The sequence below is a fragment of the Bufo bufo genome, chromosome 6 (genome assembly GCF_905171765.1).
Source record: "Bufo bufo chromosome 6, aBufBuf1.1, whole genome shotgun sequence".
Classification (NCBI taxonomy): Eukaryota; Metazoa; Chordata; class Amphibia; order Anura; family Bufonidae; genus Bufo; species Bufo bufo.
This window is the reverse complement of record NC_053394.1, coordinates 128868597-129012775: the sequence shown is the minus strand read 5'-3', so window position 1 is coordinate 129012775 and position 144179 is coordinate 128868597. Positions and strand designations below refer to the sequence as shown.

The following is a 144179-nucleotide window of genomic DNA, read 5'->3' as shown; positions in this document are numbered from 1 at the left end:
AGTGCCCCCGTAGATGACCCCATAGTACTCCTCTCCCCCCTTCCCCATAGTACCCACCATAATGTGTCCCAGTATAAAATTGTACTGTACAGAGCACCCCATATAAAATACCCCTTCTTTGTGGCCTCAGTAGATGCCCCTATAGTGCCCCCAATAATGTTCCAGTAACAAGAGCAACCCCCCCAATCATGTGCCAGTAATAACACCCCCCCCATGTGCCAGTAATAACAGCCCCCCATGTGCCAGTAATAACAGCCCCCCATGTGCCAGTAATAACAGCCCCCCCATGTGCCAGTATTAATAACAGGCCCCCCCATGTGCCAGTATTAATAAAAGCCCCCCCATGTGCCAGCAATAACAGCCCCCCCCATGTGCCAGTATTAATAACAGCCCCCCATGTGCCAGCAATAACAGCCCCCCATGTGCCAGCAATAACAGCCCAGCCCCCCATGTGCCAGCAATAACAGCCCAGCCCCCCCATGTGCCAGCAATAACAGCCCCCCCCCCCATGTGCCAGCAATAACAGCCCCCCCCCATGTGCCAGCAAAAGTATTGTATATGTATATAAAAAATAAAAAAAAACACATACTTACCTCCATGTCAGCGATGCAGGCCTCTTCCGGCCTGTGTCCCGTGCTGTACGGCTCAGGCGGCGCGATGACGTCACTAGTGCCTGCAGCCTATCAGAGGAAGGGAAAGGGACACGCCTCTCCCTCCCCTGCCTCAGCTGTCCTGAGGACGGCGATACAGATGACTATGGAGATGAGCGCTTCCACAATGGAAGCGCTCATCTCCCTGTGCCCCGCCGCCGCCAGCTCGGGGGGGCAATTGCCCCATTGCCCCCCCACTGGGTCTCATAGACAAGCTCTCCCTGTATCACCATCTGGTCCCATTTTGGAGAAGGGAGCTCCATCTTCCTTGGCTCCTCTGTCGGGGTGCGTTCAGGAAGTGAGGGTGAAGCCCAGAGGGAGGAGACTTCACTCCCTTGGCTCGCATTGCAAAGTTCTTGGTGGGCAGGCTTTAGGTTTCCCACTTCTAGGGGGGCGTATTCGGCATTTTCGTGCTCTTGAGAGGGCGTTCTTGACTTTTCCCGCTTCTGGACATGAAGAAGCAGCACCATTTTGCGAATATGGCAAATTAACCCTTGGAGTGCTGGGGCACACTGAGTAGCGCTTTCTGGCACAGCAATAAAGTAAATTTTCAGGGTTTTGGCACAATTCTCAGATCCTGCAATACTGTGAAACATGCAATTTGATCCAGTTAAGCACACAATTGGATCCGGTTCTGTTGTAGCACACAATTCAGTTCGTATCCTGTTCGTGATGCCAAAAATGCAGTAGAGCCGGATCGGGGTATGCACACTGATGCCCAATTATATGCAATGGCTGGGTTAGGTGTAGGTGATAGTCTATAGTTTTGTTTGTGACGCCAATTGCAGCATGCGCAGGGTACTGTTGCAGGGCCCTTTAAGATGTGATAACTCACGTACCAGGTTAGGAATGCCAGAGTGGTGTAATGTCTCTGTATGGTAGTGGTAATGGTGTCAACGTTGTCTCCTACCTGGGTACGGCTGGATTCCTGGATCCTGGCTTACTTGCAATAAAATGAGTGTGTTGCTAGTAGGAGTAATTGAGGGATTTTCAGCAATAATTGAGATCCAGACCTTTGGTAAAGTTCAAACTTGTCTTTACTAGATGCAGCTTTAGTCTGAAGTCCCAGCAGGTATTGTCAATGTGTGGCAGGAATCTGGCTTTTGCTCTATCATGTGCCTGGAGCTTTTTGCAGGAAAAGGATGTCTGCTTAGTAGCTCTGTACCTATGTACAAATTATAACTACTATAATGTTGCCTTCTACATACTAGAATATAACTACTATAATGCCTCCTATGTACAAGAATATATCTACTATAATACTGCCTCCTATACATAAGAATATAACTACTCTAATACTTCTCTTATATAAAGGAATTAATCTACGATATTGTCTTATATGCACAATAATATAACTACTATAATAATTTACCACTGTAATGCTGCCCCCATTTACGAGCATTTTACTACTATAACACTACCTACTATGTACAAGAATATAACACAACAAAAGACCCATGCATGGGTAATAACACATAAAACACATACATGTACGGCGGAAGTGAGGTCTTTAAAGATGGTGCCTAACACTGGTAGTATAGCTGATCACTGACTTTTAACCCCTCAGATGCTGTGGTCACAATTAGGGCTCATGCACACAAACTTATTTTCTTTCAGCTTCTGTTCCGTTTTTTTTTGCAGACTGTATGCGGAACCATTCACTTCAAAGGGTCCGCAAAAACAACGGAAGGTACCCCGTGTGCATTCCGTTTCTGTATTTCCGTTCCGCAAAAAAGTAGTGCATGTCCTATTATTGTCCACATATCATGGTCCGAGGCCCCGTTCAAGTCAATGGGTCAGCAAAAAATACGGAACACACACGGAACACATCCGTATGTCATCTGTATTTTGCGGATCCATACTGTAGAAATTTTATGCCCACCCCATATTGCTCATGTGTTTGGTGATTAATAAGTTACTGTTTCCGTTTCCAATCTGCAAAAAATGGATCGCATACAGAAACCATACGGATATGTTTTTTGGAATAACGGAACGGAAGAGGACTTAAATCAGGGGGAAAAAAACCTCAGATACGGAACAACGGATCCGTGAAAAACGGACCGCAAAACAACAACGGTCGTGTGCATGAGCCCTTAAGCTGTCTTTTCCTAGGAGCACTGCACTCCCTGGGACCAAACGGCTAACCTGCGCTGACATCGCAGGAGCCATTTTGTTGCTATCCCAGCCTTGGGCCTTCTGAAAGTTCCAAGGCCTGTCATAGCGAAGTTCCTAACGTTTTTAAAAATGATTAAAAAAAATCAAATTCCCATTCATTATAAAAATAAACATAAAAAAAATAAAGATAATTTGTATGACCACTTCCCACAATGCATAACTGCATAATGGAAAAAAAAAAATCTAAGTGGCCGATTTTGCCAGTTTTTTGTCACAAGTCTAAAAGTCATACACGCCTCAACATGGTATCAATTAAAACTACAGATCAACCCACAAAAAATTTGCTCTTACATGCTCCGTAGACATAAATATAAAAAAGGTATGGGGTTTAGAACACGGCGATACAGAGAAAAAAATATATTTTTTTCAAAGTAATTTTCTTAGGTATTAAAACACAAAAAAACTATCCATTAAGTATCCATAGAGAGTCAATCTGGATTTTCAGTCTACACACCAGATATCTGAATGGTTTGAATCAGCAGCATGACTTGATATTTGAATACTGATGGTATAATGGTTTCTGTAGGGAAGGTATATTTCCAACCTTAATATGTTTTCCTTTATATGATTACCAAATCTTTTGCTTTATAAGACCATAGCGGACCATAAGACGCACCTAGATTTTAGAGAAGGAAAATACGAAAAAATATATTTTTCATCACAGCTCAATCTTCATGACTCCCAATCTTCATGAGACTTCAGATCAGACTCCCAAATAAGACCCCCAATCTTAACCTCCTCCCGTCAGGCTCTCTCAGGTCTCGATGACGCCAATAGGCGTCATCTCGTGAGACCCGAGATTTCCTGTGAACGCGCGCTCACAGGATCGCGCAGTTCAGAAGTTCATCTACAGCCTGCTGGCAGCGATCATTGGCTGGCAGGCTGTACATTTTTAAAAGATACAATGAAATGGGTATGTCAGACGCTATTTTGTAAATAGCGTCTGATATACCTGCTACCTGGTCCTCTGGTGGTCCCTTTTGCTTTGATCGACCACCAGAGGACATAGGCAGCTCTGTAAGTAGAGATGTCGCGAACATAAAATTTTCCGTTTGCGAACGGCGAACGCAAATTTTTTCAAAAGTGGGCGAACCGCCATTGACTTTAATAGGCAGGCGAATTTTAAAACCCACAGGGACTCTTTCTAGCCACAGTAGTGATGGAAAAGTTGTTTCAAGGGGACTAACACCTGGACTGTGGCATGCCGGAGGGGGATCCATGGCAAAACTCCCATGGAAAATTACATAGTTGACGCAGAGTTGGGTTTTAATCCATAAAGGGCATAAATCACCTAACAATCCTAAATTTTTTTGAACGTGTTTTAAAACATCCAGTGTGTGTATACGATCAGGTATGATGTTGTATCGATCAGGTAGTGTAAGGGTTACGCCCACTTCACAGACATTGACAGACCAAACTCCCCTTTTAATGCACCGCAAACAACCGCAAACAGTCCATTTGCCCAACCGCAAACTCCCCATTTGCACAAGGTTGGATACCAAGCTAACCATGTCCCGTTGATGTCATTGAAGGTTTCTTCTTCCACCCAGTCACGTACAACACCAAGGGTCCCCGAAAGGTGAATTGAATAGATTTTTCGAACGGGGAGATGGTTAAAAAAATGCTGGCTCCCTCCCCTTTGTTTGAATCCACGGTCACTGCGTCTGCGCCGTGCAATTTACTCTCACACCCGATATGAGTGTTATTTTCTGTAGTTCTCTTCTCATCAGTTTAATCCCTGTTATGTCCCCAATCTGGGGTCCATTTATTGAATTGATTTTTCGAACGGGGAGATGGTTAAAAAAACGCTGGCTCCCTCCCCTTTGTTTTAATCCACGGTCAGTGCGTCTGCGCCGTGCAATTTACTGTCACACCCGATATGAGTGGTATTTTCTGTAGTACTATTCTCATCAGTTTAATCCCTGTTACGTCCCATATCAGGGATTGCCTTTTGTGAAAAAAAAATTTAGGCCGGGTACCTTCGACTGCCTTCACAGTGACGGACCAAACTCTGATACACCTAACTGAATTGATTTTAGGAACCGGGAGATGGAAAATGCAGCTTGGTCGGTCCTCTTACTCCCAAGTTGGGGCACTGCGCGTGCACGGAGCAATGTGCTGTGACACCCTATATGAGTGGTGTCTTAACTAGTACTATTCCTATCAGTTTAATCCCTGTTACGTCCCCTATCCGGGGACGTGTGTCGAATTGATTAACCATTGTCGAATTAACGAACCATTACGACATCCTGAAATAATTTAGTTCTGAGCTCTGTACTTGCTTTGTATTGGAATTGATGGGTATTTTTTAAATTGTCTGCATTATTTCTAATAAACTATTAAGAGACTTTATTATGATTTTTTTATTTTATGTATTAAAAACCCATACAACAAAAAAAAAGAAAATTATGAAAAATTCTATGAAAAATTATCCAGCCGATCGCTTTTGGTCTGATCATAATGAAGCAACGGCCTTATCATCTGGGGTGTGGCAACATTGCCAACACACTCATAGAGGTGATGATCGCTTCATTGTGATACGCAAGCCCCTTCACCACGACAAGGTAACGATCACAAAAGGGAATTGACACATGTATGTGCCTTTTTTTTTGTTTTGTTTTTGCAGCCACAGTGCAGCACAAGAGGCCAGAAAAATTAGGCATGTACACATGCCTGAAAAATAATGGTATTGTTGCAGCCTCTGCTGTAGCAGCGGCCGGAAGAATTGATGTTTTCAAGGCAGAAAGGTGACTAAAACATTGCGGCTTGAACCCTAGTTGGTGGCGGAGAATTCACGAAAGTCATCCGGTATGCAGACATTAAATACAGCAGCGTGGGGACCATTTTGAGGCCAAGGCATGTCATCAGGCCTTTTGTTAGTTAAACGTATCCCCCACTGTCAGTCCCTTCGGGATCCATGCCTCATTCATTTTAATGAAGGTGAGGTAATCAACACTTTTTTTTGACCGAGGCGACTTCTCTTGTCAGTGACAATGCCTCCTGCTGCACTGAAGGTCCTTTCTGACAGGACACTTGAAGCGGGGCAGGCCAGAAGTTCTATCGCAAACTGGGATAGCTCAGGCCACAGGTCAAGCCTGCACACCCAGTAGTTAAGGGGTTCATCGCTCCTCAGAGTGTCGATATCTGCAGTTAAGGCGAGGTAGTCTGCTACCTGTCAGTCAAGTCGTTCTCTAAGGCTGGATCCCAAAGGGCTGTGGCGTTGTGTAGGACTGAAAAAGCTCTGCATGTCCTCCATCAACCACACGCCTGTAAAGCGTCCTGTCCTTGCCGGCGTCGTGGTAGGAGGAGGATTACTTTCACCTCTTCCCCAGTTAGATTCCCGTTGTGCTGTGACATCCCCCTTATAAGCTGTGTAAAGCATATTTTTTAGTTTGGTTTTGAACTGCTGCCTCCTTTCCGACTTTCGGTAATTTGGTAACATTTCCACCACTTTCTGCTTATACCGGGGGTCTAGTAGCGTGGCCACCCAGTACAGGTCGTTCTGTAGTGTACGGGGACTGTAATGCCCGTCACTACAAAAGTGTCACTTGGTGTGCTGTCGTCCCCCCTTATTTATGGGGAAGTTGGTATATGTCATTTTTATAAATTGTCATGTAATGTAATGCTATGTATTTCCCTGTTACTATGACACTTGCATGTACAGGCCTGCTAGGGGTGTCATTCCAGCTTCTAGTCACTAGAGGGAGCTAGAGAGCCCTAGTTTATATAAGGTCCAGTCAGGAAAGTCAGTCTAGAGTCTAGTCTAAAGTCAGTCTACAGCAGTTGGAGTTTAGACTATGTCTGAGTCGAGTCCAGGCCTGAAGCCTGCGGACCAGGAGAGGGTATTGTAGTCCCTGTAACCGGGTTCCAGATTCTAGGAGAAGGTTCCCCTCCTGAATTCCCATATGCCGAAACAGGAATACCTCAGTTAAAGAGCCTGAGGAAGCTGAGAGGGAGACAGAGGCAAAGCGCAGAAAAGCAAGAGGTACTCAAGATAACAGAGGAGGTACTTTATAAAGAGAGAACCAAGGATATACGCCAGAGTTAAGGTATTGGGCCTTGGAGAAGATTTTCTATGTCCCAGGATCAGTCAGGAATAGAGTGCCAGCTCCTGTACTGCAAGTCCTGTGTTTCACACTCTGAAGTCACCTTGCTTAATCTGTATTGCCTGCATCGACCGTATTGGAAAATCAACTGTATGCAAAGGAACTGTGCTTCCGTTAATGTCTCTATATGGAAACTACTAAAGTTGGAGTTTTGTTTTAACATCACGTGGTTCCTCAGTTATTCCTGCTATCAGCAAACGGCGTGCCACCGTTTAATTGGCACTGGCGTCACGAACATTTTCCTACCATCACCTGCCTATGCAGAGAGTCAGCCGTCTCAGGTTAATGTCTATTGCACTACTACACCCAGGAACACATTTCTACACACAACTTGAGTACGCTGCACCTCTCTTTTGGCGTCACGAACAGGATACGCACGCTTTCTAGTGCAAGAAGCGTGAACTTTGTGCCTTATACAGTTGCCCTGTGACCAAAGTGACAAATTGCCTGTTTATTTAAATTGGACTTTGTGAACTGAAAATCATACCAAAAGTGTTCCTAAAACCTCTAAAAAGCGCTGTGCAGTGTTGCGCTACCAAGAGGAAGAAAATCGCCACATTGGAGTGTGGTTTTGTGGACTTTTTACAATCCTGCTTGCTGTCAGTGAATAGACACCGTTTCTTGCTAAAGATGGCCGCTGAGGCTACTGAAATAACTGCTGCGTCATCTTCGTCCCAAAAAGGCGGGAAAAATTGGCGCCTTTCTGAGGAAATAGCGGGAAGGAGTTTAAGGTCAGGCGCCACTGCTTATCGGGACATTTGCATGTCTGCCAGCATGGACTCCGCCTTCCATATACTGGAATACCTGGGGGGCGGCCTCCCAGTGCAATGGGAGGAGCTGGCTGATTTAATTGACGCGACCCTATCGCTCTCTCCAGAGAAGGATCGAGCATGTTGGAAAGTGAACAGAGCGTTGCTGCAACGTCCGCACCTGAGATTTCAAAAATGAATGCTATTGGTGTAGAGCCAGAGGAGGCTCCACCGGCCTACTCTCCGGGACCGGAGAAACCCACCTGCCCGCCACAGGAGAAAGAACCAGAGCCCTGCTATGGCTCTTGGAGAGACTTCTTTCAACCCTCTTTCAAGTGGTCGTCACTTATGGCAGAGATCCGGGAGGCCGCTATAAAGCGGAATACAAAGACCAAGATCTATTATGAAGAGTTGACCAAGACAATCCATGAAAGACACACCAACACCCAACCCCGCCTGGAAAGGAGAAAGGGAGTGGTGGTGTCCTTTGACAAAACCCGTGGCTACGGGTTCATACAAGATTACCTGACTGGCAGAGACTTATATGTTAATAGAAGGTCTGTCAAGAGAGACTACCTCCCTTCCTATCAGCACAGCCTCCGCGAGGGAGAGGAAGTGGAGTTCACCCCTGCCGAGAGCCTGAGAGGCCCTTATGCCACTGCCGTGACCCGTCCCAAGCGAGAACCTGAGGACTGGGAGGCAGAAGAAGAAGACTACTCTGGCTGCGAGCGGGAACCGGAACGCTCTCCAGAGCCGGCCCATCACGCCTTCCAGGAGCGGAGCTCCTTCATTGGGCCTAACGTCTTCTGGCAGCCAACCGTGTTGGAAAAATGGGTGAGCCCTTACCCTTCCCCCGAGCTGCCTCGTCGGGAGAAGACCATGCAAGAGATGGAAAATTTAAAAGGACTTCGAAATACCTTTGAGAACATCCGGAGGGGTCGGAGACCCGATGCATCACCAGAACCTGCAGAGGCCGAGTCCGTGCCATCGATGACGGTACCTGCGCCGGCGGCGCCAGCAGATGACCGCAACTCTGACACGGAGAGCATCGGTGAGCAGATTGTCCGGCTGGAGGAGAAGTTGCGGGAGCTGCGCAAGATCGCGACCGCCAGGATCCAGACGCCGCCGAAGAAGGACGAGGTAAGGGTGCCTGTCACCACCCGTAGAGTACCTTCTGCTGCCACCGCTCCGCCAGTGCCCCAAAGAAGACCCCCTGTTGCTGTGAATTGCTGCACAGAGCCCACCGGACCGCTTGCGGCGGCGGTATCCACTCCACTTCATCCCACAATTATCATGCCGGGACCGGTACGGTCCACCCAAGGGTTTACCCCTAGGCCCATGGGGCCAATACTTATTAGGGGTCCCTTCACGTTGCAGCTTCCCCCTAACACTGTTATGTGGGCACATCCTCCTGTAGAGGACTACTACAGGCCGTACTTGCCAGCAGAGCCGGGTAATGAAGACATACCGTTGTGAATCAGCCTGCTAGGCCTTTGATTTATTTCACCAATGAAAAATGCTGTTAACCCTTCCAGGACAGGAGTCCTATGTTCCCTGGTCGTTTGTTGCTGCTGCCAGTTTATCCACGGCTCAGTGGTGGGTGTTGACCACTGAAGTATTAAAGTCAACAAAGCCAAGTTTGTTTCCAGGACCTCCTGCCTGCTTTTGCTACCCCACGCCAAGTTGTGCCTGTTCCTTAGTTACACCTTTTACCCTTAACCCCCTTTTCAGGTTGATCAGGGGTATTACAGCACTTGTCTTTGCTGTCGTTTTATTGTGCAACTTGATACTAAGGAACCGTGCCCGGAGACAGACTCAAAAGAACCTGAGCCTCTGAGATTTTTGCTCTTTTAAAAAGAAAATGTGCCCAGAGATGGACTCCACCGCACGAGAGCCTCTGTGATTTATTAGGAAAGTAACCTGGGTACGGACTCATGTTTGTTCTTTGAGCCTCCAAGAACTTTTATACTGTTTTATCTATTTTGCTGTTCTATTATGGACTTATTCATTGTCATGGACTATCCTGGTTATAATGTTACGCTGTGCCAGGTCAGCGCCCCAGTTCCATTCACTATCCTGAGAGAAGAGAACGACGCCCCTTGTCATCACCCTTCACCTTTGCCAATTGGACCTGATATGAATGTACATGCAGATGAATTACATGTATGTATGCCTGCATGTCTCTTTTTTCTGTTTCAGGTAGAGATTCCAGTTGGGCGAGCCCTGATGGAGTACGAGGCCGTACTCAGCTTAAAGCAGTGGGGTATGTAGTGTACGGGGACTGTAATGCCCGTCACTACAAAAGTGTCACTTGGTGTGCTGTCATCCCCCCTTATTTATGGGGAAGTTGGTATATGTCATTTTTATAAATTGTCATGTAATGACAATTGTCTTGTGTCTCTATATGGAAACTACTAAAGTTGGAGTTTTGTTTTAACATCACGTGGTTCCTCAGTTATTCCTGCTATCAGCAAACGGCGTGCCACCGTTTAATTGGCACTGGCGTCACGAACATTTTCCTACCATCACCTGCCTATGCAGAGAGTCAGCCGTCTCAGGTTAGTGTCTATTGCACTACTACACCCAGGAACACATTTCTACACACAACTTGAGTACGCTGCACCTCTCCTTCATCCTTTTTATACGAGGGTCCCTCAACAGACATGACAGCATGAAAGACCCCATTTGCACAAGGTTGGATGCCGAGCTACTCATTTCCCGTTCCTCGTCCTCACTGATGTCATTGACGGTCTGTTCTTCCCCCCAGCCACGTACAACACCACGGGTCCCAAATAGGTGACAACAACGAGCACCCTGGGATGCCTGCTGTGGTTGGTCTTCCTCCTCCTCAAAGCCACATTCCTCCTCTGACTCCTCTTCCTCATACTCCTCTTCCAGCGTTGCCGCAGGTCCGGCAAGCGATGATAATAAGGCTGTTTCTGGTGGTGATGGTGACCACAACTCTTCCTCTTCACGCTCATCTACAGCCTGATCCAGCACTCTTCGCAGGGCACGCTCCAGGAAGAAAACAAATGGGATGAGGTTGCTGATGGTGCCTTCGGTGCGACTGACTAGGTTTGTCACCTCCTCAAAAGGACGCATGAGCCTACAGGCATTGCGCATGAGCGTCCAGTAACCTGGCAAAAAAAATTCCCAGCTCCGCAGAGGCTGTCCAAGCACCCCGGTCATACAAATACTCGTTGACGTCTTTTTCTTGTTAAAGCAGGCGGTCGAACATTAGGAGTGTTGAATTCCAACGTGTCGGGCTGTCGCAAATCAAGCGCCTCACTGGCATGTTGTTTCGCCGCTGGATATCTGAAAAGTGCGCCATGGCCATGTAGGAACGCCTGAAATGGCCACACACCTTCCTGGCCTGCTTGAGGACGTCCTGTAAGCCTGGGTACTTAGACACACACGTACGATGAGATTCAACACATGTGCCATGCACGGCACATGTGACAACTTGCCCAAATTCAATGCCGCCAACAAATTGCTTCCATTGTCACACACCACTTTGCCGATCTCCAGTTGGTGCGGGGTCAGCCACTGATCCACCTGTGCGTTCAGGGCGGACAGGAGTGCTGGTCCGGTGTGGCTCTCTGCTTTAAGGCAAGTCAACCCCAAGACAGCGTGACACTGTCGTATCCGGGATGTGGAATAGCCCCTGGGGAGCTGGGGGGATTCAGTTGATGTGCAGCCAGACGCCGCAGCAGAAGAGGACTCAGCCGAGGAGGTTATCGAAGAGGATGGAGTAGGAGGAGTAGAGGAGGTGGCAGTAGGCCTGCCTGCAAGTCGTGGCGGTGTCACCAACTCTGCTGCAGAGCCACGCATTCCATGCTTGTCAGCCGTCAGCAGGTTGACCCAATGCGCAGTGTAGGTGATATACCTGCCCTGACCGTGCTTTGCAGACCAGGTATCAGTGGTCAGATGGACCCTTGCCCCAACACTGTATGCCAGAGATGCCATGACTTCCTTTTCAATTTCAGAGTAGAGGTTTGGGATTGCCTTTTTTGAAAGAAAAATTAGTCCGGGTACCTTCCACTGTGGTGTCCCAATAGTGCCCAATTTTTTGAAGGCCTCAGACTCCACCAGCTGATATGGTAAAAGCTGGCAGGCTAAGAGTTTTGTCAAGCCAGCTGTTAGACGCCGGGCAAGGGGGTGACTTTGTGACATTGGCTTCTTACGCTCAAACATGTCCTTGACAGACACCTGACTGTGGGCAGATGAGCAGGAACTGCTCAAGTCGAGAGACGGAGTGGTGGATGGTTGAGAGGGGGCAAGGAGGACAGCAGTGGTTGACGTGGCTGAAGATGCTGGACCAGGAGGAGGATGGCGGCTTTGAGTTTGTGTGCTGCTTGTACTCATGTGTTGATCCCATAGCGTTTGTGATGTGCGATCATGTGCCTTCGCAAAGCAGTTGTACCGAGGTGGGTGTTGGACTTCCCACGACTCAGTTTCTTTTGGCACAGGTTGCAAATGGCATTGCTGTTATCAGAGGCAGACACAAAAAATGCCACACTGCTGAGCTTTGCAATGACGGCATTCTGGTGGTGGCAACAGCATGCGTTGATTGGCGTGCTGTCTGCCTGACCCCGGGTACCGATACATGCTGTCTGACTGTGCCACTAGCTCCTTGCGACGACCTCCCCCTGCTTCCAACTCGTCTCTTCCTTCCCTCTGTCTCCCCTTCTGAACTTTCCCCCTCTTCTTCTTCTCTTCGAGCAGGCACCCACGTGGCATCCACGGACACATCGTCATCATCAACCACTTCACTTGTATCTGACACCTCAGCAAAGGAAGCAGCAGCGGGTACAACATCATCATCATCATCATCACACTGTACGTCCATGTGTGTAATCCTGCCTGACTGAGACATATCCCTGTTATCTACATCCTCTGGCAATAATGGTTGCGCATCACTAATTTCATCCAACTGATGTGTAATTAACTCCTCTGACGGATCAAGTGAAGCAGCTGTAGTGGTAGTGGTGGTGGTGGCGGCGGGTGGGAGAGTGGTAACTTGAGAGCAGGTGACCGAAGCTGAGCTGGAGAAGGATGGTGCGTCAAGGTTCTTAGCGGAAGCTGATTAGTCGCTGATTAGCGTCATCACTGTCGCTAATCAGCACTAGTACTATATAGTATCTGTAAGTGATCAAGACTGATCGCAATCAGATCTATATAAGTACATTAGGGTCACCTTTAGGCTTTACAAAAAACGCAGTGTTCACCCGATCAGGCCTGATCTTGTGCGCACACTTGCGTTAAGTCTGCCCCACCGCAGTGACAGAATTTAATTTTTTCTGATCACTGCAAAAACACTGTAAAATCGCTGCGCCGCTATAAAGATCACTTTTGAGCTTTTTGGATCTTTATTAGCGATCGCAGCTTTACTTCGCAAGCACTCCTTTTTACTAGGCAGGTTTGCTCTTTTTCCTGGGTAGTCTCAGAGGAATACCCCATAAATTTAGTTAGTCCAAAATGTCAAACAAGGGGTATTCCGCTGAAGAGGCCTACAGGATTCTGGCCGTGATGGATGAAAGTGATGGGGACGCCTCACCCGCTGAATCCAGTGGTTCAGAATATGAACCTGTAGACAGCAGTGGCACTCTAACCGCTAGTGATGATGACGAGGTTTAGGTCCCTGCTACGGTCAGGTGTACCCGATCCCATGTCAGTGTTCTGCCCACCCCGCATGATGAGCCTCATTTGCAGCAGAGTGGTGCTAGCGCTGATCTTTTTTTATGGTGCGACATACAGCAGCGCAGCACATCATGGACCTTCTACCAGCACTGCCGTATTCCCTGGTGAAGTGGCGAGCACCAGAAGGGCAGTTCAAGCTGGTACGGTGGCACGTGCATTACCTCCCCCGTCGCAGCCACCACATTCACAGGCCCGTAGAGCCCTTAGTATCCCAGAGGTGCTGGCAAACCCTAATTGGCAATCCCCTGCTTCCGCCGCACCCGTATTGCCCCCTTTCACCGCCCAGTCTGGAGTTCGCATGGAGACAGCTCATTTAGGATCGGCCCTTGAGTTTTTTGAGCTGTTTTTCACCGCGGATCTCTATGACTTAGTTGTGGCAGAAACCAACCGCTACGCCACAGACTATATAACCACCAATCCGGAAAGCTTCTATGCCCAGCCTTACCGGTGGAAACCAGTCACAGTTTCCGAATTTAATTTTTTTTTGGGCCTTATCCTCAGCATGGGTCTAACTAAAAAAAATGTATTGCGGTCCTATTGGTCTAAAGACCCAATACATTACATGGCCATGTTCTCTGCTGCAATGTCCAGGGCACGTTTTGAGGTCATCATGCGTTTTATGCATTTCGCTGACAATAAAACCTGTCATCCAAGAGGCCACCCTGCTTATGACCGGCTCCACAAAATTCGGCCCCTCATAGGCCATTTGTCATCCAGATTTGCAGATGCGTATACCCCCAATCAGAACATCTGCATAGACGAGTCCCTAGTACATTTTACCGGGCGCCTTGGCATCAAACAGTACATCCCCAGCAAGCGCGCCCAGTATGGAGTCAAACTGTATAAGCTCTGTGAAAGGGCCACAGGCTATACATATCGTTTTAGGGTCTATGAGGGAAAAGACTCAAAACTGGAGCCGGTCGGATGTCCTGACTACCTGGGGAGCAGTGGCAAGATTGTCTGGGACTTAGTGTCACCCTTACTCCACAAGGGGTACCACTTATACGTGGACAATTTTTACACAAGTGTGGCCCTCTTTTGCCACTTACATCTAGTCGGAATTCAATGCTGTGGCACCGCGCGACCTAGTCGCCGGGGCTTCCCCCAACGGCTCGTTAATACCCGACTTGCACGGGGGGAGAGGGCTGCCTTGTGTGACCAAGAACTGCTCGCGGTGAAGTAGAGGGACAAGAGGGACGTTTACCTTCTGTCCACCATTCACGCAGACACGACTGTCCAAATTGAAAGGGCAACTGGAGTCATTGTGAAACCCCTCTCTGTCCACGACTATAACCTTCACATGGGAGGGGTGGACTTCAATGACCAGATGTTGGCTCCCTATTTAGTGTCCCGCCGCACCAGACGCTGGTATAAGAAGGTGTCTGTTTATTTAATTCAATTGGCTGTCTATAATAGTTTTGTTCTCTACAGTAAGGCTGGGAGAACAGGATCATTCCTAAAATTCCAGGAAGAGATAATTTCGGAACTCCTGTATCCAGGAGGGTCCGTGCCCCAAGTCCCTGATGTAGTGAGCCAGCTACATGCCAGACACTTCCTGAGTGTCTATCCTGGTACCCCAACTCAGCGTTCCCCAAGAAAAAGATGTCGTGTCTGTAGCAGGGCTGGAATAAGGCGTGACACCACCGTTTTTTGTCCTGACTGGCCTGACCAGCCTGCCCTATGCATAGGGGAGTGTTTCCGCAAGTACCACACACAGGTACACTATTAATGTAGGGATTGCGTACACAGGACAGGCACACAGGGCTCTTAGGGCCCTTTCACACAGAGCTGCCACAAACCTCTCCTTTCACCTGGGACAAAGTGCATAATGTACTTCGCCACATCTCTGAGCGATTTGCACTTTGCACATTGTCCCATGGGGAAGGAGAGGTTTATCCTCTAAAGGTAAAAAAAAAAAAAAAAAAAAATCCCAGGTAAGCAAAAAAGTTAATGTTCTGTTTCAAAAGTTCAATAAAGTTTATAAAAGTTAATGTTCTGTTTCAAATGTTATATAAAGTTAATGTTAATAAATTTATTGTGTTGCTGCCTGTTTGTTTTTGTTTTTTTACCTTCTAGGTGGACCAAGCGATCAACCAGCTGCAGCACTGATGTGCATTCTGACAGAAGCATTGCGCTGCTGTCAGATTACACAAAAGTCGGTGTATGCGGCGCTGCAAGACGAGATTTCTCCTCTGCAGTAAAAAAAGATACGTTTGCCGAGGCTTATGAGCTGAGGGGCGGTGTTCATATGCTTTGGCAAACACTTTGTATAAAAAAAAATAAAAAATTCTGGCAATGATTTATTCATCCATCCACATCAATTGAAGTGAATGGAGAAATCGGGTTTGCCAGGGCATACGAGCTGAGTGGGTTTGGATGTTGGGCGGAGCTCCTATGTCCTGGCAGACGCCTTTCCCCTCTTTTTTTTTTTTTTGCACAATTTTTGGCAGAGATTTTTTCATGCACATTGATCGATGTGAATGAAAAAATCTGTGCCGTTCATTTTTTCTTTCAGAGGCTGAACGGAAAGAAAAAATCTCATTACCCGTATGCTCAATATAAGGAGAATAGCAGAAACTCCTAATGCTGGCCATACATGTAATGATTATGGAGACCCTCAAATGCCAGGGCAGTACAAACACCCCACAAATGACCCCATTTTGGAAAGAAGACACCCCAAGGTATTCGCTGAGGGGCATATTGAGTCCATGAAAGATTGAACTTTTTGTCCCAAGTTAGCGGAAAGGGAGACTTTGTTGCAAAAAACAAAAAAAATCTATTTCTGCTAACTTGTGCCCAAAAAAATAATCTTCTATGAACTCGCCATGCCCCTCACGGAATACCTTGGGGTGTCTTCTTTCCAAAATGGGGTCACTTGTAGGGTATTTATACTGCCCTGGCATTTTAGGGGCCCTAAAGCGTGAGAAGAAGTCTGGAATCCAAATGTCTAAAAATACCCTCCTAAAAGGTACTCATTGGAATTTGGACCCCTTTGCGCACCTTTTGCAAAAAAGTGTCACACATGTGGTATCGCCGTACTCAGGAGAAGTAGGGCAATGTGTTTTGGGGTGCATTTTTACATATACCCATGCTGCGTGAGAGAAATATCTCTGTAAATTGACAACTTTGTATAATAAAATGGGAAAAGTTGTCATTTACAGAGATATTTCTCACACACAGTATGGGTATATGTAAAAATACACCCCAAAACACATTGCCCTACTTCTTCTGAGTACGGCGATACCACATGTGTGACACTTTTTTGCAGCCTAAGTGCGTAAAGGGGCCGAAGGTCCAACGAGTACCTTTAGGCTTTACAGGGTTGCTAACAATTTAGCCCCGCCCAAAATGCCAGAACAGTAAACACACCCCACAAATTACATCGGAAAGTAGACACCCCAAGGTATTCACTGAGGGGCATAGTGAGTCCGTGGGAGATTTTTTTTTTTTGCCAGAAGTTAGCAGAAATGGAAACTTTATTTATTTTTTTATTTTTTCTCAGAAAGTGTCATTTTCCGCTAACTTGTGGAAAAAAATTAAATCATACATAAACTCACCATGCCCCTCCGCGAATACTTTGGGGTGTCTTCTTTCTAAAATGGGGTCATTTGGGGGGTATTTATACTATCCTGGCATTCTAGCACCTCAAGAAACATGACAGGCGCTCAGAAAGTCAGAGCTGCCTCAAAATGCGGAAATTCACATTTTTGTACCATAGTTTGTAAACGCTATAACTTTTGCGCAAACCAATAAATATACACTTATTGGATTTATTTATATCAAAGACATGTAGCACAATAAATTCTGACACAAACTTGTATAGAAATGTAATTATATTTGAACAATTTAACCAGAGAAAGTTAAAAATACACTTTTTTTGAGAAAATTGCGGTCTATTTTGATTAATATCAGAAAAACGAAAAATGTCAGCAGCAATCAAATACCACCAAAAGAAAGCTGTATTTGTGAGAAGAAAAGGAGGTAAAATTTGGGTGCCAAGTTGCATGACCGAGCAATAAACTGTTAAAGTTGTGAAGTGCCGATTTGTAAAAAAAAGGGCCTGGTCACTAGGGGGGTATGGGCCTGGTCACCTGTGGTCCTAAAGTGGTTAAAGGGGTTGTCCGAGTTATGCAAAAAATAATAATATAGCACTGTAAATCTGATTGTCAGCAATATATACATAAACTAAGCAAATTTTAGACAAAAAAAATTATATTTCCTCATTTCCCTGGTTCTCTTCTGGCCCTTTGTTTACCTGCAATAACAACAAAGGGAGTGAATAAAAGTCTGCTGTGAGTGAAATGTCTGACTGCTGGGATACTCAGCAGCATGTTGTATGTGTAGGACTATAAGGCTGGGTTCACACAGGCGTCACGTTTAGGCTCCGGATGCGAGTAGGTACGCAATTGCAGTCAGTTTTGACTGCGATTGCGTTCCGTTGTTCAGTTTTTATCGCGCGGGTGCAATGCGTTTTGCACAAAAACTGAATGTGGTACCAGACCCGAACTTCTTCACTGAAGTTCAGGTTTGGGTTCGGTGTTGTGTAGATGTAATTACATGGTTATAAGGAAATAATAGCATTCTTTAATACAGAATGCTTAGTAGGTGGTCAATTGAGGGTTACTGAAAAAAAATGTATTAACTCACCTCCTCCAATTGATCGCGTACAGTAGCTGCCGATCTCCTGTTCTTTCTTCAGAACCTGTCAAAGGACCTGTGGTGATGTCACTGAGCTCATCACATGGTCCAATCACATGGTCTATCACCAAGGTGATGGACCATGTGATAGGACCATGTGATGTGACGTCACCATAGGTCCTTCAGCCAGCAGCTCATGATTAAAGAAGTAAGAAGAGATCGGCAACTACGCGATCAAGTGGAGGAGGTGAGTTATTTATTTATTTTAACCCTCAATTGACCTTCTACTAAGCATTCTGTATTAAAGAATGCTATTATTTTCCCTTATAACCATGTTATAAGGGAAAATAATACAGTAAATAGACTTTCATCTTAGCAACCATGCGTGAAAATCGCACCGCATCCGCACTTGCTTGCGGATGCTTGCTATTTTCACGCAGACCCATTCACTTCTATGGGGCCTGCGTTGCGTGATAAACGCACAATATAGAGCATGCTGCGATTTTCACGCAACGCACAAGTGATGCGTGAAAATCCCCGCTCATGTGCACAGCCCCATAGAAGTGAATGGGTCCGGATTCAGTGCGGGTGCAATGCGTTCACCTCACGCATTGCACCCACGCGGAAATCTCGCCCGTGTGAACCCAGCCTAAGTCCCAGCTGTACACTGACACTGCTGATACACACAGGATCTTCCCCTACCTGTTCTTGTGCAATGCTCTGCAGATCTTCTCCAGTCTGTCAGCTCAGGGAGGGAAGCTGACATCACAGGTCATGCGACACGTCAGTGAAATCTGAGAAAGGAGCCATTCTAGATGAAGGAGGTGAATTGAAAATCCTTTACATTTGATTAGTTAGAAACATACAAAGAACAATAAAATAACTTGTACAACCCCTTTAATAAGACCATAGATCAGTCCCCTAATGTTAATCAGACCTCATATCAGACCTCTAATGTTAATCTGACCTCAGATCAGACCCCCAATGGTAATCAAACCTTAAATCAGCCCCTAATGTTTGACCTCAGTTCAGCCCCCCCAATGTTAATCAGACCTCAAATCAGACCCCCCCAATGTGAATCAGACCTCAGATCAGACCCCCAATATGAATCAGACCTCAGATCAGACCCCCCAATGTTAATCAGACCTCAGATCAGACCCCACAATAATAATCAGACCTCAGACAAGACTCCCCGCCCAATATTAATCAGACCTCAGATCAGATGTGTGATGAAACTAACCTCGCCACTGGGTTTTGGAGGGGCCTGTTTGCCAGCCTCCTGCCCCAGGATTATGGCCCATACTAACTTTGAAGGAGAAGACAGACCGGCCGCACAGCCTAAATCTGTGGAACGGTTTTGGGCAGGAAAGCCATGCTTGCGGTCGTCCAAATGTGACTTCCATGGAATTCGGGAACCCCTGCTCGGATCTGGGTGATTTTTGGATATGTTGTTCACCCAGTTCAGAGCTATCCATGGATGGAGATATGTCCATTATGGGGATATGTGGGGTTTTGAGGTGTTTTCTGTGTTTTGGGAAAAATGTGTGTTTTCTGCCTGTGAGTGATCAAGTTAGCCCATTAAGTTTGGTAATTGTATCACAGGCAGAGCCTATTGTGTTTTGTTAATTGTGTTTGGTAATTGTATCACAGACAATGCCGATTATATTTTGTTGATTGCATCACAAACAGAGGGGGGTGGTTGCTGGGAAGGTTTCAATACTCTAAATGCATGTGATTGTGATTGGCTAATGTATAAACTGTCGCAGTCTTCCACAAGGTCCACAGGCGGAGTGTCACTTGCTGGAAGACCTGCATAAAAGGCTGACATGTAACCCCATTAAAGAATTGCTGTTTTACCCTCAACATAGAGCCTTGTCTCATGTGTGGGGGGGAAAGGTTGCATCTACACTGGGGAATGCTATACGCTGTATACTCCCCTAGCTATGGCTATAATTACTGAGCTCTTTTAAGAGCTTGTTCCTGCATCGCTCTATGAAGGAAGAGAGGTTCACCCACTGGAGCCTGGAGCCTTGTCGTAGGTCCAGGGTGGGTAGGAGATGGTGAGACCCCAACCAAGCTGCGGCGGTTCGTGGGGTCTGCAGTGCTTATGGTGTCAAGTGGAGTGCTTGGAGTCCTCGGGAAGCACTAGGAGCACCCATCAACGGAGGTACCCAGTCGGGGTGCCAGGAGATCCATTACAAGATGAAAAATAAATAAAAGAACTTACTTCTCCTGCTCCAGACAGTGCTGTCACTCCAGTAATCTGGAGATCCAGCGCGTTTTTCCTGCGGCACTGCATTATGAACTGATGTTGCACATCATCAGGTCATAATTAGGGATGAGCGAATCGAATTCGGCTGTTTTATCCGAGGCCAATTTGCATGAAACTTTGCTGTAATATTGTACGGAGCAGGTTCAGTTCCAAGTAGTAGCAGTTGGAGAATAGATGGAGTGGCACTGCACTTTGACGAAGCAAATCCCTCTTTATATTGAGGAAAACGTCACCGGAGTACTTGGCGGGGATATGTGCGGCATTTAGCTGCTAACAGTGCTGCTCAGCCCAACGTGTAACTAGATTGTTACTGTTGCAATATACTTGTACGTGAAAAAGACAAAGGGCGGCGCTCACCAGTACTTGCAGAGGTAGTTTCTTTATTCCATTTCAATGTGAGGTAGGGAGCAGACTACATACATGTGTGCATCAGCAGGATTAGGCGACGGCTGTTTCGCACCTCAGTGCTTCGTCTGGCCCATAATCAGGTGAAAGATTTCACCTGCTTTTAAAAAAAGATAGCTGTGACGCGCCTCTCTCTGCGCCGCCCAGGCGCCGCGCCCACCTGGCGCTCACCTGTGCGTCACAGAGAGGGGATTGCGTCACTTTGTGAAAGATACATTGCATTAAAAAATGACACAAAACAATCATGCTAAACAATATACAGTGAGCACTGGCACTTACAAAAAGATCCCCATATCGATCTTATCATTAAGACCTAACGGGCCCATTGCGCCTGCGCGCAAGATCCACTTTCTCTCTCTCCTAAGTAATTCCTTGTGCCTGTCTCCCCCTTCTGGCAGACTGTGTATGACCTCTATTCCTGCGAAACTCAGTGTTTGATGGTTTCCTTCATGTTCCTGTCTCATGTGTTCAATCAGGCGTAAACAGCCCTTACCAGTGGTGAGTGAATTTATATGCTCTCTAATCCTTTCTTGGAGACATCTAATTGTTTTTCCTATATAGAACCTGCCGCATTTACATTTCAGCAGATACACGACATATTTACTTTTACAAGTGATTAGAGTGTTGACCCTATGCTGGAACCCTCCAAAGACCAGTGTATCCCATTGCGGATTGAGTTTGCAGCATGAGCAATGACCGCATCTGCGGTTGCCTTTGGGACCCCAGTTTAGCCATGTTGCGGGTTTCTTTTCCTGGAATCTACTTCGGACCAATTTGTCCTTCAAGGTGTGGCATTTCCTAAAGGCTATAATTGGTGCGATGTTTTTAATCCCTGTCAGGGATTCATCTCTTTCAAGTATGCTCCAATTATTTTTGATGACCTTTTTTATATGAGGGGCCATTGGTCCAAACTTGAAAGAGAAGACAAAAGGATTGAGATTTTGTTTATCCTTTTTTTCTTCTTCTTCCTGACCAATCAAGGTCACTTTGGGATTTTTTGGAAATTTTATGAGTGCAGCCTTTCTCATGGCTTCATTGAGTAATTTTAGGGGTTACCCCCTTGCTAAGAGCCTATTTTTTAGGTCCAAAGCTTGTCGATCATAATCTTCCTCATGCTTGTTAATGCGTTTGAGTCTAACAAACTGACCATAAGGTACGGCTCTTTTAACGCTGGGGGCATGATAGCTTAAATAAGAGTCACCAACTCACCATGCCTTACAGAAATGTCAACATCTAGAAATTCGAGATGTGAACCTCCGAACTTGTGTGTGAATAGCATATTCATGTCATTTGATGTATTTAGATGTTGTACAAAGTGAATGAAATCAACTTCTGTGCCTGTCCACACTATAAACACATCATCAATGTATCTTAGGTACGTGTGTATGAAGGATAGAAAGGGATTAGAAAGCGCATAAATGTATTTGTCCTCAAATTTTGTCAGGTATAAATTTGCAAAGGTGCATGAGACTGGTGTGCCCATGGCTGTGCCAAACTTTTGCCTGTACCACGTATCCCCGAATCTAAAGGCATTGTTTTTGAGGATAAGCTCCAATGCATCATGGATGAAATTGGAGAAAGCCACACTTTTACCGTTGTTGGCCAGAATGTCAGTCACCACCTCAATGCCTTTATCTTGGGGGATGCGCGTGTACAGGTTTTCAACGTCTAGTGACACAAGTTGGAAACCCTCCTGCCACTGTATGGCATTCAGTGCCAGCAGGAGATCCGAAGTGTCCTTCAGGTAAGAGGGAGCAAACCTGACCATGGGTCTGAGCAACCAGTCTACATAGCGTGACAAAGGTTCCGTCACTGACCCAACTCCGGACACTATAGGCCTGCCAGGAGGCTGGGTCAGTGACTTGTGTACCTTAGGTACAAAGTACCATGAGGGTTTTGAAGGAAACAATGGCAACAATTTTTCTGCAGTCTCACGTGACAGAATGATTAGCTCAAAATATCTATGGAGTAATCTCCGTAACAGGCCCTGTACATGATATGTGGGGTCTGTCTGTAATATCTCATACACTTCTTTATTGTGAAGTTGTCGATGAGCCTCTGTCACCTTTATAACCATGTCATCACAGGTTTGTAGCCACTTCAAGGCTTTTTCTTCCCCGGTATCTAAATTCTTGGAACCAAACCGAGTTCAGTATTAAGGTATTTTACAGTAATAGTTAATTCACGAAGTTATTACACAAAGTCTCGTGAGACTTTGCAAAGTAATAACTTTAGCTCATTAGTATTCGCTTTTTAAGATGCACTGCCATTTCACCCCCCACACACCCCTTTTTTGGGGGAGGAGAGGGGAATGCGTTTTATAAATAAAAAAATACAGTATGTGATCATGCTAACATATGTGACATATTGATCATGTGTATTTAATGTTTAGATTCTGTTATGCCTAAGGTGACATGCGTAAACCTTGTCATATCTGCTCTGCTTGTAGATGTTTTAACGTTGGATCCAATAAAAGTTACATTTTAACCGGACGTTGTGCTGTAATCGTTCTGCTACATTTAAAACCTAATTTGATCACTTTTTGATATTTGTGCAATAACCGTTTCTCTGACTTGGCATTAAGCCCCTCTTTTCAGTAGATATACTGGTCGGTCTACATTCCTTTAGCTTGGTCTTCCTGGTTGAAGACGGAATTTTTACTTTTGTTTGTAAAGCTTCAGGTGATCAGGAAGTGAAAGAGATGAAAAATAGCTTGACTGGTCAGGAGGCTGCAGTCTCTCAGCATGCTGGAAGGAAGGTGATCCACACCTGAACTGGCACATACACCTCACCCAACCATGGAGGACTTTTGTAGGAACTATTTGGAATTTGTGGTGTGTCTATGGGATAAAATCTGGCCTCCAGAGACGATAAGGGAACCGTCTGCGCCTACCATAGAACATAATGCATCCGGCAAGACTCCAAGTGTGGACATTGTCAATGTTTTGTATGACTTTGAGGCCAGAGACCAGCAAGAACTGAGTGTGCAAGCCGGAGAGGAACTCTGCATTATCAGTGATGAGGGGGATTATATAATGGCCAGGAAACTAACAGGAAACATGGAGGTGGGACTGGTGCCGGCAAATTATATATCGTCTTTAAGTTTCAACCCTGATCCCCTCCATAGCACTAATGCCAGCCATTCAATGACCGACATTACTGGTCAACCCAACAACTACTGCTTTGATAGCATCCCCAGTCTGAGCAATGAAGCGTAAGTAGCAATATGATAACACACTGCCATTTACATTGCCTTCTCTTCTATAGCTCTGTTCATTCCAATCTTTCTGGTTCATAAATATAATGCTAGAGTTTCAGTAAAGACTGACAAAAGAAAGACAATGAGGAAGTAAGGAGAATGTATCTAAGATTAGACTGATAAGCCACACTGGGACTGTAGAAAGCTGGGTAGAGTAACCCTCCTTCGTTCTTGTCTACTTGTTTGTAAAATCTAATATTTTATAAAAGCGCCCCGAGGTGCGGGATTAGACTGGAGTGTGGAGAAATAGTGGCCTCTTCACTTTCGTTTATGCCGTACAGTATGTTGATTGCTGTGACACCCTAAGGCTGCGTTCAGACAGGGTGGATTATGCACGGGAAGGTCTATATTATAGTCCCAAATAAATGAAGGATTACTGTGGATACTGGTACGGAGAGGAGGTGGATTTCACCATTCTCATTACGAAAGGTTAAGTCTGCAAGATGGTACGGATTTCCATTGCGGATTTGCTGTGTGAACTTGGCCTTTGTAACAACTACAGACATTGTCATTATCATGTATCATATCTTCCCATCCACAGAAATTATCATCATTTATAATAATAATCATCATCATAAAAAAATACAGTATATCCGATGTAATAGCATTACTACTACTGCTAATAGTAATAATATTATTAATAAACAGTAATAATACTGGTAAAATTACTACCACTGCTACTAATCATAATAGTATTAATAATAATAATCATAGGCACATTTGGCTTTGCCGTGAGGCCATTCATCCTTTATGTACAGTACACCCCTGGTATGAAGTTTATGCACCTGCCGTGTTTCTGGTTGGTGATGCCCTATTATACAATGGTCCCTCAAGATACAATATTAATTGGTTCCAGGGCGACGATTGTATGTTGAAACCATTGTAAATTGAGTAATCGGTTCCAAAGCCACAAAATGTCATCGAAGATAAGAGAAAATTAAGATTTAAGAAAAATAAGCAGATAACTAAGACAGGTAAAACAAGTCCTTACATATAACAGTCAGGAATAGCTGCTAACTAGCAACTAATCCAGCTAATTTACCAGAGAAGTGGCCTTGATTAGTTGGATCTGAGTCTGAGACATTGTATGTTGAGTCTAGTTTCAACTTACGATGGGTCAGAAAAGACCATTTTATATTGAAAATATTGTATCCTGAGGCCATTGTATCTTGAGGGATCCTTGTACTTGTTTTATTATAATCAGCAGCATCCGAGGCGTAATTATAAATGACTGGGCCCCATAGCAAATATTTTAACCCCCAATCCAATTCCTAGCAGGCACCCACCGCATATGGCGCGGGATCACCTCATGACCAGACCCGTGGTTTGATTATACTTACCAGATCCACAGCGCTGGCACTGCAGGTCCTGGGTCTCTCCTCATCAACATCTGGATGTGACCGCTGCAGCCAATGACTGGCCACGGCAGTTAGGGTACTTTCACACTAGCGTTTTTCTTTTCCGGCATAGAGTTTCGTCCTAGGGGCTCAATACCGGAAAAGAACTGATCAGTTTTATCCTAATGCATTCTGAATGGAGAGCAATCCGTTCAGGATGCATCAGGATGTCTTCAGTTCAGTCTTTTTGACTGATCAGGCAAAAGATAAAACCGCAGCATGCTACGGTTTTATCTCCGGACAAAAACTGAAGACTTGCCTGAATGCCAGATCCGGCATTTTTTTTCTCCATAGGAATGTATTAGTGCCGTATCCGGCATTCAAAATACCGGAATGCCTGATCCGTCCTTCTGGTCTGCGCATTCGCTGATCAGTCTTACAAATGCCATCAGTTGGCATACGTTTTGCCGGATCCGGTCGGATCACTCTGCCGCAAGTGTGAAAGTAGCCTTACCAGCATTTCTAGGATGTTATTATGGGCTATCAGAGGACATTACAGGGACAAAGGTATACCAGGAGGGAACTACAACTCCCAGACATATGGAATCAGTAGACATTAAAAGGAGAAGGGTATAACAGGAGAAAACTACAACTCCCAGCATGTCCAGACTGCTATTATAGGGCATCAGTTGAAATTACATGGAGAGGGATATAATAGGAGAGAACTACAAATCCCACCATGACCAGACTGTTGTTATATGGCATCAGTAGACATTATACGGAAATGGGTATAAGAGGAGAGGACTACAACTCCCAGCATGACCAGACTGTTGTTATGAGCTATGAGAGAACAGTACAGGGAGTGAGTATAAGGAAAGAACTACAACTCCTAGTAATTGACAACTTATAGAGGAACATAAGCCACTAACCTCTCCTCCATGTACAACACAGGAGCTCCGCCCCCTCACAAAGGTCTTTCCCTATTTCTCTGAATGCTGAGCTCTCTCTTACTGCTCTGGTCACATGATGATCACATCACTCAGGTCCTTCACCACCACTTATCTCTCTCCAGCTTGTCATAGCTTATTGGTTATGTTGCCAATAAAATTGCACCCTCCCTTTCCTTGTGTGCAGTGCTGGACATAGGACAGAGTCTAGTGATAAAGAGAAGGATTGCGCTGCAAGAGAAGATTCTTTTCCGTTGTTTCTTTTTCCCCCTATGAGCGTAATAATCTTCAGTTAAAAGGACCACATACAATCGATAACTTTCAATAATGGCATGGAAACCTGAAATGCAATAAGAAAACGCACTATGGTGTAGTATGCTCTAAACACCTGTCGCACCGAGTGAATGCGATATACTCACAAGACTCCACTTGTGAGACGCATGGAAAGAGACCTCAGAGATGTCTTCAATAGGAGAGCTCTGTTTATGGAGCAAGCGTAGACCAGGAGACGTCAGTTCAGAGGATCTTGATTCAAACCATAATCCAAACAGTGAAGTGCCACTTTCAGAGGATGTCACCCGACTCACACTTCCAAGGGTCTCAAAGGAAGGAGGGTCCAGAGATAGTGAAGTACGTACCAATGTTGTCAGATGAAAATGGTTTAATATACTCACAAAAGTACAGAGATAAAACGTATTAAGAACATTATATGCTGCCCGATTAGAGTTGAGCGAACACCTGGATGTTCGGGTTCGAGAAGTTCGGCCGAACTCCCCGGAAATGTTCGGGTTCGGGATCCGAACCCGACCCGAACTTCGTCCCGAACCCGAACCCCATTGAAGTCAATGGGGACCCGAACTTTTCGGCACTAAAAAGGCTGTAAAACAGCCCAGGAAAGAGCTAGAGGGCTGCAAAAGGCAGCAACATGTAGGTAAATCCCCTGCAAACAAATGTGGATAGGGAAATGAATAAAAATAAAAATAAAATATATAAAAATAAACCAATATCAATTGGAGAGAGGTCCCATAGCAGAGAATCTGGCTTCACATCAGCAGAGAATCAGTCTTCATGCCATAGCAGAGAATCTGGCTTCACGTCACCCACCACTGTAACAGTCCATTGTCATATATTTAGGCCCCGGCACCCAGGCAGAGGAGAGAGGTCCCGTAACAGAGAATCTGGCTTCATGTCAGCAGAGAATCAGTCTGCATGTCATAGCAGAGAATCAGGCTTTACGTCACCCAACACTGGAACAGTCCATTGTCAGATATTTAGGCCCAGGCACCCAGGCAGAGGAGAGAGGTCCCGTAAACAGAGAATCTGGCTTCATGTCAGCAGAGAATCAGTCTGCATGTCATAGCAGAGAATCAGGCTTCACGTCACCCACCACTGGAACAGGCCACTGTCACACATTTAGGCCCTGGCACCCAGACAGAGGAGAGAGGTCCCGTAACAGAGAATCTGGCTTCATGTCAGCACAGAATCAGTCTTCATGTCATAGCAGAGAATCAGGCTTCACGTCACCCACCACTGGAACAGGCCACTGTCACATATTTAGGCCCAGGCAGAGGAGAGAGGTCCCATAACAGAGATTCAGGCTTCATGTCAGCAGAGAATCAGTCTTCATGTCATAGCAGAGAATCAGGCTTCACGTCACCCACCACTGGAACAGGCCACTGTCACATATTTAGGCCCCGGCACCCAGACAGAGGAGAGAGGTCCCATAACAGAGAATCTGGCTTCATGTCAGCACAGAATAAGTCTTCAAGTCATAGCAGAGAATCAGGCTTCACGTCACCCACCACTGGAACAGGCCACTGTCACATATTTAGGCCCAGGCACCCAGGCAGAGGAGAGAGGTCGCGTAACAGAGAATCTGGCTTCATGTCAGCACAGAATCAGTCTTCATGTCATAGCAGAGAATCAGGCTTCACGTCACCCACCACTGGAACAGGCCACTGTCACACATTTATGGCCCGGCACCCAAACAGAGGAGAGGTTCATTCAACTTTGGGTTGCCCCGCAATATAATGGTAAAATGAAAATAAAAATAGGATTGAATGAGGAAGTGCCCTGGAGTACAATAATATATTGTTAAGGGGAGGTAGTTAATGTCTAATCTGCACAAGGGATGGACAGGTCCTGTGGGATCCATGCCTGGTTCATTTTTATGAACGTCAGCTTGTCCACATTGGCTGTAGACAGGCGGCTGCGTTTGTCTGTAATGACGCCCCCTGCCGTGCTGAATACACGTTCAGACAAAACGCTGGCCGCCGGGCAGGCCAGCACCTCCAAGGCATAAAAGGCTAGCTCTGGCCACGTGGACAATTTGAAGACCCAGAAGTTGAATGGGGCCGAACCATCAGTCAGTACGTGGAGGGGTGTGCACAGGTACTGTTCCACCATGTTAGTGAAATGTTGCCTCCTGCTAACACGTTCCGTATCAGGTGGTGGTGCAGTTAGCTGTGGCGTGGTGACAAAACTTTTCCACATCTCTGCCATGCTAACCCTTCCCTCAGAGGAGCTGGCCGTGACACAGCTGAGTTGGCGACCTCTTGCTCCTCCTCTGCCTTCGCCTTGGGCTTCCACTGGTTCCCCTGTGACATTTGGGAATGCTCTCAGTAGCGCGTCTACCAACGTGCGCTTGTACTCGCGCATCTTCCTATCACGCTCCAGTGTAGGAAGTAAGGTGGGCACATTGTCTTTGTACCGGGGATCCAACAGGGTGGCAACCCAGTAGTCCGCACACGTTAAAATGTGGGCAACTCTGCTGTCGTTGCGCAGGCACTGCAGCATGTAGTCGCTCATGTGTGCCAGGCTGCCCAGAGGTAAGGACAAGCTGTCCTCTGTGGGAGGCGTATCGTCATCGTCCTGTGTTTCCCCCCAGCCACGCACCAGTGATGGGCCCGAGCTGCTTTGGGTGCCACCCCGCTGTGAACATGCTTCATCCTCATCCTCCTCCACCTCCTCCTCATCCTCATCCTCCTCGTCCTCCAGTAGTGGGCCCTGTCTGGCCACATTTGTACCTGGCTTCTGGTGTTGCAAAAAACCTCTCTCTGAGTCACTTCGAAGAGACTCTGCCTGAAAGTGCTAAAAATGAACCCTCTTCCTCCTCTTCCTCCTGGGCCACCTCCTCTTCCATCATCGCCCTAAGTGTTTTCTCAAGGAGACATAGAAGTGGTATTGTAACGCTGATAACAGCGTCATCGCCACTGGCCATGTTGGTGGAGTACTCGAAACAGCGCAACAGGGCACACAGGTCTCGCATGGAGGCCCAGTCATTGGTGGTGAAGTGGTGCTGTTCCGCATTGCGACTGACCCGTGCGTGCTGCAGCTGAAACTCCACTATGGCCAGCTGCTGCTCGCACAGTCTGTCCAGCATGTGCAAGGTGGAGTTCCACCTGGTGGGCACATCGCATATGAGGCGGTGAGCGGGAAGGCCGAAGTTACGCGCAGACAGGCGTGCAGCAGCAGGGTGTGAACGCCGGAAGCGCGAACAGACGGCCCGCACTTTATGCAGCAGCTCTGACATGTCGGGGTAGTTGCGAATGAACTTCTGCACCACCAAATTCAGCACATGCGCCAGGCAAGGGATGTGCGTCAAACCGGCTAGTCCCAGAGCTGCAATGAGATTTCGCCCATTATCGCACACCACCAGGCCGGGCTTGAGGCTCACCGGCAGCAACCACTCGTCGGTCTGTTGTTCTATACCCCGCCACAACTCCTGTGCGGTGTGGGGCCTGTCCCCCAAACATATGAGTTTCAGAACGGCCTGCTGACGTTTACCCCGGGCTGTGCTGAAGTTGGTGGTGAAGGTGTGTGGCTGACTGGATGAGCAGGTGGAAGAAGAGGAGGAGGAAGCTGAGTAGGAGGAGGAGGAGACAGGAGGCAAAGAATGTTGCCCTACGATCCTTGGCGGCGGAAGGACGTGCGCCAAACAGCTCTCCGCCTGGGGCCCAGCCGCCACTACATTTACCCAGTGTGCAGTTAGGGAGATATAGCGTCCCTGGCCGTGCTTACTGGTCCACGTATCTGTGGTTAGGTGGACCTTGCCACAGATGGTGTTGCGCAGTGCACACTTGATTTTATCGAACACTTGGTTGTGCAGGGAAGGCACGGCTCTCTTGGAGAAGTAGTGCCGGCTGGGAACAACATACTGTGGGACAGCAAGCGACATGAGCTGTTTGAAGCTGTATGTGTCCACCAGCCTAAATGACAGCATTTCATAGGCCAGTAGTTTAGAAATGCTGGCATTGAGGGCCAGGAATCGAGGGTGGCTAGGTGGGAATTTACGCTTTCTCTCAAATGTTTGTGAGATGGATTGCTGAACGCTGCCGTGTGACATGGTTGAGATGCTTGGTGACGCAGGTGGTGGTGTTGGTGGTACATCCCATGTTTGCTGGGCGGCAGGTGCCAACGTTCCTCCAGAGGCGGAGGAAGAGGCCGAGGCGGCGGCAGCAGCAGAAGAGGCCGAGGCGGCAGCAGCAGAAGAGGTAGCAGGGGGATCCTGAGTGACTTCTTTGTTTTTAAGGTGTTTACTCCACTGCAGTTCATGCTTTGCATGCAGGTGCCTGGTCATGCAGGTTGTGCTAAGGTTCAGAACGTTAATGCCTCGCTTCAGGCTCTGATGGCACAGCGTGCAAACCACTCGGGTCTTGTCGTCAGCACATTGTTTAAAGAAGTGCCATGCCAGGGAACTCCTTGAAACTGCCTTTGGGGTGCTCGGTCCCAGATGGCGGCGGTCAGTAGCAGGCGAAGTCTCTTGGCGGCGGGTGTTCTGATTTTGCCCACTGCTCCCTCTTTGTCTTTTGCTACGCTGTTGGCTCGGTCTCACCACTGCCTCTTCCTCCGAACTGTGAAAGTCAGTGGCACGACCTTCATTCCATGTGGGGTCTAGGACCTCATCGTCCCCTGCATCGTCTTCCACCCAGTCTTGATCCCTGACCTCCTGTTCAGTCTGCACACTGCAGTTGGCACCTGTGTTTCGTCATCATCAGAGACGTGCTGAGGTGGTATTCCCATGTCCTCATCATCAGGAAACATAAGTGGTTGTGCGTTAGTGCATTCTATCTCTTCCACCCCTGGGGAAGGGCTAGGTGGATGCCCTTGGGAAACCCTGCCAGCAGAGTCTTCAAACAGCATAAGAGACTGCTGCATAACTTGAGGCTCAGACAGTTTCCCTGATATGCATGGGGGTGATGTGACAGACTGATGGGCTTGGTTTTCATGCGCCATCTGTGCGCTTTCTGCAGAAGACTGGGTGGGAGATAATGTGAACGTGCTGGATGCACTGTCGGCCACCCAATTGACTAATGCCTGTACCTGCTCAGGCCTTACCATCCTTAGAACGGCATTGGGCCCCACCAAATATCCCTGTAAATTCTGGCGGCTACTGGGACCTGAGGTAGTTGGTACACTAGGACGTGTGGCTGTGGCAGAACGGTTACGTCCTCTCCCAGCACCAGAGGGTCCACTAACACCACCACGACCATGTCCACGTCCGCGTCCCTTACTAGTTGTTTTCCTCATTGTTACCGTTCACCACAATAAGAAAAATATTATTCGGGCCAATGTATTGAATTAAAATTCAGGGCTTTTTTTACAGACACCTAACACTGTCTGGCTATCTATTTAGGTACCGTATTACACTAATACAGGCACACAAGTAATGACAGATTTGGTTGAAAATAAATGTGAGGCCTATTTTTTACGCGCTGTGTGACAGGTATACCTTTAATCACAGAATTAGACTTGTATCTGCACTGTAGCGTGTGTGTTAAGTTTTTCAGAATGACACTATCAGCACCTTGAATCTAAGATATCCTTTTTGGGATAGATTTAAAGTAGGCCTGATATAGCAGAAACTACTAATTTTGAGAATGGCAATTTTGGGAATAGTTTTTCAACCCAGAACAAAAACTGTGCTTTTACGGTCACTACAAATAACTTGACCAGCTAAAACAGTAGTGATTTGGAGGAATATAAATGTCAGGTCTATTTTTTAGGCGCTGGGTGACAGGCTCAACTTGCCCCTGATGTAGTATATGGCCAAAAAATAACCACACTATTGATGGTTAAATGCACTTGGGTGACACAGGCTCAGCCTGCACCTGATGTAGTATATGGCCAAAAAATAACCACACTGTTGATGGTTAAATGCACTTGGGTGACACAGGCTCAGCCTGCACCTGATGTAGTATATGGCCAAAAAATAACCACACTGTTGATGGTTAAATGCACTTGGGTGACACAGGCTCAGCCTGCACCTGATGTAGGATATAGCAAAAAATAACCACACTATTGATGATTAAATGCACTTGGGTGACACAGGCTCAGCCTGCACCTGATGTAGTATATGGCCAAAAAATAACCACACTGTTGATGGTTAAATGCACTTGGGTGACACAGGCTCAGCCTGCACCTGATGTAGTATATGGCCAAAAAATAACCACACTGTTGATGGTTAAATGCACTTGGGTGACACAGGCTCAGCCTGCACCTGATGTAGGATATAGCAAAAAATAACTACACTATTGATGGTTAAATGCACTTGGTGGTAGCTTGTGCTGGCGCACCACAAGCCACAAAATGGCCGCCGATCACCCCAGAAAAAAGTGATATAAAAACGCTCTGGGCAGCCTAAAAAAAGTGAGCAATTCAATATCAGCACTTCAATGATCCACAGCTGGAGATCGATCCCAGAATGAAGTCTTTTGGAGGAGTTAATCTGCCTAATCTCGCCCTAACGTCGCAGCAGCAACCTCTCCCTATGCTTGAATCAGCAGAGTGACGTGCAGCGCTACGTGACCCAAGCTTATATAGAGGCTGGGTCACATGCTGCACTGGCCAATCACAGCCATGCCAATAGTAGGCAAGGCTGTGATGGCCTCTTGGGGCAAGTAGTATGACGCTTGTTGATTGGCTGCTTTGCAGCCTTTCAAAAAGCGCCAAGAAAGCGCCGAACACCGAACCCGGACTTTTACGAAAATAAATACATACTATACAGTTCGGGTTCGCTCATCCCTAGCCGTGATGCAATCTGACAACATTGGTACGTACTTCACTATCTCTGGACCCTCCTTCCTTTGAGACCCTTGCAAGTGTGAGTCGGGTGACATCCTCTGAAAGTGGCACTTCACTGTTTGGATTATGGTTTGAATCAAGATCCTCTGAACTGACGTCTCCTGGTCTACGCCTGCTCCACAAACAGAGCTCTCCTATTGAAGACATCTCTGAGGTCTCTTTCCATGCGTCTCACAAGTGGAGTCTTGTGAGTATATCGCATTCACCCGGTGCGACAGGTGTTCAGAGCATACTACACCATAGTGCGTTTTCTTATTGCATTTCAGGTTTTCATGCCATTATTGAAAGTTATCGATTGTATGTGGTCCTTTTAACTGAAGATTATTACGCTCATAAGGGAAAAAGAAACAACGGAAAAGAATCTTCTCTTGCAGCGCAATCCTTCTCTTTATCACTAGTTTTGCGGACTTTTCACCCACTTTGTCCTGGGATTTGCAGCGCTTGAGGAGACTAATATTCTGTACAGAGACTCTACCTTTATTTGAATAGGACAGAGTCTGTCTATTGTGCCAGTGCCTCTGAAGGCAGGGGTGTAGCCTTTCTGCTACCTGAGGCAAAAATTAAAACATCCTAACCTAACCCTTTTTTAACCTAAGCCTTTCCATACTAACAATACATATATCACTACAAAACATACATGGTAATACAGCGCCACATACCTCTTACATCCAGTGACGTCTCCTTTGATGAAGATGTTCTCTTTCATCATCTTCCCCATTCAGAACAGACCGCTATGATGATTTTTTAGCCATTTCTCGTCTCTGCAGTTTAACAAAAAAAATCTTAGTTTTCTACTTTTCCATCATCCTCCCACCTTCTGGACAAATCATTTTACCACTCCCAATACTGTGACGCTGTGCTCCCCAATATTATACTGCACAAACAGATAAACCCCCTGAAAATACTAGTATTATGCAGATATTGTCCCAAATACTGTGCCCGCTGTGCTCACCAATATTATACTGCACAAAAAGATAAACCCCCTGATAATACTAGTACCATGCAGATAATGCCCTTCAATAATTATTGGTACGCAGTGTACTAAAATAACTGCTCCCAGCAAATAGTGTCCCTGACACTAATAGTGTAAACATTATGTCCTCCAAAAATAACTGTGCTAAGCTGATACTGTGCCAGGGTGCCCCCACAGTAATAGTTCTCCCAAAAGTCCCACCAATAGTAATAATTATCTGCCAGAGCGCACTTGGTAGTAATAGTGCTCCTACAGGGCTCCCAACATGTCCCCACTGTAATAATGCTCCAATAGCGGCCATACTAGTAATCATGTTCCCCATAGTCCTCCAGTAGTAATAAAGCCCACCATAATGCCCCCCCCCCAGTAGTAATAATTATCCTTATAATGTGACAGTAGAAAAACGCCCCCTTATAATGTGTGTCAGTACAAAAAATACCCCCTTTTAGTGCCTCCAGTTCAGCTAATGTCCCCATAGTGCCCCCATAATGTGCCAGTATAAAATACCCCTATATAGTGCCCCCAGTAAATGCCCCTATAGTGCTCCACTCCCCCTTCCTCATAGTTCCCCCCATAATGTACCAGTATAAAATGCCCCTATATAGTACCTTAGATACCGTCAGTGTCCCCCATAATTTGCAAGTAAAAAATACCTTTTTTAGTGCCCTCAGTAGATGCCCCCATAGTGCTCCTCTCCCCCTTCCCCATAGTGCCCCAATTATGTGTCCCAGTATAAAATGCCCCTATACAGAGCCCCCAGTAGATGCCCTCATAGTGCCCCCCATTTAGTGCCAGTATAAAATACCCTCTTAGTGCCTGCAATAGGTACCCCCATAGTGCATCCCATATAAAATACCCCTTCTTTCTGCCTTCAGTGGATGCCCCCATGGTGCCTCCAATAATGTGCCAGTAAGAAGTGCCCCTAGATGCCCCCATAGCGCTCCTCTCCTGCATTGTGTGCCGTATAAAAAAAATAAACACATATACTTACCTCCATGAGGCTGGCAGCGATGCGATGCAGGCCTCTTCCGGCCTGTGTCCCGTGCTGACATCATCATGCTGCCTGCATCGGCCTCTGATAGGCTACAGGCATTAGGCATCAGAGGAATGGGGAAGGGAGACGCATCTCGCTGCACTGCCGCAGCATTCATCTGTATTGCTGTCCCGAGGATGGCGAGACAGATGAATATAGAGATGAGCTTCCACAATGGAAGCGCTTATCTTCATCTGCCCTGCTGCCCCCCACTTGTCACCAGGGCCACGCCGCCTGAATCTATGGCCTCACCTCGCCTAATTGGCGGTGCGACCCAGTCTGTAGAGTGTACGTGTCAGTTCCCCTGCTGCTGCAATTGGCTGGCCCCTAGGGCACATCCATGCTCCCCCCGGGGCACATCCTAATGTTGGGACTGCTGCCTGATGGTAGTTGGGATGCTCTTGGTGCTATGAGTGTTGTACGGGTGCAAGGCAGGAGATATAGGTGCTGTGGCCGGTGTATGGTGCTGGAGTCAGTAACCAGTCCAGTTATAGAAAATAGATAAGTCTCTCTTTACTACAGTGCAGAATAGGAGTTGTAGTACATCCAATAATATCAGGGCACAGTTCCAAGGCAAGTCACAGTGCAGTCTCTTCCCAATAGCTGTACAAAGGCAAATGACAACAATAATGATAATAGGAGTAGTTGTCCCTGAGCTCCTTCTAAACACTTTGGAACCTTTCCAAGATGATTGCAGACATGTAAAACTCTCAAACATAAGTTTTGCAGTCCCACGGCAGGGTACATAACCTACAGTCAGCCAATCTATTATATATAAGTATGAAAGGTGCAGTTAACTGTTACAGGGGTTATTCAACCCCTATAATGCCCTCCAAACTGCCTGGGCCCCTCACACAGGTAATACTTACCTTTCTCCTCGGCACCCGCGTCTCATCTGATGCCCGCACACGATGCTACGGAGGCTCGTTTCCATCACGTCCTACCATTGGCTACCCCACCATCACCGGATGTTTTCATCTGCATGACAGGGAGACGCAGGGGCGGCCGTGTGGGCATCAGAAGCGAAGCAGGTGCCGGAGAACGAGGTAAGTATAACTTGTGTGAGGGGCCTGGGAATTTTGGGGGGCATTTTAGTGGTTGGATAACCCCTTTAATCCTTCTACAAGCAGGAAAGTCTTTAGGTCATAACGAGCAAATAACTTGCTAACACACATGGCCTTGTGATCTTAGTCTATGAATGTCTTCTCCAGCTTTCCCTCAAGGATTGTTCTCTCAACAGGAATGATGCTTCTCCTGGAGCTGAACTAGCATCTCCCCTGAATGGCAAGCAGAGCTAAACTGAAGTGGCTGATGCAATCCTGACTAGAAAGCTCCTGCCTCAGAAAGGAAAGCGAATTCCCTCTGCTGAGTTAGGGCATAATTAACTAAACAGTGCCATCTGCAGGCAGATTTTGTGAATATAGTCAAAGCATAGTACAAAACATGAACAGGTTAAATAACATCAAATCAAGAACAATTTGCAAGTACCCTGTTGTGGTGTACTGCACTCCCTGACTCAATATATTCGTAATGGACGGGGCATGTGCCTTGTTCCAAAGAGCTGCCCAAGTGCCATCCATCCTGAACCTAAGGGAAAGTCCTGTTTGATATTTCAGTCTATGTATAGCTATTTAATAGTGACTTGTCCAGTGGCAAATTACAACCCAGCAACACCAGCCAAATCCCATTACTAACAACTTCCCTTTAGTTTGTCATACTTGTTGTAAATCGCAGAAGTTACAGGTGAATCATTCCCTAATCCTCATTCTTTCTCAACTTCTCTTTTCCCACAGCTGGTATATAGAAGTTTCCAATAGACTAGAAGCAGAGAGATTGCTGTTGTCCCCTCCTAATGCCCATGGCTCCTACCTGGTCCGCCCTAGTGATACCAATCTTGGACTCTTTTCATTATCAGGTAAATGTATGAAAAAATAGTGGGCACCAAGAGGGTGTGTCCTGGAGAACAGTGTGTTCTGGATTCAGTGGGATTTCTGAGGCCTCAGTTGGGTAATATATGAGCCTGACTTTGTGATCTTCTTTGGCCATGGCTTGACTACATTGCTAAGAATATTCATTGAGGCCATGACATATATACTTTCCTACTTTTGTAATGCCCTCAAAAATAAACCGTTATAAACAATACAAGCAGAATTTCTCCCAATACCAGCACCAGCAGTGGTGCTTCAAGAAATAATAGTGGCAGCAGTGGGCTCTTATAAAGTGTCCACTTAGTGGTTCTCTTTCAATGAAATAATTCTGACTGCCTCCAGCCACCACAAGGGGGAGCTTACTGTATAAATATTTATACATTTCCCAATTAAGGAAATTATGGCAATATAAATTCCTATACAGCAAGCTTTCCCTAGTGGCTGCTCTGTTGGATGTACAAAAAGTTGTGCCTATTTTGTGATCCAGCCTTCTCAGAGACAGAAACAAGGAACCAGGAAATGTTGAGTTAATTTTTAACCTTGAGGCTGCATCATGTAGTACTGCTAACTCCAGGGTCATGTGGTTATAATTTCCCTCTACACTGTATATGAATTCTTCAGAGATTTCCTTGTAGTTTGTGCAGCCTCTGGTCACAAAGCCAAAGGAAAGCCAAAGGAAAGTGTCGCCTATAAAAAATTTTCCGCCAAGTAAAACCAGATAGTAAAAACAGCAAAGGACCGGCACTCACTCTGGAATTCTTGCAAAGTATTTCTTTATTGCCACATGTCACAAGGGCGGCCATCTTGCCTGAGCTCTTCTTAACAGCATTTAGAGATATGCTTTACAGCACTCACCCTGGGCCATAGACACAATGAACAGAGGGGGGCTCATTGAACTTTATGGGAGATTTTTCTAGGCAGTAAATAGTAGTAAATACGCTGTGATATTACCTATTGTGAATGGTGGATCTATCTATCTATCTATCTATCTATCTATCTATCTATCTATCTATCTCATATCTATCTATCTATCTATCTATCTATCTATCTCATATCTATTTATCTATCTATCTATCTATCTATCTATCTATCTATCTATCTATCTTCATCTATCTCTCTCCTCTATCTATCTATCTATCTATCTATCTATCTATCTATCTATCTCATATCTATCTATCTATCTATCTATCTATCTATCTATCTATCTATCTATCTATCTATCTATCTATCTTCATCTATCTATCTATCTATCTATCTATCTATCTATCTATCTATCTATCTATCTATCTATCTATCCTGTAATGATAAAAAGATGACTGCTGAAAAGTGATCTGTACAGACCAAGTGGCACATATTATTAGGCATAATGGCCAGTGTGAAAACAGTGACACTGATATTCAAAAGTAATATCAGCAAAAATTCTTCAAAAATATTTATAACATAAAAACTTGATTTAAAGAGGACCTGTCACCTCTCCAGACATGTCTGTTTTATAAGCAGGGAATTTTACCAACAGGGCGAACAATTAAAATGCACCCCCCCCCCCTTTAAAAGGGTTGTCTCACTTCAGTAAGTTGCATTTATCATGTATCAGTATTATATATGCAGACAGCCAGTAGCGCAGGGGCAACACGTGAGGTGCACGGTGGACCGATGAGGGGCCAAATAATCACACACAGTTCATCAGTTTACTCACGGTTAGCAGAAAGCCTCCCTGGGCTGGCAGCACAGTGTTGAGGTGGACAGCACGAAATCCTCCGGGGCACGCTCTGTGGTAGCGAAGCATCAGCCAAGATGGTGGTTGAGGTGCCCTTGATGTCAGGGGTGCTTAGGGTGCTTGTTGCGGCTGAGTCCCTTGATGGTTTTTGTCGTGACGCCAGTACCGTTAATGGTGGTACAACCAGTAGTAGTAATAATGAGGTGACAGTGGTAAGATGCAACTCACAACTTTTACTGTTGTTGACTTTGGCTCGGCAGTACAAAATACAGTCTCTTGTTGGTATTAGAGTTAATCTGCAGATCCACTGTTTCTAGGCTTTCTTAGGCTGGATTTAAGTTTTGGTTTTAGCTGTGGTTGTGGAGTACCTTATTCCTGTTGATGTGCTCAGTCCTATACCTTGTCCTTTCCCTCCAAGCTGAATATTGGGACAGGTAGCTAATCCGTTTCCCAGAATTATGGTGTGGCTGCCAGAAGCTATAAGTCCTCCACCATGCGCAAAGGTGTCTGTGGCCCTAAATAATGACTATTATCACCGATGAATCTTTCTGATGCTTGTTTCTATTCCAGGGAGGCAAACTCTCTCCTACTGGTCGGGGATGCAAGTGTATAGTCCGGCCACAGAAGGAAAACGCTCTTCTGCGCCTCACACCTTGGTACTACCTCATAGCGAAGTTGGCTCCACTCACTAATCTGTGGTGTGAAGTCTTCACTCTGCATTCTCATCTCTGTTTGAATTTGAATCCTCTCCTCATCTCAACTCTGATCTCTCTCACTACTACTCAACTCTGATCTAGGCCTGACCTAGGTATATATATATAGAACCTAAGTGTTATCCCTATCTAGTGGTGGGATGTATAAATTACACCTAATCTGCCTGGTAACAGGGATTTTGCAGATAAGTTAGTACAAAGTCACATAATACAACATAATACAATTTTTAAGGTAAAAAGTGCTTTTAAGCAGTGCCCACACACACGTAGTGGGACGCTGCATATATGATAAGCTAAGATACAGTGGTTCAGCCGGCAGTTTCATACACAGCCTTTGGCTGCTATCAGTAATATTTTCCATTTAATCTACCACTGTATTTCCAGTAACAGCCTTCCCAGCTTGATGACATCACACAGATATGCTATTTTGACCTTCTCATCATGGCCGATCTTTGCAGAGAGGTTTAGCTTGGCAGGAAGTAGCCGCTAAGCCTGACGGTCTATCAACTACCTAGAACATGACGTCACTTTCTGCTGCTGCTGTTGAGATGCCAGTCATGGCGTCCGTGGGCGGAGCGTAGTGGAATGGGCGGAGGGTCAGGGGTGTTGCTAGGGTCGAACAAGATCCAGGCCCAAGCCCCAATGAATATGGCCCAATTCTCTAAGAACCCCTCCCCCCACACCGCATTTTGCTGTACTTGCTATACAGCCCCACATCCCTCTTACATCCAGTGATGTCCGATGTTCTCTTTCCTCATCTTCTCCTTTCAGACCTTCAGACCAGACCATCATTTTTCAGCCATTTTTCGTCTCTGCAGTTTGACAATAAAAATCTTAGTTTACTACTTTCCATCATCCTCCCATCTTCTGGACAAATCATCCTACTACCCCCAATACTGTGCCGCTGTGCTCCCCAATATTATACTGTAGAAACCGATAAACCCCCTGATAATACTAGTACCATACAGAGCCCCCCCATATAAAATACCTCTTCTTTGTGGCCTCAGTAGAAGCCCCCATAGTGCCCCCCAATAATGTGCCAGTAAGAAGTGCCCCATAGATTCCCCCTAATAATGTGAAAGTAAGAGGTGCCCCCATAGATGCCCCCCAATCATGTGCTAGTAACAAGTGCCTCTCCATGCCCCCCCCCATCGTGTGCCAGTAACAAGTGCCTCTCCATGCCCCCCGAATCATGTGCCAGTAACAAGTGCCTCTCCATGCCCCCCCAATCATGTGCCAGCAACAAGTGCCTCTCCATGCCCCCCCATCATTCGCCAGTAACAAGTGCTTCTCTATGCCCCCCAATCATGTGCCAGTAACAAGTGCCTCTCCATGCCCCCCCATTATGTGCCAGTAACAAGTGCTTTTCTATGCCCCCCAATCATGTGTCAGTAACAAGTGCCTCTCCATGCCCCCCCCCCCCTCAAATCATGTGCCACAAGTATTGTCCTGTATAAAAATAAAAAACACTTATACTTACCTCCATGGCAGTGATGCGATGCAGGCCTCTTTCGGCCTGTGTCCCGCGCTATACTGCTCAGACAGCCTGCACCGGCCTCTGATTGGCTGCGGGCCTTGTGCCGGCAGCCTATCAGAGGAACAAGGAAGGGAGATGCATCTCCCTCCCCTGCCCCACCGCAGCACTTCCATCTGTATCGCTGTCCTAAAGACGGCGATACAGATGACTATGGAGATGAGCGCTTCCACAATGGAAGCGCTCATCTTCCCCGATCTGCTCTCCGTCCTGACTCTCACTATATTCTTGGGTGGGGCAATTGACCCGTTTCCCCCCCTGGATCCGCCAGTGGCTTCCAGCCTGTAAATAGATGCCGACAGCGCCCCCTCTTCTTGCTGGAGACACGGGCCCCGTACGGTCGCACCCCTCGCCCAGCTGTAGAAACAGCCCTATTTATAAGTACTTGCTTTCCCTATGTAATAGCAATTTTGGAGCGTCTATTCTTATGACTCTATGTTGAGCCATTCCTTTATTTTTTTCTTCTAGAAGTTATAAATAAATTACTAGCAGTTTTTATTGAAGGTCCAGATGGGTGTTACCAGTTGGATGTGTGTTCCCAGTGGTGTGCCAAGGGGGGGGGGGGGGGGCGGCAGTTTGCCCCGGGTGCCAGCTCTCAGGGGAGTGTTGGATGCAATGAGCGATTCCACCACTTCAGATGGTAGTGCTCATTGCTAGAGCGCCGGGAAGCTGGCAGTCCTTTCACTTACTGACCACTCAGCTCCCTGCGCTCCTTCCTTCCTCCAGGATGCTGCACTAAATAGTGAAGCAGGGAGCCGTCTTCTCTCTGCTTCTCACCATTCAGCCCTGCAGGCACAGATTGTGCTGCTGTTCTGTGTAGGAGGTGTCCGGGAATTTGCCTGTGCACTCCTCCCACACAATGCTGCAGCGCGATCTGTGCCTGCAGGGGAGTGCTGGAGGTGATCTGATCATCAGGAACGAGACAAGGTGAGTATTTACAGTTTTTATTTTATTTTATTAACACTGATTTTGAGAGAACCCTGAATTTTTTATTTTTTTTTGCTTTACTTTATTATTTTAGAAGACCTGAACAGAACAGCATCTTCTTGACATTCTTCTAACTTGTTTTCAGTTCGCAATGAGAATAAAGTCACTCATTTCCGCATCAACATGAACTCCAAGAGGGAGTATTACTTGCAGAGTGGAAGAAGCTTCAAAACCATCCAAGAACTTGTGATCTTCCATAAAACAAACTGGAAACTTCTGAAAAGTCCTTTGCTGCAGCCGTGTATGTTGGAGGTAAGACTGATTTAATACACTGTATATAGAGAGTGTCAACATATGCACTATAGCATACAGTAACTAGAACATTCTGACCAGCAATGTATATGACTGGAGTGGGGTGTGTCCTGTATGAAATCAGTTATGGTGTGTTTATCTAGGGTGGGAACAACCAACATTCTACATAGGAAAAGTGAGATAGTGAAATACAGAAGGTAAAAGATCAGTTCCTCACGGGTATAACAATACATGTTCAAGGAGCAGTATTATAGTAGTTGTATTCTTGTATATAAGTGACAGTATTATAGTAGTTATATTCTTGTACATAGGGGGAAGTGTTATAATAGCTATATTCATGTACATAGGTGACAGTATTATAGTAGACATTTTCTTGTATATAGGAGGCAGTATTATAGAAGTTATATTCTTGTACATAAGGGCAGTATTATAGTAGTTACCTTTTTTTTTTTGCTTTATAAGGCACACTTTTTCCCCCCAAAAAATTGGGATGAGCATCTAAAAGTGATCCAGCTGTCCAAGCCTCAGGTAATTAGGGCTACCATTTTGTTCCAGTCTAAGGCCGGGTTCACACGAACGTGTGTGACCCGTGCCTGTGAAGCGGCCCTCAAATAGCGGGCCGCAATGCTTGTTCGCCGGCCGTAGGTCAGCCGCATCGGATCGCGGACCTATTCACTTTAATGGGTCCGCGATCCGGCCGTTCCGCGAAAAGATAGGACTTGTTCTATCTTTTAGCGAAACGGAACAACGGGACGTAACCCCAGGAGGCACTCCGTAGTGCTTCCGAGGGGTCCCGTCCCGTGCGGCCGTTCCGCGATTCCGGATTAGCGGACCCATTGAAGTGAATGGGTCCGCATCCGTGATGCGGAATTCACACGGAACTGTGGCCGTGTATTGCGGCCTGCGATTTGCGGGCCGCAATACGGCCACGGGTCACGCACGTTCGTGTGAACTTAGCCTAAGTTTGTGGCTCTGGCAGATCTGAGGCACTAGCTGAGCAGACAATGTCTGATGAAGAGTCATCTAGAAAAAAATCTATAACAGACATCCCAACCTGCCAAAACTCATTTCAGGGAGGTTTTCTTTTTTTTTTCTTTCACAAACTTTTTATTACATTTTCCAAACATATGCAGTATCTGCACACTTTGCTCTATGGTGTGGAGGACGGGGCTCATTACCCTGCCCCAAATTATCATATTTATGTATATGATTAAAGGGATTCTGTCACCACCTATAAGCCCTGTGAGCTAAACATCTGCTCATGTCCAGGGCAGCATTCTGATTTCTAAGGTGGGCTTATAAAAGCTATTTGTGGCTTTATTCTGCGGAAAAACTGGTTGTACTAACCTGTCAATCATTGAATTAAGGTGCCCAAGCAGGGGAGGTCTGTGGATGCATGGTGCCCGGCCGCACGCATCGCCGTTCGTGCCCAGCGCCGCCTTCTACTCCTCAGTGCCGCCTCTCCCTCCCCCTCCTCCCGCTTTGAGATCCCGTGCGTGCGCATAGGCTCAGCTTGATGCGCCGTTGCGGACTGCTGGCATCGGCTTCTTCTTGCACTGTGCGCACACGCCGAGAAGGGGAAACTGCTACGGGTTGCCGGAAAGGTTTACTGTGAGTAAACTAGAGATGGGAAGTTCGGATCTTTCACATGAATCGGTTCATTTGAATCAGTTTATTCAAATGAACCGATTCATGAATCGAATCTTCGGTTCATTCGCTGAGCTGACAAGAAGCAAGTGAACCGAAGCTTAGGTTGCGCAATGCGCATGCGCGGATGCTTCGATTCACTTGCTGACTCGCTGAGTCGGCTCTTGGTCTGAGTCAGGAAGTTTATTCTTTAAAACCCTGTGTGTAATTATCTACCCCACTGTAGGAAAAAATCAAGCATCCAGGGGGTGTGAATTTAACACTGGGGTAAATAATATAATTGAAATGGAGGGTTAAATATGTAAATGTATTTAAAAAAAATACATCTCTCTCAATAGTTCTATAGCTACTGAATGAGACAGAAGAAGGGATGCCTTTAACATATATATCTCCTTGAGAAGCCAATTTGACCCTAAAGGGTTAATTCAACCTGTAATCTAAACTCTGTCCTGTCACTTCTCTTATCTCTCTGCTGACTGCCCTTCTGTCCCTTAACCATATCACTGCTGCAGCCTGGTCATCAGCCTCAGTGTAAACTGTTTGAGTGACTCACGATTCTTTTAACTCAAAGAATCGAATGAGTCTCTAACTAAGGCTACTTTCACACTTGTGTTCGGAGCGGATCCGTCTGGTGTCTGTACAGACGGATCCGCTCCTATAATGCAAACGCTTGCATCCGTTCAGAACAGATCCGTTTGCATAACAGTTTTTTTCAGATCTGATTTTTCACTTCGTGAAAACTCAGATCCGACAGTATATTCTAACACAGAGGCGTTCCCATGGTGATGGGGACGCTTCAAGTTAGAATATACTAAAAGAACTGTGTACATGACTGCCCCCTGCTGCCTGGCAGGTGCTGCCAGGCAGCAGGGGGCAGACCCCCCCTCCCTCCCCTGTATTTAACTCATTGGTGGCCAGTGCGGCCCCCCTCCCTCCCCTGTATTTAACTCATTGGTGGCCAGTGCGGCCGGCCCCCCCTCCCTCCCTCCCCTATATTTAACTCAATGGTGGCCAGTGCGGCCGGCCCTCCTCCCTCCCCCCGCTGTTTTTAACTCATTGGTGGCCAGTGCGGCCGGCCCCCCCCTCCCCCCCCTGTTTTTAACTCATTGGTGGCCAGTGCGGCCGGCCCCCCCTCCCCCCCTAATTAAAATGACCGACCCCCCATCATTGGTGGCAGCGGAGAGTTCCGATCGGAGTCCCAGTTTAATCGCTGGGACTCCGATCGGTAACCATGGCAACCAGGACGCTACTGCAGTCCTGGTTGCCATGGTTACTTAGCAATTTTAGAAGCATTATACTTACCTGCGATGTCTGTGACCGGCCGGGCACTCCTCCTACTGGTAAGTGAAAGGTCTGTGCTATAAGCAATGCGCCGCACAGACCTTTCACTTACCAGTAGGAGGAGCGCCGGTCACAGACATCGCAGGTAAGTATAATGCTTCTAAAATTGCTAAGTAACCATGGCAGCCAGGAATGCAGTAGCGTCCTGGTTGCCATGGTTACCGATCGGAGTCCCAGCGATTAAACTGGGACTCCGATCGGAACTCTCCGCTGCCACCAATGATAGGGGATCGGTCATTTTAATTAGGGGGGGAGGGGGGGCGGCTGCACCGGCCACCAATGAGTTAAAAACAGGGGGGGAGGGAGGGGGGGCCGGCCGCACTGGCCACCAATGAGTTAAAAACAGGGGGGGGAGGGAGGGGGGCCGGCCGCACTGGCCACCAATGAGTTAAAAACAGGGGGGGAGGGAGGGGGGGCCAGCCGCACTGGCCACCAATGAGTTAAAAACAGGGGGGCAGGGAGGGGGGGCCAGCCGCACTGGCCACCAATGAGTTAAAACAGGGGGGGAGGGGGGGCCGGCCGCACTGGCCACCAATGAGTTAAAAACAGGGGGGGAGGGGGGGGGCGGCCGCACTGGCCACCAATGAGTTAAAAACGGGGGGGGGGGGGGGCAGTCATGTACACAGTTCTTTTAGTATATTCTAACTTGAAGCGTCCCCATCACCATGGGAACGCCTCTGTGTTAGAATATACTGTCGGATCTGAGTTTCACGATCTAACTCAAATCCGATGGTATATTCTAACATAGAGGCGTTCCCATGGTGATGGGGACGCTTCAATTTAAAATATTTAATCGGATTGGAGAAAACTCTGATCTGATGGTATATTAATAGGGACTCCTGACTTTACATTGAAAGTCAATGGGGGACGGATCCGTTTGAAATTGCACCATATTGTGTCAACGTCAAACGGATCCGTCCCCATTGACTTGCATTGTAAGTCTGGACGGATCCGTTTGGCTCCGCACAGCCAGGCGGACACGAAAACGCTGCAAGCTGCGTTCGGGTGTCCGCCTGCTGAGCGAAACGGAGGCCAAACGGTGCCAAACTGATGCATTCTGAGCGGATCCGCATCCACTCAGAATGCATTGGGGCAGTACGGATCCGTTCGGGGCCGCTTGTGAGAGCCCACAAACGAAACTCACAAGCGGAACCCCGAACGCAAGTGTGAAAGTAGCCTTAGGCTACTTTCACACTAGCGTTCGGGTGTCCGCTCGTGCGCACCGTTTGAAGGGGCTCACGAGCGGCCCTGAACGCATCCGTCTGGCCCCAATGCATTCTCAGGGGAGGCGGATCCACTGAGAATGCATCCGCCTGCCAGCGTTCAGCCTCCGCTCCGCTCAGTGAGCGGACACCTGAACGCTGCTTGCAGCGTTCGGGTGTCCGCCTGGCCGTGCGGAGGCGAGCGGATCCGTCCAGACTTACAATGTAAGTCAATGGGGACGGATCCGCTTGAAGATGACACAATATGGCTCAATCTTCAAGCGGATCCGTTCCCCATTGACTTTCAATGTAAAGTCTGAACGGATCCGCTCAGACAACTTTCACACTTAGAAAATTTTCTAAGTTTTAATGCAGACGCATCCGTTCTGAACGCTAGTGTGAAAGTAGCCTTAGTCGGATCTTTAGATTCTTTTAACCTGTGACTCATTCGATTCTTAGACTCCCTCCTGTACAGTGTGTGACTCAGAGCTGCTTGCCTGAGCTCTGATTGGTTGCAGGCCGGGGTGGGCGGAGAGGGGCTGGCTTCCACTCTAGGATCAGATTACACTCCTCCCTCCCTGCTGCCAGCGTCTCTCTGCTCTGCTATCTGAGATGTTTCACACAGATCAGCTCAGTCAGAGGAATCGACTCCTCCGGTTCAGTGAACTGAATCGATTCAAAAGAACGTTTCGTTCATGAACCGGACATCACTAGAGTAAACCTTTCCGGGATATATTGTTTCACATGCGGGCGTCAGGGAGCCGCTATCTAATAGCGGGAGACTCCCTGAACGTCCGGGAGACTTGAGATCCCTGCTATAATGAGGAAGGCATCTGGAATGGCAGATGAGGATACAACTAGTGCAAGACAATGGTATGACCGGACATCTGCCACATTCCTTCTATCTAGGCTCAAAGAGAGGTATATGTCACTACTCCAGTCAGTCATGTCTGTGTCACAGGTTTGGGGGCAGGCACCTCGCCTTTAACTGCTCTCGTATTAAGTACGAGAAGACTGTACAGGTTCAGTCATCTGTAACTTGTGTTTAGGAGTGAGTCATACCTTCACAGAGTCCATGGAGGAAGGCCAAGAGGATGTCACTGCAAGAGCAGATACAGCCCCAGAAACTCATAGTTCTAATACTGAGGTAATCCAAAGTACCAGCGACCCTGCTGTAGGGAATGATGGCCCACCTGCTGCACTACAAGTACGGTTGCCACCTGGTCACTACTCCACCTGCAAGGCCGGCAATAATGATTTTGTCACAATTTTCGACGCTTTTTCAGTCAGCTGCTTGGCGCTGACTAAAGAAGTGGAGGGAACAGAGTGCAGCATGGCATAGGAGGAGGACCAGCCTGTGTATTGAAGTGGGAAGTGCCTGTAACCGGAGCCAGTTAGGAGTTCCTGCTCTCAGTGGGGTAACTAGAAATGACTGGGCCCCACAGAACATTTTGAAACAGGGTCCCACCTCCCAGCAACTTCTTTGCAACCCCTTCCTCCTGCTCAACCCTCACTACTGTGGCTAGTCTTGATCATTCTCTCAGACCAGGCTTGGCAGTCGTTCCGTCCGTTTCCTACACGTATATACTGTATTTTATGTCGCTCTATATACTATTACTGTATATAATATAATTGTATAATACTGTTGTAGGGGCCCTGATAACATCTTTTAGTTCTCCTGCTCCGGCCCCGTGGCAGCTGCTCTAACTCCATATATGACTTACAAGTTCCTGCTCTATGTCCATATATGGAGTCCGTGCTTCTGGGAGTCCCTGCTCTAACTCCATATATGGCTGTGTCCATAGAAACATAGAATGTGTCGGCAGATAAGAACCATTTGGCCCATCTAGTCTGCCCAATATACTGAATACTATGAATAGCCCTTGGCCCTATCTTATATGAAGGATGGCCTTATGCCTATCCCATGCATGCCTAAACTCCTTCACTGTATTTGTAGCTACCACTTCTGCAGGAAGGCTATTCCATGCATCCACTACTCTCTCAGTAAAGTAATACTTCCTGATATTACTTTTAAACTTTTGCCCCTCTAATTTAAAACTATGTCCTCTTGTAGCAGTTTTTCTTCTTTTAAATATTCTCTCCACTTTTACCTTGTTGATTCCCTTTATGTATTTAAAAGTTTCTATCATATCCCCTCTGTCCCGTCTTTCTTCCAAGCTATACATGTTAAGGTCCTATAATCTTTACTTGTACGTTTTATCCTGCAATCCATGTACTAGTTTAGTAGCTCTTTTCTGTACTCTCTCCAATGTATCAATATCCTTCTGGAGATATGGTCTCCAGTACTGCGCACAATACTCCAAATGAGGTCTCACTAGTGTAGTACGCCAGTCCTTCAGGGTGAGCGAGTGTGTGGTCACGGGGGTCAGTAGACAGACCGAGGGTTGCTCTTAGTACCCACAGTTTGTAGTATACCCTGGGCAGGCGTACAGTCAGTGATGAAGAGGCTGGCACATAGATCCTCTGGGGCACTCTCTAGATATAAGGACCAGGCCGGGTGATAGGTGAGGTGCCCTGGGTGTTGAAGGTTTAGCGTGCCTGTGGCAAGATTCCTTACAGTTCGTGACGCCAGTGCCGGTAACGGTGGCACACTGATTGTTAGGAGGAATAATGGAGGTACACACGATTGCAGTGAACTAGAATTCTTCTTTACTGAACAGTTCAAACTATGTACAAACTCCAAACAGTTCCATATGAAGAATATTAGCAACAAGCAGGCTTTACATAGGTGGCAGGTAGAATCCTAGCAAGGTGACTCAGAGGGAATTAAAACTCACAGATCAGGCTGTACTTTCTGAAATCCTGTCTGGCATTCTCCAAGGCCCGTATGCCTAATAGCTGGCTTTATCCTTGGGTAGGGAAACCTCCTCTGGCATAAATTCTCTTGCTAACAATAAACTTCTGCCTCTCAGCTTTCCACTTGGCTGAATAGGATCAGCACTGCTCTGGACTCTGCAGGGTGCAGGATAACTCCGGAGGAAACTCCTCTCCTGGATTAACCTCTGAGCTTCACTTACTTAGGACTTCAGGCCGGCTAGACTGAACTTGCTTAGCCTCCTGGGCTAGACTCAACTCCCACTTCCAAAGTTCCTGGAGGCTCAAAAGAAAAACATGAGTCCGTACCCGGGTCTTGTAGACGATTAAACAGGAGTTTCCCGGGGGGGGTTACTCCGGTCAACAACGTAGTCTCCAAATCTCACAGGTGGGTACCCCCTGGTAGGCCGCGTGGACCTCCTTACTGGCAGAGACTCTTCCTGCCTTGGCTCAGGGTGGCCAGAGGGATCCACAGTCTCTGGAGCCCTTTCAGGTCTTCCTGGGGTCGAGGCCTAGCAGGAGCTGGAGCCGGTACCGCAAAGTTCAACCAGGGTGTGAGGAACCAATGAAGTGGCTCCTTGTCATGTAACAGGTTCTCAACAGCCTGCATAGGATCAACAGGTTGGGCTGATGACTCTGGCTCAGGAGACTCTGGCTCAATGTCCCCTGCTGCAGTTTCTCCTTCTATGCAGGGCTTTAAACTGTTCCTGTGTACGATCTGGGAGCCTTTACCTTCCCTGGAAATTTGGTAAACGTGGGTCCCAGCATTAGGAATAGCAGTTATGACGTAGGGAGTCCTCTCCCACTTACTGTCCAGTTTGCTGGTTCGTGGTTATTCCCCAACCACACCACGTCTCTTATAGCAAGAGGTTCCGCATGAGAAGCCAGGTCATAGTCACTCTGCTGCCGCTCTCGGGCACTTTCCATGCTCTCCTGAACAATCTCTTTGGCATTAAGAAGACGTCTTTGATGCTCCACCACCCCGTTTTTGGTAGTGGGTTGATGACATCAGGTACTTGCACGCCCAGGGAGTGGTCGGCAGGCAGCCTCCCTTGTCGGCCAAAAATCAAATAGAAAGGCGTGTACCCGGTGAAACAGTGAATTGTATTGTTGCACGTGTACATAAGCTGTGGCAGCAGAGTAGGCCAATCACCCCTTGTCTCAGGGGGTACTGCTCTCAACATTTCAATGAGAGTTTGATTCATTTTTTCACAGAGTCCATTACCTTGCGGATGATAGGCTGTGGTCCGGACCTTCTGGCAATTGTGTAGCAGGCACAATTCCTGGAACAACTGTGATTCAAAAGCAGACCCCTGGTCGGTGAGGATTCTCTCTGGGCAGCCGTAGGGCAGGAGGAAATGCTTCCAGAACGCTTCCGCCGCAGTCTTGGCTGTCAGGTCCTTCACGGGCACTGCTACAACAAACTTAGTGAAGTGATCAATAATAGTCATGGCATAAGTATAACCTGAGCGACTTGGCTCCAACTTCACATGATCAATGGCAACAAGCTCCAGGGGAGTTTTACTCACGATAAGATGGAGAGGCGCTCTCTGGTCATGGCGCTCACCTCTCCCGACGGCACAGGCAGTACATTCCCGGCACCATTTCTCAATGTCTTCCCTCATCCCAATCTAATAGAACCTTCTGCAAATGGTGGCCTCAGTTTTGTGCACGCCGAAGAGCCCTGACCGGTTATGATACATCTCTAATACAAGACCGGCATCTCGACATGGTATGAGGATCTGGTACACTCTATCACAGGACACCGGATCCAGGCTCCTTCTTAGCAACAGGCCTTTCTGAAGGAAGAGTTGGTGGCGATGTCTCCACAATTTCAATAGTTCTGGGTCTGCACTCTTCCTGCGGACTCTTTCAGGAGTTCTTCCACTAGTAAGGAAGTCGAGCAGCTCACCGAGGACTCTACTTTCTGACTGGAGCTTAATCCACCTTTCTTGTTCGCCTCTGGACTCAGGATTGTTCGGTGGAGAGGGATCAGCAGCTGAGTTATTTTCAGTGTAAACATTATCTTGCTGAGCAAACTTGTTGTAAAACGCCGGCATTTCCACTTCTTCCCAGGCATCCTTTGGCTCATCTGGTGCTTCTGCAGTGGGAAGCCGAGACAGGGCATCAGCATTCTCATTTGAGCGGCCTGCCCGGTATTTCACAGTAAAGTCATAGTTGGCAAGGCGGGAGGCCCATCTTTGCTCCAGAGCTCCTAACTTGGCTGTATTCAGATGTGCCAGGGGATTGTTGTCAGTGAAGGCGACAAACGGAGTGGCAGCAAGGTAGTCCTTGAATTTTTCAGTCACAGCCCACACTAAAGCAAGGAATTCCAGCTTGAAGGAACTATAATTCTGATAGTTTTTCTCAGCTCCCCTCAGGGACCTGCTGGCATAGGCAATCACCCTCTCTTTATTGTCTTGCACCTGAGCCAACACGGCTCCCAGGCCTCTTTTACTGGCATCCGTATAGAGGTGGAACGGCTTCTGATAATCCGGGTAACCCAGGACAGGAGGTTCGGTCAGCTTCTTCTTCAGGAGCTGGAAGGCAATCTCCCATTCTTCATTCCATTCAACAGGGATAGGAGTCTTTGGACTCTTTTTTGGATGCCCCCTCAGGAGTTCCTGGATCGGATCCACAATCTGTGCAAAATGTGGGATGAAGCGTCTGTAATATCCTGCAAAACTGAGGAAACTTCTCACCTCTTTCACGGTGGTGGGAGTAGGCCAATTACGGACAGCAGCAAGTTTATCAGGATCAGGCTGGACTCCTTCTGCACTAACAACATGTCCCAGGTACTTTACCGCTGGTTTCAGCAGATGGCACTTGGACGGCTTAACTTTAAGGCCATATTTAATGAGGACTTAAAACACTTCGGCCAGATGCTTTAAATGATCCTCATATGTCTTGGAGTAGATAATGATGTCATCCAAGTATAGCAATACAGTCGCAAAGTTCTCATGGCCTAAACAACGCTCCATCAACCGCTGGAACGTCCCTGGAGCATTACACAGTCCGAAAGGCATGTAGTTGAATTCAAACAGGCCCATATGTGTGGTGAAAGCGGTCATTTCCCGGTCTTCCGGGGCCATAGGTACCTGCCAGTATCCACTGGTTAAGTCAAGAGTTGAGAAACAGGCTGATGACCCCAGGGCAGTCAAAGATTCTTCAATGCGCGGCAACGGATAAGCGTCTTTGTGGGTGATTTCATTGATTTTTCTATAGTCCACACAGAACCTGATGTTGCCATCTTTTTTACGAACAAGAACTAGGGGCGCAGCCCAGGGACTATGACTGTCCCGGATTATATTAGAGTCCTTCATTTCTTGTATCATCTCCTTTACGGACTGGTAGGTAGTAGGTGGTATGGGTCTGTATCTCTCCTTGATAGGAGGATGAGAGCCAGTGGGTATGGTGTGTTTGATTACACTAACCTCTCCATAGTCCGTGGAGTGCTTGCTAAAAGCCTGGTGGTGCTCTTTCACCAGATTCAGGACTCCTATTTGATTCTCCGGGGTGGATTCGTTCCCCACATGAAGTTCCTCACACCAGGATACTGAAGAGGCGCTGGCAGGGGCGCTGCTGCTCTGTGCAGTTTGAGACGTCTCCGTGGCAGGCAGACGGATAATATCCTGGAAGGATACCTGGAAAAGCTGAGCAACAGGGCAGTGCTTAGAGAGAGCAACAGGGTGATTACTGAAATTAATCAAACGGACAGGCACTTTACCTTGAGATACAGTCACCAGGCTCTTGGCTGCTCGCACGAAGGGATGACTTTCAATTTGGATAGGCTCCACCAGGGCTTGATAGTCTTGGCCCTGGATCCCTAGTACCGCACGGCACCACAGGATGATCTGAGAATTCGGTTGCAGGATTACCGGCCGGTTATCCCGGATCCGGGCAGTACAAATTTCTCCTTTTCCATTCGCGAATTTTTGCTGAGCACACAGCACACTGATAGTCTTTTGAATGACTCTTTTAGAAGCAGGTGAAGCTGAAGGTATGGATTGGTTCAGTGCCTCAAGTACCTCGGAGTAACAATTTTTAAAAACATTAGTCCCTAAGATCACAGGGGTCCCCCTTTTTCTCCGGCTTGCACCACAATCACACCTTGCTGTGGTAATGTGGCTTCTCCCACCTGAAGGGTAGGTTCCCAGTACCCATGGACTTTCACCGGCTTTTCGTTGCTAGCAATGATATCCAGCCAGGATTCTGGTGGCTGGGTGAGGAGACTTGAATCCCAGAATTTGTCAAAGGTGGGTTGTTGGATGGTGGTGACCTGAGACCCAGTATCCAGCAGGGCTTCAAAAGGTATCCCGTTAATGCATATGTTCATTTTTGGACGAGATCCTACATATCTGGGTATCCAACTTGGATCTTTTGGACCTATTGTTCTACCTCCTGAGGGGCGGTCCCCAGCCTCATTTAACTGCCAACATGTTGTCTCAGTATGGCCATATTTTTTACAATAGGTGCAAACAGGCTGCTTGCTGTTCTTAGACCGGTAACTCGGTCGTCCACCGGGATCTTTGGGGTAGACCTCTTTATATGCAGGCGGGAAGAGCCTTTGAGGTAGGGGGCCTTTGTCTTCCAGTAACAATGGTTTCTCCCATTCCTCTATTTTCCTGCACACCTTCTCCAGTCTCTTTACTGGAGCCTGGGTAGCTTGACTGGCTCCTGACGGCTTCACATCAATAAATTTTGGCTGGCAGACCGGTTGTTCAAGGGAGGCCGCCGGCCCTGTGGGTGGATTTTGACCCAGGATACTGATGGCCAGCTCTTTAAAGTCCAAAAGCGTACAATTGGGGTGTTGGATCGACAGCATCCTCAGCTGGCCCTTTAAGTGCTCAGCATGTACACCCGCAATGAACTTCTCTCTCAGGGTCCGGTCCTGGTTCTCAGCCTCCCGGGGGTCCACCTGGACCACGGCCCTCAGGGTCTCTTGCTGGGACAAAGCAAAATCACAGAGTGACTCACTGGGCTGTTGCTTCTTTCTGAAGAACCGCATCTTAACTTCTGACACCGTCCTGGCTTCAAACGTGGTGCCGAGGCGATCAAAGATCTGTTCCATGGTATTTTTTTTGGAGCTGGGCCATGACATGACCTCCCTGCGGGCGGCCCCTTCTAACTGCGCTAAAAGAATCTCCATCTGTTGCTCAGCGGAGATAGGATAGAGCCGGAATAAGGCCATGATCTGGTCTTTAAAGTTTTGAAAGTTGTTGGCTTCCCCGGAATATCGTGGGAACCAGGGGGCCCCAAAATAATATGGCATGGTCAGCGGCATCAGGCTGGATGCTGCCTCAGCGGCGGGCGCCCTGTTTTCAGCTGCGTTAGTTGCAGAAGGCTCGTTGGGGGCCACCTGCCCTGTTTCCTCAGATGCGGACATGGCGTGGTCTATGGATGCGAGTTCTGTAGGCAGACTCACACTGGACTTCCCTCTCATAGGCCGGCTAGGGGTAACCACGGAGAGGGTATGGCCCTTTAAGGAGCGGCGGAGCAGGCCAAAATCAAATTTGGACGTGCTTCCCCTGAATCTAGTCTTTTATTACTAATGAGGGATCTCCCCCAGACTTCCAGCAAGGATCGGAATCTTCCCGGCACTTGAAAACAAAGGGGCCGGTTAATACAGAAGTTTTACTCACTCCGGTGATGCGCAGTCCAAGTCTCGCGAGGTACAAGATTACGTCAATGCGGAGGTCTCACGCGCAGCGTCAGGAGATAGGCGCGGCCTCTCTAGGCTTCAAGATTCGTGGTAGGCGGTACCTTCTTCTTCTTTTTTTCGCGCCAGACGGACACAACGATGGCGCAGCAATAATTCCCGACAGCTTAGGCAGCCATCTTGAAGCATAACGCTGTGGATTCACTGACGGCAAGCGGTGGCTCGGAAACCAGCAAACAGTCCACAATGCACACTTTTACACCGCGATTTTCCACAATCCTTTGGCTCCAAGACTTTCAAATAAACAGATAGGGCATCAATCACTTAGTAGGCAATTATGGCACACAGTTCAGATTCCACTATGGCGTAGAAATGTCCGAATCCATTGTCTTATAGGTGCGGGTCCCACTATATCGAGAACGGAGCCCCGCAAGGTGGTGGCTGGAGGACTCCGGTCCGGCCACCACCAAGCCGGTTCCCCATAGAACAGAATGGGAGCTTACCGCGCATGCACGGCCCCCGCTCCCATTCATTTCTATGGGGCCGACAGAAATATCCAAACCAGCGCTCAGCTATTTTCGCCGGCCCCATAGAAAATGAATGGAGGGCGGCTGTGCATGTGCAGTGTGCCCTCCTTCACTTGCAGGGCTCCATTCTCGATATAAGACAATCGGGGCATATCCTAGCGATATGCACCCATTGTCCATGATGAGACAACCCCTTCAAACTCAGGAAGAGTCCGGTACTAGATGGCCTGACCAGAAAGAGTTCTATTAAAAGGTCAAGGACTTGTTAGCTGCAGATCTGGTGCAGGTTTATAACAATTGTCTCTCTACAGGGAAGATACTGGAGTCTCACTATAAATCAATCTTAGTTCTCCTGGCAAAGAAGGGAACTCTAAAAGATCATAAAAACTGGCATCTATTGACTCTATTAAATACTGATTATAAAATTCTGTCCAAGACATTGTATTACAGGCTGAGTGAGGTAGCGGATGATCTGATAATCGCTAACCAGATGTGTGGCACGAAAGGCCAGACTATAGACAACTCATTACCAGCGATGGACTGGCCATCGGGAGTACCGGGAGAATCCCGGTGGGCCGATCGAATTATGGGCCGGCCAGGGCCGCCATCAGGGGGGTAAAGCTCCAGTAACAGCAGGCAGTGTGGGGGCGGCGCTCACTCACTGACGTCACACGCCTGCTCCTCCCACTAGGCGGCGCAGGCGCGTGACGTCAGTGAGTGAGCGCTGCCGCCCGCACTTGTTACTGGAGGCTGGAGGCGGGAGCTGAATGTAAGGTAGTAAAGAGATGAGCGCTGTGTTAAAATTAAAGTTACTGTCTGCAGCCTGCAGGATACCGATTTATTAATGTATACTACTGTGAGTGGCGGGGAGGGGGATCTATGGATGACGGCACTGTTATAGGGAGGGGGATCCGTGGATGGCACTGTTATGGGGGGGGGGGTCTGTCATGTGGATGACACTTATGGGGGGGGGGTCTGTGGATGACACTTATGGGGGGGATCTGTGGATGGCACCATTATGGAGGGGGATCTGTGGATGACACTGTTATGGAGGGGATCTGTGGATGACACTGTTATGGGGGGATCTGTGGATGACACTATTATGGGGGGATCTGTGGATGACTGTTATGGGGGGGATCTGTGGATGGCACTGTTATGGAGGGTATCTGTGAATGGCACTGTTATGGAGGGGTATCTGTGGATGACACATAGCATAAGATGCTATATACGGTATGTGTCATCCACAGATCCCCCTCTATAACAGTGCCATCCACAGATCCCCCCATAACAGTGCCATCCACAGATCCCCTCCATAACAGTGCCATCCACAGATCCCCTCCATAACAGTGCCATCCACAGATCCCCTCCATAACAGTGCCATCCACAGATCCCCTCCATAACAGTGCCATCCACAGATCCCCTCCATAAAAGTGCCATTCACAGATCCCCTCCATAACAGTGCCATTCACAGATCCCCTCCATAACAGCGCCATTCACAGACGACCCCCCATAAGTGTCATCCACAGACCCCCCCCATAAGTGTCATCCACAGACCCCCCCCCCATAAGTGTCATCCACAGACCCCCCCCCCCATAAGTGTCATCCACAGATCCCCCCATAAGTAAAACCTGTTTATACTTACAGTGGAATGTTTTTACTTATGTTTTTTTTTGAGTGTGTTTGGGAAAAATAAAGTGGGCCGGTCTGTCTGAAGTCCAGGGCCACTTTATTGTCCCAGTCCATCTCTGCTCATTACTACTGGTCAGAGAAGCCATGACATACATGAGACAGCATGGGGAAGGAGTGTATATTGTAGGGTTAGACCTGAGTAAAGCCTTTCATAAATTCTATGATGGCTACCTGTACTAGGTGTTGATGGAGTATGGCCTTCCTCCTCGCTTTGTACAATGGCTTCAGGTTCTCTATAATGAGGCTGTAAGCCAGCTTCTGATTAATTACCACCTAGGACCGTAATAGCGAACCTTTTACAGACCGAGTGCCCAAACTGTAACCCAAAACCCACATATTTATCACAAAGTGCCAACACAGCAATTCAACCTGAATACTACAGTCCAATATAGTATATCTTCCATGTACTTTATAATTTAGCTATAATAGCCTGCTAACATTCAATGCTCTGCTTGTGCTGTTCATAGCGTGGCCTTATATGTCTTTAGTGTCGATCCTTTCTTGAGCAAATTGCTGAATAATAAAGATTTTCAAAGGCTGAGATGTCATCTTCAGGAAAAAGTGGAAGATATAAAGTTCTGCACCTATGGAGATGATGTGACGCTCATGGTGTCTTCTAGAGCTGATTCCACAGAACTAGAACAAGAAATAGAAGAGTTCTCCAAAGTGTCTAATTCGGTGGTGAACATGGAGAAGAGTGAGGCGCTGTGGCTGGGGAATGACAGCAATGTCTTCTCTGTGCCCTTCAGGACAGTTCAGGACAAAATTAATATACTGAGAGTTGTGTTTGAGTAGTAGATGAAGGAAAGGTGAACTGGGAGGAGAAGTTGGCAAAAGGTGCAGAGCTGGAAGCGTTGGAAGCTGATGTATGAGAAGAAGATCCTCCTGATGAGGAGATTCCTACAGTACTTCTGCTCTTCCTTTATATTTCTGTGGTGTTCCCAGTGTCAGACTAATCAATGTCTTTTTCCACTTCTTGTGGGGTAGCAGGGTGAGCGTGGTCAGGAGGAACATTGTCTATCTCCCCTATAGGGAGGTTGGACTCTCAATGCCCTGCCCAGAGCTTTTCTTTAATTTGATGATTTTGATGAGAAATTTTTCATTTTGTAAGACTTTGAAGATGTAGCTATGGTGCTGTCTGCTCAGGAGTCAGATCCAGCAGTTTGTGTCTGTGTGGTCGGTAGGTCATCCCATTAACTGGAACTCAGGGCTCATTAAGAATAATGTGTCTTGGTATGGATTTCATATCATCAATAAGATCATTAGGTGGAGGATCCTGTACGATGAAGACAAATTGCTCAATAAGAAGGTGACATACAACAACCTGCTGATATCTAAGTTTAGGGTCCAGATACAGCTGAATGATGCCCCAAATCTAGATGTAAAGCAGGCTGCAAAAATATTACAGGATCCTACAGTACCTTCTCACATGGGAGACATTTCATAGCAAGATGTATATAAGAGCCAATGTGAAGTGCCAAAATGTATCAGACAGATCATGTTTTAGAGAAAAGTGTGATCGGATTGTAGAGATAATGCAGCATCTCCTATCAGCGTGTCCATTCATTACACAGGTATTGAAGGCCGTGTCCCTGGCCTTGCAGTTACCCCCATGTAATAGAGCAGCCATACCCTCAACTAATGAGAGAAGACTTCCCGCTGCAGCTCAGGGCATATCACAAAAGTTCTCTTTATGTAATAAATGTGGTGAACACATACCATCTGTGGTGTGCGCGTTGCTGTATGGTCATTAATAAAGAACTCATCTCCTGGAATAATGTCAAGTATAATATCATAGAAAGTCTGAAGACAGTATATAAGAAAGACCTGGTAAATAATGTAAATATTGTATACTTGAAGAGGATTCATGTACATGATGTTTTGGTAACTTCATTTTTTATTTTATTTTTCCCTATGATTTTATTGTGATATATTGTAATATTTTGTTGTAAGTGATCATTATACTAGTTATATTCTTGTACATAGGAGGACATATTATAGTAGTTATATTCTTGTAGAAAGAAGTCAGTATTATAATAGTTATATTTTTTTACATATGGGCAGCAGTGATGGTCAGTTCGCAGTGTTATAATACTGCCTCCTATGTACAAGAATATAAGTAATATAATACTACCCATCAGTGATGGTCAGTTCGCAGTTTTCTCCAGCGAACACATGCGGGCTGCCATCTTTAGTAAGGTAGACTCACCCGTCCGGCGATGCACAGGTAAGCCCTTACCTGTGCCTGTGCCGGAGCCGGTCTGAAATCAAATGCTGTCACCGAGAACAGGCAGTTCCGAGAACAGCCCGATGAAGGCCCCCGGCGGCTGTTCTCGGAACTGCCTGCTCCCTGTGACTGCATTTGATTTCCGAACAAGTCCCGGCACAGGCACAGGTAAGGGCTTACCTGTGCATCTCCGGACGGGTGAGTCTACCTTACTAAAGATGGCAGCCCGCATGTGTTCGCTGGAGAACACTGCGAACTGACCATCACTGATGGGTAGTATTATAGTACTTATATTCTTGTACATAGGAGGCAGTATTATAATAGCTATATTTTTGTACATAGGTGGGCTGTATTATAGTAGTCACATTCTTGTACATAGGGGACAATATTTTAGTAGTTATATTCTTGTACATAGAAGGCAGTTTTTATTTAGTACTTATATTCTTGTACATAGGGGGCAGTATTATGCGGTGTTCATATGGTATACATCTGGTGTGTTATAATAGTCTTTCACTTGTACCATTGTACCATCCATGTCGGCGTTGTTTGCTTGTGGGTTTGGACTTCTGCCATTTTCTTCAATGGTGGTTCATGTGCCACTGAGCTGTGTATCCTAGTCCTGGTTAGTTTTGGTGTGAATTGTGCCAATGTGCTTGTACTACTCCTCAGTTTGGTAGTGCGAGGGTAACTCTTTTCCATCCTGTGTGTGACTGCATTTGTTTGAATATTGGGGGTCATTTATTAAACAGAAATACACCTAAATAAGGCATATTTCTGGTGCAGATTGTGGCGCAAAGATCATTTTTGTCGAAATCTGCGATTTCTCACACCAGATCTAAAAAAAGTGGGCGTGGCGTGGGAAGGGTCGTCCAGTTTGTCTCATTTATCATTTTCTATGCCTGTTTTAGGCATAAAAAATGGTCTAAATATAAGACAGCAAGGAAGCTGTCTAACATTTAGAAGTAGCGGAGGATCCTCTGAAGTTATGTAGAGGCCAGCGCCTCTACATAACTCCGGCAGATCCACCACCAGCTATAGGGGATATTAAGACCGGCGTCTAAAACATTGGTCTTAATAAATGTGCCCCATTGTGTTTATTAAGTCTACCATATATTCCCGAGTTCTGTGTCCGTTTGGTGGATGTTTCTTGAGTGCCGTGAACTGCCCTGATTGTGCAATCATATCTTTCTTTCTATGTACTCTGCTTGACCTTGTCTTGGATTGTATGTGCTTTGCTACAGTCGGTATGGAGCTTATCTGTCTGTCTATGTGTGCCGGCTTCAGTCCATGGGGGAGATTTATCAAAAGTAGTGTAATGGAAAACTGGCTTGGTTGCCCATAGCAACCAATCAGATTCCATATTTAATTTTTCAGAGCTCCTTTGGAAAATAAGAAAAATGGAATCTGATTGGTTGTTATGGGCAGCTAAATTCATTTTTAGTGTTGAGCGAGCATGCTCGGCTGAACTGCTCTTCGGCTCGAACATCGCTATGAGCGTCAGATTCGAGTCCTCGGCTGAATACTTGAGTGCAATTTAATACAATGAAAGTCAATGGGAGACCCGAGCATCAAACCAGGCACTCCCTGCTCTTGAGAAAATCGTGAATTTTTATTGTGAATTTTCCATGCAAAAGCCTACACTAATAAGCTTGGCAAAAGACTCATAGTCTAATATTCTTGTCAGAAGACTATGAAACCAATAGATGGCGCTATTGAGTTATGAACAGCGCCATCTATTGGTTTCATAGTCTTCTGACAAAACTATTAGTCTACTCTTGTCATAAGACTGTGAAACCAATAGATGGCGCTGTTCATAACTCAATAGCGCTATCTATTGGTTTTCATAGTCTTATGACAGCTAAAAAACAAGGCAGATTCTGCTCATTTGCATGTCTTTCCCATATGCCTATGTTTATGCAAATGAGTTTTTACATGACAAAACTATATAGAAAGGTTTTTGAATATTATGTTAGGACAATCAAAAAACTTTTTTTTCGCCCTAATGATATTGATCTAGGTGTGCAGGTCCACCCAAGCCATCCAACAGATTCAAAATTACTTTGAGGTTTACTGGTTCTCAGTCAGATAAGAGCTGGTTTGGAATATCTCATAGTGCACAAGGCTGCCATTGTAAGGTATGCTGGCTGTTATCTTTCTCATGGATAGATTGATGGCTTGCACATACCCAGCTTTTGGCATATAGCCTTTTTGTGGTTGTCTATTGTATGTCGTACATAATAGGTGTCTAAGACGCATCCTGCTATCCTCTTAATGCTGTTTCCAAACCAAATTGATTGGGTTTCCATCAATTTCTTACCCTTTTTTATGAACCAGACACCCTCTTCTCTTCCGAGCAGGGGGTGCCTAGGGTTCTCCCATTGACTTCCATTGTGCTAGGTAGAACACACAAGCATACCGATGTGTTTTGCCAGAGCACATGAGCACTTTGGTGCTCGCTCAACACTATTAGTTTTCCATTCTATTAATTTTAATAAATCTCCCCCCATTTGTCCAAATTCCTTCACTGCATGTCTGGCTCTTGTGCATTCTGGGTATGTTCGCCAGTGTGCCTTGCTCTTTCTGAATACAAACGGGTTCCTGCAGCACCTACGAAGTGTGAAGAGGTTCCTGAGTCTTTCTGCATGGGCTCCTGATCTGTTCATCTGACAGTACTCCATGTTTAGTACCAGGACTGTGTCTCTGGTTTTGTCCCCAGTGTCTCTTGACCTCAGTAGGTCAGCTACCAAGTATACTGGGGCCATCTCAGGAGGTAGCTGTCGCTAACCAGCAGCAAAGGCCACATCCCTGTACAGGAGTTAAAGAGTACTGGGAAGGCACCAGAATAACTGTGTTAGGGTTTGGCCCAATGTTAGACTGGTTACTTGGCACAGTGGTTCTACTACCATTACAGTACTGTACACATGTACTGTAACAGAATTTTATATTATAGTAGTGATATTCTTTTACATAGGGTAGCAGTTTTATAGTATTATTATGCATAAGGAACAATACTGTAGTAGTTATATTCTTGTACATAAGGGACAGTATTATAGTAGTTACTACATATGATACTACTTATGAGTATTATAGCAGCTAAAAATTTTACACACTGGGAACAGTATTATAGAAGTATTCTTGAACTCAGGGGGTCAGTATCACAATAGGTACTGTATTTAAGATACAAATATTACCAGCTGGAAATATATTATTATTATTATTATTTGATTTGTATGTGTATTTTACAGCACAATATTACACCAGAATATGAAATTATTTACCTGCTACATAAAATATGCCTTAAACTTTAATACTGTGTACAAGCTAATACTGTGAATCTATTTAGCAAAGCTAGTACACAGTATTGTCTTTGTCATATTATCTACACACTATGCAGAACATATGCTTTCTATACTGGAGCACAGCACCACCTGGAGGCCATTTTAAGATTGCATTACAAACTACATTAATTAGCATCCTGATTAATCTTCTTCCAGTGAGTGCGCTGATGTACAGAAAAGTGACCTGCCATAAGATGACCATACACCTAACAGACAAATACACCATTATGTTTACAGGGGGTTGCCAACTCTCCCCGTCATGTTGAATGTCCACATTTTCAATTCTTTTTTCTCATGTCAGATAAACCGCTAGTAGTGTCTAGTAGCAGCTTATCCCTTCTCCCCATTGAAAGCACATATACCCTCAGCTGTCTATAAATGTGTATAATGGTTCAGAAATAATTTCATTTGTATGCCCACTTTTAATTAGAACAGAGCTGGTGTGGTGGTCTGGTGTCTTGATGTTAAGGTGGTGTAGTGGTTAGCACTGTTGCCCTTTAGTTCTGGGTTCCTGGGTTTGAATTTGACCAAGGTGAACATTTGCATGGAGTTTGCATGCTCTCCCTGTGTTTGCACGGACGGTTACTCTAGGTGTTCTGATTTCTTCCCCTATCAGTAAAAGCATACTGACAAGTTAATTTAGAATTTAAATTGTTGGCTTCAATGAAGACATTGGAGGAGATTTATAAAAACTGGGGTAAAGAAAAACTGGCTCAGTTGTCCGTAGCAAACAATTAGATTCCACTTTTCATTTTCTAAAAGCGCTCTAAAAAATGAAAGGTGGAATCTGATTGGCTGCTATGGGCAACTAACCCAGTTTTCATTTATACCAGTTTTGATAAATCTCCCCCATTGAGTGATATCAGTTTTTTGTTGGGACAATATAAATAAATACAAATAAATAACAACGTAAATAATATTAACACCCAATAATTCTTTTAGGAAGAGCAGGGTCAATCAGCAACACAGAGTGTGTTGGTTTACTGGGAGGCAATGGCTTGTCCACTCATGATTATATTCGGAAGGAAGTATCTCCATTCAAATGGCATAGACTGATATGCTGCAACTACCCTCCTCAACATTGAAATTGCAGCACCAAGAAGGACAAGCCATAAGCTGATGCAAATCAAGGAAGCAGCAAGTGTCATTAAGATCTGCAGATGACCATATTTTCAAACAGCTAGCTCCAGGGACATAGAAGCCAGATGGAAAGCAAAGTTTTTTTTGCCACATGAAACCTAAAAAGTCTGATCAAATCCTGTCGGATGATTGTGTGATGTCTACTGTTCATTGACATGCCAGTTATCGCCACTTGTCACAAACTGAGAAGGACAGAATACTTGAAATGAGATACCTTGGTTTATAACTTTGGCAGATCTCTACACGCCTAAGCTGAGATGTCAGCACTGTTCAATGTTGCATGTCCTGCTGATTGGGAGAACAATGATAAATTGGAGTGACAGCAAGAGGTGCACAGATTAGAAGAATGACACAGTAATGCATTCTGTACTGCAAGTGCAGCAGGTGTCTCCCCCCAGGTCCCTCTCTATACCGCGTCCCAGGAGTAGGAAATGCCAAGTGGTATGTTGCGGCCTAAAATGTCTCTTTATATCATGGTGCTCCTACCTGCATACGGCTGGACCCCAGGCTTGGGCCCTGAAGCAATAAATAGGGGGAATAATTGAAGGATTTGAAGAAATAACTTGAGTCCAGACCTTGAGATGAAGTTAAATGGCAGCTTTACTTGAATAAACGTTTCTCCAAACACTTTCAGGCTTTGTCTAGGTTCCAGCAGGCTTTAGCATTAAACTGGCAGGCAAACTCAACTCTGCTCTATCCTTCTCTCACTCTGCTGTACTGACAAGCTGACCAGGTAACTTGGCTTCTTCTTTATGCTGCACTTCACTATTAAGTCAGACTTATCTTCAGCCAAGGAATAGGTTAGAATCCTGGCAGCTCCAACATGGAGTCTCAACCAGCACAAACCAGAACTGCCCTACCTCCTTTTGGTAGCAAGCAGGACTGTCCCACTTCTGACCAAAGAGGGGGAAAATGGAATGGTGAGTTCTATTCTAACTATAGCTCTGCCATGTTTGCTGCCACCTGCTGGTGATCCAGGCACATTACATGAACAGTTACATAACTGTGTTGAGAAACCTGGAAATAAATATATAGATGACATACAGGTTAGACCATAAAAGATAGTAGCAAGGTGCAGAAGTGGTAACACCACTGTGGGGTGTTACACAAGTGAAATTGGACATCACATTCAAAGGCTAGGGCGGCAAACTGTGTCTATATAAACCATCAGAAGGTGTTTGAAAAACATTGGGTTCCGAGATATACGTCCAGCTACAGGTGTTCCATTGACCTCACACTACCGCTCTCAAAGGCTATCATGGTGCACAGCAAGACAGCAATGGAGGTTGGAATAGAGGTCTATCCTCTTCAGCAATGAGTCCCGCTTTTGTCTTGGATGTAAAGATAGCTGGAGATTGGTCTGGAGATCACGTGGGTAACATCATGATGAGGTCTTCACTAGGTAACGTCACCCCAGTCCTACTCCTGAGATTATGATGTGGGGTGGTATAATGTATGGTAGTCGGACCTCACTAGTCTTCATTTCAGGTACACTAAGAGCTTAGCGTTAAATTGTTTTGTTGTGGAACCAGTGGTACTGCTATTTCTCTAAAGTGTCCTAGGGGCCATTTTTCAAAAGGACAATGCCAGGCAACATGTTGATCATGCTACTGTGCGCTGCCTGCGTGGCTTAAATGTGCTACTATGGTCTGTAACATTTCTGCACTTGTTTCCCTTTGAGAATACCTAGGACGTCATTGGTCAGCAATTACAAAAGGAACCTCTAACAGCGGATCTTGATGATTTGTGTGTTCAAGTGTATTCAGCGTGGCAGAACATTCCTCAGACGACCATTAATAACCTCATTGACAGCATGCCAATGTGTGTGTATTTCTGCATGTGGCGCTCATACTCAATATTGAATAAATCAATATGTTTTGAACATTTTGCTTCCTTTTTTTTATCATTTGCATATCATTAACATGTCTATCGACCCCTGTGATTTTCATAATTCCATGACTTTTCCTTCTTGGTGCTGCAATTTACATGTTGAGGAGTGTATAAAGTGAAGCTCAACACTCTAACATTGGTTCCAGTGACAGTATATTAAAGGGGTATTTTCATCACAGACAATGGGGGCATATCGCTAGGATATGCCCCCATTGTCTGATAGGGACACGCACCTACATCGAGAACGGAGCGGGGAGAGCTGTGGCTGGAGGACCCCGGAATTCCCAGGGTCCGTCCACCACCAAGCGCTGCTCCCCACTGCTCCCATAAAAGTGAATGGGAGTGCACCGCGCACGCGCGGCCCCTGTTCCCATTCATTTCTATGGGGCAGACGGAAATTGCCTAGCCAGCGCTCGGCTATTTTCGGCAACCTCATAGAAATGAATGGAGGGCGTCTGCGCATGCGCAGTGCGCCCTCCGTTAATTTCCCTGCTCTGTTCTCATTGTAGGTGCGGGTCCGAGAGGTGGGACCCACACCTATCAGACAATGGGGGCATATCCTAGCGATATGTCCCCATTGTCTGTGATGGTAATACCCCTTTAAGGTCTTAAAGGTTATTTGTGAACCAATCCTCATTAACTCCAGAGTAGGTGTCTACATTATCATGTCAGAGCCTTGGCCCACCAAATAATCCTCTGAAGCTCTGGTGGGACAGTGGCCCCTGCAGATGTTTGTAGTGTTTAAATCACGGTCTCATAGATACTCAAAAGGAGATAATGGTCGAAGTAGACATATGCTGTGTTTGATTTCTCCCACAGTCTTTGCTTTGTGTCTCTGGTATATGTCTCATTTAGCACTAGTCTTGCAATGTTATATTGACTTAAATCTTCTACCATCTTCTTCTAGATTGACCTTACTCAAACCTGGGAGAGGTCACGTTCGGAGTTCGAGCTGGTCAGAAAGTTAGGACAAGGATTTTTTGGAGAAGTTTATGAAGGCGTCTGGAATGACACGGTAAAAGTAGCCATAAAGACCTTCAAGGAAGGTTGGTGTTTGTCAAAATTAATTAGTTATGGCAATGAGATGAAGATCGGGAGATGTCCATATTAAAGGGTGTTCTTCTCCTTACAGATGACCTCAACAGAAGTGACTTTGAAAAGGAGATACATGCTCTCAAGAATATTTGTCACAGGAATCTCATCCAGTTGCTGGCCTTGTGCACAATTGGAGAACCTGTCTACATTGTCACTGAGCTTATGGTCAAAGGAAACCTAAATGAATACTTGAAAGGTAAGGCAAGATGACAATAATGTCTTTAAGGCAAGAGACAAGTAGATTCCAGTACATTTAGGAGTAAACTAACTGTCTTACCATTCATTCACTGCTCAAGGAGACAGAGTGAATCTTTCTAATATATACCTTGTCATGATTGTGCCTGTGTGAAGACTTGTAAATGCCTGGATGGAAACAGTCAGCAAGTCGCTGTTGACAGACTCCATATTCTTATTGTTTCACTCTGTTTTGCAATTTTAACACATAATGGGGGTTTGCTTAGGGTCATTTATCAATAGCACCTTAATAGCTTCTAAGCTCAGATCATTACCTAATTGGAGTTGTAAGTATTCTTAAATATTTATATTCATAGTATTTGAAAGTTCAAGTGCTAGCAATCATCATCAATATATGTGTTAAGGACTAGAAGAAAGCTTTATTTCGGAAGGGCTACAGCTTTCACCTTGTTCTCATTTGGGCTGTTTGCAATTGCTCTGGGTGCCTGGGGATAGAAATAGTCAATAAACTGCTGTTGACAGATCTGTCATTCTTATTAGGCTACTTTCACACTTGCGTTCGGGGTTCCGCTTGTGAGTTCCGTTTGAAGGCTCTCACAAGCGGCCCCGAACGGATCCGTACAGCCCCAATGCATTCTGAGTGGATGCGGATCCGCTCAGAATGCATCAGTTTGGCACCGTTTGGCCTCCGCTCAGCAGGCGGACACCCGAACGCAGCTTGCAGCGTTTTCGTGTCCGCCTGGCCGTGCGGAGCCAAACGGATCCGTCCAGAGTTACAATGCAAGTCAATGGGGACGGATCCGTTTGACGTTGACACAATATGGTGCAATTTCAAACTGATCCTTCCCCCATTGACTTTCAATGTAAAGTCAGGAGTCCCTATTAATATACCATCAGATCGGAGTTTTCTCCAATCCGATGGTATATTTTAACTTGAAGCGTCCCCATCACCATGGGAACGCCTCTATGTTAGAATATACCATCGGATTTGAGTTACATCGTGAAACTCAGATCCGACAGTATATTTTAACACAGAGGCGTTCCCATGGTGATGGGGACGCTTCAAGTTAGAATATACTAAGAACTGTGTACATGACTGCCCCCTGCTGCCTGGCAGGTGCTGCCAGGCAGCAGGGGGCAGACCCCCCCTTCCCTCCTGTATTTAACTCATTGATGGCCAGTGCGGCCCCCCCCTCCCTAGTATTAAATGTGACCAGTGCGGCCCCCCTCCCTCTATATTTATTGGTGGCCAGTGCGGCCCCCCCTCCCTCCCCAGTATTAAATGTGACCAGTGCGGCCCCCCTCCCTCTATATTCATTAGTGGCCAGTGCGGCCCCCCTCCCTCCCCAGTATTAAATGTGACCAGTGCGGCCCCCCTCCCTCTATATTCATTGGTGGCCAGTGCGGATTCCCAGTATTAAATGTTACCAGTGCGGCCTCCCCTCTCCCCCCCCTAATTAAAATCACCCCCCCCCCCCATCATTGGTGGCAGCGGAGAGTACCGATCGGAGTCCCAGTTTAAATCGCTGGGGCTCTGATCGGTTACCATGGCAGCCAAGACGCTATTGCAGTCTTGGCTGCCATGGTTACTTAGCAATAAATAGAAGCATTATACTTACCTGCGAGCTGCGATGTCTGTGACCGGCCGGGAGCTCCTCCTACTGGTAAGTGACAGGTCTGTGCCATAGGCAATGCGCCGCACAGACCTTTCACTTACCAGTAGGAGGAGCTCCCGGCCGGTCACAGACATCGCAGCTCGCAGGTAAGTATAATGCTTCTATTTATTGCTAAGTAACCATGGCAGCCAAGACTGCAATAGCGTCTTGGCTGCCATGGTAACCGATCGGAGCCCCAGCTATTAAACTGGGTCTCCGATCGGAACTCTCCGCTGCCACCACTGATGGGGGGGGGGGGGGTGATTTTAATTAGGGGGGGGAAGAGGGGAGGCCGCACTGGTCACAATACTGGGAATCCGCACTGGCCACCAATGAATATAGAGGGAGGGGGGCCGCACTGGTTACAATTAATACTGGGGAGGTGTCACGACTGAGGATGGGGGAAATCCTCAGCCGTGTAAAGCCTGGTCATGTTATGGCCTACTCGGCCAGGAGAACAGGATAGGGAGCAGGTCACCTCCTAACAGCGTCCCTACCCTGACCCTAACTCCTAACTGCATGGGCCGACCTTAAAGGTAGGAGGACCCATGCGCAGGAACCTCGGATCCCTAACTCACCCTCCGTCCGGTCCCTGCGCTAGGAGTCAGAGTAAGACGCCCCACTCCTCCTAGGCACGGAGGAGCAGGAGTCTCAACGGCCAAGCTGTTGGGAAAATGGGGGAACACAAACAGTCCTATGGATATGGCAGGTAATGTGAACTAGTTCCACTTACCTGCCACAGCCTTGCTGACTGGATCCCTGTGCAGGCAAGCTGAAGTCCAGACAAGATTCAATGAACCCAGCAAACACACAACCACACACAGGAACCCAGATCCATAGCTGCACAAATATACAACAGGAACAAATCAACTGATCATAACATAACATAGTGTATCACAATTTATGATCACAAGGGTGGCCCACACTGGCAGATGGAAAAGACCAGGAGAGTTCCTCCAGCTTACAAGGCTGGAGTACCCCTCAGAAGTCTGTCTAAACTGAGGCTTTATAGCCCAGGCAGCCACACCCACAAACGGACACACCCAGTGCACACACACTAGGAAGGAGATTAACCCTTCCAACACCAGGGAAGGGAAAACACCACTAATAGGAGACGTGCACACAATAACATACCACACGGTGCACACAACACACACACCTAACAAAAGGTTGCTAGGTGTGACCGCATGCCAGGGCAGCAAGCTGCCAAGCGACGCTCAGGCTGCTAAAAACACTGGTTGCCCGCGGCAACCACAAGTGAGGCCACAGACAAGCGGCCCTCACCCATGGTTGAACGCCCATACAAAAACGCAGGCAACCGCATGCGGTAAAGGAGTCACGGTCATGGGCATGGCCGTGACAGGAGGGAGGGGGGGCCGCACTGGCCACCAATGAATATAGAGGGAGGGGGGCCGCACTGGTCACATTTAATACTGGGGAGGGAGGGGGGCCGCACTGGTCACATTTAATACAGGGGAGGGAGGGGGTCTGCCCCCTCCTGCCTGGCAGCACCTGATCTCTTACAGGGGGCTATGATTCGCACAATAATTGTGCGGATCACAGCCCCTTGTAAGAGATCGGGTGCTGCCAGGCAGCAGGGGGCAGTCATGTACACAGTTCTTTTAGTATATTCTAACTTGAAGCGTCCCCATCACCATGGGAACGCTTCTGTGTTTAGAATATACTGTCGGATCTGAGTTTTCCCGAAGTGAAAAATCAGATCTGAAATAAACAGTTATGCAGACAGATCCGTTCTGAACGGATGCAAGCGTTTGCATTATAGGAGCGGATCAGTCTGTACAGACACCAGACGGATCCGCTCCTAACGCAAGTGTGAAAGTAGCCTTAGAAGTCTCCCTTCAGTACATAATGGTGGTGTGCTGTGAATACGCTGTGGGTTTGAATGATGTTGATTTCCTTATTGTAAGAATATTCAGTGGTGAATCATCTCATTTTACCACATACGTTATACACCAGTATAGTAATGAAGGGTTTAAATCCCTGCATAACTAGCTCTATTTGAGATTCAGATGAGACAACCCTTTGGTAAAGTGGGCACAAAACATCTGAACAGAATTTTTAAGAGCTTGAGAGAAGAGGGTGGCACATGGACTTTAATGGATTTTATTAAGTGACTATAAAAGATGACCAAAGTTCATGTCTTTGCAGGTCCTGAAGGCAAGCGACTAAAAAATGCTGACTTTCTTCAGATGATTTGCCAGGTGGCAGATGGTATGGAATATCTGGAAAAGAAACAAGTTGTCCACAGGGATCTGGCCACACGAAATGTTCTAGTTGGAGAAAACCTTATCTGCAAGATTGCTGATTTTGGATTGGCTCGGCTACTTAAGGTTATTAATAAGACCCCTGTCCTACCAAAGTTTTGTGGGTGTGTATTTGTATATCAGGAAGCTGGCCATGGCATACCTTTACAGGAGTCATAACTACATTGTTCTCAGCTCTAGCTCAAAACCCAATTTCCTGTCATATTGAGATATTAATTTCTGCCTGCATCTAGCCACCACTAGGGGGAGTCTACTGCAGAAAGATTTATACACCTTCCATGAAAGAGAATCTAAGCAGGTGACAGAGACCCTGATCACAACGCAGAGTCACTTCCTAAATGTTGGCTTGTCATTCTCTAAATATCAGGGCAACATAAAACTAGTGATTCCCTTTAAGTTCATTGATTGAGAGTTCCCACTAGTGTCAGCTGCAGGCAGAGGTTTGTCAGTTAACCCTTTAATGACTTGATGAAGGGAAGCAGAGGATTTGGAGCTCTATACCAAAAAAAAATGAAAGGGGTTGTCTAAGTATTTAATACTGATGACCTACCCTCAGGACAGGTTACCAGTACCTAATCGATGGGTGTCCGACACCCATGACCCCTGCCAATCAGCTGTTTGAAGAGACCGTTGTGCTCCGGTGAGTGCTGCATCCTCTTTCTAGGCCAGTGATGTCATGTTCATGGGTCACATGGCCTAGGCGCATCCCCGTCCCGTTCCAGGGAATGAAGCTGACTTGCAATACAAAGCACAGCTGCTATACAATAGACGGCACTGTGCTTGTTATGCCGTGAGGAGGCTACGGCGCTCACCAGAGCGCCGTAGCCTCTTCGAACAGCTGATCGATGGGGATGCCGGAAGTTGGACTCCGACCAATCATATAATGATGACCTATTCTGAGGAAAGGTCATCAATATTAAACACTAGGAAAACTCTTTAAAGCTTTAACCCTTAAAATACAGGATATAGAGTACAAAACTTTAAGAAAAAAGTCTTTAAAATGTGTCAAAAGTCCTCAGCAGTAATCCTGCACTTGGGTTCAATGACTAGGCTATAGTGATGTTGCTTTGCTAGTGACGTCATGTTTATAGGGATGTAATTCCCAGAGCAGCTATTGGGTGATGTGAACTTGTGTCATGATGTCACTATGGAGCCATTACAGCCCCGTTGTCACTCCAGAAGAAAATAATTGCTGGCAGGATAACTGCATTGGAATTTTAATGTAATAGACAATGGAAACTGCAGATTTTGAGATTTTGTAAATTTGGGAAAGATCCAGAAACACTGAAAGCTGGGCAAGGAAATAAAGTAGTATGTTAAAACTCTAAAAAACCATAAACCTTTATCAAGAATGAGAAGGGGCCATATATGTTATACAAAATAGAAAATCAAAATCATCGCCCTTATTTTCTCTACCACTAGGTGGCGATTTAGAGCTGCATTTGTTTTTTTTCTTGGACCCTACAAGGAAATGTTCAAATCTGTAATTTCTAACAAATTATGGTGTGCATTTATTTCAGGATGATTATTACTCTCCAGAAAACAATCGTACTATTCCAATAAAGTGGACAGCACCCGAAGCTTTAATGTACTGTAAATATTCTACAAAATCAGATGTGTGGTCATTTGGGATTGTGATGTTTGAAGTGTACACCCTTGGAGATATGCCATATAAAGGTAATAAAGGTAGACGTGATACTAATACATTAGGTCTTGTTCTTTGGTAATTTTTTCTTCTTGGGTTTTTTTCTTCTCCAACACTGAGCTAAACTAGGGCAGAAGACCTGAAGGTACAGCATAAAGCTGACCACTATTAGCCATGTAGAGATACCCGGCTTGTCTGTGCATTAAGCAGACTCCCCCGGTTTCAATTTTTACCATGCTTGAAGGGGTTGCCCATCTCATATATTGGGGGCCTATCGCTAGGATATGCCCCCAATATCTGATAGGTGCGGGTCCCACCTCTAGGACGGAGCCTGCAAAGTTAAGGATATCAGATCCTAATCTAGCCTTTGCCCAGGGACCACCAGGGACCACCCGTATTTGGTTACGGGGTATTTTGTTACCACTCTTTTTTTTGGCCAACTTTCATCTATGTTGGGGCATTATCATTGCTATATGTATGATTTTTCTTTTTTCACCTTCATTGTTAGGGTGACATAGGGAAAGTAGGGAAGGCACGAGGACAGGGAAACCCCACCATCAGGGGTGGTCCCTGGGCAAAGGCTAGATTAGGATCGTACTAGGGAAAGTTTTCCAGCATAGTGAGACACTAGCCGCCTTACCTCAACATGGAATGACCTTTTCCTCTTTTTTGTTTGTCGTTGTATTACGTGTATTGGTCACAATTGTGGTGGATGCCATATGTGCAATACTAGGTGGACGGCTTATGGTCTGCCCTTCTTAGTGTCATTATCAGCCACATAAATTGGGGCATAATTTTTAACGAAATAATAAAAGTTATATTTTAAGGGTCTTATTCTGTTTAGAATGTCTTCTTAGCTCTCCACATGACTAACTGATGAATTTAGTTTTGTTTCATCTGCAGCATGCCTTAGGAGTGTACGTGAGAGGATGTGGCAGGATGGGAGTAGTAGATGTAGTACTCACAGTTCTGACACGTCTTGGGCTTGTGCAGTGATGTAGAAGGTCGCACCTTTCCAATGGGAAAATTGGCCATAGACCTTACAGGGAAAACTCCTGGTGGGCCGATACCCAGGGGGCCAACCAAGCCCTCTTATCTGCCAGTAACCACACATTCTCTCCTGAATTCAACTGCTGTGGCCTGCATCTCACCTCCTAAGCCTCCTCCTCCATACCTAAACTAGAGACAACTGGAGGAGGAAAGAAAATGGCATTTACTAATGGTCACCACAGAGGGACAGCTTTTGCGGCAATATATTGTGTTGCGCTGTGGTATATGGTTCTAATAAGACAGTATTTTGCACTATGGTATTGCTGACCATACAACATGGGGCCACTTTTAATTTATATTTCCAGAGCCACTTTAAGTACCCAGTGCTCTCCTTTACCTTTCTTCCCTTCGGGCCATTTTCTGGTTCTGGGGTTCTCTTGCCTGATAACAGTTAATGTGCCTTTGGTGTTGAAGATTTTGAGGTCTGAGACAGGGTCTCGGTTCGTGACACCAACACTTTGCAGTGTAGTAGTGCAGGAAGCTATGATGAGGCAGCAGAACAATTCTTTACTGAAGAAGTCTAACGTAAACAGATCAGGACAATTGTTAGCATGCAATGGACTGGCAGATGTTCACAAAGTCAACTTCCACAGATTTTACAGGTTTCATGGCTGCACAGTTAGTTGATTGCCCAAAGTGTCTGTTTAAAGTACCCTTCCTTATTCTGCACTTCACTAGCTAACTTGTACACATAAGTAGAGATGAGAGAATCGAAGTTGACGAAGTGGCATTCAATCCGAATTTCAGGAAAAATCAGATTCGCACCGAAGCGAAATTTCCTCACGCTTCGTGGAAACAAATCGCATTTTTCCCTAAAATGGCTGCTGCACATGTTAGGACATAAAGCAAAGAACTCTGGGATCACCCACAATGCCATGCATGCAGCCAATCAGCAGCCAGCCAGCCCCTGTGATGTCACAGCCCTATAAATACCCTCATCCATTTTGGATTCTGCCATTTCCCATTGTGCTTAGTGCAGGGAGAGAAGTCAGGAGGCGCTAGGGACAGTGCTAGGAAAGACTTTATTGTGTTGAAAAAACGATTTACAAGTTCAGGGAAAGATTATTCAAGGTGTAGGGAAAGGATAGGGAGGCATCAGCCACACTATAAAAGGAGAACAGGGTGCAATAGAAGAGTGTACAGCCTGGGTAATAGGAGCGATTCTATTACACCTTGCTGCACTTATTGGGGATCCAAATTGCTAATATACTGCTGCTTTTAGGTTTGCACTAGATGATACCTCTGTAATTCCAGCAAACCTTGTTTGTTATTGGGGTGCAAGTGCTGTGTTGCAGGGTGTATTTATAGGAAATATACGTACGTCATATTAACCATTCTGCGGTGCATTTAAATTGTTCTACAGTTTCTTTTGAGGTGTATTAGTGTAAAAAAAGGACATATTATTTGCCGTTCTGCGGAGCAGTTACTTTGTACTACAGCCTTTTCTGGGGTGTATACAGGTAAGTGTAAAAAAAAGTACGTCTCATTTGCCGTTTTGCGGTGCAGTTACATTGTACTACACACTTTTTTCGGGGTGTTGTAATAGTATAACAAATATGTTTTATTTGCCGCTTCGTGGTCAAGTTACATTGTTCTGCAGCTTTTTTGGGGTGTATTAATTTCCTTTTAATTTAATTATTTTATCTAACAGTATGTCAGACAGACAAGTGACAGACCCTTCAAAGGGAACGGGCAGTGACCAAAATGTTTCTGTTGCAGGCAGCAGAAGAAGGGGGGTGACAGCAGGAGTCGCAGCAAGAGGCCTGAGCTCCCGGTGTCATCTGGCGGTCGTGTCTTGACCAGCAACCCAGCGGTGCTTGAATGGTTGACTCGGTGACATAAAATACCCCCAGCCAGGAGTCGGTGGGTTCTTCCGACACAATGCTTAGTTGGCATGGCCCGGGAGCAGGTCCTGTGCCCTCAACTGTTCTCAACCTGCCTTTGTCCTTTTCTGTTCCCTCTGCTAGAGAAGTATTATATGCTGTAGACTCTGCTCCACTTTTCAGCGAGGACGAGCTACTAGTGTACAGTCAGTAGGTACTGCCCAGCCATGATCTGGAGGAGAGATCCGCTGCTTCCTCCCATAGGCGGGCAAGTAGTTATGATGAGAGTCGCGTGGGAGCTGATGTTGCGAGCGGTCAGGTTCCTGGCCCTGAGACCATTGAGGGGGACATCAGTGATATGCAGACAGAAGCGGATGATGATGAAGCCGATCGCACTTGGGAGCCAGGTGAAGGGGCTTCATCATCATCAGGAGAAGAGGGTGGCAGCTTACGAGGGTGGCAGCAGTGGGAGATCGAGAGCCAAACGTGCCCGGGGTAGTCCCCTTCGCAGGAGACTACTTGCCCGAGAAGTAGCGGTGCAGAGGTTCGCGGAGGCAGCGGTAGCAGGCAGTCAGTGCGGAGTGTTGGGGGGAAGATGCCATACTTGGCAGTGTGGCAATTTTTTGTTGCCACCAGAGGAGGTGAACATGGCAATTTGCAGAATTTGTGGGCAGAAGGTGAAGCGTGGGCAGAGTGCCAATGTTGGCACCACTGCCCTGCGTCAACACATGCAGCATCACCATAAAGTGGCCTGGGAGAACCGTGACTCCGATGTAGTAGTCCAGCTGCATCACCCAGTGGCACGCACCCAATTTCATGCAGTCAAGGCTCCACCACCTCAGCCGAAGGGAGCTGTCTGTCCTTCCCATCATCTGCTGGTCCTGATGCTGCCTCCTGCTCTTCCTCCTCCTCGTCAGTCATTCCGTCAGCAATCGATCACCAAAGCGATTGCCAAGAGACAACAGTATGCATGCACTCATTCAACGGCGCAGAAGCTGAACGTGCTCCTGGCCAAGTTGCTGGGGCTGCAGTCCCTCCCTTTTCAAGTGGTGGACTCTGCACCTTTCAGAGAACTGATGACTTGTGCCGAGCTGAGGTGAAGAGTCCCAAGCCGTCATTTCTTTGCCAAAAAGGCAGTACCAGCCCTGCACACATATGTAGAACAGAAGGTGAGCCAGTCCTTGAGTCGGTTGGTGTCTGCCAAAGTGCACGGCAGTGCCGACGTGTGTAGCTGTAACTACGGTCAAGGACAATATATGTCCTTTACGGCCCACTGAGTAAATGTGATTCCTGCCCAGCTACACCAGCAACTTGGCCAGGTGACGCTGCTTCCGCCTCCACGTTCTCACGCCGTTGGTCCTGCCACAATGTCCGCCTCTGCCCCCTTATTCTCCACCGTGTCCTCAGTCTCCACTGCAGGGACAATTCACAGTGCCCCACCAGCATACCACATATGAAGGGCATGGCAGTGTCACACTGTTCTGCACCTAGTTTGCCTGGGCGAACGGAGTCACACAGGGGAGGAACTGCTCTGGATCCTTATTTAAGAAATCAAATCCTGGCTTTCTCCTCGACAACTCAAAATCGGAAGGAACCATGGTGACTGACAACGGGAAGAACACTGCGTCAAGGCAGTACCAGCTCCATCAGCAGCAACTTAAGTCTAGAGTCGATGATGAGCAGTTATCTTCACCAGCCTACTGAAGAAACTACTCACCACCAGCAGCAGGTAGACATAGACCAAAACCTGAACCAGCAGGTTGTGGCATACTTTGAGTGCACCCTGCAACCCCACATTGAAGATCCCCTGGACAACTGGGCAGCCAAACTCGATTTGTGGCCGCAACTGGCCAAGTTTGCCCTGGACAAGCTTTCCTGGCTGACCAGCAGTGTGGCATCAGAGCGGGTGTTTAGTGCGGAGGGGGGGGGGGAATAGTTACCCCAAGGAGAACTCGCCTGCCCACCCAAAATGTGGAGAAACTGACCTTTGTGAAGATAAATCAGGCGTGGAAAAGCCAGGATTTTCAAACACCAGTGCCTGATGTATCAGACTAGAACATCCATGGTGCCACACCTACACTTTGACAAAAGAGGCCTGTTTCTTCTGGCTACTTTCTTCAGCTGCTATTCTGATGTTGCCACCCGCCTGCTGCCACACCTGATGATCCTACTGCCAGCGACCATCTTCAGCTGGTACTGGTATTGCCCCCCACCTCCTCACTCTGTCACTGTGCCACTCTGTGGTCTCCTCATGCTGCTGATACATCAGCACTATGTCTCTGGCCACTCTGTGGTCTCCTCATGCTGCTGCCACCTCACCACTCTGTGGTCTCCTCATGCTGCTGCTACCTCAACACTATGTCACTGGGCCACTCTGTGGTCTCCTCATGCTGCTCCTACCTCAATACTATGTTACTGGGCCACTCTGTGGTCTCCTCATGCTGCTGCCACCTTAACACTATGCCACTGGGCCACTCTGTGGTCTCCTCATGCTGCTGCTACCTCAACACTTTGTCAGTGGGCCACTCTGTGGTCTCCTCATGCTGCTGCTACATCACTACTCTGTTGTCTCCTCATGCTGCTACCGCATCAACACTATGTCATTGGGCCACTCTGTGGTCTCCTCATACTGCTGCCACCTCCCCACTATGTCACTGGGCCACTCAGTGGTGAGGTGGCAGCAGCATGAAGAGACCACAATGTCATTGGGCCACTCTGTGGACATCTCATGCTGTTCCCACCCTCCCCACTTCATGACTGGGCTACTATTTTGCCTTTTTGGCCTGGTTGACATCATCATTTATTTGACCCTTCTTCTGATCTGTTAGAAGGAAGGAAAAATGAGATGCACAACGGATCTTGTCAATGTAGCAGCTGTAAGGCCTGTATGACATGGTCCCTATTTTGCATCAGAATTGGCTTATGATTTGGTAGCCAATGGCAGGAGTGGCTACAAAACACAGAAGACATGCAAATATTCCATTCACCTGTCATTTCTGTTTAAGATCCACTCCTGTTTTTTTTTGGCTTTAGCAATACTGATGGATTACTGACCAAATGCTGATCGAGTGAAGGCGGATGCTCAACAAAAGAATTTGTTTTTTTGGGGGTTATTGTTCTGACGGATCAGAGGAAGGGCAAAATAATCGGTGACGTCAACACAAACTTACTGCTGACACCCTCACCACTCTGTCGGGGGGCTCTACTTGTATAAGCCTTTAATAGAACAGTTTCTGTAGACATCTATGTGACAACAGTGTAAAAGGAGTGCGCTTCTTCTTGACGCTAACATCGACCTGTAAGGCTGAGTTCACACTTGGGTTAGTTGGTCAGTTTTGGCCTCGTGACTGCCCAAATAAGTAAAGTGTGCAGTAATTCTAAGAGCGACGCCTGTCATCTGCGTGTCATACTGACTCACAGTATTGTTTCACTACCACAGCAGACTCCCTATGCATGTTGCTGCAAGACATGGTGTTCTACACAACTATACAAGCTCTGTGCAGCGAGGAAATAGCTGTTTTTTAACCCGATTCACCACAAATAAATTTGGATCGAATCAAATCTTTTTGGAAAATTCAGCGAACTAACCGAATCTAATTTTTGAGAAATGTGCTCATCTCTACACATAAGCATCCAGGCATGGAGTGTACACTTCAGGCAATGTGATGCAAACACAGGGCAGTTACCCCTAATGGCATGCAGAAACTCTGCTCATTTTTTGAACAGGTTTTTGTACTTACAGTATACATCAACAGAATCCAACTTGGGGTGCAGAGATTGTTTCACATGTGAACAATCTGCTTAAGTGTGTATTCAGGCACCAGAGGCAACATAAAGTCATTAAATCCTTTTCAGATGATTTATCTCTACTGGACTTTCACTACACCTCTCTCTCTTATATCTGACCTATTTTTGCTTCTGTCCTCTTTGCTGTCGTATAAACACCAACTAGCTAACTAGAATGTTCTTTCCTCCTCTCTGTCTCTCTCTCTCTCTCTCTCTCTATATATATATATATATATATATATATATATATATATATATATAAAAGGACGAAAAACGGACAGCACTCCAGGTAAAAAGTAGTGGTGTTTATTCACCCATGTGGATGGCAACGTTTCAGCTCATACAAGAGCATTTTTCACTACTTTTTACCTGGAGTGCTGTTCGTTTTTCGTCCTTATCATACGGGGTAAGCTGCTACATCCCTGGACCTAGCACCCACATTGTGTTTTGGCAGTGCCGCCATTTGTTTTCCTATATTATATATATCTATATATATAAAAATATAAATATATTGTGCCACAGTGAGAGGTTTGGTTTGTTCTGGGAAAACAGGCATTTTCCTCCCAGCATGTGCTGCTGGGCTGATTTACAGCCAGGTGAGGTCAAATACCGGACCGGATTTTAAATGCCGGTCCGGGTTTTGGCAGCACCTGGCTGTCCTTAAATAGGCAGCTGGGCTCAGAAGCCATGTCTCTGTGTTGTGATCTGGGAGCATTGTGTCTGGATGAAGGCTTCTTACCTGTTTGGCGTGAAAACAGGTTGGTGCTGCTATGAGCAAGGACTCTTTGAGGCAGAATTGCCGCTTGGTGTGAATTACCACCAACACCGCAAGGTGACTTTTTGTTTGAATATGACTGCTTGTTTTGTCACTTGCCTAAAGTGTGAATAAAACACTGAACTGTTTGAACCAAAGAACTTGTTGTTGCCTCTATACTGGGTCCGCTAATCCTGTCTACCAGAGCGAGTCTCCACAATTGGTGGAGGATGCGGGCATGAGCAGTGAGGCTGGTGTGAACGCCGATATTTTTGGTTTCTGCATTTTTCAGGCACGGTTGTATGTCGTACATTAAACTAGCTGTATTACAACCAGTGCCCCACGACAAAATGGAGGCTCTTGTGAAGGCCCTAATGGAGGCTAATCTGCAGCAGCGAGAGGCTAATAAGCAGCAGCAAGAGACTAATCAGTTGCTTCTACAACACGTGATGGCTTTGCAGACAGCAGGAGCAACCCCAAGCGTCCACGATTCCCGAAAAGCAGTTCGTGCCGCGATTCCTAAGATGACCCCCGCAGACGACATCGAAACCTACCTGGCAATGTACGAGAAAGTGGCCACCAGGGAAAAGCTACCCCGTGGGCCGTGGTGCGGTCCCCTAAGTATACTGGCCGGAAAGTCTGGGTGATGTACATCCACGGAGACTTAAAAGACTACCCCACCGTGCTGGTGTCTCTAACCACAGTGGCCGGTAGATGGACCCACAAGGTGGCTGTCGCCACAAATCTACATTGTGAACTCATAATAGAGAGAGACTTCCTGGCTTCCCGGCATTGTGGTCTGCTATGAGAGTGACTGATACCCATGAGATAGGAGTAACCCTAGCAGAGTGGCCCGGCTCAGGGGGGAGACCAGAACCCTGGGAACCTGAGACCGAAGGGTCAGCGGTAGGGGTGACCGCCACTTTGGTGGAAGAGGGGGAGACAACCCCGCTAAGTGTTATGGTGGGAGACATGGAGGACTTGCTGCCGGGTCCTGAATTGGCAGACCTCAATGTATCCGGGGATAATTTTGGTACCGCCCAACGTGGGGACCCATCCCTATCCTGAGCCTGGGAAAATGTGTTAATAGTAGATGGTGAACCACAACAACCTGGGGCAGAGTCAGTGTTTCCCCGTTTTGTGGTTCATCAAGATATGTTGTATCGGGTAAACCAACTATGGGGTAAGCCTATTGAACAGTTGGTGGTCCCCAAGGCTTATCGCAAGCTTGTGTTAGATCTAGCCCACCAAAACGTTCTCGGGGATCACCTGGGGCTGCAGAAAACTCAGAATCGTATTCTACAGCTGTTTTACTGGCCCAGCATATTCAAAGAAGTGAAAGAGTTTTGTAAGTCTTGCCCGACCTGCCAGATAACTAGCCCCCATCCACATTTTCATAGTCCCCTAGTACCTCTCCTGATTATTGAAGTACCGTTTGACCAAATAGCTATGGACCTCATAGGCCCAGTACCGAAGTCCGCCAGAGGGCATCAACACATCTTGGTCATTCTAGACTACGCCACTCGGTACCCGGTGGTGGTGCCACTGCGACATACCTCGGCCAAAATCATAGCTAAGGAGGTAATGGAGATGTTTTCATGAGTAGGACTACCTACAGTAGGTGAACCCGATTTTGTGTCAATCTCGCTCTCTTTCTCGGCGAGATTGAGCACCTACGAGCCCCATCGCGGGAGCCAGCGCCGAGCTGGCTTGCCGCGATAGAGACAGAGCCGTCATAGAAGCGACGGGAGATCCGACTTGGATTCCCGCCAATTCTACACGTGTGCGGCGTTTGTTATGAATCCTGAGGGGGAAGTCCCCGCCGGATTTTAAATAAAAATCCGGCCTGGGTCCCCCCCTCAGGAGCATACCGGGCCCTTAGGTCTGTTATGGGTTGTAAGGAGAGCCCCCCCTACGCCGAAAAAAACGGCGTAGGGGGTCCCCCTACAATCCATACCAGACCCGTATCCAAAGCACGCTACCCGGCCAGCCAGGAAGGGAGTGGGGACGAGCGAGCGCCCCCCCCCCCCTCCTGAGCCGTACCAGGCTGCATGCCCTCAACATGGGGGGGTTGGGTGCTCTGGGGCAGGGGGCGCACTGCGGCCCCCCCACCTCAGAGCACCCTGTCCCCATGTTGATGAGGACAGGGCCCCTTCCCCGACAACCCTGGCCGTTGGTTGTCGGGGGTATGCGGGCGGGAGGCTTATCGGAATCTGGGAGCCCCCTTTAATAAGGGGGCCCCCAGATACCGGCCCCCCACCCTAAGTGAATGAGTATGGGGTACATCGTACCCCTACCCATTCACCTGCAAGAAAAGTGGTAAAAACACAAATAAACCACACAGTGTATTAAAATATTTTATTTTTCTGCTCCGGAGGCCGCCCCCTGTCTTCTTTATTAGCTCTTTTACCAGGGGGGGCTCTTCTTCTTCCGCTATCCCGACGGGTCTTCTCCGCTATCCGGGGGGTCTTCTCAACTCTCCGGGGTTCTCCTTCTGTCTTCTCCGCTATCCGGGGGGGTCTTCTCAACTCTCCGGGGTTCTCCTTCTGTCTTCTCCGCTATCCGGGGGGGTCTTCTCAACTCTCCGGGGTTCTCCTTCTGTCTTCTCCTTCTGTCTTGTTGACTCGGCGCACCCCGGTTCTTCGTCTCGCGAGACTCGGCGCACCCCGGGGTGCGCCGAGTCAACAAGACAGAAGGAGAAGACAGAAGGAGAACCCCGGAGAGTTGAGAAGACCCCCCCGGATAGCGGAGAAGACAGAAGGAGAACCCCGGAGAGTTGAGAAGACCCCCCCGGATAGCGGAGAAGACAGAAGGAGAACCCCGGAGAGTTGAGAAGACCCCCCGGATAGCGGAGAAGATCCGTCGGGATAGCGGAAGAAGAAGAGCCCCCCCTGGTAAAAGAGCTAATAAAGAAGACAGGGGGCGGCCTCCGGAGCAGAAAAATAAAATATTTTAATACACTGTGTGGTTTATTTGTGTTTTTACCACTTTTCTTGCAGGTGAATGGGTAGGGGTACGATGTACCCCATACTCATTCACTTAGGGTGGGGGGGCCGGTATCTGGGGGCCCCCTTATTAAAGGGGGCTCCCAGATTCCGATAAGCCTCCCGCCCGCATACCCCGACAACCAACGGCCAGGGTTGTCGGGAAGGGGCCCTGTCCTCATCAACATGGGGACAGGGTGCTCTGAGGTGGGGGGGCCGCAGTGCGCCCCCTGCCCCAGAGCACCCAACCCCCCCATGTTGAGGGCATGCAGCCTGGTACGGCTCAGGAGGAGGGGGGGGGGGGTGCTCGCTCGTCCCCACTCCCTTCCTGGCTGGCCGGGTAGCGTGCTTTGGATACGGGTCTGGTATGGATTGTAGGGGGACCCCCTACGCCGTTTTTTTCGGCGTAGGGGGGGGCTCTCCTTACAACCCATAACAGACCTAAGGGCCCGGTATGCTCCTGAGGGGGGGGACCCAGGCCGGATTTTTATTTAAAATCCGGCGGGGACTTCCCCCTCAGGATTCATAACAAACGCCGCACACGTGTAGAATTGGCGGGAATCCAAGTCGGATCTCCCGTCGCTTCTATGACGCGCTTGCTGGGATGTGCTGTCACTATTCCAGTAAGTGCGAGATCTCGGCACCATGTTGCCGAGTATCAGCGCGACGCTGTCGTGCTAAAAGCACAATCTCACAAACACCTACTGTAAAGAGGTTCTGACCGACCAAGGGACCTCTTTTATGTCCAAGATGATGAGGGAACTCTGTAAGTTGCTGCACATAAAACAACTATGGACGTCAGTTTACCATCCGCAAACGGACGGTCTGGTAGAACAGTTTAACCAAACATTAAAAAATATGTTGAAAAAGGTAGTGTTTAAAGATGGGAAGGACTGGGACCTCCTTCTGCCCTATCTTATGTTCGCAGTGCGAGAGGTACCCCAGGCCTCTACTGGGTTCTCGCCCTTCGAACTGCTATATGGCAGACACCCTCGCGGTCTCTTGGATGTGGCCAAAGAGGCGTGGGAACAACAACCCACTCCACATAAAAGTGTCATTGAATACGTTACCCAGATGCAAGATCGGGTAGAGACAGTGTTGCTTCTTGTTTGGGAGCATATGGAGGCAGCTCAGCGAGCCCAGAGTTGGGTCTATAATCGTCAGGCTCGAGTCCGGATATTTAACCCGGGTGATCGGGTTTTGGTTCTGGTGCCGACCATGGACAGTAAGTTACTGGCTAGGTGGCAGGGGCCCTACGAGGTACTCGAGAAAATTGGAGATGTAAACTACAAGGTACACCAGCCAGGGCGGCGAAAGCCAGAGCAGGTTTAGCTTGTGAATTTACTCAAACCGTGGAAAGATAGTGAAACCTGTACAGAAGACAGCTCGCAGCCGGGTTTTCTAGGAGAAGAGGTACTGGCCCCTCTGATGCAAGAGAGTTGGCTGCCACAATAAAAATTGCTGGCAGCCTCTCCTCTAAACAGACTCAGGGGGCCAGGGAGTTCGTTAGTCGGAATACGGATGTGTTCTCAGATCTCCCTGGACGCACTTGCATAATCCAGCATGACTGATCCTCAGGCAAAAGTCCGATTAAAACCATACCGGGTACCCGAGGCTCGTTGACAAGCCATATCGGAGGAGGTGCAGCTAATGTTGCAGCTAGACGTCATTGAGGAGTCGATAAGTGAGTGGGCCAGTCCTATAGTATTGATACCCAAGCCAGATGCGACGTTGCGGTTTTGTAACGACTTTCGAAAACTTAACGAGTTTTCCAAGTTAGATGCGTATCCCATGCACCGGGTGGATGAGCTCATCGAGAGGTTAGGACAACCCCGGTATTTTTCTGTTTTGGACCTCACGAAATGGTACTGACAGGTGCCCTTAATGGAGGCTGCCAAAGAGAAAACTGCCTTCATCATTCCTGAGGGGCTGTATCAATATAAGGTCTTATCCTTTGGTCTGCCTGGTGCCCCCGCCACTTTTCAGTGACTAATGGACATTGTGCTTCGTCCACATCGTCGGTACGCTTCGGCTTACCTGGACAATATTGTCATCCACAGTACCGACTGGGAAAGTCACTCCTGGGAATGGTGGGCTATTATATGAGGTTTGTTTTCCACTTTGCTACTCTAGTTTTGCCCTTGACAGGACTCTTGAAGGGACACAAGTCAATGATGGTTCTCTGTGATGATCGGGCAGAAGAGGCTTTCTCCACTTTGAAGTCCGCCCTGTGTGGGTCCTCGGTTTTGGCGACGCCTGACTTCAAAAGGGAGTTTATAGTACAGACCGATGCCTCTGAAGTAGGCCTAGGTGCTGTACTGTCTCAGGGAGTCAACGGGGAGGAGCAGCCCGTTGTCTTCCTCAGCCGTAAGCTCACCCCAGCTGAGATCCGGTATAGTATAGTGAGAGTGCATGGCTATCAAGTGGGCACTAGAATCTCTCCGCCATTATTTATTGGGGAGAAAATTCTGTCTGGTGACTGACCAATCCCCTCTCAAGTAGATGAGCCAGGCCAAGCACAGAAATGCCCAGGTCACCCGATGGTTTCTCTCCCTACAAAACTTTAAGTTTTCAGTGGAACACAGGGCAGGCCAGTTACAGGGAAACGCGGATGCCCTGTCCCTGGTACACTGTCTGTAGTGTGTTCATCCCCTCAAGGTTGAACAAAGGGGGGGGGGAATATGTGACACAGTGAGAGGTTTGGTCTGGGAAAACAAGTATTTTCCTCCCAGCATGTGCTGCTGGGCTTATTTACAGCCAGGTGAGGTCAAATACCGTACCGGATTTTAAATGCCGGTCTGGGTTTTGGCAGCACCTGGCTGTCCTTAAATAGGCAGCTGGGTTCAAAAGCCATGTCTCTATATTGCGATCTGGGAGCCTTGTGTCTGGATGAAGGCTTGCTGCCAGTTTGCCGTGAAAACAGGTTGGTGCTGCTATGAGCAAGGACTCTGAGGCAGAATTGCCGCATGGTGTGAATTACCACCAACACCATAAGGTGACTTTTTGTTTGAATATGACAACTTGTTTTGTCACTTGCCTAAAGTGTAAATAAAACACTGAACTGTTTGATCAAAAGAACATGTTGTTGCCTCTGTACTGCGTCCGCTAATCCTGTCTTACCAGAGCGAGTCCCCACAATATATAGAGCGTGACATCAGCCCTATTTAGTGGTGGCTGCTGATGTGGCCTCTCGATACCTTCTGCATACAAAATACAGTAAATGCATGTTTTACATTCTTTTGCATTTTGCAGTGTACCGCAACTCTGGAGCGGGATGCTGCACATCTATACCTCTTCTTCGTGTGTCTCTGAGAAAATTCTTCACAACTGTTCCTCTATTGACCAATACATTTTGTTTTTGGTAGGATTGAACAACCGAGACGTGGTCACAAAAGTCACTCAAGGCTACAGGCTGCCGCAACCACCTGTTTGCACTATGGATATATACAACCTAATGCTGCTTTGCTGGGAGGACAAACCACAGGATCGGCCAAGTTTCCAGGAGTTGGTGGAAAAATTAACTGTCATTCAGAGGACAGTCCAGTAAATGGGAACAACCCCTGACTTGTAGGAAATCTGGAGAACGTCAATAGTAATTGACAACTATGGAGGATGGGAGTGTTCATCAGTGGGTATTATACCCCTTGCCAATGGTCAAGAATGAGGAACTTCTGACTGCAAAAATTTCACCTTGTTTTATGACAGACACTAGGGGAAACTTCTTTCCATCATGGCAGGAAATTCAGAGAATGTGACCACAGAATAATAACTGTACCGGAAAGGGTGAAACAAACTTGTGGCTGAGCTTAAAATGTACTCAGAAGCCCAAGATACAAACAATCTGTAAAGATTATGAGAAACTCTTACCATTTTACAAATATCATGAACATTGAGCAAATGTGCAAAGAAACAAAGATAACAATGTTGATACATCTTATTTTTAACAGTGCAGTACTATATACGCTCCTTATATTTCAGATATCACTTCCATCATGTAAACAGGTTTGTTGTTCTCATTACCCAGACATGCACTGTGTATAAGATTCCAAACTGAGTGGAAGAAGGAAAGCGACAACTGCACTGAGCAGATTTCCAGCTCAGAAAAGTGTTGTCACTTGTCAACTGTAACTACTCCAGTAACACCCCAATATGAATAAGAATATAACTACTATATTACTGCTATCACTAAGCGAACACAAAATATAACCTTTAATATAGACATTAAAAAATATCAAATAAACCCCAAAGTATAGATACAGTAAGATAGTATACAAATGATAGCTCATGCCTACACCAGGATAATAGGTCAATGTAGTGCCTTACCAAAAGCAAGACAACAGGGACAAAATAACATTACAACGCATATTTGATATAAAATAATGATGCAGTAAAGAACCGGGGGTGTTGTTGTTACAAAACTCACGGTTACTTGATACCAGACTGTATCCAGGGTAGCATCCAACAAGATGGGGTGGGAAGGTGTTAAATCCCTACGTTTTCCCTATGGCTACCCCTGCCTAAAAGCAGAGCACCCGCCCCGAAAGGGGCGACTCCACTTATTGGTGGCTAAACCCTGAGAGACCCTGGATGACCCTGTTGGCTTCTTCACACTTCCCGACGCGTTTCGCCAGGTGGCGATATCCACATGGTTCATCAGAGGAATTATGGTCCGGCACCTAGACGATGAATAAGTGCTGAAAAATACACAAGATGTGGGCACAAAGATGAAAATGGAGCTCAGTGATAATTGATATCCCCCCTATTGTGCTTCAATATCATATTCCTTGTGAGATTACTATATTACTGCCCTACAAATCATCCAGAATTACTAATAAATAACATTTTTTTATTTCATGTTGGACATTTCTTGCTGCCCCTTTGTATAAGAATATAACTACTGGAATACTACCTTCTATGTACAAAAATATAACTACTATAAGACTGCCCCCATGTACAAGAATATACCGGTAGCTACTATATCAATGCCTTATGTACAAGAATATTACTACCATAATACTGCCTCCTAAGTACAAGAACTACTATAATATTGCCTCCTAACTAACTGAATATACAGTCAGGTCCATAAATATTGGGACATCGACACAATTCTAACATTTTTGACTCTATACACCACCACAATGGATTTGAAATGAAACAAACAAGATGTGCTTTAACTGCAGACTGTCAGCTTTAATTTGAGGGTATTTACATCCAAATCAGGTGAACAGTGTAGGAATTACAACAGTTTGCATATGTGCCTCCCACTTGTTAAGGAACCAAAAGTAATGGCACAGAATAATAATCATAAATCAAACTTTCACTTTTTAATACTTGGTTGCAAATCCTTTGAAGTCAATTACAGCCTGAAGTCTGGAACGCATATACATCACCAGACGCTGGGTTTCATCCCTGGTGATGCTCTGCCAGGCCTCTACTGCAACTGTCATCAGTTCCTGTTTGTTCTTGGGGCATTTTCCCTTCAGTTTTGTGTTCAGCAAGTGAAATGCATGCTCAATCGGATTCAGGTCAGGTGATTGACTTGGCTATTGCATAACATTTCAATTCTTTCCCTTAAAAAACTCTTTGATTGCTTTTGCAGTATGCTTTGGGTCATTGTCCATCTGCACTGTGAAGCGCCGTCCAATGAGTTCTGAAGCATTTGGCTGAATATGAGCAGATAATATTGCCCGAAACACTTCAGAATTCATCCTGCTGACAAAATGTCAGATGTCGTTTGGCAAACTGTAATCTGGCCTTCCTGTTTTTGAGGCTCACCAATGGTTTACATCTTGTGGTGAACCCTCTGTATTCACTCTGGTGAAGTCTTCTCTTGATTGTTGACTTTGACACACATACACCTACCTCCTGGAGAGTGTTCTTGATCTGGCCAACTGTTGTGAAGGGTGTTTTCTTCACCAGGGAAATAATTCTTCGGTCATCCACCACAGTTGTTTTCCGTGGTCTTCCGGGTCTTTTGGTGTTGCTGAGCCCACTGGTGCGTTCCTTCTTTTTAAGAATATTCCAAACAGTTGTTTTGGCCACTCCTAATGTTTTTGCTATCTCGCTGGTGGGTTTATTTTGGTTTTTTTCAGCCTAATGATGGCTTGCTTCACTGATAGTGACAGCTCTTTGGATCTCATCTTGAGAGTTGACAGCAACAGATTCCAAATGCCAATAGCACATTTGAAATGAACTCTGGACCTTTGATCTGCTTATTGTAATTGGGATAATGAGGGAATAACACACACCTGGCCATGGAACAGCTGACAAGCCAATTGTCCCATTACTTTTGACCCATTAAGAAGTGGGAGGCACAAATGCAAACTGTTGTAATTCCTGCACCGTTCACTTGATTTGGATGTAAATACCCCCAAATTAAAGCTGACAGTCTGCAGTTAAAGCACATCTTGTTCGTTTCATTTCAAATCCATTGTGGTGGTGTATAGAGTCAAAAATGTTAGAATTGTGTTGATGTCCCAATATTTATGGACCTGACTGTAACTACTATAATATGGTCCCCCATGTACAAATATACATATATAAACATATAACTGCTATAATACTGTCTCCTATGCACAAGAATATAACTATTATACTATTGTCTCCTATCTACAAGAATATAACTACTAAAATGCTTTCTCTTATGTACAAGAAAATAACTACCGTAGTACTGTCCCTTATATACAATAGTCCTATTTTTTTAATTATTTTTTTATGACATAGGAGAAGGTTTAGTAGGCAAGGTTTGCTGATGACACAAAAGTAAGTAATAGGGTGGATATTCCTAGAGGCATTAATAACATGAGAAAACATTTAGCTTTAGCTGAGCTGGTGATGTCCCAAAGGTAACAGGTAGCAGCTACAGTGGCTGACAAAAGTAAATTCTAATATTAAATGCTAACTAGCTAGCAATAATTTGCACAAATCGCCACTAGAAGAAGTAACGTGAATATTAACACACATAATAGATGCCTGTTAATGGCATGACAGCTATTACCTAAAAATATAACTGCTATATTGCTGCCCCCAAAATCAAGTATATCCAGCTCACCTGGTAGGATGTGTACTTTGGAGTTGATATGAATTTCAAATAAATTAAATTATTTTAATGGATGTTGTTGTTTCCCTTTGTATTTATACTGTATTACTGCCCCATATACACTCACCTAAAGAATTATTAGGGACACCGTACTATTACGGTGTTGGAGCCCCTTTTGCCTTCAGAACTGCCTTAATTCTACATGGCATTGATTCCACAAGGTGCTGATAGCATTTTTTAGAAATGTTGGCCCATATTGATAGCATAGCATCTTGCAGTTGATGGAGATTTGAGGGATGCACATCCAGGGCACAAAGCTCCCGTTCCACCACATCGCAAAGATGCTCTATTGGGTTGAGATCTGGTGACTGTGAGGGCCATTTTAGTACAGTGAACTCATTGTCATGTTCAAGAAACCAATTTGAAATTATTCGAGCTTTGTGACATGGTGCATTATCCTGCTGGAAGTAGCCATCAGAGGATGGGTACATGGTGGTCATGAAGGGATGGACATGGTCAGAAACAATGCTCAGGTAGCCCGTGGCATTTAAACGATGCCCAATTGGCACTAAGGGGCCTAAAGTGTGCCCAGAAAACATCCCCCACACCATTACACCACCACCACCAGCCTGCACAGTGGTAACAAGGCATGATGGATACATGTTCTCATTCTGTTTACGCCAAATTCGGACTCTACCATTTGAATGTCTCAACAGAAATTGAGACTCATCAGACCAGGCAACATTTTTCCAGTCTTCAACAGTCCAATTTTGGTGAGCTCGTGCAAATTGTAGCCTCTTTTTCCTATTTGTAGTGGAGATGAGTGGTACCCGGTGGGGTCTTCTGCTGTTGTAGCCCATTCGCCTCAAGGTTGTGCGTGTTGTGGCTTCACAAATGCTTTGCTGCATACCTCGGTTGTAACGAGTGGTTATTTCAGTCAACGTTGCTCTTCTATCAGCTTGAATCAGTCGGCCCATTCTCCTCTGACCTCTAGCATCCACAAGGCATTTTCGCCCACAGGACTGCCGCATAATGGATGTTTTTCCCTTTTCACACCATTCTTTGTAAACCCTAGAAATGGTTGTGCGTGAAAATCCCAGTAACTGAGCAGATTGTGAAATACTCAGACCGGCCCGTCTGGCACCAACAACCTTGCCACGCTCAAAATTGCTTAAATCACCTTTCTTTCCCATTCTGACATTCAGTTTGGAGTTCAGGAGATTGTCTTGACCAGGACCACACCCCTAAATGCATTGAAGCAACTGCCATGTGATTGGTTGACTAGATAATTGCATTAATGAGAAATAGAACAGGTGTTCCTAATAATTCTTTAGGTAAGTGTATATGCCAAATTTCAAGAAAATTTGATAATATTTAGGGGTTGCACACATTGATCACTTTTATTACTACTCTCACTCCTGCACCTAGGAGGTTGGTCTAAAAACGACTTCAATTTCAGGATCCCAGGCGCTCTGCATCAAGCAAGGTGGATGTCAAAGGCAATATATGCACTTAAAATTGTCCTCTTCACTAAACAGTTGAATATTCCTCAAGGAGAATTGAAAGGAATGAAACGTGTTGCACATTTTGTTAACCTCATATATGTTCGCTTTTTGCACAAGGCAATTGTAAGTCGATGGGCTCCAGAGAATGATTTGGATATGCTACAGCTTCTGAGCACTTACCCAGATGCAGAAGTCCAAAAAAGTGCTCTCACAGTTGCTAAGAGACACCTTTGGTATCTGTCAGAAACAAACGTAGGATTGGCTTTTTTGGAACGTATTACTCATGCTGTTAAGGAAAATATGACAAAAAAAATTGAAACCACACCTGCAAAGAAAAAGGAAATGAAACGATTAGAGGGTAAAAACCTAGTTTTTGAAGGAAAATACCTGAGCCATTTTATTACTAATAAAACAAAGACGTTCTTTGAATTGTTTGGGATCCACGACGTGACAGAATACTGCAGTTATTATCTAATAAGCCATGTGAACGCTCTTAAGGTGGTCAATGATACCGCAGAAAGAGGAATTGCTCTGATAAAAAAGTTTAACAAATCGGTCAGTGATGAACAACAAAAACAATTCTTGTTGAGGGTAGTCGAGCATCACAGAAAAGTCGTCACCAAGCTAACAGAAGAAGGGATTGCATCGTTCAAAGTTGATTAATATAACACGTTTTGCCTATCATACTACCTATTAATCTAAGTGTCTAGTTTTAATATTATTTTAAGTTTGTGATTTCTAGTTTTCCCAATAAAAGTAATTAACATTGAAAAATCTTATTTTTTGCCTACTTTTACAAAACGGACAAAGTGTGCAACCTCTAAATATCCAATCTTTTTGAAATTTGGCATATATATCTTTTATATCACTGAGACTTGGGGCGTAAGCAAAGTCTGCAAAAATGTGACATTATATTTTTTTGCATTACAAAATGAAACACCCTAAGATACCTATTGCCTTTCATTTGGGATGTTTTATGGAAGAAGGATGGGAGTAGTAGTGCAGATAGCAGCAATCCCAAAGTATATACAGGAAGTGCAGAATATTTAGGCAAGTTGTATTTTTGAGGATTAATTTTATTATTGAACAACAACCATGTTCTCAATGAACCCAAAAAACTCATTAATATCAAAGCTGAATATTTTTGGAAGTAGTTTTTAGTTTGTTTTTAGTTTTAGCTATTTTAGGGGGATATCTGTGTGTGCAGGTGACTATTACTGTGCATAATTATTAGGCAACTTAACAAAAAACAAATATATACCCATTTCAATTATTTATTTTTACCAGTGAAACCAATATAACATCTCAACATTCACAAATATACATTTCTGACATTCAAAAACAAAACAAAAACAAATCAGTGACCAATATAGCCACCTTTCTTTGCAAGGACACTCAAAAGCCTGCCATCCATGGATTCTGTCAGTGTTTTGATCTGTTCGCCATCAACATTGCGTGCAGCAGCAACCACAGCCTCCCAGACACTGTTCAGAGAGGTGTACCGTTTTCCCTCCTTGTAAATCTCACGTTTGATGATGGACCACAGGTTCTCAATGGGGTTCAGATCAGGTGAACAAGGAGGCCATGTCATTAGATTTTCTTCTTTTATACCCTTTCTTGCCAGCCACGCTGTGGAGTACTTGGACGCGTGTGAAGGAGCATTGTCTTGCATGAAAATCATGTTTTTCTTGAAGGATGCAGACTTCTTCCTGTACCACTGCTTGAAGAAGGTGTCTTCCAGAAACTGGCAATAGGACTGGGAGTTGAGCTTGACTCCATCCTCAACCCGAAAAGGCCCCACAAGCTCATCTTTGATGATACCAGCCCAAACCAGTACTCCACCTCCACCTTGCTGGCGTCTGAGTCGGACTGGAGCTCTCTGCCCTTTACCAATCCAGCCACGGGCCCATCCATCTGGCCCATCAAGACTCACTCTCATTTCATCAGTCCATAAAACCTTAGAAAAATCAGTCTTGAGATATTTCTTGGCCCAGTCTTGACGTTTCAGCTTGTGTGTCTTGTTCAGTGGTGGTCGTCTTTCAGCCTTTCTTACCTTGGCCATGTCTCTGAGTATTGCACACCTTGTGCTTTTGGGCACTCCAGTGATGTTGCAGCTCTGAAATATGGCCAAACTGGTGGCAAGTGGCATTTTGGCAGCTGCACGCTTGACTTTTCTCAGTTCATGGGCAGTTATTTTGCGCCTTGGTTTTTCCACACGCTTCTTGCGACCCTGTTGACTATTTTGAATGAAACGCTTGATTGTTCGATGATCACGCTTCAGAAGCTTTGCAATTTTAAGAGTGCTGCATCCCTCTGCAAGATATCTCACTATTTTTGACTTTTCTGAGCCTGTCAAGTCCTTCTTTTGACCCATTTTGCCAAAGGAAAGGAAGTTGCCTAATAATTATGCACACCTAATATAGGGTGTTGATGTCATTAGACCACACCCCTTCTCATTACAGAGATGCACATCACCTAATATGCTTAATTGGTAGTAGGCTTTCGAGCCTATACAGCTTGGAGTAAGACAACATGCATAAAGAGGATGATGTGGTCAAAATACTCATTTGCCTAATAATTCTGCACTCCCTGTATCACTGTGCAACCTTCTCTCGATAGCGATGAATAGGCAGCAAAAATAAGGGGGGGGTTGACTTTCTCTCTTAGATCTCTCAGGAGAACCAGAGGCATGTGTGAAGGTTGCGATTAACTCTTTCTGCAGTTCCCCGACTAAGGGGTACAGATCTTACATAGGGGTGACCAGTCTGTCTTAAAGTGTGGTAGGTGCTTGAGTAAATATTCTCTTATTACAGCAGCAAAGTCTCTATTGCTGTAAACAAGCAAAATACCTTGCTGTCTGAAGCTTGCACAGACTAAAAAGTTCTGGGCCTTCAAAATGCCTTCTCTCATATGCTGTACTGATTCTGAGTTACACCCTATATTATACTCTGGAGCTGCACTCAATATTCTGCGAGTAGAGTCAATGAATACATACCCTGCATTACCTATTTTATCTACTTCAGAGCTGCACTAATTATTCTAAAGTCTTCAAGGCTGAAATCTCTGAGCATTCTCTGCTTGTTCACTGTCTACACAGCTTTTGCTCTGTTGATTTGTATTTGCAATAATTGTCATTCATATGTATGTAGTCCTACTAGACTGAAATGCGTTTGAGTTACAGAGAGTACTCAAAAAGAGAGGAGTAACATGAGGTACTGGTAGCAGTTGCACGCAAGCTTGGGTGCATGATGGTTGCGACAAAAAGAAACCAGTTGTTAGGACCAGCCGGTGAGACCCACTTGATCAACTCCCTCTGAGGTTGATGTCTGAGCACACCCTTCGTTCTTTACACAATATCGGTGATGTTGAGGAGAGACTTTACCGAGGGGTATAGCAGGTGCTACTTTAGAGAGGAATTGGAACACGAGGAAACTTGTGTGTGAACCCACTGGACTGACCTCCAGGTGACACACTACACCCAGTGGATGCTGGGATGTCAGAGGCTGATCAGAGCGTAGTAGGGGTACAAAGGCAGAAGTCAAGGCAGGCAGCAATCAGGCGAAGCCTGTAAATGTAGACCAGGGTCAGGGCAGGCGGCAATCAGTCAAAGTCCGTAAAGTGTAATCCAAGGTCCAGTACACAGAATGACAAGAAACTGCAGAACAAGTTTGCTCAAACAGGAAACTAGACTAGCTAGGAACCCAATTGCTCAGGCACCTCCCAGCTGGTCAAGATAGAGGGTGCGTGAATGCTGCCTCATAAAAAAAGGAGAGACACGCCCACACCAGAGACTACATAGCTGCACCCATGCAGCAAGGAAGGAAGCACAGGCACGGGGCGTATGCAACATTTAAGCTACCCGCTGCTCACGCTTGTCGTGAAGGAGCCCGGAGCTTGTGCCAGCGTGTAGGGGCAGCAGCAAAGGCACAGTGCACTGGGATAACACCAGTATTTGAAGTGGCACATGACAGGTAGACAACAGTGGCAAAATCAGTGTATCGTTAAACCTGGGATGTAAATTTGGGCCAAATACACAGTAACTATAGCAAACAGCACTAAAAGTGGCCATAAATGGCAATTGGTCAGAAAGGGGGTACATAATAAAAAGATACCAGCGGACAATAAATGGCAAATGGGCACAGAATTAGACACACATTTGCCATTCGTTTTCCCTACTGCCCAATGGCTCTTCAGAAAACCACACCAATTCAGACACATTGTAATCTGCCAGTGGTGGGCGACCCATTTTGCATTAGGGCTCAGAAGCTTTAAGTTATGCCTCTGCCCAAAAGGTTGGTGAACTTCCAACTTTTTGTCACGGCCAGGCCCATGTCCGTGACTTCTTACCGCATGCAGTTGCCGGCGGTTTTGCATGGGTCTTCAACCACGGGTGAGGGCCGCTTGTCTGTGGCCTCACTTGTGGTTGCCGCGGGCAACCAGTGTTGGGGTTTAGCAGCAAAGCAGCCTGAGCGTTGCTAGGCAGCTTGCTGCCCTGGCATGCGGTCACACCTAGCAACCTTTTTGTTAGGTGTGTGTGTTGTGTGCACTGTGTTGTATTTTATTGTGTGCACATTCCCTTGTATGTGTGTTTCCCTTCTGTGGCATTGGAAGGGTTAACTTCCTTCCCAGTGTGGGTGTGATGTCACTGGGTGTATCTTACCTTTGGGTGTGGCCACTTTGGCCTATATAAACCCTCTCTCTAGCAGGGCTCAGTAGGTTGCTTCAGTCTTGCTAGCTGAGGCAGCCTCCTGTGCTTTCCATTCCTCTGTGAGAGCCACCACTGTGGTCATACTGTCACGGCTGAGGATGGGGGAAATCCTCAGCCGTGTGCAGCCAGGTGATGGTATGGCTGCTTCACCCAGGAGAACAGGACGGGGAGCAGGTCACCTCCTAACAGCGTCCCTACCCTGACCCTAACTCCTAACTGCATGGGCCGACCTTAAAGGTAGGAGGACCCATGCGCAGGAACCTCGGATCCCTAACTCACCCTCCGTCCGGTCCCTGCGCTAGGAGTCAGGGTAAGACGACCTACTCCTCCTAGGCACGGAGGAGCAGGAGTCTCAACGGCCAAGCTGTTGGGAAAAAGGGGAAACATAAACAGACTAATGGAAATGGCAGGTGAACTCAGTAGCTCAACCAACCTGCCACAGCCTTGCTGACTGGATCCCTAACACAGAGAATCCAGAACCATTAGCTGCACAAACCAACATAGGAAAATCCCAACAGACCATCACCCAGACATGACACATACAGGTAAGCATAAACTTAATAAGACATAAAACCTGAACTTAAACCTATGACCACAGTGGTGGCTCTCACAGAGGAATGGAAAGCACAGGAGGCTGCCTCAGCTAGCAAGACTGAAGCAACCTACTGAGCCCTGCTAGAGAGAGGGTTTATATAGGCCAAAGTGGCCACACCCAAAGGTAAGATACACCCAGTGACATCACACCCACACTGGGAAGGAAGTTAACCCTTCCAATGCCACAGAAGGGAAACACACATACAAGGGAAAGTGCACACAATAAAATACAACACAGTGCACACAACACACACACCTAACAAAAAGGTTGCTAGGTGTGACCGCATGCCAGGGCAGCAAGCTGCCTAGCAACGCTCAGGCTGCTCTGCTGCTAAACCCCAACACTGGTTGCCCGCGGCAACCACAAGTGAGGCCACAGACAAGCGGCCCTCACCCGTGGTTGAAGACCCATGCAAAACCGCCGGCAACTGCATGCGGTAAGAAGTCACGGACATGGGCCTGGCCGTGACACTTTTTCAATATAGAACAACTTTACATATGCAAGCAGCTCTATATTAAATGTCCGGCCCAAACCTTGCTTGTTATTGGGATCATATGTTGTCCGAACTGATGAATCTAAACCAACATGTTATGACATTTCATAGATTTTTTTTCTTTTTGGAACAACAATTCCTCCTGCAAAAATATGAACTTCATAAAAAATGACATTACAAATATCTTTAGCTATAGACTCCTTTATTGGCTCCAGATTTATACCATGTGGTTCCAGCATACATCATCTAGCTAGAGAGTGTGAAGCCACAACACTAACCCCTTTACGTTGCATCAAATCTCATCTACTGATGGTTACATCATTCCTGGAATCTTTCATCTTGGTCAGTAATATTAGAACACTCTGTTATATAAACCACCATTTCAGGCAGTCAGAGCTTTTTTCGTTGGTTGCTGGACCTGAACTTCTCATTTGACCAACAAAATGAATCAGTGAAAGGGCCTGTCTGTCAGGCATGTAAGTGAAGTTTACTTTGAGGCCAACTCAAAAGATGAGATCAGTTTTAAGGCTGCAGAACGTTTCCAACTTCTTTGGGAGAGAGGAGATCGATGGCTGGTGACCAAAGTGAATGATGGGGAAGATGTCGAGAAGATAGGTTATGTACCTGCAATGAGCCTTGTCAAGGAGCGGTCGGTGGAAGAACAATCGTAAGTAAAAAATTAGAGGTTCACAGGATGGGACCATTTCAAGTTTTGGTTGATGTTTGATAAGTATGGAATTATAGATATGATCTATTTTTCTTGTGTGGTCAAAGTGCTCAGTAAGAGATCAGTCACCTAAAAACTGTTTACAGCACACCTCTATCCAGAAGCCAAGACCTCTTGGTGTGAAGGCTAATAGTTTTAAATCTAGTGCAGTAGAAATACAGCACCAGGTCTATAGAATAAAGAAGCCTTATAATAATCCCTGACCCATACAATGAGTGGAAAGAATGGGAGGATTTTTCTACAGCTATAATGTGTAGAGTATATATAGTATGGCTGTGGCCAGCCAGTGGGTAGCTCATGAGTAATAAAAGAAGCAGAATTTCAGCCAAAAATATTGCTGTTCTTGGGGAATTGTAGCATCCATCTTCCTTATTAAAGAGGACCTATCATCTGTTTTACTTATAGGAGCTAAATACAGCTGATGCTGCCACCCGTTTTGTTTTTAAACATCAATCCTGCGCCCCGCTGCGCCCTCCGGAAGTTTTTGCGCTCAGTATGCTAATACTGAGCATCAGAACAGGGAGGAGGAGATGCCAGGGTTTCTCAATGGGTGTCTCCTTCTCCCTGGCTGTGCCGCGATTTAATCACATTGGAGAGTGTCACAGCCAGGGAGGGTGGCAGCATCAGCGGGGAGTACACCGCAAGTACAGGTATTTAGTTCCTATAAGTAAAACAGATGAAAGATCCTTTTTAAGTCTAGTTCATAACTCTGTGCACATTTTCAGGTGGTATCTGGATGTAGATGTAAAAGAGGCTGAAAAACTACATCTGGCTGCACCCAACAGAGTTGGCTCTTTTGTTGTCCGTCCAAGCCAGAGCAATATATTAGGTTATGCACTATCAGGTCAGTAAGACATTTTATTTCTTTTAACTTTTCATGGTTGTAGTTATAACCGAAATGAAACCAATTTCCAACAATGATGTCAGGAAGGATGTTGAGCATGACATTTGATGTGAGAGCATTAAAAAGTTATTATTGGAGCAATAACTCACCTACAAAGGTGTAGGGCATTCTCCTCCTAGCTCCTGCATTCTCCTGTTCTCTAATTAGTTGTGAAAATGCACCACTTCCCAGCCTCTTAAAGGGGCAGTGCAGACTACATGCTACTCAACCAAGCCAATGTGCTGCAGTCTACAGGGTGGGCCATTTATATGGATACACCTTAATAAAATGGGAATGGTTGGTGATATTAACTTCCTGTCTGTGGCACATTAGTATATGTGAGGGGGGAAACTTTTCAAGATGGGTGGTGACCATGGCGGCCATTTTGAAGTCGGCCATTTTGAATTAAACTTTTGTTTTTTCAATAGGAAGAGGGTCATGTGACACATCAAACTTATTGGGAATTTCAAAAGAAAAACAATGGTGTGCTTGGTTTTAACGTAACTTTATTCTTTCATGAGTTATTTACAAGTTTCTGTCCACTTATAAAATGTGTTCAATGTGCTGCCCATTGTGTTGGATTGTCAATGCAACCCTCTTCTCCCACTCTTCACACACTGATAGCAACACCGCAGGAGAAATGCTTCCAGTATCCGTAGTTTCAGGTGCTGCACATCTCGTATCTTCACAGCATAGACAATTGCCTTCAGATGACCCCAAAGATAAAAGTCTAAGGGGGTTAGATCGGGAGACCTTGGGGGCCATTCAACTGGCCCACAATGACCAATCCACTTTCCAGGAAACTGTTCCTCTAGGAATGCTCGGACCTGACACCCATAATGTGGTGGTGCACCATCTTGCTGGAAAAACTCAGGGAACGTGCCAGCTTCAGTGCATAAAAAGGGAAACACATCATCATGTAGCAATTTCGCATATCCAGTGACCCCCTTAGACTTGTATCTTTGGGGTCATCTGAAGGCAATTGTCTATGCTGTGAAGATACGAGATGTGCAGCACCTGAAACTACGGATACTGGAAGCCTGTGCTAGCATTTCTCCTGCGGTGTTGCTATCTGTCTATCAGTGTGTGAAGAGTGGGAGAAGAGGGTTGCATTGACAATCCAACACAATGGGCAGCACATTGAACACATTTTATAAGTGGACAGAAACTTGTAAATAACTCATGAAAGAATAAAGTTACGTTAAAACCAAGCACACCATTGTTTTTCTTGTGAAATTCCCAATAAGTTTGATGTGTCACATGACCCTCTTCCTATTGAAAAAACAAAAATGGATTCAAAATGGCCAACTTCAAAATGGCCGCCATGGTCACCACCCATCTTGAAAAAATTCCCCCCTCACATATACTAATGTGCCACAAACAGGAAGTTAATATCACCAACCATTCCCATTTTTTAAGGTGTATTCATATAAATGGCCCGCCCAGTATATCAAGGTCCTTCCCAGGTTGCTCTGTGCCTAAGCAATAAGGTCCATTTGGCAAAATAAAGTTAAAAAAAAAGTAAAAAAAATAAAATATTACAAAAAAATGAAAAGTTTCAAGTAAAAAAAAAGCGTCCTTTTCCCAAAATAAAGTTAAAAAAATTGTAAAAAAAAATAGGGAAAAAAGGAAAAGTAGACATATTAGGTATCGCCACGTCCGTATCAACTGTCTCTATAAAAATATCACATGATCCGGCCCGTCCGGTGAACGGCTTAAAAAAATAAATAAACACAGTGTCAAAAAAAGCCATTTTGCCTCACAAAAAGTGAAATCAACATAGAGCAGACCCGTAGGTAAAAGCATTCAGTATACTTTATTATACTCACAGAGTTTTCATCTTTCAACAACGCATATACAGTACAATAAAAAAGCTGCCCAACCCGGTTTCGCTCCTGCTTCATCTGGGGCATCTCAGTTTCAGTTATTTAGGGCGGGTTTTATAGCAACATCATAAAGACACATGACTTAGGCCTCATGCACACGACCGTTGTGTGCACCCGTGGCCGTTGTGCCGTTTTCCGTTTTTTTTCGCGGACCCATTGTCTTTCAATGGCTCCGTGGAAAAATCGGAAAATGCACCGTTTTGCAGCCGCATCCGTGATCCGTGTTTCCTGGCCGTGAAAAAAATATGACCTGTCCTATTTTTTTTACGGCCAACGGTTCACGGACCCATTCAAGTCAATGGGTCCGTGAAAGAACACGGATGCACACAAGATTGGCATCCGTGTCCGTGATCCGTGGCCGTAGGTTAGTTTTTATACAGACGGATCCGAAGATCCGTCTGCATAAAGCTTTTTCAAAGCTGAGTTTTCACTTCGTGAAAACTCTGAACCGACAGTATATTCTAACACAGAAGCGTTCCCATGGTGATGGGGACGCTTCTAGTTAGAATACACTACAAACTGTGTACAAGACTGCCCCCTGCTGCCTGGCAGCACCCGATCTCTTACAGGGGGCCGTGATCAGCACAATTAACCCCTTCAGGTGCGGCACCTGAAAGGGTTAATTGTACTATCATATCCCCCTGTAAGAGATCAGGGCTGCCAGGCAGCAGGGGGCAGACCCCCCCCCCCTCCCCAGTTTGAATATCATTGATGGCCAGTGCGGCCCCCCCCCCCTCTATTGTAATAATTTGTTGGTGGCACAGTGTGCGCCCCCTCCCTCTATTGTAATAATTCGTTGGTGGCACAGTGCCCTCCCCCTCTCCCTCTATAGCATTAACAACATTGGTGGCCAGTGTGCGGCCTCCCATCTCCCCCCCCCCCCCCCCCATCATTGGTGGCAGCGGAGTTCCGATCGGAGTCCCAGTTTAATCGCTGGGGCTCCGATCGGTAACCATGGCAACCAGGACTCTACTACAGTCCTGGTTGCCATGGTTACTTAGCAACAGTACAATAGTAGAAGATTCATACTTACCTGCTGCTGCGATGTTCGTGTCCGGCCGGGAGCTCCACCTACTGGTAAGTGACAGCCTCAGGTCTGTGCGGCGCATTGCTAAATGAACTGTCACTTACCAGTAGGAGGAGCTCCCGGCCGGACACGTACATCGCAGCAGCAGGTAAGTATGAATCTTTTACCATTGTACTATTGCTAGTAACCCGCTGCCACCAATGATCGGGGTGGGGGGGGGGGAGATGGGAGGCCGCACACTGGCCACCAATGTTGTTAATGCTATAGAGGGAGGGGGGGCCGATGGGGGGCGCACACTGTGCCACCAACGATTTATTACAATAGAGGGAGGAAGGGGGGGGGGGGGCGCACACTGTGCCACCAACGATTTATTACAATAGAGGGAGGAAGGGGGGGGGCGCACACTGTGCCACCAACGATTTATTACAATAGAGGGGGGGCGGGGGGGCGCACACTGTGCCACCAACGAATTATTACAATAGAGGGAGAAAGGGGGGGGGCCGCACTGGCCATCAATGATATTCAAACTGGGGAGGGGGGGGGGGGGCTGCCCCCTGCTGCCTGGCAGCCCTGATCAGGGGGATATGATAGTACAATTAACCCCTTCAGGTGCGGCACTTGAGGGGTTAATTGTGCTGATCACGGCCCCCTGTAAGAGATCGGATGCTGCTAGGCAGCAGGGGGCAGTCATGTACACAGTTTGTAGTATATTCTAACTAGAAGCGTCCCCATCACCATGGGAACGCCTCTGTGTTAGAATATACTGTCGGAAATGAGGTTTCACGATCTAACTCATATCCGACAGTATATTCTAACATAGAGGCGTTCCCATGGTGATGGGGACGCTTCAAGTTAAAATATGCCATCGGATTGGAGAAAACTCCGATCCGATGGTATAAAAGGGACTCCTGACTTTACATTGAAAGTCAATAGAGGACGGATCCGTTTGAAATGGCACCATATTGTGTCAACGTCAAACGGATCCGTCCCCATTGACTTGCATTGTAATTCAGGACTGATCCGTTTGGCTCCGCACGGCCAGGCGGACACCAAAACGACTTTTTTTTCATGTCCGTGGATCCTCCAAAAATCAAGGAAGACCCACGGACGAAAAAACGGTCACGGATCACGGAAAAACGGGACCCGTTTTTGCGGACCGCAACAAAATACGTTCGTGTGCATGAGGCCTTACACACATTTAGCGTCTCAATTTCATTAATTTAGGGCGGGTTTTATAGCCGCATCATAAAATCACATAATTTATACACATTTTGTGTCTTTTCAGACTCATTCTTTACCAAAAAGGATATATATAACCCTTTCACAATTATTCTCTTATATCTTTACACAAAAAATTACTAAAAATCTCAATTATAAACCATGACAGAATATTTTAAACTATAAACTCCAATTTCATTATATCTAATAATTAAAAAACCTTTTTCCTACGGTAATCTTCTCCATATTTATCGTAAATAGTTTATAGTTTAAAATATTCTCTCAATAAAGTATACTGAATGCTTTTACCTACGGGTCTGCTCTAGGTTGATTTATTTTAAAAGAACATACACTAACGTTTGCTGCTGGCTGATTTACATACTGGGGAGGAATGATGAATTTGCTGATTGCTGGTCGGTTCAGTGTCTGAGGAGGTGGAGAAAGAAGATCAAGTGGAACGTGGAACAGCCACCTGAAAAATCTGTCACTTTTGTGCAAGCTTCTATCAAAGTTGTTTCAGCGCAGACCAAAAATATATATGTACTTTTTACGGGGATCAAAAAGGCATATTTAGCCCAAAATGGTACCAATCAAACCTCATCGGCTCTCAGAAATTGGCGACACAAAAACAAGATTTTATTCTGTTCAACAATGCTTAACAAAAATAAAAATTATAGACCTATTAGGTATCGCCGCGTCCATAACAACCTGCTCTTTAACAATATCACATTATATGCCCTATCAGGTGAATTCTGTAAAAAAAATGTAAAAAAAACTATGCCAAAACAGCAATTTTTTTTCACCTTGCCTCACAAAAAGTGTAATACCAAGTGATCAAAAAGTCTCATGTACTCCAAAATGGTACCAATCAAACCATCATCTCATTCCAGAAAAAAATTTGCCCCAACTTAAGACAATCACCCAAAAAATAAAGAAAATAGGGCTCTCAGAAAATGGCAGCACAAAAACAAGATTTTATTCTGTTCAACAATGCATAACAAAAATAAAAAAGATAGACATATTAGGTATCGCCGCGTCCATAACAACCTGCTCTATAAAATATGACATTATATGCCCCCTCAGGTGAATTATGTAAAAAAATAAAATAAAATGCCAAAACAGCCATTTTTTTCACCTTGCCTCACAAAAAGTTTAATACCAAGCTATCAAAAAGTCGTATGTATCCTAAAATGGTACCAATCAAACTGTCACTTCATCCCGCAAAAAAGAGTCCCCACAAACGACAAACACTTGAAAAATAAAAACCAATGGCACCAGTAAACCAATCCATCAAAATCTGCTCTGCAAAAGCCATACAACGCTCCTTCCATTCTGAATCCTGCCATGTTCTCCCACAGCAGTTTACCACCACATATGGGGTATTGACGTATTCAGGAGAAAATTGGTAACAAAATATGGGGTGCTTTTTCTCCTGTTACCCCTTGTGAAAATGAAAAAAAATTGGGGCTAAAGCAACATTCCTATGGAAAAAAATGCCGGATCCGGCATTCAGGCAAGTCTTCAGTTTTTTGGGCCGGAGATAAAACCGTAGCATGCTGCGGTTTTATCTTTTGCCTGATCAGTCAAAATGACTGAACTGAAGACATCCTGATGCATCCTGAACGGAATGCTCTCCATTCAGAATGCATGGGGATAAAACTGATCAGTTTTTTTCCGGCATTGAGCCCTTTTGATGGAACTCAGTGGCGGAAAAGAAAAACGCTAGTGAGAAAGTACCCTAAGTCTTCTAACGTCCTAAAAGAATAAAATGCCATTTACAAAATTATGCTAACATAAAGCAGACATCTGGGGAATGTTGATTAATAACCATTTTATGAGGCATTACTATCTGTCTTAAAAGTAGAGAAATTCAAATTTAGAAAATTGTGAATTTTTCAAAATTTTGGGTAAATTTGGGATTATTTTATAAATAAAAGTGAAATATATCGACTCAGATTTACCACTGTCATGAAGTACAATCTGTCACGAGGAAAACAATCTCAGAATGGATTGGATAAGTAAAAGCATTCCAAAGTTATTACCACATAAATTGACACAATTTCAGATTTGCAAAAAAATCGGCCTGGGGTTTAAGGTGAAAAGTGGCCCGGTACTGAAGGGGTTAATAAACATGCACTAAATGTTTATTATTTTTGTCCCATAGCCTGAGGTGTCTAGAGATCCAGTAATTTTATTTGTCAAATTCAGACCTCGGTAATATTGGGGTGTAGTGGGGAGCCATCTTTGACGTTCTTTATGGGGCCCCATGATTTCTATATATGCCCTTGCTCACCCACCACCGAAAGTTTAATACTACCGTCCTCAACTTATACTATTGGTATCTCAATGAAGGGTGGGTGGGCAAGCATGGACTCTCCAGGAGTGCAGGCACTTTTACGTGGTCCTAGTACAACATACAATAGATAGTCAGAGGTCCATCACCATTAAGACAAGACAGATATCACTCTAATTAAGAACAGGTCCTTGACAACAAGTATAAAAAATAGTTTACCTTTACCTTATGTCATCTACAGTACGAAGAGTTGATGGAGTCATTCACTACCACATTAAGCAGGACCAAGATCAGCAGTTCTTCACCGGAGTCTTCGGGTCTTACCTTTGTATCCATGATCTTGTCTTATTCCTCAGGAAGTATTGGGTAGTCAATGACTGGTTTAGGATCATACCTTACATTAAGGTATGTAAAACAATAAGGGCTCTTTCACATGAGCGGATGCCGTGCGGGTAATCTGCTGCGTGAAAGGGTGCCAAGCCGCGCTCTCTGTGCCTCTCTGTGATCTTTTTACCACAAAATCACAGTGAGATGAAGTTGTCACCATGATTTTGTAGTAAAAAGATCACAGAGAGGCAAAGAGCATTATCAATCATGTTTATGCTCCGTGTCTTTGCTGTCCAGAGCGCGGCTTGGCACTCTTTCAGTGTTCGCGAAGCGGATTACCCGCACTGCATCTGCTTGTGTGAAAGAGTCCTAATAGAATCAAGTCATTCTGGGCCCTTACCAACTACCCTAAAACCAGACCTAAATGGGACTGTCATTATTGCAATATCGGTGTCCACTTAGAAGAAAAAATATGGTAAAAGAGAAAGAAAGTGTATTCAGTGAAGCCTAATGTTGTCCCATCAGGACATCCTCTCTCCTTATGCCTATTATGGCATATAGACATCATAGAGAGAGGCCCCTTGCTTGTCACCCCACTCTATGAGCCAGAAGAGATAACTGCTCCAGTGGACTAGGGTCATGTATGGCAAGTAATACCGTATTTGCCCTGTAGAGGTTGCTGTTGGGTAAATAAGCAGCAGACTCAGTTGTTTGCAAGGAGCCAGATTTTGTGGCAGAAAATTCTGCAACTGAAAATTAGTTCCATACATTTGAATGGGCCAGCAAGCACATGGGTTTCTGCCAGCCTTATTCAGGTGAATGGAACTGATTTTCAGTCGCAGAATTTTCTGCCACAAAATCTGCTGCGTATGAAGGCACCCTAAGAGTCTTTGGAGAAGCTGATTTCTGCAGCAGCTTTCAGATTAAATGGGCAGTGTGTTATGAGACAACCACTTTAGAGGAAATATGTATTCAGAAAATGACCTATTGTTTAAATCACATATTTTTTTCTTAAACACATTTTTAACAATTTTTTTTCACTATCTGTATTTCAAAAAATATATAAAATCCTGCAGTTTTCACACTTACCACTAGGCCTAAAATATACTAAGACTTCCTATTCTTTGAGAGTAGCCACATGAGCCATAGACACAATAAACAGAACGGGACCTCATTGACTTCTATGGGAGAGTTTTCTAGGTGTGCTCTGTGACCTGTATAGAGGTTGGGAGGGAGTAGATAAGCTGTGATATCACCTATTGTGAATGGTGGATCCAGTGCTATCTATACAGAGGAGTTACTTGTCATTGTAATTTTGCCTGTGGTGATAACAGCTACTGAAAAGTTACCTATACGAACAGCAAATGATGACCTATTATTAGGTCTAGTGGCCAGTGTGAAAATTCAACACAATTTTTCAATATAGATAGTGACATGAAAAAAAAAAATTAAAAAAAAATTAAAATATATGTTTAACACAAAAATGTGATTTAAAGGGACACTGACAGGCCCTAGAAACATATTTAGATATCCCTATGCAGTCATGGGTCTTTTAAAGTGTATTCCAATCATATAAGAGTATCCCCGTCCGCATTTTAAACCATGTAAAATCAACTTTATATTCACCTGTCAATCACCTTCCTTTGTGCCCAAGGGGCGGTTTTTCTCCTACCTTTGTGCCCAGCCGCGCCCCAACTGTCGTTTCCTAGCACCGCCCAGCTCATTATTATTCATTGCGCTGGGCGGCTTTTACAGTCCCAGATCCTGTTAGATCCCGTGCCTGTGAGGAGAGAGCCGGCCCAGGCGCAGCAGGAAATGCCGATGCCGCTGCATTGAATAAGAGAGGCAGGTGCCCTGCTATTCTGGCGAGTGAGGGTGCCGGGTAAGTTATCCGGCGCACGTGCTAAAGGTACAAGTGAGGCCGATGCCCATACGTTTCAATTGGGCATGAGCGGGATCTAACAGGATCGGGGACTGTAAAAGCCGCCCAGCGCAGTGAATAATAATGAGCTGGGCGGCGCTAGGAAAGACAGTTGGGGCGTGGCTAGGCACAAAGGTAGGAGAAAAACCGCCCCTTGGGCACAAAGGAAGGTGATTGACAGATGAATATAAAGTTGATTTTACATGGTTTAAAATGCGGACAAGGGGTACTCTTATATCATTGGAATACACTTTAAAAGACCTATGACTGCATAGGAATATCTAAATATGTTTATAGGGCCTGTCAGTGTCCCTTTAAACAAAAGGTAATTTTCTGATGATACATTCCCTTTAAAAATCTTCTTCAACTACATCACCCATGAACTCCTTTAAAGCTCCACTGCTTATCTCTCTATAGCTTTATATTCATCAATGTTGTTCTTCTGATGCTTAAGGTTACTACCATAGAGGACTCTTGGGAAAAACCTTGGTCAGATTTTGCTCTGGAAAAAATTTTGAATTCCAGTGCTATTTCATCACTTTTTGAAGGAAAATGGATAGATAGGAAGAACAAGGTCCTCATACAGTCCATTGATAAAGGTTTGTATATACACTTGCCTGTAGAGCTCTGGCCATCATTAAAGGGTTTCTGTCACCACATTTATCCGTATTAAACAGGTTGACATTATACATGTGCAAATGTTAGCTGATTCTAACTGTGCTATTCTTTTTTTTAAGTATGCCCCAGTTTTTGCACAATTATAACCTTTATTATATGCAAATTAGCCTCTAGGAGCAGGGGGGGGGGCGTTGCTCCTGCTCCTAGAGGCTCCGTTCCGCCACCTCATTCCACGCCCTTCTACTGTTGATTGACAGGGCCAGGCCAGCATTCGTCTCCTCCTCGTTCGTATATATATTTAAATATATGTATATATTATCTGGTGGCCAAATTTATTTGATTTGCTGGTGATATAGTGTTCCTAAATACAATAATTATTAATACAGCTTTTTTATATAAATTATTTTTTAATATAATGCCCCCTTTGATCATTGATAGTATCAGTGGGAATAAAGCACTGGCCAATTAGGAAAATACTTACCACATAGGAGGATCCAGCGACGTCACAGCACTGTCCTCCTTCTTCTCTGCGATGCCGGGAGTACTGTGACACATTCGGCGCAGGCGCTGCGAGGAAGCCGGCAGCCGAGCTTCCTTCCCCCTCACTACGCCTGCACCGAATACTGAACGGGACGGCACAGGCGCAAGATTTCCCCAACACACAAGGCTGAAAGAAGGAGACGAACGTTGGCCTGGCCCTGTGAATCAACAGTTGAAGGGCGTGGAATGAGGTGGCAACGTCTCCCCTGCTCCTAGAGGCCAATTTTCATATAATAAAAGTTATAATTGCCCAAAAACGGGGGCACACTTAAAAAAAAGAATAGCACTTAGAATCAGCTGAAGAATAGCACCTAGAATCAGCTGACATTTGTACATGTATAATGTCAGCCTGTTTAATAAGGATAAATGTGGTGACAAAAACCCTTTAATATAAATTGTGTTAGCTGATTTGTCAGAGTTTCCTCTGGTAGATAAAAACTAGGTAAACAGTTTATTATCAATGATTAGAAACATGCCCAGTTGTGAGGAAATAGTCGCAAAGCCCCTCTATATATAAGAACCTTGGAAGACTTTGTCCAAATCTGTAGGTTCAGCTGACTTTTAACTAATGTGTATGAAGATCTTTAGGCTATGCCTTGTGTCACTAATGACTCCTTGAGATGTAAATATAATTTATTTCAGATTCATAGTTGCTTTACCTTGTAAGTTATATCTACTCCCTTTAAATTTCTATAATTGAACACAAGACTTGTCAACTACACCTAGTAGTATTGTTGGTTGTTAAAGACATCCCTCTTTATAATAGTGGGACTTCATTCATTCACAAGTTTGAGGGGTGTAGTTAGGGAGACAATTAGGCAGCTGTATGCTTTGGGTATAGTCGGGCACCAAATAGTCATTCTGCTTTGATCAGGGTATTTAGGTACAGTGCTAGAGCAGCAATCTAAATCTTTGAAGCTTGGCTAAGCCCATCTGTTCATCCATTTCCCTGTTTCTTTAATGATCCAGTATTATTTGAGCAACAACAGTACATGAAGGGAATTGAGATTTTGAAGAGGCTGAACCACAGGAACATCATTACTCTGTATGCCTTGTGCACTTCTGAGAACCCAATCTACATTGTCACAAAGTTTTTGGCAAAAGGAGACCTCCAAAGTTTCCTCCAAGGTAAGTCTACAGCTTAAAATAATGTATCGGTATTGTTATGAGGAAATGTAGAGTGGCACTAGTATGAAAGCACTGTTACTAACACTGGTATGAGCCCACTGTGTCTAACACCCCTTGGGGCACTGTGGCCAGCACTCTTAGGCCCCTTTCACACGGGCGAGTATTCCGCGCGGATGCAATGCGTGAGTTGAACGCATTGCACCCGCACTGAATATCGACCCATTCATTTCTATGGGGCTGTTCACATGAGCGGTGATTTTCACTCATCACTTGTGCGTTGCGTGAAAGTCGCAGCATGCTCTATATTCTGCGTTTTTTACGCAACGCAGGCCCCATAGAAGTGAATGGGGTTGCGTGAAAATCGCAAGCAAGTGCGGATGCGCTGCGATTTTCACGCACGGTTGCTAGGAAACGATCGGGATGGAGACCCGATCATTATTATTTTCCCTTATAACATGGTTATAAGGGAAAACAATAGCATTCTGAATACAGAATGCATAGTAAAATAGCGCTGGAGAGGTTAAAAAGAAAATTATAATAATTTAACTCACCTTAGTCCACTTGATCGCGCTGCCCGGCTTCTCGTCTGTCTCCTTTGTTGAACAGGACCTGTGGTGAGCATTCATTACAGGAACAGGACCTCTGGTGATGTCACTCCGGTCATCACATGATCCATCAGCCCCATAGAGATGACCGGAGTGACGTCACCACTAGGGATGAGCGAACCCGAACTGTATAGTTCGGGTTCGTACCGAATTTTGGGGTGTCCGTGACACGGACCCGAACATTTTCGTAAAAGTCCATGTTCGGGTTCGGTGTTCGGCGCTTTCTTTGCGCTTTTTGAAAGGCTGCAAAGCAGCCAATCAACAAGCGTCATACTACTTGCCCCAAGAGGCCATCACAGCCTTGTCTACTATTGGCATGGCTGTGATTGGCCAGTGCAGCATGTGACCCAGCCTCTATATAAGCTTGGGTCACGTTGCGCTGCACGTCACTCTGCTGATTCAAGCATAGGGAGAGGTTGCAGCTGCGACGTTAGGGCGAGATTAGACAGTGATTAACTCCTCCAAAAGACTTCATTCTGTGATCGATCTGCAGCTGTGGATCATTGAAGTGCTAATATTGACTTGCTCACTTTTTTGAGGCTGCCCAGAGCGTTTTTAGATCACTTTTTTTCTGGGGTGATCGGCGGCCATTTTGTGACTTGTGGTGCGCCAGCACAAGCTATCACCAAGTGTATTTAACCATCAATAGTGTGGTTATTTTGTGCTATATCCTACATCAGCTGCAGGCTGAGCCTGTGTCACCGAAGTGAATTTAACCATCAACAGTCTGGTTATTTTTTGGCCATATACTACATCAGCTGCAGGCTGAGCCTGTGTCACCGAAGTGCATTTAACCATTAACAGTCTGATTATTTTTTGGCCATATACTACATCTGGTGCAGGCTGAGCCTGTGTCACCCAAGTGCATTTAACCATCAACAGTGTGGTTATTTTTTGGCCATATACTACATCAGGGGCAAGTTGAGCCTGTCACCTAGCGCCTAAAAAATAGACCTGACATTTCTATTCAACCAAATCTGTACTGTTTTAGCTGGTCAAGTTATTTGTAGTGACCGTAAAAGCACACTTTTTGTTCTGGGTTGAAAAACTATTCCCAAATTTGACATTCTCAAAATAACTAGTTTCTGGTATATGAGGCCTACTTGAAATCTATCCCAAAAAGGATATCTTACATCGAAGGTACTGATAGTGTCATTCAGAAAAACCTAAGACACACGCTACCGTGCAGATAGAAGTCTGATTCTGAGATTAAACCTTAACCTGTCACACAGTGCAAAAAAAAACAGGTCTCACATTTTTATTCAAGCAAATCTGTACTGTTTTAGCTGGTCAAGTTATTTGTAGCGACCGTAAAAGCCCTATTTTTTTTCTGGGTTGAAAAACTATTCCCAAATTTGCCATTCTCAAAATAACTAGTTTCTGGTATTTGAGGCCTACTTGAAATCTATCCCAAAAAGGATATCTTACATTGAAGGTACTGATAGTGTCATTCAGAAAAACCTAAGACACACGCTACCGTGCAGATAGAAGTCTGATTCTGAGATTAAACCTTAACCTGTCACACAGTGCAAAAAAAAACAGGTCTCACATTTTTATTCAAGCAAATCTGTACTGTTTTAGCTGGTCAAGTTATTTGTAGCGACCGTAAAAGCCCTATTTTTTTTCTGGGTTGAAAAACTATTCCCAAATTTGCCATTCTCAAAATTGTGGTGAACGGGAACAATGAGGAAAACATCTAATAAGGGACGCGGACGCAGACGTGAACATGGTCGTGGTGGTGTTAGTGGACCCTCTGGTGCTGGGAGAGGACGTGGCCATTCTGCCACAGCCACACGTCCTAGTGTACCAACTACCTCAGGTCCCAGTAGCCGCCAGAATTTACAGGGATATTTGGTGGGGCCCAATGCCGTTCTAAGGATGGTAAGGCCTGAGCAATTGGGTGGCCGACAGTGCATCCAACACGTTCACATTATCTCCCACCCAGTCTTCTGCAGAAAGCGCACAGATGGCGCATGAAAACCAAGCCCATCAGTCTGTCACATCACCCCCATGTATATCAGGGAAACTGTCTGAGCCTCAAGTTATGCAGCAGTCTCTTATGCTGTTTGAAGACTCTGCTGCCAGGGTTTCCCAAGGGCATCCACCTAGCTCTTCACCAGGGATGGAAAAGATAGAATGCACTAACGCACAACCACTTATGTTTCCTGATATCGAGGACATGGGAATACCACCTCAGCACGTCTCTGATGATGACGAAACACAGGTGCCAACTGCTGCGTCTTTCTGCAGTGTGCAGACTGAACAGGAGGTCAGGGGTCAAGACTGGGTGGAAGACGATGCAGGGGACGATGAGGTCCTAGACCCCACATGGAATGAAGGTCGTGCCACTGACTTTCAGAGTTCGGAGGAAGAGGCAGTGGTGAGACCGAGCCAACAGCGTAGCAAAAGAGGGAGCAGTGGGCAAAATCAGAACACCCGCCGCCAAGAGACTCCGCCTGCTACTGACCGCCGCCATCTGGGACCGAGCACCCCAAAGGCAGCTTCAAGGAGTTCCCTGGCATGGCACTTCTTCAAACAATGTGCTGACGACAAGACCCGAGTGGTTTGCACGCTGTGCCATCAGAGCCTGAAGCGAGGCATTAACGTTCTGAACCTTAGCACAACCTGCATGACCAGGCACCTGCATGCAAAGCATGAACTGCAGTGGAGTAAACACCTTAAAAACAAAGAAGTCACTCAGGCTCCCCCTGCTGCCTCTTCTGCTGCTGCCGCCTCGGCCTCTTCTGCTGCTTCCGCCGCCTCGGCCTCTTCTGCTGCTGCTGCCGCCGCCTCGGCCTCTTCCTCTGCCTCTGGACGAACGTTGGCACCTGCCGCCCAGCAAACATGGGATGTACCACCAACACCACCACCTGCGTCACCAAGCATCTCAACCATGTCACACGGCAGCGTTCAGCTCTCCATCTCACAAACATTTGAGAGAAAGCGTAAATTCCCACCTAGCCACCCTCGATCCCTGGCCCTGAATGCCAGCATTTCTAAACTACTGGCCTATGAAATGCTGTCATTTAGGCTGGTGGACACAAACAGCTTCAAACAGCTCATGTCACTTGCTGTCCCACAGTATGTTGTTCCCAGCCGCCACTACTTCTCCAAGAGAGCCGTGCCTTCCCTGCACAAACAAGTGTCCGATAAAATCAAGTGTGCACTGCGCAACGCCATCTGTGGCAAGGTCCACCTAACCACAGATACGTGGACCAGTAAGCACGGCCAGGGACGCTATATCTCCCTAACTGCACACTGGGTAAATGTAGTGGCGGCTGGGCCCCAGGCAGAGAGCTGTTTGGCGCACGTCCTTCCGCCGCCAAGGATCGCAGGGCAACATTCTTTGCCTCCTGTCTCCTCCTCCTCCTACTCAGCTTCCTCCTCCTCTTCTTCCACCTGCTCATCCAGTCAGCCACACACCTTCACCACCAACTTCAGCACAGCACGGGGTAAACGTCAGCAGGCCATTCTGAAACTCATATGTTTGGGGGACAGGCCCCACACCGCACAGGAGTTGTGGCGGGGTATAGAACAGACCGACGAGTGGTTGCTGCCGGTGAGCCTCAAGCCCGGCCTGGTGGTGTGCGATAATGGGCGAAATCTCGTTGCAGCTCTGGGACTAGCCGGTTTGACGCACATCCCTTGCCTGGCGCATGTGCTAAATTTGGTGGTGCAGAAGTTCATTCGCAACTACCCCGACATGTCAGAGCTGCTGCATAAAGTGCGGGCCGTCTGTTCGCGCTTCCGGCGTTCACACCCTGCCGCTGCTCGCCTGTCTGCGCTACAGCATAACTTCCGCCTTCCCGCTCACCGCCTCATATGCGACGTACCCACCAGGTGGAACTCCACCTTGCATATGCTGGACAGACTGTGCGAGCAGCAGCAGGCCATAGTGGAGTTTCAGCTGCAGCACGCACGGGTCAGTCGCACTGTGGATCAGACACACTTCACCACCAATGACTGGGCCTCCATGCGAGACCTGTGTGCCCTGTTTCGAGTACTCCACCAACTTGGCCAGTGGCGATGACGCCGTTATCAGCGTTACAATACCACTTCTATGTCTCCTTGAGAAAACACTTAGGGCGATGATGGAAGAGGAGGTGGCCCAGGAGGAAGAGGAGGAAGAGGGGTCATTTTATAGCACTTTCAGGCCCAGTCTCTTCGAAGTGACTCAGAGGGAGGTTTTTTTGCAACACCAGAGGCCAGGTACAAATGTGGCCAGACAGGGCCCACTACTGGGGACGAGGAGGACGAGGATGAGGAGGAGGTGGAGGAGGATGAGGATGAAGCATGTTCACAGCGGGGCGTGGCACCCAAAGCAGCTCGGGCCCATCACTGGTGCGTGGCTGGGGGGAAACACAGGACGATGACGATACGCCTCCCACAGAGGACAGCTCTGTCCTTAACTCTGGGCAGCCCTGGCACACCATGAGCGACTACATGCTGCAGTGCCTGCGCAACGACAGCAGAGTTGCCCACATTTAACGTGTGCGGACCTACTGGGTTGCCACCCTGCTGTATCCCCGGATACAAAGACAATGTGCCCACCTTAATTCCTACACTGGAGCGTGATAGGAAGATGCGCGAGTACAAGCGCCACGTTGGTAGGACGCGCTACTGAGAGCATTCCCAAATGTCACAGGGGAACCAGTGGAAGCCCAAGGCGACGGAGAGTAGCGAGCAAGAGGTCGCAACGCAGCTGTGTCACGCCCAGCCTCCTCTGAGGGAAGGGTTAGCATGGCAGAGATGTGGAAAAGTTTTGTCAACAGCCACAGCTAAGTGCACACACTGATACGGAACGTGATAGCAGGAGGCAAAATTTCACTAACATGGTGGAACCGTACCTGTGCACACCCCCTCCACGTACTGATGATGGTTCGGCCCCCATTCAACTTCTGGTCTCCAAAAATTGTCCCACGTGGCCAGAGCTAGCCTTTTATGCCTTGGAGGTGCTGGCCTGCCCGGCGGCCAGCGTTTCGTGCTGAACGTGTATTCAGCACGGCAGGGGGCGTCATTACAGACAAACGCAGCCGCCTGTCTACAGCCAATGTGGACAAGCTGACGTTCATAAAAATGAACCAGGCATGGATCCCACAGGACCTGTCCATCCCTTGTGCAGATTAGATATTAACTACCTCCCCTTAACCATATATTATTCTACTCCAGGGCACTTCCTCATTCAATACTATTTTTAATTTCATTTTACCATTATATTGCGGTGCAAACCCAAAGTTGAATGAACCCTCTCCTCTGTCTGGGTGCGGGCCTAATTGTGTGACAGTGGCCTGTTCAGTGGTGGGTGACCGTGAAGCCTGATTCTCTGCTATGACATGAAGACTTATTCTGTGCTGACATAAGGCCAGATTCTCTGTTACGGGACCTCTCTCCCTCTGCCTGGGTGCCTGGGCCTAAATGTGTGACAGTGGCATGTTCCAGTGGTGGGTGACGTGAAGCCTGATTCTCTGCTATGACATGAAGACAGATTCTGTGCTGACATAAGGCCAGATTCTCTGTTACGGGACCTCTCTCCTCTGCCTGGGTGCCTGGGCCTAAATGTGTGACAGTGGCCTGTTCCAGTGGTGGGTGACGTGATGCCCCTGATTCTCTGCTATGACATGAAGACAGATTCTGTTGCTGACATAAGGCCAGATTCTCTGTTCGGGACCTCTCTCCTCTGCCTGGGTGCCTGGGCCTAAATGTGTGACAGTGGCCTGTTCCAGTGGTGGGTGATGTGAAGCCTGATTCTCTGCTATGACATGAAGACAGATTCTGTGCTGACATGAAGCAGATTCTCTGCTATGGCATGAAGAGACTGATTCTGTGCTGACATGAAGCCAGATTCTTTGCTATGGCATGAAAGGACTGATTCTCTGCTGACGTGAAGCCAGATTCTCTGCTATGGGACCTCTGTCCAATTAATATTGGTTCATTTTTTATTTTTTAATTTTTATTTTAATTCATTTCCCTATCCACATTTATTTGCAGGGGATTTACCTACATGTTGCTGCCCTTTGCAGCCCTCTAGCTCTTTCCTGGGCTGTTTTCCAGCCTTTCTTAGTGCCCAAAAAGTTCGGGTCCCCATTGACTTCAATGGGGTTCGGGTTCGGGACGAAGTTCGGGTGGGTTCGGATCCCGAACCGAACATTTCCGGGAAGTTCAGGCCGAACTTCTCGAACCCGAACATCAGGTGTTCGCTCAACTCCTAGTCACCACAGGTCCTGTTTCCTGTAAATGAATGCTCACCAACAGGTCCTGTTCAACAAAGGAGACAGACGAGAAGAGGGCTTGCGCGATCAAGTGGACTAAGGTGAGTTAATTACTTTTAAAAAAAAATTAACCCCTCCAGCGCTATTTTTACTATGCATTCTGTATTCAGAATGCTATTATTTTCCTTATTAACCATGTTATAAGGAAAAATAATACAATCTACAGAACACGATCCCAATTACAATGTTTTGCACTCGCGCGAAAAAAATCGCGGGTGTTCCCGTAACGCACCCGACATTTTTCCCGCAAGCGCCCGTCTGAAAGAGGTCCTTATGGTGCAACACACTAACAGTAGCATGGGTCCACTGTTGTTGGAATCTTTTGCACTAGCACTTCTCTAGGGCGCTGTGGTGACACCATATGGGACACGGGGGCTGGCATTCTAAATAGCAGAACTAATGCTAGATTTCAGAAGAAAATCGATGATAATTAAGTGATACCCTGATGATAACTATATGAAATTAACACTGTATATGTTTTGTAAACCCTTTACGGGGAAGAAGGACTTTTCTAAACTGACCCTCAACTCATGCACATTGCCAGTCAGTTGGTGGATGGTTGGCATACTTGGAAGTTAAACATGTGGTACACTGTTCTCTTGCTTGTTGCCATGCCATTGTTGGAAACAATCAGATTTTCAAGAATTTCTCATTCTTCAAAACACCAGAATGGTTAAGGTAGGTTTAAAACTCTAGTAGTGCTTAGCTGTTATAACCCCACACTGTAAATTTAAGTGTCCCCAGAAAAAATTTCCATTTGCTCAGCGACCCCCCAAACATTGCATGTGTCATTGATTAACACCTCAAGTTTCCAAGTATCAGTGTTCTCAGACCTCAAGTTTCCATTTATCTTTTTTGTTCTGATACCTCAAATGCCCATATATCTTCTTGTCCTGAGAACTTAAGTTTCCTTTTGTCCGCTTCACAGATGCCTCAAGTTTCCACTAGTCATTCTGTTGAGACCTTGAGATTCTATGTGTCATGGCTCTGAAACCTTAAGTTTGCACATGCCATTCATAATTTTCTTGAGACCCCCCCACCTCCCCCCAAGGTTCCATGTGTCACAGTCCACAAATCTGGAGGTATATATCTGAATACAGTGAGCTCCCGCTAGTGGTGACTGCTAACTGGAATAATTAATTGTATGACTGTATAGGGAATTTCTCGCTCCATAACATTCGGGAGATAATATACAGTCAGGTCCATATATATTGGGACATCAACACAATTTTTACATTTTTGGCTCTATACACCACCACAATGGATTTGAAATGAAATGTACTTTAACTGCAGACTGTCAGCTTTAATTTGAAGGTATTTACATCCAAATCAGGTGAACGGTGTAGGAATTACAACAGTTTGCATCTGTGCCTCCCACTTGTTAAGGGACCAAAAGTAAATGGGACAGAATAATAATCATAAATCAAACTTCACTTTTTAATACTTGGTTGAAATCATTTGCAGTCAAATTACAGCCTGAAGTCTGGAAACGCATAGACATCACCAGACGCTGGGTTTCATCCCTGGTGATGCTCTGCCAGGCCTCTACTGAACTGTCTTCAGTTCCTGCTTGTTATTGGAGGCATTTTCCCTTCAGTTTTGTCTTCAGCAAGTGAAATGCATGCTCATCGGATTCAGGTCAGGTGATTGACTTAGCCTAGATAACATTCACTTCTTTCCCTTAAAAAACTCTTGGTTGCTTTTGCAGTATGCTTTTGGTCATTGTCCATCTGCACTGTGAAGTGCCGTCAATGAGTTCTGAAGCAGTTGGCTGAATATGAGCAGATAATATTGCCCTGAAAACACTTAAGAATTCCATCCTGCTGCTTTTGTCAGCAGTTACATCATCAATAAATACAAGAGAACAGTTCCATTGGCAGCCATACATGTCACGCCATGACACTACCACCACATGCTTCACTGATGAGGTGGTATGCTTACGATCATGAGCAGTTCCTTTCCTTCTCCATACTCTTCTCTTCCCATCACTCTGGTACAAGTTGATCTTGGTCTCATCTGTCCATAGGATGTTGTTCCAGAACTGTGAAGACTTTTTTAGATGTCGTTTGGCAAACTGTAATCTGGCCTTTCCTGTTTTTGAGGCTCACAATGGTTTACATCTTATGTGAACCCTCTGTTTTCACTCTGGTGAAGTCTTCCTCTTGATTGTTGACTTTGACACACATAACCTACCTCTTGGAGAGTGTTTCTTGATCTGGCCAACTGTTGTGAAGGGTGTTTTCTTCACCAGGGAAATAATTCTTAGGTCATCCGCCACAGTTGTTTTCTGTGGTCTCTGGGTCTTTTGGTGATGCTTAGCTCACCGATGCGTTCCTTATTTTAAGCATGTCTCCACAATGTTGTTTTGGCCACGCCAAATGTTTTTTGCTATCTCTATGATGGGTTGTTTTGTTTTTTTCAGCCTAATGATGGCTTGCTTCACTGATAGTGACAGCTCTTTGGATCTCATCTTGAGAGTAGACAGCAACAGATTCCAAATGCAAATAACACACTTAAAATGAACTCTGGCCTTTTATCTGTCATTGTAATTGGGATAATGAGGGAATAACACACACTGGTGTCACGGCTGTATGTGGGCAACAATAGTAATACACAGTACAGAGCTACTGACTGGACCCAGAACTAGGGAGGATAAAGGGTGACCCCCTGTCGACCCTCAACGCTCTCCCTATTCTGCTAAAGCACATGCCCGGATCCAAATGGCGGAAAGAGGCATGCCCACGTGCCTAAGACTAATGACCACTGTAACCCCTACAATAGTGGAAGGGGCACGGCCACCAGTGCCCCTACTCAGTATATGGAGGGAACCGTGGCCACCTCAGATCCAGTCAGAAAATAAACAGGAACACAACAATGTCTGCACACTTAGCTGACGGTGTTGCAGCCGCAGAGAAGACGGATCCAAGGACAGGCTGGCAATATCCGGAGTGCTAGCTGCAGCAGAACCACAGGTCCAGTGAACTGATAGCTACAAGTGAAGAAACTAAAGCCAGAGCTACACTGAAGTGAGAACTATAATCCACATCCTATCATAGGAGGAGGGGTGATATAAAGAGAGGAAAATCAAACACATGAAGGACAGCTGTGGTGAAAGAAACCAAAAGTAAACAGAGTAGTGAGAACTCCTCCCAGCTCTAGTAGTGACATCATCACAGGGGTGGAGAAACAGAGCTGTGAGAACGTCCCAAAGCTCTGGTAGTGACAGTACCCCCCCCTCTACGGGTGGACTCCGGACACCCAGGACCCACCTTCTCAGGATGAGCCCTATGAAATGCCCTGATGAGGCGAGTGGCTTTAATGTCGACACCGGACCCACATCCTCTCCTCAGGACCATATCCCTTCCAATGACGAGGTACTGAAGAGAACCGCGGACCATGCGAGAGTCCACAATTCTGGAAACCTCAAACTCCAGATTGCCATCAACCAAAATCGGAGGAGGAGGCAAAGAGGAGGGTTACCGTGGGTGGACATATGGTTTTAAGAGAGATCTGTGAAATACATTATGTATCTTCCAAACCCGTGGAAGATCAAGACGGAAGGCAACAGGATTGATGACTGACAAGATTTTATAAGGCCCATAACTTGGGACCCAATTTCCAGGAGGGAACCTTCAACTTAATGTTTCTAGTAGACAACCACACCAGATCACCCACATTCAGGTCCGGACCAGGCACACGTCTCTTATCAGCCACACGCTTATACCTCTCACTCATCTTTTTAAGATTACCCTGAATCTTTTGCCAAATGGTAGACAAAGACGAGAGGAAAATCTCTCCTCCTCAGGTAAACCTGAAGAAGAGCCCCTCCCGAGAATGTCCCAAACTGTGGATGGAACCCATATGCACCAAAGAATGGTGACTTATCAGAAGATTCCTGACGACGGTTGTTCAGAGCAAACTCAGCAAGAGGGAGAAATGAACACCAATCCTCCTGGTTCTCTGAAACAAAACAGCGCAAATATGTCTCCAGATTCTGATTCGAGGCGCTCAGTCTGGACCATTCGACTGCGGATGAAAAGCAGAAGAGAAGGACAGCCGAACCCCCAGGCGAGAACAGAAAGCCTTCCAGAACCTGGACACAAACTGCGTGCCTCTATCGGAAACAATATCAGAGGGAATGCCGTGCAATTTAACAATATGGTCGACAAAAGCTTGCGCCAACGTTTTAGCATTAGGTAAACCAGGGAAAGGTACGAAATGAGCCATCTTGCTAAAACGGTCCACCACCACCAGGATCACCGACTTCCCGAGGAACGAGGAAGATCCGTGATAAAGTCCATGGACAGGTGTGTCAAGGACGGGAAGGAATGGGTAACGGGAGAAGGAACCTGAAGGCCGTGAACGAGGGACCTTAGCTGCGAGCGCACGTCTCACAAGCAGCCACAAAAACCCTCCACCGACATACGAAGAGCCGGCCACCAAAATCTCCGAGCAATGAGATCCACCGTGGCTCTACTCCTGGGGTGACCAGCAAGAACCGTATCATGATGCTCCTTAAAGAGTTTGTGACGTAGCTCAGGAGGCACGAACAACTTCCCAGAAGGACAACGGGCAGGTGTCTCAGTCTGGGCAGCCTGGACTCGGCCTCCAAATCGGAATATAGAGCAGAAACAATACCCCCTCCGCCAAAATGGGACCGGGTCCTCGGATTTCCTCCTCCCGGAAACAGCGAGAGAGTGCATCAGCACTTCACATTTTTTATCCCAGGTCGGAATGTAACAACAAATTGAATCTGGAGAAGAACAGAGACCATCTGGCCTGTCTCGGATTCATACGCCTGGTCGACTCCAAGTATGCCAGATTCTTATGGTCGGTAAAAACGGTGATTAGGGTGCCTGGCCCCCCTCCAAACCATGGCGCCATTCCTCGAAAGCCAACTTGATGGCCAACAACTCCCTATCGCCCACATCATAGTTTCTCTCTGCCGGGGAGAGTTTTTTAGAGAAAAAGGCACAGGGTCGCCACTTGGCAGGGGAAGGGCCCTGGACAAACGCACCCACACCCACCTCGGAAGCATCCACCTCAACAATAAAAGGTAAGGAAACATCGGGATGCACCAAGACGGGAGCAGACGCCAAAATTCTCTTTAATCTTAGAAAAGGCTTGCAGCGCCTCCTCCGACCAAGAGGAAAATCCGCCCCCCTTTTTTGTCATGTCAGTGAGGGGTTTGACAACAGAGGAATAATTCAAAATGAACTTTCTGTAATAGTTCGCAATACCCAGAAAGCGCATCAATGCCTTCTGATTTCAGGAAGCTCCCACTCAAGTACAGCACGGACCTTCTCGGGATCCATGCGAAAACAGAAGCAGAGAGGAGAAAACCCAGAAATTGAATCTCCGATACCATAAAAGACATTTCTCCAGCTTGGGTACAATTTATTTTCCCGCAGAATCTGCAGAACCTGAAAAAGATGATCCGGATGGGTCTGAACATCAGGGAAAAAATCAAAATATCATCAAGATACACCAATACAAATTTCCCCATTAAATGATAGAAAATACTATTAACAAAATGCATGAAAGACGGCTGAGCATTCATCAGGCCGAAAGGCATAACGAGATTCTCGAAATGCCCGTCAGGGGTATTAAAGGCCGTTTTCCATTCATCCCCCTCTCTGACCCTGACCAGGTTGTACGCGCCTCTCAAATCCAATTTGGAAAACACCTTGGCCCCAACAATTTGATTGCAAGAGGTCCGGGATCAGAGGAAGGGGATAGGGATCGCGAATCGTGATACGGTTCAGCTCCCTAAAAATCTAGGCAAGGTCTCAGAGAGCCATCTTTCTTTTTAACAAAAAAAAAACCAGCGGCCACAGGTGACTTTGAGGACGAATATGCCCCTTTTCGAGGACTCTCGGAGATGTAAGTTCGCCATAGCGATTCTTTCCGGGTTGTGAGAGATTGTAGAGGCGTGCTTTTGGCAGCTTGGCGCCGGGAATGAGGTTAATGGGACAGTCAAACTCCCGGTGAGGAGGTAGCTCCTGAACACCGCTCTCGGAAAACACGTCCGAGAAATCAGAGAGAAATGATGGCACGTTTTAGTAGACACCTCTGCAAAAGTCGCTGTGAGACAATTCTCTCTACAAAAGTCACTCCACTCATTTATTTGCCTTCCTTGCCAATCAATAGTGGGGTTATGTCTAGTGAGCCAGGGTAACCCCAAAACTAGAGGAGACGGCAATCCGTTAAGGACAAAACAAGATATATCCTCCACATGAGTGTCACCTACAGCTAGCCGGATATGTGAACAATGGCCCTTTCAGAGATCTCTGTGAGAGTGGAGGCAGAGTCAATAGCAAAAACAGGTATATCTTTATCTAATGTGCAAAACCTGAAAAACATGCATGGCTACAAATTGAGTGTCAATAAGATTGACGGCGCTCACTATCGACAAAAATCTCACAAGAAATGACTTTGCTCTCTAGCGCCACCCTGGCAGACAGGAGAAAACGGGAACTGCAGGTCAGAGGAAAAGCATCAAATCATACATCAACTTTGCCCAAAGTAGCAGATGAAGCAGAAACTTGATGATTTACCTTTTGAGATTTTTCTCTTATTATCGCTCTTAGTACGGTTCAAGAATCTCCTAGATGGACCAACATTTGCCAAATGACCTATGCCCCCAACAAAAACAGACCATACTCTGAGGACTAAATCCTCTTTTATCAGGGGCAAGTCGAAGCTAGCTGCATGGGCTCCTCCTCAGAGGGGAGCGAGGACAGGATGAGGCCCCTGCACACTGAATGAGTCCGCACCACTTCCCCTAGACTGACAATGGCTGGACAGAGAGGTCTCGTTTCTTTCTCTTAGACGCCTGTCAAGGCGTACCGCCAATGGACATGGCGACTCTAAGGACGTTGGTCTCTCATGGAAAGCAATCGCATCTTTTAATCTCTCCGAAGAGACCATGACAGAACTGACTCGGAGTGCAGCATCATTCCAACCCGAATCAGCTGCCCATCTCCGAAATTCAGAACAATAAAGCTCCGCAGACCGTTTGTTCTGGCATAATACACGTAGGTTAGATTCGGCCAGAGCAACACGAATCCGGGGTCATCATAAATCTGCCCCAGGGCCACAAAAAATCCCTCCACGGATCGAAGGGAGGGATCCCCTGATGGCAGCGAAAAAGCCCAAGTCTGAGCATTACCTTCTGAGCAGGGAGATGACAATCCTCACCCTCTGCTCTTGATTACCAGAAGAGTGAGGACACAAGCAAAAATGGAGTTTGCAATGCCTCTCTGAAACGATACAAAATTCTCACTGCCCCCGGAGAACGTCTTCGGAATGAGACCTTTGGCTCGCAACAGACTCATGAGCCGGAGCAGGGCCCAAAGCTTGAAGCTGAGTCATAGATTGACGGAGATCCGCTACTTCCAAAGAAAGACCTGCATGCGGTCAACCAGGCCAGAAAGCGGATCCATGTCAAAAAAGGACGGTTTTGGTGGGATTATAATGTCACGGCTGTATGTGGGCAACAATAGTAAATACACAGTACAGAGCTACTGACTGGACCCAGAACTAGGAGAGGATAACGGGTGACCCCTGTCCGACCCTCAACGCTCTCCATATTCTGCTAAAGCACATTGCCCGGATCCAAATGGCGGAAAGAGGCATGCCCTCGTGCCTAAGACTAATGACCACTGTTAACCCCTACAATAGTGGAAGGGGCACGGCCCACCAGTGCCCTACTCAGTATATGGAGGGAACCGTGGCCACCTCAGATCCAGTCAGAAAATAAACAGGAACACAACAATGTCTGCACACTTAGCTGACGGTTGTTGCAGCCGCAGAGAAGACGGATCCAAGGACAGGCTGGCAATATCCGGAGTGCTAGCTGCAGCAGAACACAGGTCCAGTGAACTGATAGCTAAAGTGAAGAAACTAAAGCCAGAGCTACAACTGAAGTGAGAACTATAATCCACATCCTATCATAGGAGGAGGGGTGATATAAAGAGAGGAAACCAAAACACATGAAGGACAGCTGTGGTGAAAGAAACCAAAAGTAACAGAGTAGTGAGAACTCCTCCAGCTCTAGTAGTGACATCATCACAGGGGTGGAGAAACAGAGCTGTGAGAACGTCCCAAAGCTCTGGTAGTGACACCTGGCCATGAAACAGCTGAGAAGCTAATTGTCCCATAACTTTTGGTCCCTTAACAAGTGGGAGGCACATATGCAAACTGTTGTAATTCCTACAATGTTCACCTGATTTTGATGTAAATACACTCAAATTAAAGCTGACAGTCTGCAGTTAAAGCACATCTTATTCGTTTCATTTCAAATCCACTGTGGTGGTGTATAGAGCCAAAAATGTTAGAATTGTGTTGATATCCCAATATTTATGGACCTTACTATCTTCTTATGGTGCGACTAATTCTAGCTCCATAACAGAAAGAGAAACCTGCAATGTTCTTTGAGCCTGTTGGATATTCTGAGGTTGGGATCTATCAGAATATATCTATCTCTGTAACCTCTTACCTATGAGGTAGCCCTTGGAGGGGTTGACTATCATCATGCACCTCCTGACCATATGACTGACCGTGTCATACTTGGTCTGCAGGCTTGACCGCTTTATCTAGGATCGACTTGCCTGATTGCTTATCATCTCCCCTGATGAACTGCCGCATGTCCCGGCAGCGAAACATGCATGTAGGGATTTTGCCTATGCATATTTAGGGACATACAGTTTCCAGAGTTAGGGACAGGTTCCAGACAGGGTCGTCCTTTCAAGGACGAGTGCCCTGTGGTCAGGTTGCTACCACACTTCTAGTATCAGGGTCTACGGATAGACAGCTATAGGGTACACCCTAGGGACCCTACACGCATGTGTTCTACTGTCAGCCGTTGTATTCTTTCCCCCTGTGATTTATCCGTCTATCCATACAGGATGAACTACTATTATTACATCGTGTGGTGAAGCTCCTGACGACCTTCCCTGGGTACCGGTAGGACACACTGGTTACCTACTCAGTGCCGCTGTGCACTTTAATTATTTTTGTATTTGTTACTGGGGTGACCATTGACCACTGCTACTAGTGGCTACATTCCTTGTCCATCCCAGTATACAGTTATTGCACACATTATCTAGGATTTTATTAGCATATCAATAAATGTTATGTTTTATGTATTAGGATTATTTTTTCAGTATTCTGCATATTCTGAGGTTATACAGATTGTTTTTATTATCTCACAGAATTCAGAAACTTGTATAATAATCCATGGCCTAACACCATTGAAATGGATGCCTCCAGAATATCTTTATTATGGGGAACTATCAACAAAAACATGTGTGTGGTCATTTGGGATTCTTCTGTATGAAATCTTTACCCTGGAAAAAATACCCTATACAGGTAAAACAAAAACCTCACAAAGTACTTCCATATATAGGAATAATTTTTAGATCAAAACATTAAAGTAGAAGTAGTTCTTTTGGTCCCACTCCATATGGACCCATTTTCTCCCCTGTTTCCTTCCTTTTTGCACCTTCTAGACTAGGCATCCTCAAACTGCGGCCCTTGCAAAACTACAACTCCCAGCATGCCCGAACAGCCTACAGGTATCAGCCTACAGCAGAGCATTGTGGGAGTTGTAGTTTTACAACAGCTGGAGGGCCGCAGTTTGAGGATGCCTGTTCTAGACTATAAGAAAGTGGAAAGTGCCTTGATCTGTGCCTGAACTTGTGGCGCATGCTTGCTGCAGCAAATATATGAAGTGTATGTGCCACAAATTTATTTCATTTATAACATGGTAGACAAGCTGGTATAAAAAGTTGTGTACCATTCACAACATAAAGCCTTAATGGCACATTGTGTTGACGGCAGCATGGTGGCTCAGTGGTTAGCAGTGCTGGGATCCTAAGTTTGAATCTGACCAAGGACAACATCTGCAAGGAGTTTGTATGTTCTCCCCATGTTTGTGTGGGTTTCCTCTGGTTTCTAAAGACTACTGATAGGGAACTTAGATTGTGAGCTCCACCAGGAATAGTAAGTAATGATAATGTCTGTACAGCCATGTGAGAAAAATAAAAATAAATAAAATGTTTGGCACAGCATTATGCTGCCACCACCATGTTTCACGGTGGGGATGGTGTGTTCAAGGTGATGTGCAGTGTTAGTTTTCTGCCACACATAATGTTTTGTATTTAGGCCAAAAAGTTCAACTTGGAGGACCTACTTCCAAGTTTTCTGTGTTCTCTATATGGCTTGTAGTAAGAAAACAAAAAAGAGACCATAGGTGTCCAATTGGTAAATGGAAAACAGTGTCCACCCAATACAGCCACAAGGGACACCCGTAGTTATAACTCGGTACCAGCTCCCGAGTGAAACAAGCAAAAGAACAAGAGAACGGAACTCATAGTACGAATAATAAAAATATATTTTTATTGTAACATGATTAAAAGGTATATGTATAAAGCAATCAGTAATATGCCGTTAAAAAGTGAAAAAGAAGCAGAAAAAGAGCGCCACCCTGGGATAGCACACGTATCAAATATAAAAAATGGTGATCAATGGGATGGAGTATATGCGGTACAATGACCAACCAATGACCAAAAAATACAACCTGAATATTTGGTGAGTCAGCAGTCAAAAGTAAACCTACACAGGCAAAAAAGGAAACTACAGCAGGATTTGCATTGCAAGTGCAGCATGAATGAAATGGGAAGCAACCTGCCGTAGAAACTAGGTATGAAGTATCCAAAGTCAGATGCCGTGTAGGTAAAAAGGAGACAGAGACTCACCGAAAAAGACTGTGTGCTATAACACCCAGGATGACGCTACCCCAATGCGCGTTTCGGCGTGCCTTCGTCCGGGGGTAACGCCATCACTGTGAATCATCTATTTACCGGCTCTCTCCACCAATCAAAATGTTAATTATACATACTTGTCCTCAGCTGTGCATGTATGATGGCGCGCGAGGCTCCAGTCAAACTGCACCCAGCTACCTCCCGGCCGGCGTCCCGCCTACACGCCCACATTACGTGACAAGGTCACATGATCGGACGATAGCGGCGTAAGGACGCACAGGCAAGAGGCGCCGGAGTCGGCGCCAAGCGCCGTGCTTACACACCACAGGAAAGGAGAAGGACAGCAACATACATCACATTATATAGCATAATTATCTCCGCAAAAGATGTAACATGAGTTATATGCACTTCCCCAGAATCCATAGATGATACCGAAGATACAGATGGCTTGTAGTAAACTGCCAACGGGACTTCTTATGGCTTGCTTTAAAAAATGGCTTTCTTATTGCCACTGTTCCATAAAGGCCAAATTTGTGGAGTACATGACTAATAGTTGTCCTCTGGACAGATTCTCCCACTGGAGCTGTGGATCTCTGCATCTCCTCCAGAGTGACCAGGGCCTCTTGGCAGATTCTCTAATTAGTGCTCTCCTTGCCTGGGCTGTCAGTTTAGGTGGACAGCCCTGTCTTAGATTTGCAGTTGTGTCATATTTAGTGTTGGGCGAGCATGCTCGGCCAAATATCACGTGTGCTCGAGCGCGATGCTCGAGTCAGTGTATTTAAATCAAATTTAGCCTCTATTTATAAAAAGTTTCTTGCAGGATTCAAACTTACAACCTTCTACATTACAGCCATGAATGTTAACCACTACACTATACAGCTGCATGGCCAGTTACTTAAAAAAAATATATATATATGAGACTTCTAGTAACATATACATAGTACATAAGGCCGAAAAAAGACATTTGTCCATCCAGTTCGGCCTGTCATCCTGCAAGTTGATCCAGAGGAAGGCAAAAAAAAACTGTGAGGTAGAAGCCAATTTTCCTCACTTTAGGGGAATTAAAAATTCCTTCCCGATTCCAATCAGGCAATCAGAATAACTCCCTGGATCTCTAGTAGCTATAGCCTGTAATATTATTACACTCCAGAAATACATCCAGGCCCCTCTTGAATTCCTTTATTGTACTCACCATCACCACCTCCTCAGGCAGAGAGTTTCATAGTCTCACTGCTCTTACCATAAAGAATCCTTTTCTATGTTTGTGTACAAACCTTCTTTCCTCCAGACGCAGAGGATGTCCCCTCGTCATAGTCACAGTCCTGGGGATAAATAGATGATGGGATAGATCTCTGTACTGACCCCTGATATATTTATACATAGTTATTAGATCTCCCCTCAGTCGTCTTTTTTCTTCTGCAGTATAGGAATACTTTCTAGTAGCAAGTATTCCTATACAGCAGAAGTCTCATATATATATTTTTTTAGGAATTGGCCATGCAGCTCTATAGTGTAGTGGTTAACATTCTGGGCTGTAATGTACAAGGTTGTGAGTTTAAATCCCTTCAGAAATAGAGATTAAATTGATATATTTTTTGTAAATGTAAAAAATGTGTAATTACATATATATACACACATATATATATATATATATATATATATATATATCATACTTCTGATATATATGAATGCATAATGTGGGATACTACTACTATGTTTTAGCCATAATATATTTACATATATATTATATATTCTAAATATTTACCATATTTTTCGCCCTATAAGACGCACCGGCCCATAAGACGCACCTAGGTTTTTGGGGAGGAAAATAAGAAAAAAATATTTTTAGCCAAAAGGTGTGCTTTTAATGGGTTTGGAACTAAAGGTGGTCTGTGGATGGCACTATTACTGGGGATCTGTGAAGGACACTGTTACGGGGGATCTGTGGATGACGGACACTGTTACAGGGGGGATCTGTGGATGACGGACACTGTTACAGGGGGGATCTGTGGATGACGGACACTGTTACGGGGGGGAATCTGTGGATGACAGACACTGTTACGGGGGGATCTGTGGATGACGGACACTGTTATGGGGGGATCTGTGGATGACGGACACTTATGGGGGGATCTGTGGATGACGGACACTGTTATGGGGGGGATCTGTGGATGACGGACACTGTTATGGGGGGGTATCTGTGGATGACGGACACTGTTACGGGGGGATCTGTGGATGACCGACACTGTTACAGGGGGGGATCTGTGGATGACGGACACTGTTACAGGGGGGGATCTGTGGCTGGCACTGTTACAGGGGGGATTTGTGGCTGGCACTGTTACAGGGGGGATCTGTGGATGGCACTGTTACAGGGGGGATCTGTGGATAGCACTGTTACAGTGGGGATCTGTGGATGGCACTGTTACAGGGGGGATCTGTGGATGGCACTGTTACAGGGGGGATCTGTGGATGGCACTGTTACAGGGGGGATCTGTGGCTGGCACTGTTATATATGTGCCATCCACAGACCCCCCAGCCCATAACAGTGCCATCCACAGACCCCCCCAGCCCATAACAGCCGCCCAGCTCCTCCTCCCAGTCCCTCCCCCGGCCCCCGCTCGCTCGTACATCGCATCCAGCGATGTTAAAGTGTCAGCATTCGCCCCATAAGACGCAGGGGCATTTCCCCCCACTTTTTTGGGGGGAAAAGTGCGTCTTATGGGGCGAAAAATACGGTAATAATATATGTAAATATATTATGGCTAAAAACGTATTTATATGTTTAAATTAAATTTAGCCTCTATTTCTGAAAAGTTTCTAATGGGATTCGAACTCACAACATTCTACATTACACCCCAGAATGTTACCCATACACTATAGAGCTGCATGGCAATAACAAAAAGGGCACCCGAGCATCGGGAAGTGTTCTACTCGAGCACACAAGCACTTTGGTGCTCGACCAACACTAGTCATTTTCCTTCCATTTTCGGATAATGGATTAAACAGTGCTCTGTGAGATGTTCAGAGCTTGGGATATTTTTTTATAACCTAACCCTGCTTTACGCTTCTTCACAACTTTATCCCTGACCTGTTTGGTGTGTTCCTTGGTTTTCAGGATGCTGTTTGATAACTAATATTCACTAACAATTTATATTTATGAAAATGTTTGAAAACAGTGTATCATTTTCTTTTCACTTCACACATACTTGCCTACTTAGTGTTGGTCTATCACATAAAATTCCAATAAAATACATTTATGTTTGTGGGTTGTAACGTGAAAAAATGTGGAAAAGTTCAAGAGATAGGAATACTTTTCAAGGTATGTATGCCTCCCAGCCTCATCATAAACAAGGTCCTTTAGCTAGGCCATGCATGCACTTTTTAAAAAAATTAGAGATTAGATTGGAGAGTTCAGATCCATCTGCAACCCAAAATACCTGATCTTTCTTTCCATCAATATCTGCCATTTAGTGTGGAGAGGCTAATACACATTAGCTTGCTGAATTTGCTGAAGCTGGATAATTCAGACATCCAATGTGTATGGCCAGCTTTGTCCATATACCATTAAAAGCTGTCACACAAACCTATCGGTTCACAGCTACCTCTCCCAACCCCCCATATACATAAACAGTTAACCAAACATGTCCTGTATGTGTTCTCAGTTGGTAGAGAGGAGAAAGCTGTAGCCAGATACCTATGGAGGTAGCTTATATCCCAGAAAAATTCAAGGCCCTGACATAATTATTTGTGTAAAGTTGGGCGCTCCTAAAAACAGTGGGTTCAGTCGAGAAAACCTTAATGTGTATGGAGGTCTTTAGTTTATGTTACCTGTGAGTCTTGCTGTAGTCCCTGAACCCTTGTATCATGGCCATAACTGCCAGGGTATGCCACATACTTGCTATAGCAACCATTAATTGATATCACATATCCCATTTTACTACACCAAAGTTGATATAATTAGATTTTTTTCCCCCTACAGGTCTAAAAATTCCAGATGTGCTCAAAAAGTTGGAAGCTGGATATCGACTGCCCATGCCTCCCCTGTGCAGTTCTCATGTTTATAGTTTGATGCTTAAATGCTGGGACATGAAGCCTAGTAAGAGACCCTGTTTCCAAAAGATCATGGAAATGAAAATATTTCAACATTTAGCATCGAAATAAATCCTATTTGTGGCACATATAGAATAGCCTTGACCATCATGTTGTCCTGGTTAGGAAGAATAATCTCATATTTACTGTCACTAGGGAAAACAGAGTAGCGTTAAGAAGTAGTCCCTGGCAAGAACAAAAAAGGTATTCAGCCATAATAGCGCAACTTGTGTCCAAGAGCAATGTTGGGTACTGCCTTTACTTTAGAATGGAGCTGAATGCAATACCAAACACAGCCCATGGACCAGATTAGTACTTTTCCTGGTTAAAAGGCAGCCATTTTTTATTTTCTTCATGCACGGCACACTTAAAAGGGTTTTCCAAGATTTTATAACTAATGATTATTCTCTAGGAAAAAAAGAAACATGTTGTCACTGATCTAGGAAAAGCTGTGAGAAGGCCGCATCACTCACAGGAGAGGTGGTGCCTTCTCAAACAGCTGATCAGTGGGAGTCCCAGGTGTCGGACCCCCCACTGGTCAGATACTGTTGACTATTCAGAGGATAGGTCATCAGTTATAAAGTCTCGGAAAATCCCATTAAGGTAACATATCCTATGGGACAATTCAGTATTTTCCATAGCCAAGGGCTACCTCAGCTTCAAAGTTATATGAGGAATACATTATATGTAACAGAATATGACACTATACTGAAGACTAGATCACCAAAGTAAAATTCAAATTAACAGACTCTTTGCAGACCATTTTTGGAAGAGAGTACATACAGACCATAAATATGAAGTTTTAAGAATGTCCAGTCATCTACACATTACCCTGATTGCTCTGTATTAAAATGTTGATTGATCAATGAACACCATGAATACTATCTTTAAAGCTGTTGTGCCACGAAAAGCATTCTACATTTTTCAAGCCGGCACCTGGATCTGAATTTTGTAATTGCACGCAATTTAAAATGTAATATACCCACTAAGCTATTCAATTAAATGTACTAGCGCCACCTGCTGTTTGTTCTTTTCCTTATTTCTTGTCCACCTCACTGAGGTGGTCACACAATCAGTTTAAAGAGGACCTGTCACCACAAAATGCAATGCAATCTGACAGGAGAAGCTGCGCAGATTGACATATAGTTTTGTGGGAAAAGATTTAGTAAAACCTTTATTTTATACATTTACTGTATTTTTTTACCCCATAAGATGCATTTCTCCCCCAAAAGTGTGGGGGGGGGATATCCCTGCGTCTTATGGGGTAAATACTAATGAGCCCTTACATTATGGAATCGCTCATTAGTACCGTAGGACTGGAAAGCAAAGAAGGCTCTGTACTCACCACTTCCTGGTCCTCGGCTGTCGGCTGTGCAGTGGCTGCGTACAGGAGTGAGGGCACTCTGTGAGGTGAGGAGTGACGGTTGTCCAGAGCAGGAGAGGTAAATATTTTTTATTTATTTTATGTGCTCTGTGGCTGGAGACTGATGAGAGGCATGGGGGGCTGATGAGAGGCATATGGGGGCTGATGAGAGGCATATGGGGCTGATGAGAGGCATATGGGGGCTGTTGAGAGGCATATGGGGGCTGTTGAGAGTAGTGATGATCGAGCATCAAAGTGCTTGGGAGCTCTGGCCGAACACACCGGGATGCTCGGGTGCTCTACTGAGCACCCGAGTATAATGGAAGTCAACCCGAGCATTAAACCAGGCACCCCCTGTTCTGAAGAGGGGAGGGTGCCTGGTTCATAGGAAAAGGTCAGAAATTGATGGAAACACCACCGAAATCGTTCGGGAACAGCATGGGGAGGATGTCTGGATGCATCTTGGACTCCCAGGTCACTGCTGGGAACCATGTTGTCCGAGTAGTACGCCACTTTTACAGACTGATAATAATACGCACAAATCCCCCCAAAAAAAAACAATTTTAGAGAAAAAATTGTTAAGAAACATTCTTTCCTGTATATTTACTTGTATATAAAGTGCAAGTGCTGCCAAAAATTAAAAGGAAGAGGCACTCCGATACAACCTGTATATCACATAATGGAGGGCCTCATTCACATTGTGGTACAATAGTTCAGGTAGTGGGACTCTTACACTCATAAAGCCTATGCACTAAGTGAAAGGGCTGCCAAAAATTACAAGGAACCGACACTCCAAAACACCCTTTGTTACACATAAAAGAGGGCATCATACACACCCTTGAAAAATTATGATTAATGGCCTGCTGGTGACCCTCAAAAATATTTGGAGCAAGGGCCTGCTGATCTGACCATCTAAAACACCTCTGGGAGATTGCACGTCACCGTGACAGCGACGATCCATTTGGATGATTTCCCAATCAACTTTTGATGTTCTTTTCTGCGCCTACCATGGTGATCATGGGTAACGGGCAATCAGGGTTTGATGCAGGAGAGGGAGCCTGAGAAAGGGCTACCACATCCAAGTGAGGTCAATGGCTGAATTCTGATTTGCTGTTGTTGCCTTGCCCCTTTGTTTTCCTTATTGTGAACCACCCAGAGAGGGTGGGTCAAGTTATTAAAGTACAAGCATCCAAGTAAGGCAGCAGCCGCGCGGCAATTACCCACTCCCTACTTGAGGAGGTAGTGACGATAAATAACAATACAGCACTCCTAAGCGGCCCTGTTATTGGAATGAGTACACTTTCCGTTAATGAGAATCTATTGGAGGGCAAGTCTGGTGCCAGCAGCCAACTTGCTCCCGGCCTCCACAACGTTCACCCAATGTGCCATCATGATGAGGATTGTGTTGACCAGACTCTTGGCTACTGAGACTGGACTTGTAGGTGAGGGCCTGTTGCTGCTTTGCTGATTCTAGATAACTTCTAGGCGATCGCACATCCTCGTGATGGCGACGATCCATTTGGATGTCTGCCCTATCAACTTTGGAGCAATTTTTTAACAAGGACCTTCTGGTATTGCACCGTTTTGCTTGTCCTCTCCACCAGAGGAATGAAAGATGAGAAGTTCTCTTTGTAGCGGGGGTCGAGAAGGGTGAACAACCAGTAATCTGTGTTGTCTAAAATGCGTATAACGCGCGGGTCGTTGGAAAGGCAGCCTAACATGAAGTTAGCCATGTGTGCCAGAGTACCAACAGGCAAGACTTCGCTGTCGTCATCAGAAGGTGAGCTGACCCTGTAAAAGATTGTAGGCGAGGGCCTGCAGTTGAGCTGACCCTGTAAAAGATTTTAGGTGAGGGCCTGCAGGTGACCTGACCCTGTAAAACATTATATGTGAGGGCCTGCAGTTGAGCTGACCCTGTAAAACATTATATGCGAGGGCCTGCAGTTGAGCTGACCCTGTAAAACATTATATGCGAGGGCCTGCAGGTGAGCTGACCCAGTAAAACATTATATGCGAAGGCCTGCAGGTGAGCTGACCCTGTAAAACATTATATAGGAAGGCCTGCAGTTGAGCTGACCCTGTAAAACATCATATGCGAGGGCCTGCAGTTAAGCTGACCCTGTAAAACATTGTATGCGAGGGCCTGCAGGTGAGCTGACCCTGTAAAACATTATATGTGAGGGCATTATATGCGACGAATAAGCATGTTGATATGATGGAAGAGGAGGAGGATGAGAAAAGGAAGATTTAACCATATACCCTTTTTTGTGGTGGAAGAGGTGCATGGGAATACAGTGTATTCAGTACATTAAACAACACATTTAAAGTGCCTTTGTTCATCAGCATACCTCTGGTGGAGTCAAGAAGTCTGGGGCAATCCAGGCCTTGTTCATATTTATAAGAGTCAACCTGTCAGCATTTTCAGTTGACAGGCTTATACGCTTATCTGTTATAATGCCACCAGCAGCACTAAATAGCCGCTCAGACAGAACGCTGGTGGCAGGGCAGGCCAGGACCTCCAAGGCGTAGAGCGCCAGTTCGTGTCACGTGTCCAGCTTGGACACCCAGTAGTTGTAAGGCACTGAAGGATCACCGAGGACGCTGACACGGTCTGCTACATACTCCTTCACCATCTTCAAAAACTTTTCCCTCCTTGTGACAACTAGACTGTGCATCAGGGAGAGGGTGCTGGCGGGGTATCATGAAACTGTCCAGGGCCTTGGAGAGTGTTGCCCGGCCTCAGTTGGAACTGCTGTGTGTTCCCCTTATCTCCCCTTCTCGGTGCCCAAGGAAGTACGGACTCTGCCGCCAGCGTTGTTCAGATGGCAATTTTTGGAGCAATTTTTCAACAAGGATCCTTCTGGTATTGCACCGTTTTGCTCATCCTCTCCACCTAAGAAACTGAGAGATGAGAAGTTCTCTTTGTAGGGGGGTCGAGAAGGGTGAACACCCAGTAATTCGTGTTGTCTAAAATGCGTATAACGCGCGGGTCGTGGGAAAGCAGCTAACATGAAGTCAGCCATGTGTGCCAGAGTCCCAACAGGAAAGACTTCGCTGTCGCCATCTCGAGGATCACTCTCAATCTCCTCATCCTCTTCTCCTCTTCTGCCCATCCACGCTGAACAGATGGAATTAAACCTCCATGGGTATTACCCTATGTAGGGAGGCAACCTGGTCCTGCTCCTCCTCCTCTTCATCGTCCAATTCGCACTGAGAAGATGGACGGAGGGTGGTCTGGCTATCACCTGTGTAATGTCTTCTTCCCCCATTTCACCTCTTCCACATGCAAAGCGTCGTCCTTAATTGTGAGCAGCGAGCATTTAAGTAGACACAGAAGTGGGATGTTACGCTGACAATAGCGTTATCGCCGCTCACCATCTGTGTTGATTCCTTTAAGTTTCTTGAAACCTCACAGAGGTCAGACATCCATGCCCACTCCTCGCTTCTGATTAGCGGAAGCTGACTGGAAAGGCGACGACCATGTTGCAGCTGGTATTCCACTACTGCCCTCTGCTGCTCACAAAGCCTGGTCAACATGTGGAACGTGGAGTTCCAGCGCGTGCTCACGTCGCACAACAGCCGGTGAGCTGGCAATTTCAAAGTGTTGCTGCAGCGTTGACAGACCGGCTGAAGCTGTCGATGACTTGCGGAAATGTGCACAACACGCGGCACACATTCACCAGTAGCTCAGGCAAATTGGGGTAGGTTTTGAGACCACTGAACCACTAAGTATAAGACGTGGGCTAGCCATGGGATGTGTTTGAGCTTGCCGTGCTCCAAAGCCGCCACCAAATTACAGCCATTATCACACACAACCATGCCTGGTTGTAGGTTGAGTGGCGAGAGCCACAACTCAGTCTGGTCTCTTATCCCCTGCAACAGCTCTGTGGCGGTGTGCTGTTTGTCCCCCTAAGCACATCAGCTTCAGCACGGCCTGTTGACACTTCCCCAATGCAGTGCTACACTGCTTCAAGCTACCGGCTTATGGCTGACTGGTGCTGCATGCAGATAATTCGGAGGTGGAAGTGGAGGAGGAGAAATTGGGGTTGGAGCCACTAACATAGCTGCTGGCTAAATGTAGCGCCCTGGCCAAATGCACTTGTCCATGTGTCCGTGGTTAAGTGGACCTTCCCAGTAACTGTAACCTGCGTTGGTCAGGGCACGTCTGACGTTTCGGGACACATGTTGGTGTAATAGACGGGCAGCAGCACACCTCAATAAATAGTGGCGGCTGGGGACAGAGTACCGCGTGACAGCCGCCGACAACAGGCTGCGGAAGGCCTCAGTGTCCACAAGCCTAAATGGCAACATTTCCAGGGCCAGTAATTTTGAAAGGTGCGCATTTAGTGCTATGGCCTGTGGGTGGGTGGGTGGGTGGCTGGGTATTTGCGCTTCGCGTTCAAATGCTTGGGGTAATGGACATTTGGACGCTGCGCTGGCGACAGAGAAGTGGATGTGGTCACTGATGGTGCTTGCGAAAGTCCAGGTGCAGGGCAGGGAGGCATTCTCGCCTGCGCCTTCGACAGGCGATTGGCCAGCACGTACCATAGGGGAAGAGGGAGGCAGTGGTGTGACTCGCAGACACAGATTGTGGACCCAGGCCGTTCGTCCCACTTATTACGGTGCTTGGAGTGCCATGTGGCGGATCATTCTGGGTGGTGGTGAGGTTGCTAGTGTTCACACCCCGGGCTCATTTTGGTGTGGCACAGGTTGCAAACTACTATTCTTTCGTCCTCCGCACTTTCCTCAAAAAAAGCGCCATACCTGCGGAACACTTACCCTTGGCAAGGGAGATTTAGCAAGAGGGTGCTCTGTAAAACAGTTAGTGGGCCTGTTTGGTGTGGCCCGTCTTCTCCCTTTTGCCAACCCATTGCCTCTTCCAGCCTGTTGCGGTGCAGCAGATCCTTCTCCCTATGTACTGCTGTCCTCGCTCGGCTTTTCCACCTTCCCAGGTTGGGTCACTGACCTCATCGTCCACCACGCCTGTTCCACTTCCTCACTCTGATCATCCTCTTGATTTGTTGACTAACCACAAACCTCAGTGATTGACAACTGTGTCTCATCCTCTTCATCAACCTCTTGAGACAGTAATTGCGGTTGACTCATTGGCAACCTGTGTCTCATCATCACCTCATTTAAAAACGAATTACCATTCCCCACCATCATGTTCTCGTGACTGTGGATGCTCAAGAGGTTGGGAATCAGGGCAAAAGATTGCATGTCCCTCTTCAAGCGTGCTTGGCGAGAGGGACAAATCAAGTAATGGTGATAAAAAGAGCTTCTCGGAATTTCCGAGTGTGGGATCACTTGTTTGGCCAGACTCTTCATGGTGGGAGGAAGGAGGATAAGGGAGAGTCACTGGTCTGACTTCAAGAGTTTTGCCCTGCGACGCCCTGCAAACTGGAACATTAAGCTAGGTATCGTGGATGATTGTTTTTATTGTGCTCTGGCAGCAGGCACAGTTTCAATGAGCCCAGGGCCACTGCTTCTGCGTGAACCATCAGCATCATGGCTATTTCCCCCGTCCCTTACTGCTCGCCTTGCGCATATTAAATGTTATATGCACGCTTGACACACAAGATGTGGCATGGATGTCACAGTTCACAGCAAGCACAGTATATGGAAAAAGTATGGAAAAAGGAAAACAGATTTCATTCTGGCCCTGACACACAGAAGTATTGGAGAGATGTCTCTAGTCACTGCAGACACCTCTATAGAAAAATTATTTAAAAAATATATTAATTTTCAGTATATTTCTCCAATCTCGGCCCTGACACATAGAGGAATAATACAGATGTCACTAGTCACTGCAGACACCCTCTATAAAAAAATAAATTTAATTATGAAAAAAATATAGTAATTTTCTGTTATATTTCTCCAATCTCTGGCCCTGACGCAAAGAAGGTATAATACAGATGTCACTAGTCACTGCAGATACCTTCTATAGAAAAATTATTGAAAATGATGGAAAAAATAATTAATTTTCAGTTACATTTCTCCAATCCCTGGCCCTGACACACAGAAGGTATAATACAGATGGCACTAGTCACTGCAGACACCTTCTATAGAAAAATTATTGAAAATGATGGAAAAAATATATAAATTTTCAGTTATATTTCTCCAATCTCTGGCCCCTGACACAAGAAGGTATTGGGCAGATGTCAGAAGTCACTGCTGACACCCTCTATATAAAACATATTGAAAATTATGGAAAAAATATATTAATTTTCACTTATATTTCTGGCCCTGACACACAGAAGGTATTGGACAGATGTCACAAGTCACTGCTAACACCCTCTATAGAAAAAAAGTATTGAAAATTATGGAAAAAATGTATTAATTTTCAGTTATATTTCTCCAATCTCTGGCCCTGACACACAGAAGGTATTGGGACAGATGTTTCTAGTCACTGCAGACACCTCTATAGAAAAATTATTGAAAATTATGGAAAAAAATATATAGTAATTTTCAGTTATATTTCTCCAATCTCTGGCCTGATGCAAAGAAGGTATAATACAGATATCACTAGTCACTGCAGTTACCCTCTATAGAAAAAGTATTAAAAATGATGGAAAAAATATATTATTTTCATTTATATTTCTCCAATTTCTGGCCCTGACACACAGAAGGTATTGGACAGATGTCACAAGTCACTGCTGACACCCTCTATAGAAAAAGTATTGAAAATGATGGAAAAAATATAGTAATTTTCACTTACATTTCTCACATCTCTTTGCCCTGACACACAGAAGGTATCGGACAGATGTCACTAGACACCCTCTATACAAAAATGATTGTAAATACTGGAATTTTTTTTTTTTTACTGTAGCTAAAAAATACTGCCAGCCTGCCACCACACACAATAGTCCTTAAAAGGACTTTTGGGTCTTTGAAACATTTTTATACTGAATTGATTCCGATCAGACTCCCTACACTCTCTGTCCCTTCCGAAGTGCAGATATTCCTGACTACAAATGAGCCGAACATGCGTCATCGGGTGCTATATAGCACCTGATGACTTGTTCCGGTCAGCCAATCACTGTAATGCCAGTAGTCAACATGGCTACTGGCATTGCAGTGAGGCCAGTACTTACCTGCACATTTATTGGCTGCATAGCAGCTGCAAAACGTGCTGGGAGGAGACTCGAGCATGGTGCTCGAGACATGCAGTACTCGGCCGAGTACTGCATGTGCCGAGCATTGTGATGTTAGAGCCGAACAGCAGTTCGGCCGAGCATGCTCACTCAACACTAGTTGAGAGGTATATGGGGGCTGATGAGAGGCATATGGGGGCTGTTGAGAGGCATATGGGGGCTGATGAGAGGCATGGGGGCTGATAAGAGGAATGGGGGCTGATGACAGGCATATGGGGGCTGATAAAAGGCATATGGGCTGTAGATGGCCAGCTAAGACCTGTCCTAGGTTGCTTAGTATAGCTTATATGTGTTACAGCTAGACTGCTAATAACTTAAATACAGTTCCTATGTTTATGTGTTAAAGACAAAAGCAGAGTTATTTACTATGACATCATGTTTTGGATGTCATATAACTGTTATATGTTGTGTCCACAAGAAGCAGAAAAAGATAATATGCCTTTAAGATTCATTTTGTAATGTAGGTAAGCTCAGTGACACAGCAGAAACAACAGAAAGCATAGTGTTTATCTGTTGTTGCTGGGAAGAAGTCTAGACCAATCACAGCCAGCTTCTCACACAGCAAGAGTTTTCACCAATCACAGCCAGCCTCACACAGCAAGAGTTTTCACCAATCACAGCCAGCCTCACACCACAGCCTGTCTGGAATTCCCCTAGCAGAGCTGCAGGATCATTCTTCACCAGAGACAGGAGCTGAAGAAACATTCACTCCACTGAGAGCTGTGTTTTTATGGAACAAAAAGGCCAAAATAGGTATTTAGAACAGTTATATAATGTTTATATTGTTAGTATTGTGTTTAGAACTGTATACTGAACTATATATATTTATATATATATATATATATATATATATATATATATGTTTACTTACAGTTCCACCAATTGCAACCATGCAATTGCAAATACAAAATGTAAGCATACAATTGCAAGCATTCAGATTCCATATTGCAATCCAAATTGCATGCAACCATACCAGATCATACTCAACCCAATCTGCAAATAGTCACTGCTAACTTCATACTGCAAGTGAACTGTTAGTTAGACCTCAGATATACCTCTCAAAGAGATTATAAAGTGCTTAAATAACTTAAAGTGACAGTACAGATACTGAAGAGAGAAATATATCCACCATTTTATGTTGAATGACAAGATTGAACAATTGAACCACCATTTTGTGAAATCTTTTCAACACGTGTTATGTACATGGACTATCTGCTGCGGAGGCGGCAGTGTTACGGTATATATGAAGAAAAGTTGAAGTTAATAAAGAAGTTATTTCAAGCATTTGGTGTGCTCTTTAAACCTACTGTTTCCATAGAATTGCGCTAGAGGAATTACAGAGTAATAGACAGTCTGGTTAGACTAAAAAAGTCAGAGATACCAAAATTCTTCTAATGCCACAGCGCAAAGGCACTTCATAGTGCTGCGCCTGTCACATGGTGGCTGATGAGAGGCATATGGGGGTGCAGTGACGTCACCACAGGTCCTTTTCCTCCTGAACAGCAAAGAAGAAGACAGAAGAGAAGCCGGGCTGCGCAAACAAGTGGATTAAGAGGAGTTCAATTATTATTTTTTTTTTTTTAACCCCTCCATCCCTATTTTACTAAGCATTCTGCATTAAGAATGCTATTATTTTATCTTATAACCATGTTATAAGGGAAAATAATACAATCTACACAACACCTAACCCAAACCCGAACTTCTGTGAAGAGTTCGGGTTTGGGTACCAAACATGCAGATTTTTCTCACGCGCGTGCAAAACGCATTAAAATGTTTTGCACTCGTGTGGAAAAATTGCCCATTTTCCCGCGACGCACCTGCATCTTATCCGGCCCAAGTCCATGACGCCTGTGTGAAAGAGGCCTAACTCTAGTCTTGAGTGGGGAGATAGGCTAACTTGCTGTAGTCTGAGCACTCGCCGTTAAAAGAGCGACCCCCAGCCGCACATTCAGTGCGCTGCCTGTGCTGTTCATAGTGCGTCCTGTGCTGATGAATGGCAGGAAAAGTCTAAAGCATATTGGTACGCCATAGAGTTTTTCCTGGGTGCCCACATAGAGGGCTCTGAGTGCCGCCTCTGGCACCCGTGCCATAGGTTCGCCATCACTGGCATAGGGCATCTGTTGTTAAGGCTTGCTCCACATCCTGGAACCCCTCTGGATCTCCCGGTAATCTGGACCCTAGATTATTATTGATCAGATCAATTTGCACAGCAAATCGATGTAGAAGGTCGTTACCTATATACATCTGATGCCGTGGTTCTTTCAACACGACAAAAACGTGTTCTGTAGCCTTACTTCCTATGGAGATAGACAAAAGACATCTTGCAACCACATTATGACTATGGGAATCTTCATCCAGACCATGAACCCAATGGTCCTGTGGAGAGGAACTTTTAATAGTTCTAGGCTTATGTAGCTGGCTTCGGATTTCAGATCTAACTTGGCATATTTAATCTGGGCTATATTGTTCACCTGTATGGGAATCAATAAATTGCCATTGACCTTTTCAATCCGTACCATGGATTGAGTATACTTGGCGAGGTCTGCGACTTTGTGATTTCCCCCTTCAAGGGAAATAGTCAATACATCATCATCCAAGGTTACCTTTCTGATTCTGTCCTACAAATTTAAGGCATGATGCATCACCTCTAAGTACTTGGTTTATGTGCCTCGCCACTGAGGTATCCTTTTCATTGGCAATATCATTATAATGATCTCTCATGCGGCATCTAAACTCCCTCTTAGTCTTTCCCACATAATCTAGAGAGCAGGTACACGGTGCCAGGTAAACTACTCCCACTGTCACACAGTTTATAAAATCCTGGATATCGTATTCGACTCCTATGTGTGAACTCCTGAATTTTTTCGTAGAATTAACCTGGCTACAGGCCGTGCATTTGCCACATTTGAACATTCCTAGTGGTCTTCTAGAGTTAGACAACCAGTTCCCCGTTGGTTGTGGGGGTTGGAAGTGGCTGTTAACCAGCCTATCCCTTAAGCTCCACCATTTTCTGTAGGTGATCTGTGGATATGTCCCAATAACCTCTTTAAGGTCTGGATCCACACATAGGATGTCCCAATATTTGGTGAGTGTTTGTCTGATTTGCGCATGTGCGTTGTCATACGTGCCAATAATTCGGATCTGACTATTAGATGACTGTTCTGTATCTGCTTTTTTAGGGACCAGGAGCGATTCTCTTTTCGCTCTGCAAGCTGATTCGAACGCCGACCTGAGGATGCGATTTGAATTTATTCATACTAGAACAATTGCGATGTAGCCTTAAATACTGGCCTTTTGGTTTGCCTTTACGCAGGGAGTAAGGATGTGCACTCTTCCAGCAGAGTAGGCTATTCGTCGCAGTTGTTTTACGAAAAACTGATGTCTTAATATTATCTGGGCCCCTCTCAATTAGTACATCCAAAAATGGAAGGGATATTCGGTCACACAACGGAGGTGAATCTCAATCCTAGATCATTGATGTTAATGATTGTCACAAACCTTGTGAATGACTGTTCTGTACCTTTCCAGAGTAAGAACACGTCATCTATGAATCTATACCATAGAACTATACATACTTTCATGCCACTGATTTAAAAAACTCAGACCAGATATAATTGGCCTCCCACCAGCCCAGCAGTAATTTGCGTAAGATGGCGCACAGAGACTTCCCATCGCGGTACCACCTTAGCTGGTGGTAGTAGTGGTCATTGAAAGTGAAGTAGTTCCTGGTTAGACAAAATTGTACAAGATCCAGTATGATGTATTATGTGATGCCAGTCTTGTGCCCGGGTGGATAGGTAGCT

At 45.9% G+C, this 144179-nt stretch overlaps 1 protein-coding gene across 1 annotated transcript; it reads left to right on the top strand.

The window, feature by feature from the left end:
* Positions 1-23297: 23297 nt before the first annotated feature.
* On the top strand, positions 23298-87547 carry SRMS (src-related kinase lacking C-terminal regulatory tyrosine and N-terminal myristylation sites). The gene is made up of 8 exons (XM_040437356.1): positions 23298-23909; positions 37121-37242; positions 42292-42458; positions 66861-66999; positions 67086-67244; positions 71068-71249; positions 72704-72860; positions 86591-87547. The coding sequence occupies exons 1-8, from the start codon at positions 23494-23496 to the stop codon at positions 86770-86772; spliced, it is 1524 nt and encodes a 507-aa protein (XP_040293290.1). The 5' UTR covers positions 23298-23493; the 3' UTR covers positions 86773-87547.
* Positions 87548-144179: the final 56632 nt, after the last annotated feature.

Coding starts and splice junctions, on each gene's coding strand:
- SRMS (XM_040437356.1), top strand. CDS start 23,494: ATGGAGGACTTTTGTAGGAACTATTTGGAATTTGTGGTGTGTCTATGG. Junction 37,243..42,291: donor TGGACTCTTTTCATTATCAG/GTAAATGTATGA, acceptor ACTTGTTTTCAG/TTCGCAATGAGAATAAAGTC. Junction 71,250..72,703: donor GATTGGCTCGGCTACTTAAG/GTTATTAATAAG, acceptor CATTTATTTCAG/GATGATTATTACTCTCCAGA.